Source organism: Pelobates fuscus, chromosome 5 (assembly GCF_036172605.1).
Source record: "Pelobates fuscus isolate aPelFus1 chromosome 5, aPelFus1.pri, whole genome shotgun sequence".
NCBI lineage: Eukaryota > Metazoa > Chordata > Amphibia > Anura > Pelobatidae > Pelobates > Pelobates fuscus.
Window position 1 is genome coordinate 88182987 of NC_086321.1, and position 119857 is coordinate 88302843.

At 42.1% G+C, this 119857-nt stretch overlaps 1 protein-coding gene and 1 long non-coding RNA gene across 2 annotated transcripts; both read left to right on the forward strand.

The window, feature by feature from the left end:
• Positions 1-25197: 25197 nt before the first annotated feature.
• MAP3K1 (mitogen-activated protein kinase kinase kinase 1) lies at positions 25198-87190 on the forward strand. The gene is made up of 20 exons (XM_063454042.1): positions 25198-25496; positions 65228-65378; positions 67233-67430; positions 67832-68032; positions 68835-68951; positions 70365-70513; positions 71835-71956; positions 74420-74501; positions 74706-74889; positions 75428-75712; positions 76036-76157; positions 76240-76331; positions 77183-77372; positions 78259-79522; positions 80848-81000; positions 82788-82950; positions 83026-83157; positions 84626-84768; positions 85212-85343; positions 86728-87190. The coding sequence occupies exons 1-20, from the start codon at positions 25198-25200 to the stop codon at positions 86875-86877; spliced, it is 4329 nt and encodes a 1442-aa protein (XP_063310112.1). The 3' UTR covers positions 86878-87190.
• LOC134610808 (uncharacterized) lies at positions 87191-88717 on the forward strand. The gene is made up of 2 exons (XR_010090876.1): positions 87191-87617; positions 87648-88717. It is a non-coding gene; the product is annotated as an uncharacterized LOC134610808 (long non-coding RNA).
• The last annotated feature ends 31140 nt before the right edge of the window (positions 88718-119857 follow it).

A 119857-nucleotide genomic window follows, 5' to 3' on the forward strand; every position in this document is an offset into this window, starting at 1 on the left:
GGCACACAGAGAGTTGAAGGACAAAGAGACATACAGAGGGGCTGGCTTGGGTACAAAGAGACAGAAAGAGGGTTGGGGGGACCATGATATTGGAAGCTGTTTAGAGATGTGCGTCCAATAAAAAAAATGCATAAATAAATGCATGCATGTTTTTATTGGTGTTATATCTACTAAATAGACATTGATTTATTTATTTTATTTGCGCAGTGGAGTGTCAGTTTAAGTTTACAAACAATATTTTCACATGCTACTGAATCATATTGATGTTTATTCACAAAAAAGTGAATCATGGTGAATTTCTAAATTTAGGCAAGAATAGCTGATGAACAAAAGAAAATCTCTAGTTCAGCTATTTTAACGTGTGATTAATTCAGCTTACATTTGCAATTTGGTTTTCAATTTTATAACATGACAGGAGGCTTCCTATTTTGCATTAACTCTCTTTACTAAACTCCACAGCAGTAAAGAAAAAACGTAAAGTAACAAGTAAATCACTGAGCAGCACAGTATATAAGGGTCATACAGTCTGCATAACTTCCTCTTTCTTTACTGCTCCATCGCAGACAGGTCAGAATATTTGCTCCTCTGGAGCTCTTATATTTATATTTATATTTATTATCATTTTCGTACCTATTTATCTGTTTATTTATATGTATTCTATTTACATAGCCTAAATTGCTGTTTACTTTAGCCTTTGTACTTATTTAGTGGGCTGTGGGACTAGGGGCTCTCTGTGGCCTTTCGGCCCTCTTCTCTGCCCCTTTACACCTCCTGGGACCTTTCCCTGGCTTTACCCCGGTCCCCCAGGCCTCCCCACCGCCCCCCCCTACCTGGAGTGCCCTCCTGGGCTCCCTCCTTGCAGCCGGTTCCGTTCGCGACCGGTTCCGCGCCGGCCCGCTTCCACTCGCGGCCGGCCTAATAAATTTAGTCCCCGGCTTTGCGGCCTACCTCGCGGCCGCCATCTTGGATCGCGAATCTCGCGAGAATTTCGCGGCCATCTTAACCTTGCCTTGTACACCTCATTAGGGACTCAGTGTGCCTGTATTCACCTGCTATTGCAGCCTGCACTGCGGTTTTTCACACCCTTTGTGTCTGTACAAAAGGATTACCTGCTCAATCACCTCTATATGCTGTTGTTTTGCTGTCTCATCATCTTCTATCAAGATATACTGTGGCTGGGTCAGTCAGGTCAGTGCTGCTGCCTGTTTATTATTACTGTGACCTGCACTTAAGGGTTCTACCCTGTGCAACCGGGGTGAGCCCCCATTATATTACGCTGCTTACTGGGAGACTAGCTGTCGCAGTTCTCTCTAACTGGGTGAGCCCCAGTTTATAAGGTCACTATCATACCCTGCTGGGGTTATTCTGGGCTTGTTCCCACCATTATACAAACCTGACCCTAAGCCTATCGTCAAGACCTGGGTGCCCGTTTTTTACTGTGCCTTCAGTGACGTACTTGCCTACCCTTGCCATGGAAGATTCCCAGAACCTCCCTGTGGACTTTCAGGCCATGATTAACGCAGCTGTCGCTGCCTCTGTGGAGAAGGCACTCTCTAAGACCCGAGCCACGGCTCCTGACGTGCCAAAACGCAGACGTTCCCGCCACGAATCGGAATCTGAATTATCCGACCACCAGTCAAGGGACGATCCCCGCCCTAAAAAGCGCCATGACAAAGGCGAAGGTTTCACGCCAAAATTGACTAAGGGTAAGGCACCTGCCAAACGCAAGCCCTCTAAATTACACACCCCGGCCCCGCGTCTGGAATACTCTTCGGACGAAGAGCAGGACCCTGCCCAGTCCATGGCAGTCCTGGATGAATGGCAGGCTGATGCTTCCGACTCGGACTACGACGCTTGGGGCTCGGATGAGAAGTCTGTCTCCGCTTTCATGCGAGAGACCCTCCTGGGTGCTGCCCAGTCTGGAGGTACCGAGGATACTGCGGACGCAGAACCTCGCGACTCAGACACTATTTTGGACCCCTCGGGTCAAGCGATGTTCGACCCCCGTAACATACGGCACCCCAGATCGGGTGATTGGTCGCCTCCAGAACACCTTGCCAGGTTTATGCACCTGTGGCTTCGCAAACCTCTTGAGAAGGAGGTCCGCAGCCGACTCAGGTCTGAATGCCCACGCCCTTCCCTGCCGGATAAAGTCGCTCAGACCCCGGAATTCGATAAGGTCATGTCGACCTTCATGATGCGTAGTGGTAGAGACCCCCGCCGTGGGGTGGAGAAAGGCCTATGGGGTGCTCAAGACAACCTGCTGGATTCTGTAGGCCCCCTGGCACGCATTATGTATCTGGCGGATGACGCCTACGCAAAAGCCGACTCCTTCTCCTCCGAGGACATCAGGGAATGGGCACATGATGTTCGTGAATGGGCACAACGGTGTTTTTGTTTCATCGGAAACACCAATGTTACGCTCTCTTCGGAGAGGCGAAAAGCAGCGTTGTACCGTATTAACGGCAAACTGGCAGACCTTGGCACTAAGGAGATTGGGCCCCAGGCACAAGGAAAACTTTTCGGTGAACCGTTCCTCAAGGAACTCAATAAACACGTGAACGTGTTCACCTCCCTCAATAAGGCGCAGTCATCCATGCGCAAAGTTTTCCGAAGCAACCCCACCAGAGGGGTTTTTGGAAGGGCTGGCCGGCAACGGGGCCGTGCCGCCAGCCGATTTTGGCCTTCAGGCCCCCGCACCCAGCCAACACCATTTTACCCGACAAGGGACTACCGACAACAACCCTTCTCGAGAGGCTCAGATAGAGGTCGCGGACCCCGCGGACGCGGACGTTCCCGCTTTGCCGCAGGTAAGAACCCATATTCCTCCACTGTTACCTTGTACCCGCACTGCGGGCCGTATTTCCCTTTCTTTCCAGAATTGGGCCGCCCTTTGCTCAGACACATGGATTCTACAGACTGTACAGGGTTATGTCATAGACCTAGCGGGGACTCCCTTTCAGGTTCAGCCCCCTCGCCCCATCCACATGTCAGCCTCCGACCACAACCTGGTCAACGCGGAGCTACGCGAGCTCCGAGACAAAGGGGCTATCCAACCGGCCCACGACAGGGGCGGCTTCTTCAGCAACATCTTCCTGGTTCGGAAGAAGTCAGGAGAATACCGCCCCGTCATCAATCTACGCGCCCTCAACGCATATGTGGTCTACCGCCACTTCAAGATGGAAGGCATCCACCTCCTACGAGACCTCCTTCGAAGTCACGACTGGTTCACCAGGCTCGATCTAAAAGACGCCTACCTGTCAGTCCCGGTACACCCGGACTGTCGAGCACTCCTACGTTTCCTCTGGCACGGACGTCCTTGGCAGTTCACTTGCCTCCCTTTCGGACTCAGCTCAGCCCCATGGTGCTTCACCAAACTCCTGAAGCCAGTGGTGGCCCACCTAAGATCCAGGGGCGTGAGGTGCATCATCTACTTAGACGACCTTCTCCTCTTTTGCTCCGACGAACACAGGCTCCGCCAACACACTCGCCTGTCAGTGTCCCTCCTGGAATCGTTGGGTTTCGTGGTAAACCAACAGAAGTCGGAGCTGACCCCTGCCCAAACTATACAATTCCTCGGCTTCGAGATCGACTCGACGACTTGCACTCTGAGACTACCAGCCTCAAAGATTGCAGCCATTCGCAAGGAGATTCGCAGGGTTCTCCGACTCGACTCCATTCCACTACGCAACCTGGCCAGGATTGTGGGTCTCCTCTCCGCCTCCATCCAGGCCATATTTCCGGGTCCCCTCCACTACAGGGCCATGCAACGTCTCAAGACCAAGTACCTACGCCACAGGCCTACTTACGACCAACCCGTCCCGGTGACGACGGAAGTTCGCGAGGAACTCTCATGGTGGCTGGACAGCATGCAGGCCTGGAACGGCAGGGCCATATTCGGAGACACCCCAGACTTCGTATTGGAATCAGACGCCAGTCTGTGGGGTTGGGGTGCCACCAACGGAACCGTCTCCACGGGAGGAACATGGACAGCGCACGAGCTCTCCATGCACATCAACTGCCTCGAGCTCTTGGCAGGCTCATTCGCGATCCGCAGCTTAGCCCGGGAAAGCACCAACTGCTGCATCCTCCTACGCATGGACAACGTGTCCGCAGTCCAGTACATCAACCGCCTGGGAGGCGCTCGCTCTCGCCTGCTGTCGGATATCACGAGGGACATCTTCGACTACTGCCTTCCTCGCAACATCACTCTACAAGCGGAATACTTACCGGGAGAGATCAATCTCACTGCCGACTGGTTCTCTCGCCACTGGAGAGACGTCAGCGACTGGAAGCTAAACACGAGAATTTTCAGGGCCCTGGCAGCCCGGAGGGGTCCATTTCACCTGGATCTGTTCGCTTCTCGCAACAATCACCAGACTCCGGAATTCTTCAGCTGGCTCCCGGACCCGGAGAGCAAGGCGACGGACGCCTTTCTCCAACAATGGCCGACGACAGGAGCCTACGCCTTTCCCCCATTCTCCATGATTGCGAGAACGCTACACCAGATGCGGACGCAACGGATCAAACTAGTTGTCATAACACCCTTGTGGCAGAGCCAACCATGGTTCCCGGACCTCCTGGCCTCCTCCTACAGGGACCCTCTTCTCCTACCATCCTTCCCGGACCTTCTCACGGATCCCAAAGGGTATCTCCACCCTCTCCTACTGGAAGACCGGCTACCCCTGGTGGCTTGGTCTCTTTCCGGGGTTCCTGGCGAGTCAGCGGACTATCGCAGGCAGCTAGGGACCTCTTATGGGACTCATGGGCCCCGGGAACTAGACGATGCTACCTTTCAGCTTGGGCCTCCTGGTCTACTTGGTGCATGGAACGGGACTCCGATCCATTTACAGCACCTATTCCCATGATTCTTAATTTTCTCTCCTCCTTGTTCTTAGCTGGCCGCTCCTACCGATCGGTCAACGTCGTTCGTTCCGCGATTTCGGCGGCTCACACCCCCGTCGGGGATCTCCCGGTCGGCAAAGACCCTCTGGTCTGCCGCCTGCTCCGCGGTATGCGGCTCCGCCGCCCCCCGGCCCCCAAATACCCCCACCTATGGGATGTGGGTCTAGTCCTTCGTTTTCTCAGGGATTGGCTTCCAAATGACCGCCTCTCCCTTCGCCAACTATCCGCTAAATTCGCTTTTCTCCTTTGCCTAGTGTCCTTTCGACGGGTTTCCGATGTTCGGGCCTTCGATGTTGACGCCTTTGAGGTGGCCCCTGAAGGGGTCACTTTCCGCGTTTCTCGTCGCACTAAGTCGGGATCGACTTCGGTTTTTTACCCCTTCTTCCCCGACGACCCGCAGCTCTGCGTCGAGTCCACCCTCCGCAGGTATGTTTCGGTCACCTCCTCACTCCGCCCCTCTACGTCGGGTCAACTCCTAGTCTCCTACGTACGCCCTCATGCACCGGTCTCGGTCACCACTCTGGCCCGATGGATCCGCTGGATCCTTTCCCTTGCAGGTTTGGCCCCCTTTTTCGGCGCCCACTCCGTCCGCGGTGCGGCGGCATCATCAGCCTTCATGGCAGGGGCGTCCCTTTCGGATATTCTCCGAACAGCGGACTGGTCTCGGGAATCCACCTTCCGTACATTTTATTTTCGCACTCCCCCTTCTGCTGGGATGTCTCTTCTTCAGCGTTAAAATTGCAAAATAGGAAGCCTCCTGTCATGTTATAAAATTTAAGATTATGCTAGCTTTAGTGTACTAATAATCTTAATTTTAATAAGGACAGGAGGCGAGTATTTTCCCTCCCTTCTGTTCCCTACCCTGACTCTTCGGGGGAGTGGATCTGAAGGCGACGGATATTGGGATTTATTTAGTGATTACTTACCTACGGGACACATTCGGTTTCCCTCCACATCCATGCCCGTACGGCCATCTAGACAGACACTCTAGTCATGCAACATGCTTACATCTCACACCATTTTTACTCTATAATCAATTCTCTATCAGTCTTTGTTAATTTGACTTACTCCATTCCGTTACAACACACAGGTGTGAACAGTTCCGGTTCAGTACCTAACCGATTTTATACTCTCCTTTCAGTGTAACCCTCTCCAGGACCTCCACTGATCGCTGGTTGATTAACCTCACGACTCCGTAAGATGGGTTGACGACTTCGTTTTGGTCTAATCTCCTACCTCGTTATCAGGAGTCTACTCAAGTTCCGCTCGCCAGAGACCACTGTTACAGTTTCGTTGAGTTTCTGGACGTTCGAGCATCTATCTGGACTTGGATGTCGCTTCAAGAAAGAGGAAGTTATGCAGACTGTATGACCCTTATATACTGTGCTGCTCAGTGATTTACTTGTTACTTTACGTTTTTTCTTTACTGCTGTGGAGTTTAGTAAAGAGAGTTAATGCAAAATACTCGCCTCCTGTCCTTATTAAAATTAAGATTATTAGTACACTAAAGCTAGCATAATCTTAAATTTACTACAATTCAAGCTTTCGTGAATAAACCACTTATAAATAAAAACTATAAAACTATAAACAATTCATTCCATTCTACAGTGCTGTGGAATTTGTTGGCACTTTATAAATAATAGTAATAATAGGATAGCGGAGCAACTTTTTAAACTGGAAGCGATCACCATGGAAACCAATGGAATGGTTTCAAGGGTTGCCATGGTGATTGTTTCAGTTAAAGATGTTTTCCTAAGGTTCTATAAGTGAAACTTTCTTAATTCTACCATAATATGCTGAGAGATACACACATACACTGATCAGCCAAAACGTTAAAACCACTGAGAGGTGAAGTGAACAATGTTGATAATATCGTTAAAATGGCACCTGTCAAGTTAGACAGCAAGTGAACAGTCAATTCTTCAACTTCATGTGTTAGAAGCAGTCTGTGTGTACTAAGCAGTCTTTGTGTATGTATTCAGCAGTCAGTCTGTGTGTTTGTGTGTATTCCGCAGTCTGTGTGTATGTGTATTCAGCAGTCTGTGTGTGTGTGTGTGTGTGTGTGTGTGTACAGCATTCTTTGTATGTATTCAGCAGTCTGTGTGGGTGCACACAGCAGTCTCTGAGTGTATGTAGCAGTCTCTGAGTGTATGTAGCAGTATCTGTGTGTACTCAGCAGTCTGTGTGTGTGTACTCAGCAGCCTGTGTGTGTGTGTGTGTGTGTGTGTGTGTGTGTGTGTGTGTGTGTGTGTGTGTGTGTGTGTGTGTGTGTGTGTGTGTGTGAACTCAGCAGCCTGTGTGTGTGTGTGTGTGTGTGTGTGTACTCAGCAGTCTGTGTGTGTATGTATATATATATATATATATATATATTCAGAAGATGTATGTATACAGCAATCTCTGTATGTTTATTCAGCAGTCTGTGTCCTGTATTTTTATTCAGCAGTCTGTATGTATTCATCAGTCTCTGTAGAATATCCATCTCTGTTATAAAAGGTATGTAGACACATTGTTATATACTATATACACACACAATAACATAACACAGACATTGTAGACACACACTCAAAGTATATAGACAATGATACACGCTCAGACAACAGTATGATCACACTGTTATACACATTTAGACAACGACACACTACCACACACACACTTATACAGACTGTACGTACACTAACTGCCTCACATTTACAATGCTATACACACAGTCAGACAGAATAAAAACATTGTAAGTAGTTTCTTAGTAAATTTGGGCATTTTCTACTTCTAAATGTTCTCATTCTTTTATGTATGTCATGCCCTGTGATGTCACACATTAATAATTAACTATGCAAATTAGAATGGCCGGTATTTTTTTCTAAAAAAAGGTGGCAACCCTATCCACAGGACACAGCAAAATGTACCACTGGATCACCATGGACACTAGTGTCCCCCCCCAGGTAAGAGGCAGGGAGGGGGGGAATACACTTAATCATACAGTAAAAAAAAAAAAAGAATCACCACTCACAAGACACTGCATACACTACATGCACTACACACAGACACTGCATTCACTACAAACACACTACATAGACTACACACAGACAATGCATCCACAACATGCACTACACACAGACACTGAATCCACTACGAACGCTACATCCACTACATGCACTACACAAACACAGATACTGCACCCACTACACAACATCTACTACAAAGAAACTGCATGCACTACACAACATCCACTACACACACACACTCTGTATCCACTATACACATGCATACAATGCATTCACTATACACACTGTATACAATACACACACTGCATCTCCTGGATATGCGTGAGGTTTGGGGGATGTGGGGGGGGGGGGGTAGGGGGGGGCAGCATTTCATCCTTTGACCCAGGCAGCACAATGTCTTGGGCCGGCCCTGCTTGGGAGGTATAATGTTGCTGTTCATACTGTTTCTAAAGTATAGTTTGGAAAGTTGGTCACATGTTCATTCCATCAACATTGTAAGCAAAATTGCATTACAAGAGGTGCTACACAACAAATGTGTTACGTAAGAACTGATTTGTTTTACTGCATAATATCATAATTCACCTGACCAAGATTGGATTACAAAATATCTATGGCACAATGAAAGAAATGCCCAGCAATTTATACATTTCATGTTGGCAGCCTAATCAGATAATTGCATTGCTGTGTCATATTCTTATAACATTCATTTTAAGTTTAACTTTATGCATTTCCTACCTGGCTACATATCTAGCAGATAGATTTATAAAATCGCTTTATGATGCATTTTAAATGTCATGCGCAACCATTTATTTCTTTATTTATTATTGGTGGTTCTTTATACACACACAGGTTTAATCGCTAAAGTGAGAATGTTTAGAAATTCAAGGTAAATTCCATATTTAAGCCAAAGTAGCCAAACTGGAATCATAGCTGACTTTGAGATTATTTCCAATTTTGCAATGTGGCTTTACATTTGAAATTATTTTTTTTTATTATTTTTGAATTTCTGACAATTCTCACTATAGTTAATGACAGTTTCTTGCTGTGCGGAAAATTTTACATTTTAACAATAGCTGTAAATGTAATGAAATACAGTATTTCCCAAAGCCATATGCTTTGTTTAGAATAATGTGTTTAATAACCGCAACACATTTTAATTTGCATGGTAACGTCAACATTACACTACTGCCAGGGCTAATCACTAAAGTGTGAATTTTAGGGAATTCAAAAACAATTCAAAAGTGAATTCTAAAAAAGTGAATTTTGAAAACATGAGGCTATTGTGGCTTAACATTTCAAACTTGTTTGCATTCCTAGAATTCACACTTTAATGCATCAGATAGCTTTTGGCATCAAGAGAGTACTGTATTTTTGTTGTGTTTAGTTACTTGAAAAAAATAACCTATGAAAATATAACAGAGGAGTCGCTAATGTGGGGTTGGGTGGGCTATAGCCCTAAATGTTGTTCCCTGTAGCCACTGATTTTTGGAAGGCGTCACTAAATAATTTTTAGCTCAAAGCCTGGATGTTTTTTTTTTTTAACCTAGCAACAACCCTGCTGCGCAATAAGCCTGTTACTTTTGCCACTCCTTTTCTATTACAATATTTTTACTTACTTTGCTTAAATGTACTAAATGTGCTACCATATGCATGTGCTGTGTTAAGTTATTTAAAGGGACACTAGAGGGACCACAACAACTTTAGATTAATGTGGCAGTTTAAGTGTATAGATCATGCCTCTGAAATCTCACTGCTCAATTCTTGCCATTTAGGAATTAAATCACATCTGTTTCTGTCCAAGCAGCTCTAGCCACACATCTACTAACTGTGACTCGCACAACCTACATGGGAAAATGATTTCGTTTCAGATGTTAACTTACTTTAGAAGTATTAATTACTGCTTTGTAAATTTAACTTTACTTACACACGGGAGACTCCTGCAAGGTCTAGCAAGCTATTAACAGTGCCAAAAATAAGAAATTCTAAATTAAACAGAGTGTGCAATAAAGGAACTATAAAAATTAGATCTCACTTTACAGGAAGTGTTTAGTAAGGCTGTTCACGCAACATGCAGGGAGGTGTAAAATTTAATTGATAGAGAATTGAGCAGTAAGACTGCAGGGAGGTAGACTTATGCAAGGAGGTATTTACAAATATAACCAGTTCAGTTTGTGATTGGTATTGATCACAAAGCAAATGGTGGCAATGTTTGCATATGTGTGAATTTTTGGGATTTCCCAACATTGGACAGAGAGGGGTCTAATGGGATGAATAGAGAATGATGGTCTTAAGGTGCTGGCCTGTCCAGAAATGGTGCACGAATCATCTGTGACTACTGTTGATGGCCTTTCACTATGCAGTTTGTCTTCAACACTGGTTTTATCTTCTTTAACTCCTTAAGGACACATGACATGTGTGACATGTCATGATTCCCTTTTATTCCAGAAGTGTGGTCCTTAAGGGGTTAAACTTGTTCACCCATCTTATTATTGGGAATGCACTCACAAAGCACTCTGCCGATTGACTCTCTCATTATGAGTATGTGTTCGCATTGTGCTTGCTGGTGAAAATTCCCTGATGTCACTAATCTAGGGGAGAGACTGAAAGGGCGACTGTCCATCTAGATCAGGGGTAGGCAACCTTTTAGCAGCACTGTACCTGAATAAGATTGTGGCGTCCCGTAAAGTGCCGGTTCTATTTTTTTTTAATTGAGGTGCGCATGTTGCCGTATTCTGCTTGTTTTATTTATACTGCAGTTGCTTTGTTTCGTTTTATTGAAAAAAGAAGATTTTAGAAGAAAGAAAACATTGAATGGTAAGTTGTTGTTTTTTTACAGGTACTTAGTTAAAGATCCCCCCTCATTATTTTTAGGGTGAGGGGGGTAGGTAGGGGTATAATTTTTATTGGGGGAGAGGTGACTAGGGGTTCCACACATTGTTTTTAGGGCCCCCACCCGCCGCTCAGGGGTGGGCGCCAGGGGGGAGGGCTTTAGGTCCCCCCCCTATTAGTATTTAGGGCCCCCACCCACCGCTGAGGGGTGGGGGCCAGGATGAGGACACTAGGTCCCCCCCATTAGTATTTAGGGCCCCACCCGCCGCTGAGGGGTGGGGGCCAGAGGGGAGGACACTAGGTCCGCCCCTTATTACAATTTAGGGACACGACCCACCGCTCAGGGGTGGGAGCCAGGGGGGAGGACATTAGGTCCCCCCCTTATTAGTATTTAGGGCCCCCACCTGCCGCTCAGGAGTGGGGGCCAGGGGGGAGGACATTAGGTCCCCCCTTATTCTTGTTTAGGGCCCCCACCCACCACTCAGGGGTGGGGGCCAGGGGGGAGGACAATAGGTCCCCCCATCATTTTACTTTAGGGCCCCCACCCGCCGCTGAGGGGCACTATTTATTTATTTATTTATTTTAAACAGTGAGCAGTCACAGACTGCTCACTGTTTACTAGACATGCCCCTACTCGCGGTATAGCGAGTAGGGGCAAAATGTACTAATACTAAGTCATTTTTACTTAGTATTAGTAAATTTGGCTGAAAGACCAATTTATGTCTTTCAGCCTTTTGGTAGATAACTTCCTAATACCGTGGGAATTAGGGAGTTATCTACCAAGCGGCTGCAAGAGAAGTCCCGAGGTGCCGAGGTGCCGAAGTCCCGAAATTCCGAAATGCCGAAGTTCCGAAATTCCGAAGTGTCGAAGTGCCAAAGTTGCCGAATTTCCGAAGTGCCGAAGTGCCGAAGTTCCGAAGTGCTGAATTGCCGAAGTTCCGAAGTTGCCGAATTTCCGAGGTGTTGAAGTGCCGAAGTGCCGAAGTTCCGAAGTGCTGAAGTGCCGAAGTTCCGAAGTTGCCGAAGTTCCGAAGTCTTAAAGTGCCGAATTGCCGAAGTCCCCAATTTCGAAAATCCCGAATTTCGGAATGCCGAACCATACCGAAAATTTTCCCCATGCACATGCCTACAGCCGAATACTTCCAGGAAAATACATTGGATGAGACTCCAATTAGCACAATATGGGTAGCACATAAGGTGGCAATGAGAGGGGTATTCATTCGAGAGGGGTCAAAAAAAAAAAACAACTGCAGTTGCCCAAAACAAGATAACGCACGACCTCATGACATTAGAAACCTAAAATAAATTAAAACCCTCCAAATCTTTATCCAAGAAGATAAATTAACTCCAGAATGAACTACAATCTTTGTCCTTGTTAACCACCGAACGCTGGATGAGACCCTGAAACTCACACAATACACCCAGGGCAATAAAGCAGGCAAACAAACTCAAGGCCAGGCGCATCCAGTCCAAAATCCCATACATTCATTCTCACTCCAAGGGCAACCTATATAACCCAGAAGACATAGTAAATGAACTAGCACAATACTACCATTATTTATATAGCTTTAAAGACGACACATCTACATCCCAACCAAGCAACATGGACATACAATCCTTTTTAGAAGGCGTTACCTCACTACCCCGGCTAACCCTAGCTCAAAGTACGACTCGAGACAGACCTTTCACAGAAGATGAGGTCACAAAAGCCATCCAATTCATTCCGAAGCATAAAGCTCCAGGACCAGACGGGCTGTCTAATTATTATTATCACCAGCTGAAATCCACCTTGGTACCATATCTCACCTTACTTTTTAACAACATAAAAAACTCCGGTACCATGCCCAAAGAGATGCTGGAAGCCCACGAAGTAACGCTCCCTAAGCCAGGCAAACAGCCCACTGTCTGTGGAAACCTTAGACCCATCTCCTTGTTAAATGCTGATGTTAAGTTGTACGCGAAATTATGGGCAACAAGACTCAAACCCTTACTCACGGATTTAGTGTCAGCAGAACAAGCTGGCTTTGTTCCTGGTAGACAGGCTGGTGACAATACTAGACACTTCATCAACCTAACGAAGTGGGCCAAGGAAAGCAATCAGAAGGGGGTTATCCTAGCGCTTGACGCTGAAAAGGCGTTTGATCGGTTACACTGGCAATATATGACAATGACGCTTGCCAAATTGGGTTTTTCTACTTCCACCCTAACTGGTATTTTGGCACTGTATCATGGTCCTACAGCTAGAGTGTTCAATTGCGGGTTCCTATCAGACCCTTTCAACATTAGTAATGGCACCCGCCAAGGCTGTCCACTCTCCCCCATCTTGTTTATATTATGTCTAGAATCACTCATCCATCGCATGAAGACACACCCTAACATTAGAGGGCTCACCACCCCAGCCGGGACACACAAAAAATCGCACTATTGGCAGATGACATATTACTATATGTTACAGACCCCCACACATCAATCCCTCATTTAATGAACTTACTACAACAATATGGCAAAGTGTCCTACTATAAAAAAAACTGACAAAAACCCAGGCATTGCCCATAGGTCTTCCGCCTCTGCAATACAAACACTAGCAATGACTCACCCATTTGATTGGAGATCCACTTACATAAAATACCTGGGCATCAACCTAACTAAATCCGACGCCCAACTTGTACAGGAAAATCACAAGCAAGTAATCCACAAACTGCAAGCCCAATTAGACTCATGGCAAGGTCTGGAGGTGTCATGGATGGGCAGGATCCACACCACCAAGATGATGGCATTGCCCCATGTGCTGTACCTATTCCGCACAACCAGACAAACTTATAAAGAGATTCCAAAACGTTCCAAAAAAAAAAAAAAGAATTGCAAGGCACCTAACTTGGCAAAGACCGATGAAAGGAGGCTTGGGGATCCATAATATAAAGGCTAATTATAAGGCAACCATTTTAGCGCAGGGCCTGGGAATACTGACTGGTGGTACTCCCCCAATATGGAAACCATTGGAGGATGCTTGCGTCCACCCAGCCTCGATAGATCAGATGATCTGGATGGGCACAGAGGGGGACCAAAAACAGAAGGGCTACCTGCCTAGCACAAAACTGGAACAGCAAACCGTCTCTTTTTTGCCCGTATTGAAGTTCTCAACTCCATATCAGAAAACATTCCAAGGGGATAGAACGGGTTCACCAATTATATGATGTACAAAACCTTAAACAATTCCCTGAATTGCAAGCAGAATTTAACTTACCCTCTAGAGACATATTCGCATACATCCAAGTGAAACATATCTTACTAACCTATAATATACAATGCTGTGAAGAATCCCAGTTAACCAAATTTGGACTTCACAGCATTGGCAAAGGCACAAAGGCCAAATCATTCTCCCTGTGCTACAACTCCACTATCACGCTACGGCTATATAGATTAATGGGAAAAAGAATTGAACACTTCCATACCTCTACCTACTTGGCCTCAAGCCATACAACTCACTAGAGCATCATCACAAAGCTTGTCACACTGGGAGGCATACTGCAAGATTTTGATGAGGTGGTACCTGGTCCCAGCTAGACTGGCTTACATGTACCAATCCGTCTCGCCTCTGTGTTGGAGATGTAGAACACATGTGGGATCATTTAAGCACATCTTTTGGGGATGCTTCATCTTGGGTACCGTACTGGCGGCAGGTAGAGAAACTTCTCCAGAGGCTCACACTTACTCCCATCCCGTTTACAGCAGAATGCTATCTTATACACCTCTCCCCGGCCATTTTCTCGTCCAACCAAAGAGTAGTGGCCATACACTTATTAATGGCAGCTAAAATTAGTATAGTGAGCCACTGGAAAGCAACAAATGCACCAACTATACTAGAAATTTGGAACAGGGTGGACTCCACGTACGAGTACGAGCGCATGGCAAGTAGAATTAGGGGGAGGGAGGAATTACATGCGAAAGAATGGGCCAGTTGGACGTTGCACCGACTGAACTTGAAAGCCATACACACATAATCCACACGCTCTTGACAAATCCAGGCCAACGGTTACTATAAACTCCTCAAAATGTATCATGCATAACTCTATCAATGTATCATGCATAACTCTGTCAATGTTATTACTGTAGCTCAATAACAGTTGTGAGATATGATGTACTAATCCAGTGCTCTGCGTAGCACTTAAGCTGGTATTTAATGCTCATCCCCCCCTTCCTTTTCTTTTTTCTTTACCCCTTTGCTCATATTTATTTAATACTTTGTTCGACAAGAATTTGACAAAAAAACTCAATAAAAATTAGACACTAAAAAAAAAAAATCAATGACAAGTGAAAATATGATTTTAAAGTCAATCTTTAAAGCTCTCTTAAAGTCTCCCATTTCTGGCTCCCTGCTATCTTCCATTGTCCTTACATACTTTGACACCTACACACACTTGGGTTCTGACAGCTGCACCCTGCCCCCACACACAATCTGACTTTGGATTTTCTTCCTGGATCTGTGTATTTTATAGGGTTTTTTTCTGCCTGGATGTTTTCAGCTCAGGGCTAGCTTATCTGTGTGTTTTGTGGATGTTCTATATTCTCTTGCCTAGATTTATGATGGAGTCAGTAGCACAAGTCAACCATAGATATGGCTGATTGCATGTATAAACTTTATAGAAACTTTCCATTTATAGAAGTTTTGCATTTTGATGTAAAAACTGCACTTCCCTTCTCACTTCTCCATAATTGCAAACTTACTGAAAAAAACTCAAGCTGTACGCAGAAATGGTTTCTCTACATAGGAACACTTACTTAGGGTGGGGGTAGTTTACATGCAAATTACCATTGTTAATGGTAAACATGCTGCAGAATAATGTAACCTCTCCCTTCTTCCACAACATAGACTTACTCAATGACAATGAATAAATAATGGCTGTGTGGATAAGCTGTGGAGAGCAACTGAGCATGTGTAGAACCAAGGTCGTTTATGAACAATACACAGGCGGAGTGTACCTCAGACATGCTCAGTTTGCTCCTAGACTTAATTTCTGAACAACACCATTTAAGTTTGAACTACTAACATTGAAGTATTGATTAACTGTTAATATAGCATTTTCAAGTTCTTTTCACGTCCTTCTGTATAGGCGCATTTTAACTGATCCTTTACTGGTAAAACTGATGTACAGGAATTTAATTTTGAAGACATTGCTAACAGGTCATTGGCAGCCTTTAACGTGTCTGTAGATACTGAATATACATATTTTCCATAAATATTGCTGCATACTTTTACAGAGATTGGTGATAAAATGGACAAAGGGAAAGTGTCAAAATATCCCTAGATAAATAGGTTAGGCAAGGGTGTCTTTTTATAATAATATACACCTTTTGGTGGCATTTTTTGTATTTCAGACTAATATTGAACCTAGTATCCAAACATACAGAATTTTGAAAATTTTACAACTATAAGGGATGTTGAACTTTTTATTACTTGTGAATATAAACACTTTTGTTTTTACCTCCATTTTTCATGAGCTGAACTCAAAGATCTAAGACTTTTTCTATGTACACAAAAGGCCTATTTCTCTCAAATATTGTTCACAAATCTGCACATTTTAGAGTGGCCTTTTATTGTGGCCAGCCTAAGGCACACCTGTGCAATTATCATGCTGTCTAATCAGCATCTTGATAAGCCATACCTGTGAGGTGGATGGATTATATTGGCAAAGGAGAAGTGCTCACTAACACAGATTTGTGAACAATATTTGAGAGAAATGGGCCTTTTGTGTACATAGAAAAAGTCTTAGATCTTTGAGTTCAGCTCACGAAAAATGGGGGCAAAACCAAAAGTGTTCCGTTTATAATTTTGTTCAGTGTATATTATATATGTATGCGAGGGTTGTTTGCTAATTGCTATATGTTCCGAAACTGTTAACTCAAATGTGATGTCTTTACACCACCACATAGAGTAACTCATCCTGCATGACTGACATAATTTATTTTATTCTGGGTTTCAACACAACTATAGATGTATTGTTAAGCAGAAAGAAGAGGTATCATCATTTCTTGACCAAAGAAGGATGTACTGCTGCTGACATCCACCAGACTCAGAAATATATATGATGAGACAACAAATGGTTCAGAAGAATGTATGAAGATAGGTGAAAAGGTTTAAAGAAGGCAAGTCACGGATGATTTGTGCAGACTGGCACATCACTCTGTGTGAGATTGTAGAGGAGCTGTAGTTACAATCCTGACTTTAAGAAGCCATTCATAATGAACATCTGAATGCAATCCAGTTAGACCATGATAATGCACGATCTCTCACTTCTTTGACAACATCCCAGGTTCTTTTAAAAAAAAATGGGATGGTCAGTGGCGCCACATCCACCTTACAAACCCGCCGGACTTCCACTTCTTTGGCCAAATTAAGGAAAGTCTTCTGGGACGACACTTTAATGATACAGGTGAATTGAAAAACACTATCAGTTTTTGGGTGAGGAATTGCCCCAAAAACGTTTTCCAGAGTGGCTTTGACAAGTTGGCTCAACAGATGTGCAAATGCATCACCTTTAGAGGAGACTATTTTGTAGTACCATGTTGTAGATAAAGAGTTACTCTACAACATGTTTCAGTGTTTCTTTCTCTGGCTCTGCCTCTTCTCCCCAACCCCTCTCTGTTGGCGTTCCCCAAAGTTCTGTCCTTGGTCCCGTACTGTTCTCTATCTATACTGCCTCCCATGGTAACTCATCAGCTCCTTTGGCTTCCATTATAATTTAAATGCAGATGACACACAAATCTACCTGTCCTCTCCTGATCTTTCTCTACCCATCTTGACTCTTGTCTCTGACTGCCTCTCTGCTATTTCCAACTGGATGGGTGCACACATCCTTAACCTAACTATGACATTTGCTGGCGCTTTATAAATAATAAAATAATAATAATAATAATGTGTGTAATTCCACATATTTTGTGTTGATAATAAAGGACTTAGGACCTGACAGAATTTCACTTTCAGTACAAACCTCGTATATATGGTACATTGATTTATAGCAGGACAAGATCTGTTACGAATCTGTTACTAATTAAATAAACAAAGAAAAAACAAGAATACATTTGTTATATTTACTTTTTAAAATAAAATATCTCAAACATATCACTTTAAATTAAAAATTCTAAAAACAATCTTCTAATCTTTACTTTTTTTTTTTATTCTTTTTTTTTGAAGTACAAGGTTATAACAAGGATATTGTCACAGCCATATAGTGGTAATCAATATTAAAAGACATAGCCATCAAATACCATGTATGCAGAGACAGCACATTTCTAAATGAAAATAATAGACAAAAGGAACACAATGCTAGATGAGTATAACGAGATAAACAAAAAAAGAACAGAGCATATTCAGTGATGATACATTCAGCAGGATTGACGATTAGATAAAGAAACCACTGGGTACTCAATAAAATGAAATTATAACAAACCATAACAAGGAGAGAGGTGTGATGTTGGCCCTGCATCTAACACTATAGGAGTTCAGCCGATGCCCAGCAGACAGTATTTACCACTGCAAAAAGGTGTGAGTCCCATAGTCCTCAACCAGTCTCCCCACCAGACCCAGACCCCACTTAGATTCATTCCACTAATCTGACTGTTCCAGGCAAGTCCAGCGACCAAAGTAGGGTCCCAGAAACCTCCCCCAGATTGCAGCCTCATGTGTAAATCGAGGGACTCCTCAGGATGTGAGCCTTATGAAGGGTAATGATGACCCTGTGTGGATCAAGGTCCAGGTAGGTGGTGGTGTAGCTGGGAATGGGTGGGCCAGTCACTTTCAGCCACTGCACTAGCGATGTGTATGTCTTGCGGCACCAAGTAGGTTTAGCTGGTTTAATCATCGTGTAGGAGAGGGCAAGGATGGTGGAAACGTCTTTGTTTGCCAGCGTAGTGTAGCCCAGAATTGTGCCCATATGTTGTCAAAGGCCAGTGTAAGCTTCTCTTCCCAGGAGATCTTTAGAGCACGGGCAATTAGTGGTGCAGAGCCATGGAGAGCCGCCATTTTGCAAGGTAGGCCTCAGGCTTTCATTGTCACGTGTTCTTCATGTAGCTTTACATCCCATCATTGGGGATCGGGATGACCCTCTGGGCTCAAAGGGGGGGGGGGGGAACGGGACTGGAAAGCGTGTCAGTAAGCCGGCGTGTGGTAGCTGTGAAAGGCTGTCAACCTTGCTTCATTCCCAAGTAGGCTACAGGCTTTGAAGCTTCGTACTAACTCCCGATCTTGCGATCACCGCTAGCACAGCCGTGTGATTATTTAGTTGCAGACTCTTGGCTCAATTCAAGTGTATGAGCCGCAAACGGTAGCTTAAAAGGTCGGATTCCTCTGGAGCCTCTCTTTGCATGCGACCGGTCAGCATGGCAGTTTGGCCTTGCCCCCTAATCTTCACTTTTAAACCACTGATAATACCACTGCCCTCCTTTGTCCCAAAGAAAAATTAATCAGCATCAAAAGTAAATTGGTGCACCAACTGGTTAAAGCAGTGCTTGACAAATCTGAGTGTTTGTCAGTCCATTCAGCTGAGCCAGCTGAGGGAGCATGGAGGTGACTGGACGGCCCAGGGTGCATGGATACAGATGGCTGTCACAGGGAGCACGGAGGCAGGTGGCCGGCTCAGGGAGAATGTAGATGGGCATGCGAGAAAGCAGTAATCTTCCTGCAGATCTTGCTCTGCTCAATTTCGCTCCCTGCAGTGATGCCAGGAGAGGGAATATAAAGTTCTTCCAGCCTTAGAATTACTAAACAGCGCGCGAAGGAGCAGAACAAGAAGAGCTTGAAGATTACAGGATCACAACAGCTGCACTGGACACCAGGGAAAGTATCCACTCCAGCTAGGGAGGCTGGTTGGACTTAAAACAATAATTTGTGAGAGAATGTGTGTGTGTGTGTGTGTCAGTGATTATTAGTGTGTCTGTCAGGGTGTGTCAAATCAGTGAGTGTGTTTCTGCCAGTATGTCAGTGAGTGTGTCTGTCAGTGTCTGTTTAGGTAACAACCCACCCCCCTCCGATCGCATGGGAAATGAGTTTACTGGCCTTTTTTACCATGCCGTGCCTGTCTCAAAATGACTGGCCCGGGTGGCCCCAACTCCATGGCCAAGATAATAAATCTTGATGATCTTAGCCAAGTAGATGCTTTCCCATAGGAAAAATTACACTCTTACACTACAGTCACCCAAACCACTTAATCTCAATGAAATGGTCTGAGTGCAGGGGTCCTTTACTTTTCATAGAAGATAGGTGAGTATAATATTTTTTTTATTAACCCCTTAACGCCGTTACGGCGTTCTATGCCGTCGCGGCTTTAAAGGGCTTTAAAGCCGTTGCGGCGGCATAGAACGCCGTAACGGCTGAAGCCCCCAGGAGGTAAGCTATACTTACCTCCGCCGCGATCCTCTTCTGGGGGTCTGCCTGAGAGCCCAGGCAGCCCCCCTCCGGCAAATGAGGCCCCCGGGGGCCATGTGATCGCTCTCAAAGAGCGATCACATGGCCCCCTATAGCTGGCTATGGATCTGCCAGCAGGGGGACTGTCTAAAATATTAGAGAGTCCCCCTGCTGGTAGGTAGTGTAAAAAAAAAAATTAAATACACATGTTAAAATAAAATACAAGTATTTATATATATATAATATATGTATATATATTATATATATAGTATATATACATATTATATATATGTAACGTCATACGTAATGTATTTTAATATTAATATTAGTATATATATTAGTATTAAAATACACTTAGAATGACGTTACATATATAATATGTATATATATATTATATATAATAGATCTACATATATATATTATATATATATACGTATAATTACAATAATAAATAAATAAAATAATAAAATAAATAAATAAAATATTGAAACAAAATTTAAAATAAATTATATATTCATATGTAATTTCATTCTAACTGTATTTTGTTATTAATATATATATATTGGAAACAGAATACACTTAGAATGACATTCTATATATATCTATCTATATATAAAATACAAATAACAGCAAATATATATAGATAGATAAATACATATAATTACATGAAAGATTACATTAGTATACACGTAGAATTTAAATACCTATAAATGCATATATATTAAAATTCTACGTGTATATTTAAGTAATTTTTTAACATAATTATGTCATTTAATTAATTAAAATTTGATTGACATGCCTGACAACACAGGGAGAAAGTGCAGAGAATTTAATTCGCAAGCACTATATTTGACCCTGTAACTCTCCAAGACACCATAAAACCTGTATATAGGGGGTACTGTTTTACTCGGGAGACTTCGCTGAACTCAAATATTAGTGTTTCAAACTGGTAAATTGTATTACAACGATGATATTTTAAGTAAAAGTGACGTGGCTACTAAAAAAGACTAAACATACCCCACGTTCAATACCTTGGGTTGTCTACTTTTTCAAATGGTATGCCATTATGGGGGTAATTCTCATTCCTGGGCTACCACACCGTCTCAAAGGTAACATTACTAATCTGGCAAATTTCAATTTGAAAATGGAACGTTCTATATTTGACCCTGTAACTTTCCAAAACACCATAAAACCTGTTAATGGGGGGTACTGTTGTACTCGTGAGACATCGCTGATTACAAATATGTGCATTTTGTTGCAGTAAAACCTAACAGTATTATGACATTTACAGCTAAAATGTGAGGCGGAACTACAAATTAAAAAAAAAAATTCTAATTTCTTACAGTTTTTTTTTATTTTATTCATAATAAATTGTTTCATATATAAATATTTTATATGAAATGAAAGCCCTGTTTCTCCTGAACAAAATGATATATAATAAGTGTGGGTGCATTTAATATGAAAGAGGTGAATTACGGTTGAACAGACATATAGCGCAAATTCCAGTTTTTGTTTACGTTTTGTTTTGATCAGAACGTGCACTATTGACTCCGTCCTGAAGGGGTTAATGTCAAAGGGGGTTGGACACAAGGGGGGTGGACAAAATGAAACCCATGATCCCAAAATATATTTTTTTTAGGACTGTAGGATTCCTTTGATAAACTATTGCTGTGGTTACAATAGATATAAGTTTGACATAAAAATAATGGTTGTGGTCTGAAGGTGCAGCAAAGAAAGAGGGATTAAGGAATATGGATGCTAATACATTTATAACCTGACTAGTTAACCCCTTAACGCCGTTACGGCGTGCTATGCCGTCACGGGTTAAGTGGGCTTTAACGCCGTTATGACGGCATAGCACGCCGTAACGGCTTGCAGCCCCAGGAGGTAAGTTATACTTACCTCCGCCGCGATCCGCTTCGGGAGGACTGCCTCACAGCCCAGGCAGCCCTCCCACGGCAAATGAGGCCCCCGGGGGCCATGTGAACGCTCTCAAAGAGCGATCACATGGCCCCCTATAGCTGGCTGTGGATATGCCAGCAGGGGGACTGTTTGAAATATCAGACAGTCCCCCTGCTGGTGGGAAGTATAAAAAAAAAATAAAAGACAAGTGTAAAAATAAATTAAATATATTTTTATATATATATAATGTGTATATAATTATATATATAATATATATACATATTATAAATATGTAACGTCATACAAAGTGTATTTTAATATTAATATAAGTATATATATTAATATTAAAATACACTTAGAATGACGTTACATATATATAATATGTATATATATTATATATAATAGATGTACATATATATATTATATATAAATACGTATAATTAAAATAATAAATAAATAAAATAATAAAATAAATAAATAAAATATTGAAACAAAATTTAATATAAATTATATATGCATATGTAATTTCATTCTAACTGTATTTTGTTATTAATATATATATATCGGTAACAAAATACACTTAGAATGACATTCTATATATATCTATATATATATAAAATACAAATAACCGCAAATATATATATATAGATAAATACATATAATTACATAAAAGATTACATTAGTATACACGTAGAATTTAAATACCTATAAATGCATATATATTAAAATTCTACATGTATATTTAAATAATCTTTTAACGTAATTATGTGATTTGATTAATTAAAATTTGATTGACATGCCTGACAACACAGGGAGAAAGTGCAGAGAATTTAATTTGCAAGCACTATATTTGACCCTGTAACTCTCCAAGACACCATAAAACCTGTACATAGGGGGTACTGTTTTACTCGGGAGACTTCGCTGAACTCAAATATTCGTGTTTCAAACTGGTAAATTGTATTACAACGATGATATTTTAAGTAAAAGTGACGTTTTTTGAATTTTTTACAAACGAACGGCACTTTTATGGACTATATTATTGTTGTAATATGTTTTACTGTTTTAAAACACTAATATTTGTGTTTAGTGAAGTCTCCCGAGAATAACAGTACCCCCCATATACAGGTTTTATGGTGTTTTGGAAAGTTAGAGAGTCACATATAAGGCTTGCATTTCATTTTTTTCACATTGAAATTTGCCAGATTGGTTATGTTGCCTTTGAGAGCGTATGGTAGCCCAGGAATGAGAATTACCCCCATGATGGCATACCATTTGCAAAAGTAGACAACCCGAGGTATTGCAAGTGGGGTATGTCCAGTCTTTCTTAGTAGCCACTTAGTCACAAACACTGGCCAAATATTAGTTTTTTGCTTTTTTCACACAAAAACAAATATGAACGCTAACTTTGGCCAGTGTTTGTGACTAAGTGGCTACTAAGAAAGACTGGACATACCCCACTTTCAATACCTTGGCTTGTCTACTTTTTCAAATGGTATGCCATTATGGGGGTAATTCTCATTCCTGGGCTACCACACCGTCTCAAAGGTAACATTACCAATCTGGCAAATTTCAATTTGAAAATGTAATGTTCTATATTTGACCCTGTAACTTTCCAAAACAACATAAAACCTGTTAATGGGGGGTACTGTTGTACTCGTGAGACATCGCTGATTACAAATATGTGCATTTTTTTGCAGTAAAACCTAACAGTATTATGACATTCACAGTTAAAATGTCAGACGGAAATGCAAATTTAAAAAAAAATCTTATTTTCTCACATTTTTTTTACTTTTATTCATAATAAATGATGTTCCATATATGAATAGTTAATGATAGATTAAAGCCCTGTTTCTCCTGAACAAAATGATATATAATAAGTGTGGGTGCATATAATTTGAAAGAGGGGAACTACGGGTGAACAGACATATAGCGCAAATTCCAGTTTTTGTTTACGTTTTGTTTTGATCAGAACGTGCACTATTGACTCCGTCCTGAAGGGGTTAAAAGGCGCTGTGATTTCAGCACTGTCACATATATTTTTTTTTTATCAGTTTAGGTTTTATGTTTATATGGTCCGTAATATGTTTTTGTTTTGATTTGTTTTTTTGCTACTGAGGGAAGTAAAGAAACAATGCATAACTAACTTTGGGTCTTGAAAAATAAATAAATATTTTAAAAAAAGCTCACTTTGAATTCACACTTAAGCAAAGAGTAACCCTGATATTCCCGAACAACTGGAGGGTTAAACATAGCCGTTCTTGGTTTTTCTTTTTTGTAAACAGGACATTTACTCCTCCTTTTAAAAAATAAATAAATTAAAATAATAATAATAATAATAATAATAATAATAAAAAAAATCTGGCATTTACCACTTGTACAACTCTGTAGAAAATAGTGTAGCTTTTTTTAACAAAACCAAGCTAATCAGAGAAAAATTACAATATTTTAAGTTTTCTGGTGTTTTTATTTTTGGTTTAGCCTTCTTCATGCCTTGCTTTATTATCCTTCTCTTTTTTTTTAAAATATTATTTTTTTGAATGCCTGTAATTGTTACACCCCTAGTTTGGGCAATATGAAGTAAAGTGACTTTGCTCTCTGTTTTTGCCAGCTTGGCATTATAATTAATATGACTAGCTATGAGGAAAGCTGATTCACTGATCTGAGGGATAGCCTGTTATCAGGTACACAGTTTAAAATCCGTGCACACCCCTCACATTCGCCTCCTGTGGGTGTCAGGGTAAACACAGTGCACGCCCACTCATAGCCTACGCTCTCTGCGTACGCAAAGCCCGTAAGCAATGTTATCTAAGCATGCACAGTACGTAGTTTACGTAGATATGTTTCACACACGCAGTGGGGTTACGTAAAATGCGTAGATTTTATAGTAAGCCAAGGCAGGTATAAGTTGCAGGCAAATCATCATCAGTTGACGATACACCTTTAACTTGGCGCTCCAATGTGGTTTATTTAGCACAGCACTGACTATGAAGAGTTATTGAAAGTACAGGAAGTGTACTGTAGCTACGTAGTTTGCGTACCTGTCCAACACGCCCCTCCCAGGTTAGGAATATTGCGTAGTGTTTGGCCCCGCCCATCGTTCGGTTGGCCCCGCCCCTGGCATGGGCTGTACGATACGAATGTAAACCTGGCTCTAGGAAGATGGCGGCTGCGGCGGGGAGTCGGAGCGCGTCGTCCGGATTAACGGCAGCCGCGGGCGGTGCTGCGGTTCCAGGCAGCCCGGAGTTGGGGTATCTGGCGGGGGAGGCTGGGGAGCACAAGGCTGACTGGAGGCGCAAGCAGCTGCGCAAAGTGCGGAGTGTGGAGCTGGATAAGCTGGCCGGGAGAGCCGAGTCCGAGCTGCTCAGCACACTGGGACCAGCCGGGGAACACGAGTCCGGCACCGCGTACACCGGCACGGCTGGGGAAACCGAGGACACCATGGGGAGCCACAGCACCGGGTAAGGGGGTAATGGGGAGAAGGAAAGACCCCCGATCACCTCCTGAGCCCGCACTATGGCAGCACGGATTGGGCTATAGAGGGGTCCAACTGCGGGGAGAGAGAGAGAGAGAGAGAGAACCTCATACTGGGGATAGAACCCCACTGACAGGGGAGACACGGGGAGACAGCAGGGGGTGAGAACCTCACTGACAGGGGAGACACGGGGAGACAGCAGGGGGTGAGAACCCCACTGACAGGGGAGACACGGGGAGACAGCAGGGGGTGAGAACCCCACTGACAGGGGAGACACGGGGAGACAGCAGGGGGTGAGAACCCCACTGACAGGGGAGACAGCAGGGGGTGAGAACCCCACTGACAGGGGAGACAGCAGGGGGTGAGAACCCCACTGACAGGGGAGACAGCAGGGGGTGAGAACCCCACTGACAGGGGAGACAGCAGGGGGTGAGAACCCCACTGACAGGGGAGACAGCAGGGGGTGAGAACCCCACTGACAGGGGAGACAGCAGGGGGTGAGAACCCCACTGACAGGGGAGACAGCAGGGGGTGAGAACCCCACTGACAGGGGAGACAGCAGGGGGTGAGAACCCCACTGACAGGGGAGACAGCAGGGGGTGAGAACCCCACTGGCAGGGGAGACAGCAGGGGGTGAGAACCCCACTGGCAGGGGAGACAGCAGGGGGTGAGAACCCCACTGGCAGGGGAGACAGCAGGGGGTGAGAACCCCACTGGCAGGGGAGACAGCAGGGGGTGAGAACCCCACTGGCAGGGGAGACAGCAGGGGGTGAGAACCCCACTGGCAGGGGAGACAGCAGGGGGTGAGAACCCCACTGGCAGGGGAGACAGCAGGGGGTGAGAACCCCACTGGCAGGGGAGACAGCAGGGGGTGAGAACCCCACTGGCAGGGGAGACAGCAGGGGGTGAGAACCCCACTGGCAGGGGAGACAGCAGGGGGTGAGAACCCCACTGGCAGGGGAGACAGCAGGGGGTGAGAACCCCACTGGCAGGGGAGACAGCAGGGGGTGAGAACCCCACTGGCAGGGGAGACAGCAGGGGGTGAGAACCCCACTGGCAGGGGAGACAGCAGGGGGTGAGAACCCCACTGGCAGGGGAGACAGCAGGGGGTGAGAACCCCACTGGCAGGGGAGACAGCAGGGGGTGAGAACCCCACTGGCAGGGGAGACAGCAGGGGGTGAGAACCCCACTGGCAGGGGAGACAGCAGGGGGTGAGAACCCCACTGGCAGGGGAGACAGCAGGGGGTGAGAACCCCACTGGCAGGGGAGACAGCAGGGGGTGAGAACCCCACTGGCAGGGGAGACAGCAGGGGGTGAGAACCCCACTGGCAGGGGAGACAGCAGGGGGTGAGAACCCCACTGGCAGGGGAGACAGCAGGGGGTGAGAACCCCACTGGCAGGGGAGACAGCAGGGGGTGAGAACCCCACTGGCAGGGGAGACAGCAGGGGGTGAGAACCCCACTGGCAGGGGAGACAGCAGGGGGTGAGAACCCCACTGGCAGGGGAGACAGCAGGGGGTGAGAACCCCACTGGCAGGGGAGACAGCAGGGGGTGAGAACCCCACTGGCAGGGGAGACAGCAGGGGGTGAGAACCCCACTGGCAGGGGAGACAGCAGGGGGTGAGAACCCCACTGGCAGGGGAGACAGCAGGGGGTGAGAACCCCACTGGCAGGGGAGACAGCAGGGGGTGAGAACCCCACTGGCAGGGGAGACAGCAGGGGGTGAGAACCCCACTGGCAGGGGAGACAGCAGGGGGTGAGAACCCCACTGGCAGGGGAGACAGCAGGGGGTGAGAACCCCACTGGCAGGGGAGACAGCAGGGGGTGAGAACCCCACTGGCAGGGGAGACAGCAGGGGGTGAGAACCCCACTGGCAGGGGAGACAGCAGGGGGTGAGAACCCCACTGGCAGGGGAGACAGCAGGGGGTGAGAACCCCACTGGCAGGGGAGACAGCAGGGGGTGAGAACCCCACTGGCAGGGGAGACAGCAGGGGGTGAGAACCCCACTGGCAGGGGAGACAGCAGGGGGTGAGAACCCCACTGGCAGGGGAGACAGCAGGGGGTGAGAACCCCACTGGCAGGGGAGACAGCAGGGGGTGAGAACCCCACTGGCAGGGGAGACAGCAGGGGGTGAGAACCCCACTGGCAGGGGAGACAGCAGGGGGTGAGAACCCCACTGGCAGGGGAGACAGCAGGGGGTGAGAACCCCACTGGCAGGGGAGACAGCAGGGGGTGAGAACCCCACTGGCAGGGGAGACAGCAGGGGGTGAGAACCCCACTGGCAGGGGAGACAGCAGGGGGTGAGAACCCCACTGGCAGGGGAGACAGCAGGGGGTGAGAACCCCACTGGCAGGGGAGACAGCAGGGGGTGAGAACCCCACTGGCAGGGGAGACAGCAGGGGGTGAGAACCCCACTGGCAGGGGAGACAGCAGGGGGTGAGAACCCCACTGGCAGGGGAGACAGCAGGGGGTGAGAACCCCACTGGCAGGGGAGACAGCAGGGGGTGAGAACCCCACTGGCAGGGGAGACAGCAGGGGGTGAGAACCCCACTGGCAGGGGAGACAGCAGGGGGTGAGAACCCCACTGGCAGGGGAGACAGCAGGGGGTGAGAACCCCACTGGCAGGGGAGACAGCAGGGGGTGAGAACCCCACTGGCAGGGGAGACAGCAGGGGGTGAGAACCCCACTGGCAGGGGAGACAGCAGGGGGTGAGAACCCCACTGGCAGGGGAGACAGCAGGGGGTGAGAACCCCACTGGCAGGGGAGACAGCAGGGGGTGAGAACCCCACTGGCAGGGGAGACAGCAGGGGGTGAGAACCCCACTGGCAGGGGAGACAGCAGGGGGTGAGAACCCCACTGGCAGGGGAGACAGCAGGGGGTGAGAACCCCACTGGCAGGGGAGACAGCAGGGGGTGAGAACCCCACTGGCAGGGGAGACAGCAGGGGGTGAGAACCCCACTGGCAGGGGAGACAGCAGGGGGTGAGAACCCCACTGGCAGGGTATCAGGGGAGACCGCAGGGGGAGAGAGTACTTAGACTGGGAATAGGGATGATGGCAGGAAGTGCACCCCTGTGGTTAACAGTGGTGACAGCAGTGAGAGTCTTCCTGTGACTGGGGAAGAGGGGTGAAAGCAGGGAGAGAACCCATGTGACTGGGGAAGAGGGGTGACAGCAGAGGAGATCTCAGACAGGGTTTAGACTAGAGGGTGTCAGTTGGGAGTAAGAGGACTCCTGACAATGAATGGGGGGAGGAAGGGGGGGGGGGCAAAACTGACAGTAAATGTGACATCAGTCAAGTTAGTCTAGGACTAGAACTGACAGCTGTGGATGACCCCTCAGAATGTGCATTGGGGTGCCAAATGGATCTAAACAAAATTCTCAGGTTCAGATAAGGTGGTTCTACCCAGTATGAGGTTGAAAAGACTCCTTGTCATAGTAATCGAATATTACACAAAAATATAAGGTATTCTGTGGGGTAAGGGCAGATTTTTCTTTCAATGATCAACCTTTGTGAGGCTAGACATGCATAGTCCTTCTGTCATGGAATTTGCAATTTACAAAGAGATGGTTCTGTTGTCCTTCCTGCCTTGTATCATTTTATATGGCTCCTTCTGTTGTCCTTCCTGCCTTGTATCATTTTATATGGCTCCTTCAATGTCAGCAAAGAGGTTACAATGTTGGTTAAAGTTCAGATAGTGCACAAAAGGAAGTTGAGTACTATTTAATTGCTAGGTTGGTATTACTTTAGAGAATACATACTTGGCAAGGGATTTTGTGGAATGAAATGAAAACTTGTGTGCTGTATAACCTATTGACTCAGCTGTCAAGTCAGAGTTTTTAATGCTAGAATAAATGTATTTTTTCCATCTAAGCCTGTAACAGCCACTCATGTTATACTGCCCTGGATTCTAATGGATCAGTGGTTCCTCTTCTTGGTGTAAAACAATAAAATGGCAAACCGCCCATTTTAGCTTGTCACCAATCCACAGCTTATTAATGCACTCTGCATATTAGTATTAGGATAGTTTTAGTATGTTGGAGTAAGATCTGGAGACTTGTGTAAATTTCTCCAGTCAGTGGTTGCTAAACTTTGGTGCTTAGCCTAATGCTTCAGTGCCTGGGATTTAATCTTTCTGATCTTCTTAATGTATTTTTAAATCATTGCATACTTGCTGTTAATTAATATTTTCTTTTCATCATTTTTTTTTTTTCTTATCTATTTAATTTTGTGACAGTTTGATCTCACTTGATGATAAACTAAATGTGATATTAATGGCCAAAACATTGTTTTTTTTTTCTTTATATTTTATCCTATGGCAACAACAGGTATGTTTTAGGTTGTAAGCTTTTTTTTAGCAGAACCTTGGCTTCAATTTGAAACATATGCCTTATACTCCTATCATACAGCATTTTAGAATATGTTGGTGTAAATAAACATATGGTGTAAATAAAATGCTTTGAAGAGCCTGGCGCAGATCTGACTAATTTTGATTTCATTAATATGCTAGTAGAAACATATCTGTTTAGCCCACATACTTGAAACCTATGTTAATGTTATATCAAGTAACCATTAGTTGCAGTTTTTTTCCCCCCTAAATGATAATTTTGCTTTGTTTATTGGTATTTTCATTGGGGATTAGTTAATGGCGTGTGTAATAATGCTTTGATATAAACTAGTAATGGTAAAAGCCGAGGTCATGTAAATCAGTCACCACTGCTTTTGATGAATGGTGCTGTGCAAATCTTTCTCTATTTCTGTCCGGTGTCATGCCCTGTCTCTGCATTTAAAATACACAATATGTGCACTGTCTCCTCTTGGCAAGCAGATTTACCTGTCTCTAAACTTGCAAAAGGACACCCTCTCTTGAAATTACTGTAGAGTAATTTTTTTTTTTCCTGTAGTTCTTTTGTCTTGTTTCAAATGTATGTTGTGGCAAAATGTAGTCCTTTGCAAACCTTAAGTATTCTAGTACATCCCTTTTACTATGTGCTGGACACGCATATAGCACTCAATGGGTTAAGACTCTGTTTACATTTCCAATTGCACAAGCAACCTCCAAATTATCAGGTGTGTAGGAAATCACTTCACATCATAACTTTACATTTTCAGTACTGATTTTTAGCAGTGTTATGAGTGACAAGACATTGAAAGGTTGGTTATGCTTTATAAGTATTGTGATTTATGAAAACATTGTGATTTACTTGAATCCACTGTTTACAGGACTGCTTCAAGTTGCTGTTTGTGAGTGACAATTTGTGTGAGTAGAAATTCACCCCTGAAGGTTATACTATGGCTTATAGTCACAAGACACCTTTTTTAAAGCCTGTAGCATTGCACTGTAAATTATTTTATTATATAGCGCCATCAGATTCCGTAGCGCTGTACAATTATAATCCCTGTGTACATTTCTGCCTCTGCAAATTTGTCATTGGGCTCAGAGAGCATATTGGCGGAGACTGTATCTCTGTTAGTAAGTAAATCCTCTAGTTTACTGATGATTCAGGACTCCGCTCCTGTGGTCATCAGGCACCATAACCACTTAAATGTGTTGGAGTTGTTATGGTGCCTGCAGTGTCCCTTTTTAACTTCACAAATGTTGAACATCATAAGAAATGCACCCATTGTCTGCATCTATATTTACCAATATAAGCCATTTCTTACAATAGGAATAGCAAGGTTGCTTTAGTTACTAAAGATTGTAAAATATTGAAACAATTCGTGCTATTTGGAGGAGTGTTTCATGCAATTAAAAGGCTTTAGCTCTTGTTGAAATTCTTGGTTGCACATGGAAGTTTACACTTGAATAGCATTGTGTAAAAATGATTGGAGTTCAAGGTGTTGGTGTAAGGCTCGGGCGTAGGGTCTTTCACGTAGTTAATATGCATTCGTGTTGACATACATTATCTCTCCCTATCGACAATCTTTTTTTAGTAGTGAGAATTTGTTGGCTCTATAACTAGATTGACTTCTTGATTTTCCTCCAAGCTCTTTCGAGCCCAGGTACATGCATGCAGTGACATGTTTGCTTTCCTACTTACAGAAATCATGTACCCTGTTTTTTATCAAAAGCCTGATTCTGTTGTAACAAGAGGTTCAAACTTTGTACATAACCATATTTGGTCATGTTGATTTCTGTAATTTTGTTTTTATATCAAGTAAACGTTTGTAAAAATGTTTCCATCATTTCCTTTAATGCTTTAAGGATGTTTTCTCTGACTTATGTTAACTGCAACATTATCACTGGTGGTCTATCATCACCAAGTGGTCCTTAAACGAACACTCCAGGGATTTTAACTACTGTAACATGCTGGCCAAGCCATTTTAGAATGACTTTGCTCCACCAGGTGTCCCTCCCTAAATCCACTACTGCTGAGAGCAAGAAGCTTTCTTCTTTGAGATAAGTCCTTTAATGCTAATGGCTCTAACTGAGCTGTAGAGGGGTGGTAAGTGGAACATGTCATACCCAGTTACGAAGTCAAACCATTCAAAAATGGTTTGACTCTTTATTATGGGGTCAGGGGTGCCAGGTCCTCCAAACAACTACAGCGATCTGCGTCTTAAATATTTTTAATGTTATGTTTGCTTTTTACTTGAATTTAAAAATGGTTAAAAGTCACGGCTGAGTAAACCTAAAGAATAGAGAAATTAAGCTGTCTTTATTGATATCTCCTTTTTATTTCCAATTAAGAAAATGGTGTATCACATGCAAAAAAAAATTTCTCTCTCAAAGTTTTATGCGTGGCTTAAATTTGTAAATTGTATAGTTTCTATTATTTTGTTTGTGGTTGTGTCTACAGTTGGTAACTTCCCACTCACACAAGATTGTTTAGGTCTTTTTAGACATATGTAGATGAAGGCACTGGTGGATTTAGAACTAGTTATTTAACCCCAGAATTGGGAACCAAATTTGGTTTATGTTAATTTACTTGGGTTCCTTCCTTTTGGTTTGAACAGGTACATCATTTTCATTAGGCCTCATATAATTTCCCACAATAAACTTTCAGTAGCAGTGGCACTGCTTTATGCAGTAAAATACTCTCTTAACAATGGGAGACATAATCAAGTTGTTTAACCCCTTAAGGACACATGACATGTGTGACATGTCATGATTCCCTTTTATTCCAGAAGTTTGGTCCTTAAGGGGTTAATAGAATTTATTTTTGTATATATTGTTTTTACCATTGAAGATCGGTTCACTTGCCTTACTGTAATTTTTAATACTGGATCATCAAGCTAATTTAAATAAATATCAAGTTTTACTATTCAATGATGTAAAAAACTTACATTTTATTATACAGAGGCCTCTTTATTTACTTTGCTGCATCAAAAAAACAAACTTATAAAATAGAAAATAAAAGAAAGTAAAATGGATATATCCCCTCCTTCAATCAGAGCACAGAATAGGGTATAAGTGGCTGAATCCCCAATCCAATGTCCTCTTTCTTTGCAAGTCAAAAGCTCAATAAATGTCTTCCGACTGTTAACCTCAAAACTGGCAAATGTACAGCTGGAACTATGGAAATTAAGTATTGACTTTGAAGTTGAACGATATTCTTGTCCATATAGATATATTGATATATTGTGTATCACAAAGATCACATGGTTAAAAAAAAAAATGTGAAGAATAAAATATAATGGTAAAATATAAGTATGTCTCGAAAGTATGCAATATTGGAATGAAGTTAAAAGCAAGAATAGTTGTAAAACAATAGTCAATAGCATCAGTTGGTTGTGGTGTGACGGAACTGACAATGCAGTAGGCCTGTAATAAAGAGGGCCCACCTGTTAAGAAATTCAATTCAAACGTTAGGTCTATTCTTTTTAAAATCGAATTTCTCAACATGATTCTATTTATATCTTATTTACTTGATTGCACTGATCTCATGAATTTACACCATATGAAATTGTTCTAACTATTTATGTTAACGTTGTCACTATAAGTGGATAAAATATTAAATTATAGGAAAAATATGTTGGTCTTAAAAACAATTTATAACAATCACAGTACCATTTGTAATCTATACTCTTATACATTTTGTATTATGCTTGTACCTATATGTTGATTTTACACTTTTCCCTGTAAGCATATAATTGCGGACATTGAATCAAAGAACGTTTAACATGTTAAAGTTGTTACAAGCGATATGCCTTTAAGAGCACTGATGACCTCATCCATGCAAAGGGTATACGGTATATCAGCAGTAGTACAACCTATCTTGAGAAAGCACGGTCTCACAAGCGAAATGCGTAGATCGTTGCTTTTGGCGGCAGTTTCAAACTTTGAGGCTGGGAAGCAAGTACTATGAGATCACAGGTCGACAAGGTGTTTGAGGTCTGGGTCAGCTCTAGTGCACGGGAGTAGCTTGAAGCATCAACCCAGCGTAGTGGTAACTCTGACGTTACTCTCAGACTGTACTGCACCATATGCCTATTTGTGGTCCTTGGCAATAAGCACCACCACTATTTTGTGTAAGAGTTCCACAAAGGGATTCCATAGATGTTTAATAGAATTTATTCAGTGTTGCGCTATATTTAGTTTCTTTCCGGTTTCATAGGTGGATATTTAGTTTCCCTTGAACTGGAGATGAGAACTACAAAGTAACCATACAGAACTGTATGGCATTCTACACCATACCCCCTGCAATTTTGTGATATATCCTTTTTCACCATTTCTACTAACTTTGGGACTCACACTATTCAGTAATTTTACTAGTTATGCTTTTTCCCCATAATCTCTCTAAGGGGAAGATTGCCTAAGCGCTTATACTATTTAATTATTTGTTGTCCTTTGGAACTTGGCATGGTTCTATTATAGTTAGCTGCTTTTTATATTGCTTGGAATATTTTTTTTTTTTTTATACTGTTTGTGTGCTCTTATAGTGTATACTTGCTAACATAGATACTGGACGATATGGTTATTAAAGGAAATGAATGTACAACAGAGTTTGCAGAGGAGCCATTTACAATGTCTTCTTGAGTATAGAAAACTGGACATAGGTTAGATTTCCCAGGAAACCGGAGTAAGAAACTGATTTGGTTAAAGTCTTGGTTCTTGGTAACATATCAAAAGCCACTCTTTTTATAAGTTATAAAGAATAACAGAAGTATTTATTAAAGTGAGAATTCTAAGTGAATATCAAATTCAATGTAAATATTGTCAAGCGGGTTACCTTCTCAAAGTAATCTATGCTTTCGGTTTGGCTACTTTTAGCCTCATTTTAGAATGTACTTCAAATTCAATCATCACTTTATACGAGTTGGCGTCTTAGGCTATAATATCACAAAACATTTGCATAAGATTTGACAATCAGCTTAGCTGACAGAGCCCTCAGCAAAAGTTTATATGTTGAGTTCAACCATATGTTATCAAACATAGGCTGAATAAGCTGAAAAATATACATTTCAGAAGAGGTGATCTAGAAAACATTACCACTTTTAAAGAGCTGCTATTTAACTGGATGCTTACTTCATGAGATCCTGCCAGATGTGGTTAGCTGATATATTGCTGAGCTGTCGAAGTTGGTGGTTGCCAGCTGAGCTGTCGAAGATTTCGGAGATCTATACATCTTAACCCCAAATCCCAAGGTGGTCTTGTAAGCGTGCAGGGTACCAGGTGCCCATGATCTTGCTAGTAGTTAATTGTGGAATGCGGTTGATCATGGCCCATGTGAAACCAGCATTGGTGGAAGACTTTGTTTATAATTTGCTATATGAAACTTTTTTTAGAAGACCTGGAAAGGATGAGAGAAGCTGTTTTTAGAGTATCTGTGGCTATCAAAGTTGTGAGCAAGAATGCCAGTTTAGCAAAGATCCAATAGCTCAGAAGAAGTATTTTGTTAGTCATAGTTACCTGTCTGTGGTAGTTTTTTTTTTTTTTTGGAGTGGAGGGGCGTCTTGTACCAAACTGTTCAAATTTATTCTCCAAATATAAATCATCTGATGTCTACTTATTTGTGCTATTAATGAATAATTTCTTTCAATGCAAATGGGAGAGTGATTTCATGACCGGTTCAGTTTAAATATTAAAATACGTTTTAGTATATACAACTTTTATGGGGAATATAAAGCATATTCTTTACACATTTCTTACAAGGCTGTTATGCAGAGTTTCAACAGTTCTATCAGGAACAAAAAGGCAAAATCCCTGAAAGAACACTGGTCTGCAACACTGCAATACAGATGTGTTCCTGACACTATATAGTATTTTCCTCATTATTTAGATGTTCGCCACACTTCTGTAAGGGTTTAAAAAAAAAAAGTGTATGTATTACCCAATATCTCAGCCAGTACAATGCTTCGCCATAGGGAAACCTTGGGAGGCTAGTGCAAATACACAGCAAACTGCTATACTGCACCAAAGCAGCAGCGTCTTGAATTTGTGCATCTCTATGGGGAGCGTTAAGCATCTCCATGCAGAGCGTGGAGTCGGTGAGCATAGATCTTGCAAAGATTCCATGTCCTAGTCCAGGATGTTCCTTTAGTGGTTGTCTGAGTGACGGTGCCTTTTCTCAGTGTTCACTGCTGACTCTTCACGGGAATACTATATGCTCCTGAACCACCATCTGTTGCTGGTATCTATATTTTATATTTTTTTTTTATGGGAAAGCAAATTAGGAGAGAAGCATAATATGAATCTCTTGTAGTAATATTTGGATTCCAGTCAAAAACCGTTAACCACTGGGCTAAACATGTGTTTAAGAGGCAGGGATTTAGTGACCAGAAGTTAAAACTTGATACAAATGCAGGAAGTGAAGGTGAGCAGTTTTTGTAGATGTACAAAGTGTTTTGTTGTCATTACTCATTTATGCATGTACATCTTGTAAGGGAAACATACGTAACAGAGCTCTTCCTAATCCTCTGAACTGAATTTAGAGAAAACTACCATGAGCCTTTAATAAGATCAGTAGATGGGAAAGCCAGAGACTGAAAATACTCCGTCTATATATTGAGGAAAAGTGTTATACTTGTGGGAGAAAAAAAGTGTCACTGTTTCACTTTTGGAATGTATGATTATTTTGTTATTATTATTATTATTATTATTATTATTATTATTGATACATTTTTACATTCTATCCATTGTAGTTTATATTCTCAAAATATTTTGTGGATAGTCCTATAGGGTTTGGTACATTACTAAATATAGACTCCTGGCTGGAATAAAAAAAAAAAAAATAATAATAATAATAAAAAAATAATATATATATATATATATATATATATATATATATGCATTTCCTCATTCTGTTATAGGTCAATTAAGTCATTCACTCAATATGTTAGAAAATTTCATGTTTTCACATTGCTAATTGTAACATCTAGCATTCTAATAGGGGTCTTATTTTTAAAGCTGCAAAAGCTGTTTTGCTCTTTTTCCGGAAAATAAATGTAATGCACACACTTTTATACAAAGTGAGCGAGCAAAGTTATCAGCTGTGGTCATTGTCACACTCACCAGGGGTGAATTTCTGCCGGCCAGCTTTCTGCAGGGCTAAATGATCAATCCCAAAAGCTGGTGTTGAGTGGAAATTTGAGACCAGCTATGTTATCTACAGTACTTTTAACAGACAGCAGTACAATTATCAACAGACTGTGTTGCTATTGTTACTTAATATTATTTATGGGCTGTAATTTTAATTGTTTTTTTTTTTTCACCATCAGTTTCGTAGAATTGTATTTCATAAGTGATTGTAAACTTGTTTGACAGGGGCCTTTTTCACTTCTGTCAACATTAGTTTTGTTTGTCGACTACTTGTTGGTATGTATCTCCATTATACAATTCTAAAACTTTGTAGAATAAGTTGGTACCATATAAAGGCAAATGGTGATAATTATGTGATGGGTGACTATTTCATGCAGGTATAATGAGTTAAGGAAGATGTTTTTAACTTGGCTTTCCCATGGCATAGAGTAGTGGGTGCATGCCTGGAATATTTGGTCTGCTTCCCAGTTTCAGTTTTGGGACCCGAAACTGACCCCAAGGTTATGTAAAGTTGATAAGTCCAGCAGCGTTATGCACATAATCAGGTTCTCTTTGACTGAAGTAATGTGTGTAGGCAGTTGAAAACTATTAAGCAGTGTGTTTATTTTAAATGTATTTCATGCTGAGATGTTACATTTGCGGTGTGCAGCAGTTCCTACTGTTTAAGAATTATTATTTTTTTAATGTTTTCTGCATTTTTATTTTAAAATAAAACACATGGCTTCCTTAAAAAGATGGAGTTAAATGTAAACAAAGACAACAGGACATGCAAATGGACACTATAGTCACCTCAACAACTACAGCGTAATGTAGTTATGTAGTTGTTCTGGTGTATATAACTGTCCCTGCATGGTTTTTTAATGTAAACACTGTCTTTTCAGTGAAAAATCAGTGTTTACATTGCTCCCTAATGACCCCTCCAGTGGCCACTTCTCAGAGATATACGCAGCGCTGAAATAAAGGTGAGCAAAATACATATATTAAGGAGAATAAAGGGGGGCAGCTACCTATATAAGTTACTCGTACACAGGGATGCACATTCATGTACCTGACAACTGTCACCTCAAGCAAATTAGATTTGTTTTTTATTTAATGATTTAATAATGTAAAAGCTGTTTTAAAATAAATGAGAAACTCGCCCCTACCATTAGTACCTACAGCGTCCTTTAGCTATATACATGCACCTGGGGTCAGAGGCAACCTTCAGCACTCCAGATGTTGTGGACTTTATCTCACATTATGCTCTTACAACCGTAATGCTGGCAAAGCATCAGGAGAGATTTAGACCACAACATCTAGAGTGCTGAATGTTGCCTACCCCTGCTCTATGGTCTTCTTTGCTTCTGTGCAGGCAGTGAACCAGTGGAGACCACAGGGAATTGTTCCTAACTTTTTTTGTTTTTATATATATTTTAAAATGTATTCAGTCAACATTTCAATGATATTCCAATGCAAAATAAGTTAAGTTCAGAAAAATATAACTGGTTTATTAAATCACACAGTCCGTTTTGCTTTTTTTTTTTTTTTCCCCTGTAATTATCTACTAAACTCCTGGCATCCATTTTTAACAGGAGTTGCCAGTGCAATAGTCTCACACACATACAAGGGTACAGAAAGGTGCTCAGTGAAATGTCCCAAGAGGAAAATGTCATATTTCTTCGCCATAGACAGCAGAAGTGCTGGTTTAGGCCTTGTATTCCAGGTTTAAAGTGACAATACAGACACTAGTCATCTTTAAAGGAAAAAAAAAGTTCATATTTTTTTTAATAAAACACATGGCTTTTTCAGAAGATGGAGTTAAATGTTTACAAAGACAACAGTACACTTAAAGGGACTCTCAAGTGTCAGAAAAAAACAAACCGTTTTCCTGGCACTGCAGGTCCCCTCTCCCTCCCATCCCAGGTTGCTGAAAGGGTTAAAACCCCTTCAGTGACTTGCCTGTATCCAGCGCCGATGTCCCTCGGCGCTGGTTCAGGGTCCGCCCACGCACCTCCCCCGCCGACGTCATTCTGCGGGGGAGACCTAATGCGCACGCACATTAGACCTCTCCAAAGGAAAGCATTGAAAATGATCTGTGCTATAAACCAGGAAGTGCCCTCTTGTGGCTGTCTAGTAGACAGCCACTAGAGCAGGAGTTAACCCTGCAATGTAAATATTTCAGTTTATGAAAACTGCAATATTTACAGTTGCAGGGTTAAGGGTAGTGGGAGTTGGCACCCAGACCACTCCAATGGGCAGAAGTGGTCTGGGTGCCTGGAGTGTCCCTTTAAAGGGACACTATAGTCACCTTAACAACTACAGCTTAATGTAGTTGTTCTGGTATCTAAAGCCTGTCCCTGCAAGCTTTTTAATGTAAACACTGCATTACATTGCTCGCTAGTTGCACCTTTAGTGGCAGTCAAAATAACACCCACCCCGCCCCCCAAAAAATACAATTCTCATCACTAGTTGGAAATTTTTAGCTCTGGTGAGTGTAGAAATTCTCCCCTGCTGGCTAATTGCTTAAGATTTGACATTTTAAGCCCTGTTTGTATGTGTGGCAGAGTAAAAATATTGAGCAGTGTGTGTCACCTTTTGATATGGTTTGAAAGCAAAAAAAAAACGAGAGAGAGAGTTTTTGTATATATCTCATGTCAGCCTGACAGCAATTGATCGCTGTTATGATAAGATACTTGTATAAGAGCTGTGTATTGAATTCAAGGAATGTTTTATGTTTCCATTGTTTTTAGATTGAGACAGTAGATGTGGCGAATACAATAGCACTGTTCTGCATATGTTTTGAAGAGAGTATTTGGGGCATACTTCACCAATGTGAATCCCAATATTGATTGCCTGCTTAATTGTGGGTTATGTTTTTTTGTCTTGTGCATAGGTACTTGATGTATTTTTGTATGTAACGTGTATAAGGAGTATTTTTCAATGAGAAAATGCACCTAGGAACCAGAGCACCTGCAGCTATTGACTTCAAATATTTCTCCTTTATCTTTTTGAACCTTGCTGCTTTTAGAATAAGCCAATTGAAGCCCTTGTGGTTTTATTTTTTTGGACTTGTACATGTGTCCAAAAGACAATTGTTCTTTCAAGCTGGAAGAACTGCTAGGTAGTATTCCTGATTTTATGTATTAAATTACTTTACGGGTTTATGCTCACTGTGCAACTGTTGATAGAAGTTAATACATAATCCAATAAATCTCAACCACTACCTAGTATTTACTGGTTTCACTGCAGCGAGAACAGATCCTGCTGGGCAAAGTGAGTTTCAGTAATCCTGTGATCTGAAACGTAACTAAAATTCAGTACATCAGTGAAAAATGTCTTTGGCCTTCTTGAATTATGTTGATAGTTCATATCGGACCACACTGTAGACTGGTTATCTTTCAAGGGAGAACAGCAATGTGTAAAAACTTTCTCTTGTGCAAAATGCTGACCGTGGCAATTCATGAGAAAATATTTCCTGACAAACCATGTGGAATTTCACCTGGTCTTGCAACAGTTTCTGCTGTAGCTATCTGCTGGAATAGAGCAACACTGTTACATATCGCATCTAGCAAAGAAATGTCTGAAACATCTTTTCAATAAAGATTTGGCTCCAAGGTAAAAGGCAAATTTAGCAGGCTTTTTGTTATTTCAAGTAGCTTTGTATATAAAGTCATCATATATACACTGTGCTTATAAAATCTGCACCCTCACAAACATTGTACTATGAGGATCTACCAGACTTACTGCCGGTCACTAGGATCCTACATTGCCATCCTTCATCAACATTGGAAGGGTTACTCAGGCAAACTGTTAAACATATATACTACATATTCATAAAGGGGCAGCTATATGTTTTGTTTCTAATTTTGATTTTCTTTTTACATTGTGTGCAAATGGATTTTTTTCATAGGAATGCAGCCACTTTGTGGTTCTACTACCAACTCAATGGGTCTTACTTCCTTTAGAGTTTTTTTTTTTCATGTTTAATGCAATACACTGTTTCTTTTGTCCTACTTATCAAATGCTGTCTGAATGTACAACATTTGTGTAACCAATTCTTACTATTCAGCTTCCAGTAAAGTATGAAACCGTTTTGAAATTTGCTTTGGAGATGCGCCATCAGATTATCAGATAATTTGTTACTTATAGATGTTGTGGACCCAATAAGCAATTTCTCTTTTATTCAATGATATGTTACTTGAAATACTTTTTTTTTTCATGCATAAGTTACTGTGCAAAGAGTTTCCCCTGACCACCCTCTTTAAAGGAAAACTTCCACTTGTCAGAAAATGTTCACTATTACGTTTACTTATCCCCTCTATTTAACAAGCCATATATTTGTGACGTGTGAAAATACAATTAAATGATCACATTGGGCACCAGCACACCTGCATTTGATTGTCTTGCTGTATAGTTTTTTTTTTTTTGTTAATCTTTAGTTAAAAAAAAAAAAATCTTTCTGGAGTATAACCCAGCGCCTTAGCCATGGCTCCTCTTTAAAAATAAAAAATAAATAACTTTTAAAAGGCACCTGTCATTCCCCAAAAAGTATGCTCATAAGATTGAGCATAAAATTCTATCTACATTTGCTAGCAAAATCATTAGAAGAATGTATATAGATTAAGCGAAAAACCTGATATAGATTCAATGTGATCTTTGGTAAATTCAAGGGAGCACAAATTAATTGTTTCAATTGCACTTGGAGAAGCGTGAATTCAGACACCTGTTGGTATTCAAATTAAGCCGCTGACCTTTATTTTGTCAGTTGTGTTTTTACACATTAAAAAGTGCTTACGTGCAAATACTCATAGGACAGTAGTAGGAAGGGAGTGAAAGGAGTACAGATAAGACATGGGGATGAACGTCATGTACATATAACAGATAAGTTCAGAGAAAGAACAGACTGATTTAGGAGAGACAGCTCAGGTGGGGACTATCTGCTCCAGGAACTAGACATATATGGTCTGAAGTGTCGTATTAAGCATTTCCTGAGTCCAAGTTAGCCAATTTTAATATAGGATATCTAATATGACCCCTATAAGCTTGAACCTTGGAATCAAAGTAAATTCTTTCACAAACCTAAACATAGATTTATTTATTTTTATCCCAACTGTCAGTTAATGCCGTGACATTGACTGACGAGAGAGCAGAAAAGACCTCCCACAGAAGTCCCTCATCTCTCCTCCCAAAAGCAACCACAGAGCACGCTTCTAGCACCAGCCAGGAGTATCGGAGTGGTGTGACATCACTCTGTTCCAGCACTCTGGCACCAATGCGTACCAAGTAGGGCAAATGAAAGAACAGAGGAGAAGCGGTGGGTGGTCTGGAGATGGATGTTGCACAAAGAGGAACACCCACAAATCTGCACTGGAATGGAGGAAAAGTGATTTAAATCTTTGTTTTACATTGAACACACAATATACTTTTATGATGAATGTGGTGCATTTAACATGTATGGGAGCAATTTTTTACAGGTTTTGTTTTTACACTTTAATTACACCTGAGTTTGCTCATTCTGATCTCTCATTTGTTGAGCGGGGAGTATGGTGTTGATGACCTCATTACACCCCATAACCAATGACTTCAGCTCAGCCTACACTAGTGTCTCATTGGTTGAACTGCACTGTGTACTTTCCTTTCAGAAAGACCTGTGAAAAGGGAGGTATGGCTAGGTGAACAGTTATGTTGCAGAAAATCAGCAAAACGTATACTTGTGTGGACAAAAAATTTAAACAAATTATGTATCAGTGCTTGGTGAATATACCCCTATTTTTAACATAGGGCTCAGCACAGAAAATATCTATTAATTAAAGAGTTTCAATTCCAGTCTTATTTGAGGGCACTTTCAAAAGTCCGCATGGATAAGTTGCTGCAACAGTAGTATATATGTCAAATCTGTGTCTTTGTACGTATCCAAACCTTAAAATAGAAAAGATACTGACATAGCGTAAAAATGTTACAACTTTATTTCCCATAAAAAACCCTATAGGAAAAACTCTTACAATAAAATATTGTGAAGCTTATCTCTAAGATTCACAGTAAAAGCAAGGTTCAAACAGAGTGTCAATGGAAGAGTTTGAGTGTTACCGCTCCGTGGATACTGGTTATTCAGAACCGGTCCTGTGCACCAAGATCGGTCCTCTCCAGGAGTGCCGGCTTCCAGATACTGCTGTGATCGTTACAAATTCAAAAGTCCTGCCAAAAACACGATCTACGCGTTTCGCTCGTTAGATTGAGCTTTTTCAAGATGACAAGGACCGATCTTAGTGCACAGGACCGGTTCTGAATAACCAGTATCCACGGAGCGGTAACACTCAAACTCTTCCATTGACACTCTGTTTGAACCTTGCTTTTACTGTGAATCTTAGAGATAAGCTTCACAATATTTTATTGTAAGAGTTTCTCCTATGGGTTTTTTTTTTATGGGAAATAAAGTTGCAAAATTTTTACGCTATGTCAGTATCTTTTCTATTTTAAGGTTTGGATACGTACAAAGACATATATACTACTGTTTCAGCAACTTATCCCTGTGGACTTGTTAAAGTGCCCTCAAATAAGACTGGAATTGAAACTCCTTTATTTAATAGATATTTTATGTGCTGAGCCCTATGTTAAAAATAGGAGTATATTCACTAAGCGCTGATACATAATTTTTTTAATTTTTTGTCCTATGGGATGTTTTAAAACTTGGGAAGGTTTTTATTGTATTTAGCAGCTTTTTCCATTTAATCTTGTGGACAACTGAGTTTGGGGCATTATCTTAGAAAGTTCACTATATTATCTTTATCTTGCTCTCTCTATACTGTGTTTTATTTTGTATAGTTGTGTGGGGTTTTGTCTTTTATTTTTTTATTTTTTGTTTACAAAATACACTAGTCCTACTTTAAAACTAGATTTGTAAAGGTTTACACACTAGTCTCACGCTACTCAAACTTTACATCACGACCTAAGCTAGTGATTACATACGTTGATATTCATACTTAAATATAAAATGTGCTGTCTATATATAACCATGTATCTGTCCTACGCTGATTGTTTCTAATATGCTTGATTCAGCTATCGTGGCGACTTAAGCTTGTTTGTCATTTTTTGCACGTGAAAAATAAAGAATTTAAAAAAAAAAAAAAAAACTAGATTTGTTTCTTTGTGGTGGTTGATTTTAGTAACCACTTTTGAAACCTCTAATTTGTTTACTTTTGTAATTTGTCTTGAGTCTCATGTGATTGCAAGAATCATGTGCCTTTTCATGTTAATCTATAGCATGAGTAGAAGGGATCTTCGGTCCATGTGTCAGTCACATGTGGACATTTCTGACCGTAAATATATATTTGTCTTTTTGAAAGAAGCAAACATTTTGAACCCTAATGCTGCATAAGTGGTTTCATTCTTATGTAAGACTCTATGGGGGACCTAGTTAAGGAACTAGCTTTTGTTTGCATATAACAATGAGTCTCACTAGCAGTCGTAATGATCATATTATTATTATTATTATTTTTTTTAAATGAAGTTCCTAATTATCTCTTGGTCTTTAAAGGACCACAATAGTGCCAGGAAAAAAAACTTGTTTTCCTGGCATTATAGTGCCCTGAGGGTGCCCCCACCCTCATGGCCCCCTTCCTGCCGGGCTTCACTTCACTTACCTTTCTCCAGCACCGGGCTCCCTCGGCGCTGGGGACTCTCCTACGGACGTGCATTCAGTCCGTCCCTAGGAAAGCATTCTCAATGCTTTCCTATGGACGATGGCGTCTTCTCACTGTGAAAATCACAGTGAGAAGCGTGGAAGCACCTCTAGCGGCTGTCAATGAGACAGCCACTAGAGGCTGGATTAACCCATATGTAAACATAGCAGTGGGACCTGGCACCCAGACCACTTCATTGAGCTGAAGTGGTCTGGGTGCCTATAGTGGTCCTTTAAGCTTTGGTGCCCTGGTTAGCCATGATATGTTGCTTAAGCACAGATCCAGAAAACAAAGCAGCTTGATTATGTTGGATATTGCAGATCTGATTTCTTTAAATAACGTGTAGTGGTTGGTTTTATATTGTAGGGAGGAAAAGCCCTTTTGTTTATTCCAGGAAATCCTAATTATTTTCTTCAATATAATAAACCACACTTGTACACAGTTGTACAAAGTCAAAGGACTTTTTTTGCTTTGGGATGCAAGAGTGTGGCCAAGCTAGCAGCTAGTGAACATTATATGCTTTCGGCATGGTAAAGAGACTGCTTGTTTGTTCTTTAAATGATTCAGGCAGTCGCCTGGTCATCACTTTCAAATTGCAATAACCATACTCTGTCTCTCTTTTTTTAGCTCAGTGTTGTTAAACATTTCTGTATCAGAACATTGTTCAAGTCGACTTGTCCTTGGGACACACTCTCCATCCCAGCAAACAGCATGGCCAAACTCTTGATGGAGTCCGGTGTGGAATGCTGGTGCTTTAGTATTGAGACTTGGTCTAGAACAGAGTGATCATACACTGCCCCCAACCATGCAGCCTCTTCAGACATCATAAAGAAAAAAATGTACTAGGCCACCTGAAACACAGTGGTGGTGTGCCTCCGACCTGGACCATGCATTTCTATTTCACATCTGCTCAAGTTAGGAAGAATTACTGAGGGCCACATAAATTTAATTTAGAGAGCCATATATTTTCAGCGGGCTGTATTTTAAGACACCAGCTCTAAAAGCTTCAGGCATAGAGAGCACGGAGAGTTGTAGGCCAACCACATCTGAAGGGTGCAGCTTGATGCCCCTTATTTAAAGAATTGTTACATTTCTTGGGCTCTGACGTATTTATTTCATATAATTCTGTATCCATCTTGGATTCATGTGACAAATGCACTAAAGTATCATTACCCATTTAGAATTAACTGTAATACACTTAGAAAGTATAAGGACTGTGATCAATTTCCAGCTTGTGTTTTGCTGGTACAGATTATAATTTCACAAAGATAAAGCACCGCGCTTACAGCAGCAGTGGCTTAGTATCCAACAGCTTAAAATACATAGTAAAAACAAAGAGAATGTTACCTGCGCTCTGGCCTAAATCCCCATGTGCATTTAAACAAAATCGAGGCTCTTTAGTTTTATTCCAATGGCCATTTGAATATATAAGCTCACCAGCTGCTTCAAGGCCTCCATTTTGTTTAAATGCACATGGGGATTTAGGCCAGAGCGCAGGTAATGTTCTCTTTGTTTTAACTACAGATTATAATTTGCTGTTCTGGTAATAGTACAGTATGTTATTACATTTTACTAAAAAAAAAAAAAAAAAAAAAAAAAAAAAATCTGGACTATAAAGGCTAAAAATGAATCCATATAGAAATATATATATATATATATATATATATATATATATATATATATATATATATATATATACTTTTAAAAAGCTTCTTTAATTGTGATGGAGAACTTAACCAGAGATCCTCTCCCCAGCCCCCTCCCTTCAGTGCCTCGTCAGCAAAAATGAGAACAAAAGCAGATCACGCTTGGGTACTGAAGCAAGTTTGACTTCTTAACCACATCCTGAAATTATATCCCTGAAAAAAATCTTTGTTGCGTATATGTGGCTAGTTTGCTTTGTGAATCTAAACATGTACATTGCATTTCCTGACTCCAGAGATTGAATGGTTTACTAGAACTCCTGTTTTTCCTAAGTTCTGTTGCAGCTGTATTGCAATTTGTCGCTTAATAATTTAACTAAAGATTTGATATGGCAGTCATGTTCTCAGATTGCTGTGAGAGCAGTGACTTGATACTGTTTATTAGCACCCCAAACCCATTCTGCTGTGGACTATTTTCCCAGAATTCTTGCCCATTAGCTGTCCTGGAATATAAAATGTGACATAGAATAGTGCTTCTTAATGTTTTTTCAGTAGAAGTACCTCCCGTAGGGCTGAAAAAAATCAAACTAGTACTTCATCTCAAAGTATTTACTGAAAAAGTAAAAAATTATATTTAACATTACTTCTATTTCTATTACTTCTGGTGCATGCATATAGACTACTCCCTTCCAGCTCCTAAATGCGGGATAGTCTGGAGAAAACTGTTTTGAAATTGAGAAATGGAATTTTAGCATACTGCTTTTATTTATTTTTTCTTCCTCTTCCCCTTTGGGGGTGCAGAGGTGAATAGTGGGTGAGTGAAGAGATGCTAGAGCCAGTGTGTATGTCATTGCAAGCTATTAAAGATAGTGTGAGTATAGAGATCTCTAGAGACCTTGTGGATACAGGAGTGATGGAGAGAATGGATAGTCGCGCTAAAAAGTACCAGGTCTAGAATGGTTATTGTATTGTACCTGCAATAGTCCTAGCAATAGGAATGTAGGCACGGTCAGTGAGCACACTCTTTTAGGGATCCCTTACACATTGTACTCCCATTCTTCAATTCAGACTGCCATGGTAGGGTGACATGTCAAATCCACCCTGCGCTGTCAGTTTGGATCCATAAAGAAGCCAGAGGACATGGACAGCCCATTACCTTGCAGCTAGGTGTTCATAGAAACCTAGAAAAGGGCACTTTTTTTTTTTGCTTGTGATTGACTGCAATGTGTACCCCTTATCTGTGTATATGCACCTCCAAGAGTATGCATATTATAGGAAGAAACGCAGGGATCTAAAACACAGTTCATCGTTGGCCATACACTCCTATAAATGTTGGTATAACTTTTTAGTATTCAGTTCTATTGTTACGAAATTGTTTTGTTTAAAGAAAGGTACACTATTTAATTTGTGCAAAAATGAATTTGTGCTGTTTCCTCCGAATCGGATTCCTTTTGAAACCACAATCAAATTGTTCCTTCCAGGATTTACCTGTGATGTCTTTCTCAATGAATAAGAAAACACAGGTAAAAACACATGTATTCTGTTGTACACTTTGTCCCAAATGGCATTGTGATGAAACTACCCTCTGTATTTGGGACTTTGACTTTTTGTTGGTTCGGTAGTTGAAACTACTGAACACTGACCACCCCCCTGGCTCATTAGGGGAACAAAGCTGCTATGAGCCAGGGGGTACTGTTCGAGCATTTAAAGACTTTCCAAAATAGACCGAGCACACAACCAAAACTCATGGAACTATTTCTGGGCAGGAGCCTCGTGTGCGGTCGGTCAAATTAAGACATCCATAAAATTCCAAAATCCCTGAACTGATCTGTGTGATTTTTGGATATGTTGGTCACCCAGATCAGGGCTATGAAGGGATATAACATTGATGGGGATTTGTTTTGGGGTACTTTTTAAGTTTTATGAAAAAGGTGTTTTTTTTTCTGCCTTGAGATAATTGAGTTATTACAGTATCTGATTCAATTAACTCCCAGGCAGAGAAGAGGGATTGTATGATGTGTAGGGTAGTGTCATACTTTGTAACAGTGTTATTATTGGTTGTTAACTTTTGTGTTGGAGTCCCCAAAAAGGTCCATGTGGGAGTGCCACTTGCATGAGGACTTGCATAAAAGCCAGTGTGTCACCATTAAACTTCATTCCTGTTGTACCCTTCATCTAGTCTAGGCTGATGTTTGGGTAACTGTTTACTTGCTGGGGAGAAACTACTTGGATGCCGCATTCGCCTGGAACCGTTTTAATCTACACCCGAAACTGAGAGCTATAATCACTCGGGCTTCAACAGTTCAGGAGAAAATACACGAACGGATATCTATAAATTCCAGGGTATCTATAAATACCAGCGTTTGTAACAGGCATATACTAGGCCCAAGACTTGTTCAATCTATATATATATATATATATATATATATATATATATGTGTATATGTGTGTGTATATGTATATATGCATGCATGCATTTGGAATTGTGCATTGTGTCTTACAAAAGCAGGATTTGTTTCCAGTATGTATTTGCAGCTATAAAACAAAGTGCCTGGTAAAATCCTTGTTGTTCCATCTCTTCCTCTTTTAGAAGAAAAGTATAGACATATTAAAAGAAGTGAAGAACTACAAAGACTCCCTCCTAAACTAGATTATTTACAATGTGGCAAACAATGCATTAGTTTTCCAAAATGTTCTTTTGTGAAAAGTCCTGCCATTTACCATTTTCTCTGTAACAAAAAAAACAACAAAACACTTTCTGTAAATCTCAGATTCCACATTAAAAAAAAAAAAAAAATTGAATCTAAATTAACAAACACATCCATGGCATGTTCGATTAAAAATGTAATGTAAGGCTGTTTTCGCCGTATAAAATAGCTTCTGTGCCTATTTTATAATGGATTCAATAAATCCCTTTATTTAGATGTTTTATGACCTGTTCCCCCCCCTTTTTTTATTTTCTCGTTCCCTCTTTTCTTCTCTGCTGTTTTTTAGTGTGTCCCTTCCCTGAACTCTGTTTGCTTATCCTTACCATCTTTTACCTGAAAGTTCAGTAATTTGGGCAAGATTACATTTTTAAGAGCTGCTTTTTCCCAGCTGTAATTTTACATTTTGTGTTTTTATTTATTTTTTATTTGAGGAGGGGGGGGGAGCGCGGGTATCCATGTTCACAAGGTAAAAGCTCTTTTGTAACAGTCTCCAGGTGCAAAGGTCACAAATTAAAATCTCTGAAAAGGCCTGCAGCAATTAAAAGGAAACTAAAGATTAGTGGTGTGTTTTAAACTTGAAGGATGAAAGACAGGTCAGGGGGTGGGAAAAGCACAAAACACAACAGTTACAGGACTTGTGGAATCTGGCTGGAATAAAAGTCCATGAGTTAAGGGCCAAATAAAGGATCAAAGTTAGTCCTCTGACTACCTGCAATTATGCTTGTGGTGTTCAGATTAGAAAACTTCAAACAGTTTTTTTTTTTTTTCTTTTTTGGTTATTTAAGCAGTTCACTTTGGTTAACTGCTATGTTGCCAGATCTGTGTCTGTGTGTGTTCTGTTTGCTATAAAATGGTTAATTCGGAATCTGACCAGCACTTTCAGTGGTTTTGTCTCACTTCCTATCCGAGTTAAAGGCAATATTCTCTTTGGGTACAGTCTGTCTCTCTGTATGTTTTATGAGCCATTGTTATTCTGAAGGTCAGCATTTGCTACAATGCTTCTTTTTGTAAATGTCTGTCTATATTTTATCAGGTTAATTATCAAAATTGTTAGTTGTACAGTTTTATAGATTTTCAAGGATCTCTGAAAATAGATCAATTAGGCTTCACAGGTAGGAATATATATATATTTTTAAGTCAAACTATTAGTTTGACAATCCCATTACATCCTGGTCTTGTGTTTAACAAACGGATTCACGCAAGGGTTAGACATTCTAAATCAGTCTGATAGGGTAAATTGAAGGACTGGAAAGAAATTTGGAGATACGGAATTCAGTTAAACTGCCGATCATCCTAAATTCAGATTTGCAAATTGCAATTCTGCCAAAACCAAATGTAAAAGTCAAATAGTGTGTGTGTTCTTATTTTCAGTGGGCAGCCAGTGACAGGTCGATTTAGTCTATCTTGTTTGAATGATCAGCTACAAGAATGTGTCCCTAAAGCATAAATGCAAGGGGTCAATGATGACCATTCACTGATGCACTACTCATTGTGTCTCATTGAGTGGTAGCTGTTATTTCAGCTCCTAGCCTACTTGTAGGTTCGTGACAGAGTTGATGTGATATAGGGTAAAATGATCTTCAGTGTTTTCAAGATGTATTATATTGTTGACTCTTTAATAGAGCCGCTACATTACTATAGTGAACGGGATCTTGAAGGCAGTTCAGAGCTGGTACAGCTGCATAATCTTCTGCACATGCCACAAGGCTGTGCTTTGTCTGCAGTACTATTTGGTATTTGCATCTTTATAATGGGCAAGCATCTCAAAATTCTTTAATAAATAAAAGATGAAAGAAAATGTTTTCACTTGAAAGCACTTGGTGAACTAGTATAGCATAAACGTGACAATATAATCTGCAAAATAATAGCAGCACTTTACCTATGCTGGTAACTTCATACTAAGGAACTCTCTTAAAGGGACCATTCATGGAACAATTTGGTTTTCAAATGCACAATGCAGTCAATACACATTTCCCCCCCCCAATATGCCAGTATAGTGTGTGAGTGCATGCATGTACACAAATACACTCCACTCCATTCGAGGGAAAAAAACAAATTAACATTGAGGTATGTGGATGTTTTAAAAAGAAGATAAAACCACATTGGTCTATTTAACCCCTTAAGGACACATGACATGTGACATGTCATGATTCCCTTTTAAGTTTGGTCCTTAAGGGGTTAATTATCTTTGTCCAGTGATTTAATAATAAATGCAATATACAATAGCCATTACAGAATTTAAACCCAAGTAGCAGTGTTAACAATTGTCCATTGTTCTTTTTATGATTCAACTTCAGATTATTTGTTAATTTTATCAGTATAGCTCTTAGAATAATTAAAAACAAACGTGCAAACTTTATTTTTTTAATTGCACTATTTATTTTCTGTAGTGTTTTATATAGTGAATGAACCAACTGTCTAATCTGTATATCATTGAAGGATTTCACTCTCAACCTGTACTGCTATGCATATGCTATTTGTCTTTAAAGTGGCAACAGGCTAGGATTTGCCATAAATCATTTTGTTAGCACGCATTAACATACACAAGCCTACCACTGCAGTTATGATGTTGAATTGCCTTTACATGACAATAAATATATTGCTTCTTTTTGAAGCACAGATCAAAAATGAACTTGATTTTTGGGAAATAACATATTTAAGATTCATCCTAGTTTCCCTTGCAACATGCGTTACGCTGATGTGTGAATGAAGGCTAATGCAGTCCCTAAACTGTCTATAGAGTTACTCCTGTAAGCAATAAAAGAGAAACTGCCATGTTTACATTGCAGGGTTTAGCCAGCCTCTAGTGGCTGTCTTCCGGACAGCCACTAGAGGCGCATCTGCGACGCTGGACGCATTTAATACCTCCATCATGCAGAGTGTCCATAGGAAAACATTGAAAAATGCTTTCCTATGAACACTTTGAATGCGCTCACGGTACTTGCCGCGCATTCGGCTCCGCTGATGTCAGCGGGGGAGGAGAGGAAAAAGGTAAGCTGCTGAAGGGGTTTTAACCCCTTCAGCGCCACGGGAGGGGGACCTTGAGGGTGGGGGCACCCAGTTTTCCTGACACTATAATGATCCTTTAAGGTTTCGTACTCAAGTAGCAATGTAAGAAACTGACATGCTGACTGAGAGAAGACTATCTGTCTGCACATAACCTGGAGTCATCGAGAGCCTGGTCAGCATAATTAACTGTAGAACTGCATATACCTGCAACTGTGAGCTAGTTTACTCTGTTGGCGCAGCAATGTGTTATAATGACTTGCCTCTCTTGCAGAGGCAGAAATGTATTCATACGTTGTTGGCAACATTTTAAAATACTGACATCTTCTGTTCAATTCTTCTATATTACGAAACTTCCTCCCTAACCAGGTATAAAGTTACACTAAGTCAGCCCCCTTTTAATACCAGGATTATCACTAAAAAGCTTTCTTGATGTACTGCAGCTTCATAGTTGTTGATCACATATACAATATTTGCTGCCGTGAAGGCGTTCAATTATGGAAATTGCTACTATGCCTCTCATGCTCCCCCTAGCTCCCCCCAGATCCCCCTAGTTTTAACCTTGCAGCTGAAAACATAGCAGTTTCAGAGAAACTGCTATGTCTACATTGCAGGGTTAATCCAGCCTCTAGTGGCTGTCTCCCTGACAGCCACTAGAGGCTGCTTCCACGATTTACACTGAGTAAATCGCACATATTTGACGCTGGACGTCCTCACGGAGTCTAGTGTCAAAGATCCCCATAAGAAAGCATTGAGTGAGTAATGCTTTCGTATGGGTGGGTTTGAATGCGCCCGTGCCTCTGGCCGCGTATGCGCATTCAACTCCACTCGGAAGCTGACGTCAATGGAGGAGGAGAGGTCACCAGTGCCGAGGGAGCCCGGTGCTGGATTAAGGCAAGTAAATTAATGGTTAACCGTTTAGGGGCCCTAGTCTCCTAAACAGTGACTAGGGCTCTATAGCGTTACGAATACATGTTTGTATTCCTAATGCTATAGTTGGGGCTGGGGGGAGGGGGGGAAAGGAGGGCTTACAAAGCCAGAAAACGAGAGATCTAAAGCTTGTGCAAGATGTTGTTGAGATATATCTCTAATAAAAAATGCATATTAAATGCATGCATGTTGTCATTGGGGTTTTATCTACTAACCAGTGATTTAATTTTTTTCCCCCAGTGTTTGTTTGGACAGTGGAATTTCTAAACAAGTCATGTTCGAGTTTCACATTCCCCGCCCCCCGCATTTACTAGGAAAAGGCTAGGCAGCTTAGCTGAATGTTTTCAGAGTACTGTTATCATCCAGTGCTGGCCAGATAATGCAAAAGTTTAACTTCCCAATTATTTGAGCAGAAGGTCAATGATTTAAGTGTTTTTTTTTTTTTTTTTTTGTGCTGTGTAAAATGAGCGGTTGTTGCACTCCCTATTTTGTCAAGTAGACGGTATCCTTTGCAAGTTAACATTTCATGTCCAGTGAGGGTGTCCTCCGGGTAATCAGAGGTGCAGGATCTCTGTGCAAGAAGCCACATTTTGAACACCTATGTAACCAGATACCTGCAGCTTAAAACATGAACATGGTTTTTCATTCTGTTTAAACCTATGTCAGAACCAGTAGCGTTTGCTGCTCTTAATATCTTTTAGTTCCAGAGTTTCTGGAAAACATAGAGCATTGTTAAATTAACAGAAACGATCTGTGTTCAGCCTTGGTTGATTATGATAAAATTCATCCACGTGACATATTTTCCCTTAAACACAACCTTTTCTTTTTACGAAAGCTGTTCAAGTTTCTTAGGTTATTGAAAAGCCTGCACCGTTCCCACCTGCATTAGGAAAACAAAAGGCCTTTGTGCAGTGTGAAAGTAAATTGGACTTGCTGTCACATGAGTGGAGAAGATAGTTCCTGCTTTCCTTCTCTTTGTGAAGCTTGATCTTTGTAGACTATTTTTGTAGGATTTTGAAGCAGTTTGCTAGATTTGGCAACAAGTGTGCTATAGCTTTTTATTTTAGTGTTTGTCATTTGTGCAATACAAATGTGAACTAATATACAAAGTTTGAAAGATTTTTTTTTCCCCAGATTAATTTGCCAATAATTTTATTGCAGGGCTCAAAATTTCCATTCACTATCAGTAATTAGAAATGTAGCCTTGGTCAGTGGAAATTCCATATGCCTCTCAATTTATGCTTTCCTGTGGTTGCCTTCAAAGGGGCACCCATAGTGGATGGGTGTGGTGCTCACCTGTGTACATCTGAAATCCAGGCCAGATTCTTAATGGACTGATCCCATCCGCTCTGTTTGCATTGCAGCATTGACCTGCCTTTAGTGTTTGTCAGTATGACCGCGACTAGAGGCCCTTTTGTGAAATGGCTGAGCAAACCTCTGTTTTAATCAGATGGTGTCAGAGAGACAATCTGATTTGCACAGTACAGCATTTTGCTGGGCATGCGTACTACTCCACCAATGCTTTACTATGGAAAGCACTCAATTGCCTGAGTTCGAGTGTGATGTTCTCAGTCAAAGAGGCAAAGCTTCATGGAGGAGACTGGAGTGGCTAGGGCTGAAAGATGTTTTTTTAACCCTTGCAGGGTTGGCCTGGTCACGTAAACATTAAAAACAGGCACTACAGCATGAGGAATAGAAAAGCTATAGAGTTCCTTCAAGTTCAAGGGTTGTTTATGTGTATGTGCTCACACACAATTTTAGCAAAAATGGCTGCTTTGGAAAATTTCTCTAGCCTGCTTGAGCATTTTAGCTAACTAATGTTTAATGTATAAGAATGGGAAGGCATGTGATGAAACATATGGCTATTGGTATGACAGATATTTTCAGTACTTACCTCCTTAAAGAGACCCCTTGTTTAAATCCCATGTGCATGCTAGCTTTTTTTTGTGTTTTATAAATGCATAGATCTGATAAATCTGCCATTTTTTACGGTCCTGCAAAACGCTAATTTGCTATTTAGCATTATTATGTATAACTACTATCAAACTTTGTTTATTGAGGCGAGTGAGAAGACATTTGCTACAGCTTATTCATATGTAAACTGACTTTTCCTCCTGTGCAGTTAGAAATTCAGACAGCTATATTGACATGGCTGCACAAATACCTTTTACAATATTTGCCTCGTCCAATTCACCATTTCTTGGCACTATTGCCAATCAAATATTAAGACTTCCAATGGTCATATTTTTTATTTATTTATTTTTTAAATATACTTGTAGAATCTTGTCTGTTACTGTCTCCATGATGATGTTGTAATGTGTTTTGGGTTCATAAATCTTTCTTGGCATAATTGCTGTGAACTGTGCCTGTTCTCATAAGGTACTTTTAATTTCCTAATCCTCCTACTTAGTCATTGTACCTAGCCACTTGTGATGCATACTTTTAAGATCATGATTTGACACTAAGAATGTATAACAAGTAATTGTTTAGGTTATGTGTTTATTCACTAAATTGCTCATTCAAAGTGAATTTCAAATTTAAAGGGATCCTATGGTGCCAGGAAAACAAACCAGTTTTCCTGGCTCTATAGGGTTAATAGGTCCCTGCCTCCCTCGATTGCCCCCCCCTCCCCCCCTCAAGCTGTGCTGAAGGTATTAAAACCCCTTCAGCCACTTACCTTAATCCAGCCCCGGGCTCCCTCGGCACTGTTGACCTCTCCTCCCCCTTCCGACGTCCTCCCCCGAGTGGAACCGAATGCACATGCACAGCCAGAGGCACGTGTGTGGCGAAACCAACCTCGCCACTGGGCCCTGGAGAAGCCTGTTTGCCTGCCTCCTACCTGCTGACTATGGCCCCTGGATTATTTGGGGCATATTGTATTCTATTGTGCGACTGCTGGCCCTTTAAGCACAGTGAATGGTATTTTATTGTACTGCTGCTGGCCCTTTAAGAACTGTCTGGGGACATATTGAGACTTTGGGTAACAATACCCTTTAAGACTATGGCCCCTGAAAACGTATGGACTTTTATTTGGTGTGTATGGCCCTTTAAGAACCGTCTGGGGACATCTTGTAACTTTGGTGAACAATGTCCCTTTAAGACTATGTCCCCAGACCTCTAAAATAACTTGCCCCTGGCTTTCCCCCACTTGGTTCAGTATATAGGGCTTACTGAACCAAGTACCACACAGGCAGACCACCCAGAAGCTAAAGTGTGCAGGCAATTTACCTCCCAGGCTGAGAGGTTACTGCAGGTTAATTGCACGTGGCGGCGGCCATCTTTGTTCAGTCGAACGCGGTCAGCGGTGTATGCTAAAGATTCTGTGGAACTGAAATCGGCTACACATTTTGCCGAACACCGCTGACCCTTACCTTCTTCCATACTGAACTTGCAGCTCCAGAGACTAAGTCCCGTTCGAAATGGGACTTAGTCGTTTTTCGGCATGAAATTGACCGACCGCACAGCCCAAATCTATGGAACTGTTTTGGGCAGGAAAATTTGCTTGCGGTTGGTCATAAAGGGACCTCCAGCTAACTTTATCCACTGGAGGGATTTGGCTAATTTTTGGAAGGGTTTATGTTTAAAGTGTGCTGATTCTAAATATGTAGGAAGATTGGATGTATGGATTTAAAGTTATAGCACATGTATAAAAACTGTAGTTTTCCTGGCTGTATAATTATGTTAACTGGTTATCTGAGGGGAGGGGATGTGTGGGTTGTACCATGTATGTGATTGGGTATTTTATGCCTCCCCCTGGGTGTGGACTGTATGTGTATTATTGTAATAAAAGCCGGGCTGGATGAGCCAGTCCAGAGTTCCTGTTTTACCCTCAAAGTGATGTGTCGTCTCATTATTGGGGGAAGGATTTATTGTATGCTGTTCCAGTTGACTGCTAGGAGTACAAGCCTATTCATATGGTTCCTATTCAATGGTCTACAGCATTCATATGCTTGGGAGAATTTAAAGGTTTCTCGGATTCGGTGATTGTGGTGTCGGCTAGAGTGCTTGGAGTCCTCAGGGGTGCCAGGCGATCCGTTACAGCGTGTTTGCACATTCAATCCCGCCCTTGGGAAAGCATTACTCAATGGGGATCGTATTTGACGCTGGACTCCGTGAGGACGTCCAGCGTCATTTCAGTGCGACTTACTCACTGAAAATCGCGGAAGCTGTCTCTAGTGGCTGTCAGGAGGCTGGATTAACCCTCTATGTAAACATACCAGTTTTTCTGAAACTATGTTTTCAGCAGCAATGGGGCCTGGCACCCAGACAACTTCATTGATCTGAAGTGATCTGGGTGCCTAGTGGTCCTTTAACCCCTTAAGGACACGTGACATGTCATGATTCCCTTTTATTCCAGAAGTTTGGTCCTTAAGGGGTTAAAGGAGCACTATAGGGTCAGGAACACAAACATGTATTCCTGACCCGATAGTGTTAAAACCACTATCTAGCCCCCTTTGCCTCCCTAAAGATAGTAAAATCTTACTTGTATTCAAGCCTGAAGCTGCTGCCTCTGCCTGTGAACTTCCTCTGACTTCATCAGAAGTGGTGTCCTGATCCAATCACAATGCTTCCCCATAGGATTGGCTGAGACTGACAAGGAGGCAGATCAGGGGCAGTTACAGCAGGATTCAAACACAGCCCTGACCAATGAGCATCTCCTCATAGAGATGAATTGAATCAATGAATCTCTATGAGGAAAGTTCAGTGTCTGCATGCAGAGGGAGGATACACTGAATGTTTGGATGCATTTTAGGCAGCCATGACCCAGGAAGGATCTCTAACAGCTATCTGAGGAGTGGCCAGTGAAGTTATCACCAGACTGTAATGTAAACACTGCATTTTCTCTGAAAAGACAGTGTTTATAGCAAAATGCCTGAAGGAAATTATTCTACTCACCAGAACAAATTCAATAAGCTGACTATAGTGTCCCTTTAAGGCCAGAGTATCTGAAATGAAAACATAGCTGACTTGGATAATTTTTTCAGTTAGGCTATGTGGAATTTAAATTTGAATTCTCACTTTAGTGAATAACAGCCTGAGTATCTTCATTTATTTTTATTTTTATTTTTTTATAGTATGTAGCGTGAAAGTATTTTTAAATAGTAATGTAATTTTGTAATTCATTGCCTTCTTTACATGGTAAATATGTAAGTTTGATCTTTGCAATCTTTCAGTTGTGGGTACATCAGAAATGTACTTTTATCTTGGGCATTACAGCTGTCTGTTAAGTTATGCACAAGTCTTCTCATAAGGTGAAGAGGGGGGACTGCATCTAAAAGTGCCTTCAGGTCAACTTGAATTTACTACTGGCAAATGGAATTGGTCAAATTGGAATCTTTAAAAACAGGGCCCAAGGCCATTACTAGCCAGAGGTGAATTTTTTTTTTATTTTTTTTTTTTTTAAAACACCACTCTTTTACAGCATTGAAAGATCCAGAAATGGTTCCACTGTACAGATCTTTATAAAGGGGAAAAATATTTATTTCTGTCTTTGAAGCCAGAACATGCTCCGTATACAAAACACATTTACATAGACACAGTGCCATATATAGGAAAAATTGTATTGTCTGCTAAACACTGATATTTTCATTTGACAACATTCCTATAAAAGAACACTCTCACTTTAAAGATCAATCTGTTATCTTTAAAATGTAGATGTTCCTTACTTTTAGATTGAGCAAACACCCAAACCAGTTTAAAAAAATAAAATAAATTACTTAAAGGACCACTCTAGTGCCAGGAAAGCATACTCGTTTTCCTGGCACTAGAGTGCCCTGAGGGTGCCCCCACCCTCAGGGACCCCCTTCCGCCCGGCTCTGGAAAGGGGAAAAGGGTTAAAACTCTCCTCCTCCTCTCCGCCTCCGTTCCTCCCCGTCGGCTGAATGCGCACGCGCGGCAATAGCTGCGCGCGCATTCAGCCGGTCACATAGGAAAGCATTCATAATGCTTTCCTATGGACGCTTGCGTGCTCTCACTGTGATTTTCACAGTGAGAATCACGCAAGCGCCTCTAGCGGCTGTCAGTGAGACAGCCATTAGAGGAAAAAGGGGAAGGCTTAACTAATTGATAAACATAGCAGTTTGTCTGAAACTGCTATGTTTATAAAAAAATTAGTTAACCCTAGCTGGACCTGGCACCCAGACCACTTCATTAAGCTGAAGTGGTCTGGGTGCCTAGAGTGGTCCTTTAATCTTTTATCCAGTGCCAGGACAAGTTCTGCTGCCTCTCCATCTACTACTGTGAGATCATTAGGTATGATAATCCCTGGTCCAGTAATATGATTCTTATAGCATCACAGATTTTCAGCCAATTCACTTCTTATTATAGAGAGGCATTGGCTCCACTCTATCATCATGGTGTGCATGATAATTCTAAAGCTGACAGCGTGTTCTCATCCAAATTGGAAACTTACCATACCTGTGAAATGGCAATGTTTTTTTAACCCCTTAAGGACACATGACATGTGTGACATGTCATGATTCCCTTTTATTCCAGAAGTTTGGTCCTTAAGGGGTTAAATCTACAGTAAAAAGGGACAGCCTATTTACACCAAAACCTTTACCTTAAGATGTAGTGGTTTGTTGTTACAGGAGACCCTTTAAAGCCATTCTTCCTGAGAAACGGAATTTCTTTTTATTTTTCTTGTGCATAGATTGGCATTAAGCGTGAAGAGTCACAATAGTATCAACAAGCTTGACCATAACATTACAGATTGTGACAGATTAGCTGGCACTTTGATATTTTCATGTAAAAAAAAAAAAAGAGTAGGCATCAAATAAACACATTGTTTAAGAGTAATAAACAAGCAGAGTCAAGTTATGTCAGATAGTGGGATGACAGTTAACACATTTTAGACATATTGAGTAGGCTGACAATAACGCTGTCAAGGAAGAGGTCTCGTAACATGCTAAACTATACTTATTAATACTGTAGCTTAATATGAGCACAATTTTATAAATTTTGCAATAGCTTGACTTTCCAGATTAGACTAATAGCAAAACTAAACTAGTGTGACATATATGCGTAAAACAGTTGTATGTTAAACTAAGGAGAGCATATGTTGGTGAACTCTCGTGTGACATGTTCACTATTGTAGTATGTAAAAACTTGGTATAGCATTGCTAGCAGGTGCTATCTCAACGAGGGTTGCATTAATTTAGCGTTTAACCAGGATAAGCAACATTAGTATAATCACGTTTATCTAGGCGTGCTAGATTTAGTCTGTTTCAGAGCGGTAAAGCTTGAATAGATTGCGGAACATAGCCTTCCAAGACTGCATGGACTTGGTGGTGTGGCAGCAGTCCAGGCTGCAGTGCTGCCGTGGGCTCCTTTGGCCGCCCATCCCCTGCCAGTCCTCCCTAGGTCAGGTCCAGCCTACCTGCGTGGCGTTCTGCGGCACTGTGGGCACTCAGAGTCCGGATCAGTCCATTAGACCCCCCCCCACACAAGAATCCATGCTCCAACCGTCTCCTGCACCTCCCCAGCAGCGCACACGCTTTCGTGAAGCTTTTGGACCCACTTGTCCCACTGAGCACCGGCCACATACTTGGGACGGGGGCACACTCCCCACGGCGACCGGTATACCGGAAGGGTTGGTGCATTCCGTCCCACAGGACTCACGGTGTCGGGGACTGGTTTCCTCTAGGCCACCCCCTAACCCAAAGGCAGGGCCCATGACTTCTCCAGGAGGCCGGATGCCCAGGAGTTCTCCCGCAGGACACCACCTTCCGGATCCCCAGGGCATTGTAAGGGTGGTTCCTCGCAGTACGGCATATCCCCCTCCATACAAGTGTCCATGTCTGCTAGCAGGCTGTTCCTCAGGCAGCCTTTGTCAGTTCAGGCGAGCCACCGTCATGCGGCCGGGATAACCCCCGCCAGCCAGGGGGGGCGCGGGGCCGTGCCCCGAGCCGGGTTTCTCTCCACACTCGGAGGGATCTCTTGTGATGTGTCTGTCCTCCAGCCGGTTTATCACGAAGCCGTGTCCTCTTGTCATCCTGTTGGTCTCTGCGGCTGCGTGATGCAAGCTTGTGGCGGTTAGTAGGCCGAGGGTATCTGCTTCAGCTCGTCTGGGATGCAATTGACTGCCTTCTGGTATCGAGGTGAAGCTGGGATTATTCTCCATTTGATGACATCGGGGAATTGGGCTTTGGAGCAGTCGGTACCTTAATTTTCTGTCATTCCCAAGAGCTCAGAGCTGGAGCCCCGGGCAGATGGCTTCCAGTCGGCTCGGCGGCCCGGCCCCGCCCCCGAATTTCTTTTTAGATGGTTATTAACTGTAAAATATCTATGTAACACTACATCTATTTTAAGTAGGAGGCTCTGGAGACATTTAAACAGAAACATTTACACTGTCAAAAAGACCAGTATCAGATTCATGTGATTGAAGACACTGGTCCTTTCGCTACATAACACAAATACTGAGTTGTTGTTTAGTTGGCCTTTCAAGAAACATGCTGTCTGGTGGCTGCGACTCTGAACCACTTCCTTCTGTTATGTTCTCTCCAAGCTGACAGGAACTGCGCAGCTGTTGTCACAGTGTGTGTGTTTTCTTGGAGCAGGAAGTCTGAACAAGAAAGAAAACAAAGTCCCCTTAAAAAAAGAAAAAGGAAGTCAGACACACACATTATTTCACTTTTTTTGTGATGTTTAACTACTTCATTTCAAAACAGTGCGAGTCTTGCAGCATGCCTGGAGACACATTGCACCATTTTGTTGAAAAGAGTTGCTGTGATTTTTCCGGCATTTCATATGGATAAATACTGTGAATAATAATTTTCTTGACTATGCATTATAGCTTTGATTTCATAATGGCAGCAATTTAAAATAATTAAGAATCCCAATTTCTTTAATCTATATATATATATATATATATATATATATATATATATATATATAATATATATATTAAAGAAATTGGGATTATATATATATATATATATATATATATATAAAAAAAAGAATTGTATACTTGGCAACGTATACAATTTTAAAATCACCCTTGTGACTTGTAGTTAAGTTTAAAAATCACAACTCTGTATTCTGGGTTTGCTTGTGTCTTCATCTTGACATGGTGGGGGGTGGAGGAGGGCGTCCTTAAAATAGGGATAGCCTGCCACAACTATTCTTGGACATGCATACTTTGAAGTTTAACTGTGGCAGTGCTGAATTGACGTTGCTTTACAATACTACCCTCCAGAAAAAAAATATATATATAATTTCCCCCACTTAAAAACTGATGGAACGCTGCCCCAAGTGCCCTTATGGTTGAGCCTCTATTGCATTCAACATTTGTTCTTAGTTTGTGATGTCTCCAGAATCCTTAGAAAGGATCACCCAGTGAGACTTGAAACTACAAAATGTCACCGTATTCATTCTACAGTGTGTGTGTGTGTGTCTCTCTCTGTCAGTGTCACTTTTCAAACATTTGCCTGCCTTTCTGACATGTCCATTTTAGACTACTTATGTCGGTTTTGTTTGTTTTTCTTTGTTTTTGTACCTCCTTTCAATGCCTGGATTTACATAAGTAAAGTTTTGCGTTTGTGATGAGAGGGCTCACCGTAATGGACTGGCATGGATAAAATGTGTTTTGAAGACCTGAAAATATTTATCGCATTTGAGAGGGCTACATGCATTGTACATTGCAATCAAATTAGGGTTGAAAATAATCTTTGTTCATGAAGCTGTAAAAATATAACTAGATAAAGAAAATGTTTGCTACCACTGTTATATTAATTTTGTTTTACCGTTTTATTTTCCTGATTAGCGTTGACTCTTTTCTGTGTCCACATCTCCAGCTCTTGATGTAGGCTGTACCTGCACAGAACAGATTGTCCCTGCTGTTCTTTAGCACCAGAACAATCTTCAATTGCAGGGCAATAGACATCATTGCCCTTTTAAAGCAGACTGGAAATGTTTGTCTAAAAAGACCAGCTTATTTCTCACAATTGGGAGAATACGAACTGGGTCCCAACTGAAGATTTAAAATAAAATACAATGGGTGAAGTCTGAGTTATTCCTATTCACTTTTCAATTTCTTTACAGTTGTGTATGTCTGTATTTAGGGCCTATGAAAATTGTTTGTATTTGGTGTTTTCAACAGAACAGATCTTATTAAAGGTGCATTCTTGACAAAAAAAAATCTACCAGTCACACTTTGCTAAATCTCACCCATTAAAAATACCTTTCTTAAACTCGCTTGTCCTGAAGTGTTCTGTTCTAAAAAGTGGTCTAAGGTACAAGAAAAATGGGGCAGTCGCCATGGAAACCAGTGGAACTAGCATGCACATTTTATCAGTTGCTAGCTCCCCTTTAACATTTTTGCACCACTTTTTGGAACATTTGTGATCTCCCTTCCCTTCCCCTCCCCCCCCTTTTTTTTCCTCCAGGGAATTGTTGGTTTAGATTTGAGTGTTGTGCATTCTATAAACTGATCACATCAATGTAATGTACAGTTGTGATGCAAGCAAGAAACTAATTGAGTGTGCCTTGTGCATCTGTTTTGTAACATGTTCTGTGTGGTAGTTTGTGAACATGCTTCCTGCTGCGTCAGCAGTGACTTTCTTTGTGAGAAAAAGAACTACTATAAACACTACGTCCAATGCAGAATACTTAAGGATCTAACTTCTAATATTTTATTAAACATCGTGCAATCCTCAGAGACAGACGTTTAAGCTGCTTTTTAAAATTTAATTTCTGGTGCTTTATTTTTAGGGTTATCAACATGTATCTACTTGGACTCACTACTCCCCATCCCCTACATTTATTTTCTTTTATAGTAAAAAGCTAGAATGTAGTTTTTGCAAACTTTTTCATTGTTCTTTCTTTTCCTACATGCAGTACGATTGTCTTCAGTTGTGTCAGTCAGCAGTGATCCACCATAAACAGAGTTCAGAAAGCTTTGCTCTTATCCAGTTTCCCGACCTAGTTAATTGAAAGGGATTTTCTAAGAGGGAGTTGTTTTTTTTTTTTTTGTTATCCCTCCCTCTCTCATGCTGGAGGGTTAGTCTTTGGGACTGCCTAGCATATGCTGGATGTTATCTGGTCTTTTGTTTTGGTGGTTCTTGCAAAACCTTTTTGTGTGTGTACAGAGGTTATTTTCTAGAGGCTGTCTGTAGTCCATTTGCTATCTTACCATGTTAATCTTGGCTAAAGAAAAGAATGTTATTTATCGATTTTCTTTCTCTCTCTATAATTTAACCCCTTTAGGACCAACGATTAGCAAACCTTAGTGTCGCTAATGTCCTGACATGGGTTTATTATGGGATAAAATATATTTTCATTTGGACATATTCCTTTTTCATTCCCCCATGCCTTGTAATAGTAACCTGAAACATACATTTCTATCTGGAGCACGAGGATCCAGTCTTTCTGCTGGTTTGAAAATTCATTAAATTTTTTTGTTTTTGTTTTTTTTGCATATCACATGGCTGCCTTGTCAAAAAATTGTTAGTTCTTCCTTATTATTATCGTTAATATTTATGGGAAAAATGCAACTGATATGTCATGTTGGTGCAAGAGCCATACCTCGAAATGATTTCACATTAATCTAACATCTGTTATTGGTTAGCAGTTGGGAGTCAGAATAAGTTGATGATTTTCATTTTATTGTGCCACTCACCTTACTGGTACTTGAATGGTTAATCTTTTTTTTTTTATTATTTTATTTTTTTTTAGAACCATTATTGTGCTTGTGTGAGAATATGTAGCCATGACAGTCCAATAATAGTCTTGTTAGAGATCCCATAATGCACAGAGGATGACCTATTCCATTCATTATTCTCCATGATATATGGTATGACAAATACCATGCAATGCTAGTGCTTCTATTTGAATGTTGGCTTTAGGGCATGCGCCCCATCCTGCTTCATACTCCCAGCCAGCAGTTATATGTTGATTGATATATCCGTTTTTAAATATGTGGATTTGTTTCTCTGGAGGCAAAGTGTCTTAGTGGTTGTCAACAGTTTTCTAGTTTTTATACTATGTTAGCAAGCATAAAGTTAATTTCTCTTACAGGAACATAACTATGTATGTTTCTTTATGTCCTTAAAAATGTGTGCTTTTTATATCATCATACGCTTGTCTGAGAATTTCTGCTCTAAAACACACACACAAATCCTTTCAGAGCTCTGTTTAAGTGCCATGCTCCAGTCAGTTGGAATGTTTCTCTCAGTAACTGTAATGTGAGAACAGATGAGGATTGTAGATGGGCTAAAAATTGTATGCCACTCAAAATCCCGTCCGGACAAATTTCTAATGCTGCTTTTTTTTTATGTTTTATGTCTTTCCTGTAGCCGTGACATGGAGAATAAAGAAACACTCAGGGGGTTACAGAAAATGGATGACCGCCCAGAGGAGCGCATGATCAGGGAGAAACTCAAGGCAACATGTATGCCAGCCTGGAAACATGAATGGCTGGAGAGGAGGAGCAAACGTGGCCCTGTGGTAAGTGTGGACCTGCTCTCATGCTATGGAGTTACATTGCCCTCTAATGACAATTCTGAATAATGCACAGGTTGCAGTGGTATATTCAGGCTAATACTGTTCAACTCGTCTGTATATCTTTTATGGCAAAGGATATCACCATGTGTTCCAAGAGTAGCCGCAAATGAACCCAGTCAGTCAGAAACATGTGCCTAGATGCTCACATATACCAAGTACTTGAGGGGAGGAAAATGCGGTTTTTTTTTTTTCCTTGTTTTTTTTTTTTTTTTTAAATCCCAGATGTAGAAAACGCATTCATGTAATCAATTTTGAAATTTAAAAAAAAAAAAAATGAAAATTTGGTTACATCATAGCTGAAATTAGCAAAATTAACAAAAGGGATTAAAAAAAGTGGTTTATTTTCAAAAATAATAAAACTTTTAATGGATACACATAAATTCATGCAAATACTTTTCACAAATTCGAATTCCTAACACACAAACGGCATTGTGTTTACCGTCACTTGAATACATTATACTGCAGAACTGTAAGCATGCATCAGAACAGTGTCCAGCAGCAAGTATGGAAAGGCATGTTCAGAAGTCTGAAAAGTGCTTGTGTGACAGAAGTGCACTCCTCACGAACTGGGTATATGAGCAGAAATGCGAGTCAAGTGCTGGATTTGTGCAGTAATTTTTCTCTCTTTATTGTCCTGTTTCTTTTGGAGTAATTCGACTGGCAAATAGGTAGGTGTCTTAAGTATTTACTGCACGAAACCTAGGTAGTTTTAGGAAACCATTCCAATTTCCATATAATAGTTTGCTGTCTTCAGTACACCTTACACCTCCTGGTGGTGGCTTATGATATTGTCACGTTCCATTATTTATCTGAAAAAGTAGGTTTATAGTTATCAGCCAATGACACACAGCTTTAGGAGGAGCAAGGATATTTTGTGATCTGTAAATAAAGTAATACTTTATTTTATTTAGCACAGTGCACTTTTGTCACACCACCAGCACACAATGCTTTCCTGTGGGGGATTTGAAGACACTAGTCGTACTCGTGCAAAGCGTGAGGACATGCAATGTCGCTTCAGAGTTGAACTCCATGAAGCACCTCTAGTGGCTGTCTGGAAGACACACTAGGGTAGTGCAGTTTCTCTGGTGTTTTACAGGGTTAAAGGGACAGGGACATTGCACCCAGGCCACTTCAATAAGATTAAGAAGTCTGGGTCTCTATAGTTTCCCTTTAAATGCGGCATCATGCAGCTGTGCATCACTCAAGCAAAAATTGCTGCTCCTGTAAATCCTCTTACATGATTACGTATGAGTACTCGTATCAACTGTATGAACACATGGTACATGCCCTCACTATCTTTTTACAGGCTCTCTCGTAGCTTCCATTGAAAGAAACTAAGATTTTCACACTAATGGCTTTAAATGTCAGGAGTAAGCTATGGAACTTTCCGTGTTAAATAAACACGAAATAGTTTGCGTGCTGACCTCCTTACTACTGCACTTTAACCCTGAAATACATTACACAATGTGACACGCATTGTGATCAAAATAGAAATATGCAGGATTTATTACAAATTCTGAAAATTATGTAATCCCCCCCCCCCCCCCCCCCCCCCCACCCCCTTCAATTTATGGATATCATGCTTACATATGTGGGATGCAAGTGTGTTTGGTGGAGGATGGCATGGTTTGAGTCTGGGATTTAATTACTTAAGTCATCATTTTGGCACAAAACCTGCTGTTGCCACCTTCTGTTATGTTTGTATGTAATTTTAGTTTTGGTGGACTGATGTTTAGAATCCCTTAAATGTTCCTTCGCCTTATGTAATTTGATGATTTGTGTTTCTGCTTCATTTAGGTAGTAAAACCAATTCCTGTGAAGCCAGATGGCTCAGAGTCTTCCAAACTGGATTCTAATGGTGGTGGTTCATTAACTGGATCGTCTCCCTCTCAGAAAGGGAGACGTAGTCCTTCTCCTAGTAGTTCTTCCAGCTCTTCCAAATCCTCAAAGCCAGAATCTCCAGGAGTGAGGAGGAGAGGAATATCTCCCATCCCTGTAAGTTCATATGCTGCTCAAATATAAAAAAGTACATTTAAAATTTAAGATAAGCCAGGCTGAAAGGATAGATGATTTGGAGAATATTTCCAGTTTGGCTATTTGACCTTGAAATTCACTTAAATTCTCACTTTAGTGAGTAACCGTGTATATCATGCAAAATATTTGGATAATGCTAAAAACATTCTAGGCAATATCTTTGTATAACAATCCGAGTTTCTGGTTGCATATATAATAACTGGTATACCGCGTGGATATTGACATTTTGTTTTATTCTTTCACTGTAAATAACAAATTATAATTGATCATTTTAAATTTATTTCCAGAATGCACAGTTATTTTTGTCCAGTGTTATTGTAAAAATATGTGAATCTAACATAATTTTCTGGCTTCCTTTTAAGTTTCAGAGCGGCCGTATAACACCACCTCGAAGAGCACCTTCTCCTGATGGTTTTTCTCCGTACAGCCCAGAGGAAACTAATCGCAGGGTCAACAAAGTAATGAGAGCAAGACTTTATTTGCTGCAGCAAATAGGCCCCAATTCTTTCCTAATTGGCGGTGACAGTCCTGATAACAAATACAGAGTTTTCATTGGACCTCAGGTATTGGTGCATGTAAAACATTGTGCTTAGTTTGTTTTTGTTTGTTTTTGTGTTTTTTAAATAAAAGATTAAATTTTAATTCATGTAGGTTCTGTACTAATCACAAACCTATACAATGCCAGCAAAAGTTGAAATGCTAGACACGTTCACTCTTGACTTAAGCTTTATTCCTATTGCAAGGAGTGCCTGGTTACTGTTGCACTCCCTCACTCTAGTGACATTCCTGCACTCTGTGGTTTAAAAAAAAAAAAAATGCCTGGAAAGCATGTTCTGTACATCGGGCAGTGTGAATTGCACACGCCAAACTAACTTCAAATGCTTTACATCGACAGTTAATATAGTAAGATGTAAGGGTTATCTCAATTTTGTACAAAGGGCAGTGTCAACCGTAGTACTTTAAAGGACTAGTCTAAGCGCTATAATCACTTTGCACTAGTTCCTGTGAGTGGCTTTATAGCAGTAAAAAAAAAATCACTGCTGCTATAAGACAGCCTGGAACACTTAATTCGGGGTTCCCTGTGTCAAATTTGCCCCTATTGCGCTCCTCTTGTTTGTAATAAAAATGCAAAATTGTACTTGGCTCATTTACAAGAGACTGCATAACATTATTGGACTAAGCCAAAAGGATTGTTGGATGCTCACATTTGCTAGTATTTCACTGAGCAAAATAGTAAGTGGATGTTAGGCGCATTTGTATTTTTAAGGGCTATGGGGACATGCTGAACAACCTATAGTGTTTGTATTATTGTTATATGTCCATAATATCTCACGTGATGTACAACTTCTCCTTATTTCTCTGCAGACTTGCAGCTGTGGCAGGGGCTCATTCTGTATCCATCTTCTGTTTGTCATGCTGCGAGTGTTTCAGCTGGAACAGTCTGACACCATGCTGTGGAGAAAAACACTGAAAAATTTTGAGGTACCGTATTGTGCATATTGTCAGAAAGTAGATTTAAAACACGTTGAATGCAAAGCAACAGTTTTGTTAAAATGACTATTAATCTGTAACCAACGTCTCTGGAATTGGTTGTTTATTCCCTCACCACAGTAAGAGGGAAGTAAGAGGGGGGGGAAAATGCACTTCCATGTTCTGGGTATCCTTACTCCATGATACTCTGAGATCTACAGAGATTTGCCCGTAAACATGTGGATTCCTTGTGCACATATTACTGCAGGGGTTGAAATAATGTACATGGTGTGATCCTGCTGTAAATTAACCCCTTAAAGGGAAACTCCAGTGCCAGGAAAACGATCCGTTCTCCTGGCACTGGAGGGTCCCACTCCCTCCCACCCCCCAATCCCCAGTTACTGAAGGGGTGAAAACCCCTTCAGTCACTTACCTGAGGCAGCGGCGATGTCTATCGCCGCTGTCTCCTCCTCCGCGCCGCTCCTCCTCTGTATTGCGTCGGCCGGTGGGCGAGACTGATCCCGCCCACCGGCCGAGGAGACCTAATGCGCATACAATTTCATTAATATCAAAATACAGTTAGAATAAAATTTCATATCGATATATATTTTTTTATACACACATACATAATATATTTTTTTATTAACTTAAACTTAATTTTTTTTTTTTTATGATTTTACACTAGCAGGGAGACTGCCTGTCAGCACAGACAGTCCCCCTGCTGGCAGACACATGGACACCTATTGTGGCCATGTGATCGCTCTATTGAGCGATCACATGGCCCCAGGGGTCCTAATCTGCTGCGGGGAGACTATCTGGGCTGCAGGCAGTCTCCCCACACCGGGAGCACCGCCGATCGCCGCCGGGGGAACAACGGCGATCGTGTAAGTACCTTGCACCGTTAGGTCGCTAAGGGGTTAAATGAAGCTGAATTAAAAAAAAAAAAAAAAAACACAACCCATAGTTAATGTTTATTTAACTATTTGGTTGTGCAACGAAAATCTCACAAGTGGATCACATTGGACCACTCTTGTTTTTTTATATTGGCTCTCTACGTATATTGTATCATATCTCTACAATTTGTTTGTTTTCTTTGTTTTGTTTTCTTGTGATACAATCAAAAGTTATTTGTAGTATCTCAAACCAAAATGACATGTTTTTAAAGTTACTATTTAGAAGTTGTAAATTATTTTTTTTTTTTTTTAAATGGTTGCCTCCTTGTGAATATAATCTATAGCCAGCCATGCTTTCTTCTGAGAATATCTGCCATCATTCTTAAGTCAATTTGCTCAGCTATACTTTTCATCTTATCATATGTTCTACTCCTGTCTCTAGTGCTGAAAGATGAATTGACCCTTCATGGCTGTATTGGGGTTCCTTCTTGTTAAAGTGTGAGATTTCATTGCTGCTGTTTTCTTCTGTTAGGTTGAGAGTTTGTTCCAGAAATATCACAGTAGACGTAGCTCAAGGATCAAAGCTCCATCACGTAACACCATCCAGAAGTTTGTGTCACGCATGTCAAATTCCCATACATTGTCATCATCTACCACCTCTACATCTAGTTCAGATACCAGGTTTGTACCTAGGAATCATTGCTGATATTGATGTGGACGTCTACTTTATTTTTGTTTCTTGCAAGCATTCTGAGTGTCATTTGACGTAAGAATTGTTTAGCTGAACAATTGGAGAGCTTAATCAGTAACGCCCTAAAGTTTATTGTGTCTACCGATCACTGACTACTGGGATTACAAGGACTAAAAGTCTTTAAACAGTTATGTGTTGACTAAACGTTGTCTGTCTCAGAATGCCTGACGAAAAAGGACATTTCTAGCATTGATCCAGTATTATTCTGGATTGAGCATGTGTATATTTGATAGCTGCTTCTTGCAAGCAGTGGATATAAATTAACCCATCTCTAATAATGACATAGCTCTTAAATGACCCTTTGATTGTAGATACACATCCTTCGAAGCTATATTATTTAAAACAGAGAAATGTCCACAATAAAATAATAGTCTAAATGTCAGGCTGCATTCCCGAGCATTGCTTAATTTACATTTGGTAGCATAGCAATTTTTTTGCCAGTTTTTTTCCTGGATTTCACCTGGGTCTCAATAGGATGTTTGTTCAGAATTTACAGCCTTTTTACTAGTTACACCTTTATAGTTTAACTGAATTTATATAAAATTAAAAATGAAATTTATGAAACTCCTCTATAATTTAATATAAACTACTAAGTATACTCAAAACCTAGCCATGGTGAATGTCATCAACCCTACATGCTTGCAGTGGCAATTAACTTTTAAGACCTGGCTAGTAGCGTAGAATTTAACATTTTAAGCATTGACTTGCCTATACAGGATTTCATTTTCACTCTGCAACAGTATATTTTGTCAATTACCTTTTAAACTTACAATTATTTGTTAAAAACTGTCCTCAGCAGGATCAGCATTAAATTACTTAGTTAGGTCTCACCAATATGTCCACTGACTTAATGAAAATATAATTTCCACTGTTTGTGTTTTTGTTTTGTTTTTTTTGTGCTATATTTACAGCTATTTGTGTTATGTCCTTTTGTTAATCCAGATTACAATTTCACATCCACTGTAAATGCATTTCACCATTTCAAAGGTGCAAAAATACAAACCACGAGCTGGGCAAAGTGACCACAAAGAATTGTGATAGCAGATAATAGGTTTGAATCCTTTACCTCATATCTGGTGTTAAACAAAGCTGAACTAAGGAACTGTTATGGCCCATCTAAAATCCCAACCAGTGATACGTCTGTTTCTATCGTTGTAGCAAGGCATTTACCAGAGCCGTTTAATTTTTACTACCACAGTAGTTTGTAAAAAAAAAAAAACAAATGTAATCTGCTTTCTCTTATTTTCATAGCATGAAAGACGAAGAGGAGCAGATGTGCCCTATCTGCTTACTGGGCATGCTGGATGAGGAGAGTCTGATAGTATGTGAAGAAGGCTGCAGAAACAAGCTACACCATCACTGCATGTCAATATGTACGTCACAGGCCTTACTGCATGACACTAGCTGTCACTAATTTGCTACTTAGGGTGGTTTCACTGCTGTTTTTACTGCATATCATTATTTTTATTTTATATTTTTATACACCGTTCATACTAGCTTTCCCCAAGTAAATTGGTTGTTTTAATGCATACATACAAGATAATTATCAAACATAGTTAATTCAAGTGCTGAATTACTGAACAGTTAAGTATAGTTTTATCTGTTGGCATCTATTCTATACCTGAGACTGGGCACCTGCATTTTATTTAAATTTGTTTATGTTAATGTTTGGGTTTCTCAATAATACATACATTCAAATATACATACAAACAAAAAGGCCCCATATGAAGTACAGAAATGAAAGTGAACCAGTTGAATAGGGAAAATGCATAAAGTTAAATCTATATTGCCTAAATGTCATATATACTGAATACATTTATGTCAAATACAGTAATATGCCCCCCTATGATGATATTTCATGTAGTAAAAGAAAAGTCCAGGTGGTATCCCCACCCTGGCAGAACGCCAGTGTCAAGTAGACCTGTGTGGTAAAGACCCAGCTGCACTAAGACTTCACTGATGCCAAGAATATTTATTTTAAAAAATCCAAAGAGTACAAGAACTAAATCAACCAAATCGAGTCTATCCGGGATATAAACGAAGACCGTTGGTCCCATACAGATAACTCTGATAATACCTCAAGCATGCAATTGTGCTGACTAAACACCTAGGGGTGTTTACGTTTCTATCACGAATAACCCACTGATATGTCAGGTGTCAGGAAGGGATGGGTGTCTTGGTTATAAATGTGATCCAGGAGTCTGAAATCTGAGGTTATTTTGTCAGAGAGGAAGTACCTAATTTCCTCCATAGATTTAATTTGTTTCATTCATGATATCCACTCTGTAAATGGGGTTGGATTGTCTTTCATCGATACTTGGGTATAAGTTCCTTAACTGCATTAAGTATATGAAATTTAAGGGAGTTGATATACTTACTACTCGGTTTCGGTTAGAGATGGAAATTGAATTCTTGGAAAGTTGGTGGCCTAGGGATACTGCTATGGTAGTAGTATGTGTTAGGGCAGATCAGCACATTCTCACCATTGGTGGATTATGTGCCTCTCTCCACCTGACACCTCCAACATTACTCTGGCACCTCCAGTACTACTGGAGTTTTATACCATCTGATGATTAATTTGTAGGAAATACCTGGGGATAGGTCCTGGATGCATGCCAGGGAAACACGGCCAATGGTAATGTAAACCATTCCTGCTCCATATACTTCCAGTGTTTATCCCCATTACACCTGTCCCCCTCACCCCCCCCCCCCCCCCCAACCAAACCAAATGTAATCTATGAATAGTCTCCCCAATGATGCGAATAAAGAGGGGGGTATGTTGATAGGCCAGGTCTGATGTAAATCAAGCAGATGAGGAAATTTGCTCTTCCCATCCAGGGGAACTGAGTTTTTTTTCCATTTTGTCAAATTTTGCATCCGTGAATGCAAGAGTGGGAAGTAGTTGTGGCAGAAAAGGTCTTAAGTTGGAGGTAATATTGACCCCAAGATATTTGATGTGGGTGGTGGTGGCAGAGTCTAGATGTGTATTGTCCACCAGTAGGTGGGTATACATACAGTTGGTGTATGTTGTGGTGAGAAAATTTTATAAGTATATTAGTTTTTTTTTTTTGTTTGTTTTTTATTTAAAGGAAAACTCCAGAGACTCTTTTATAATTAGGAGAAAAAAAAATATTTCCTCGACTGTTTAAAAAAAAAAAAAAAAAAAAAAAAAAAAAAAATCATTGTAGTATACATACTCCCAAAGAAAACAAACAACGCAATTTTGATTGTTCCTTTACACACAGTGAGGATATTTGCTTTTTCTCATTGAATGTGAGAGCTGAATCACTCTCTCATTCTTCATTGCTGGCTTCGGCTTCATCAGCACATAACATGTTTGATCTCAAAGTACTTAAAGAGCTAGAATCCACCAACCAAATGCATTATCTACCTCACTACCTTTCCTCTGTCATTTATTTAAAGACTGCATTTCTCATAGATTTCTTTGGGGTGCCTCTTTATAACTTTGGGTGATATTTCCATTGATCATTTATGCAGTTTGCAATTTCACATATTAAAGTATTTCACAAGTGTATTAATTCTTCCTCATCTAATAGTAACTATAATATTTTTAATTGGACCAACATTGTGTCCAGATTTTTTTTATTTTTTTATACAGATGTATTGCATTTCAGAATTAGCATTTTCTTGTTGTCACAAACACCCCCACTGAGTGGACACAAACTAATATTTGTATTTGTTTATTTATAGTTATTTGTTTTTAAACATGAAAATGACGGACTTTTTTTTTACCATAGGAGGGTAGCCTCATTTGTGAATGTCCATCTGATGTTCATGATTAGTTTATTTAACCATGTAAATTAATTCTCTATTAGGGGCAGAGGAGTGCAGAAGAAACAAGGAGCCTCTGATCTGTCCACTTTGTCGATCAAAGTGGAGGTCACAGGATTTCCACAGGTTGGTTCCATGATGTTTTATCATTATGATTTTCTTTAGTATGTGTTAGCCTTTTATTGTCTTTTTTGTTTTATCAGTCGCTCATCATTTTTATGTACCAAAGCTTTTGGCTTATTAGCTACTTTGCCAGGGCTAAATAAGGGATCATTTAATATATGTTGTATGCTTTTATTTTAAAGTGTTATGTGTTTCTGTATTACACAGCCATGATTTACCTGGGCCAGTGGATTCTCCTCCTGTTCTTCGTGCAGTTCAGCAGCCATCTGTGCAGCAACAGTCCTCTGCTGGATCCCAAATAAGGTCACAGGATTCCAACTTGAACCTTACCCATTATGGTGTTCAGCACATTCCAACTGCCTACAAGAGCATGGCTGAGCCATGGATTCAGGTGTGTAGCTCAAATTCTGTCCTTGGAAATATAGTCAAAACCTCCTAAATGCTCTGGGATTGCAATGTACATCTACTTCTGGGTTGGTGAAAGTTGTAGAACAACTAGAAGATCAGTTACTCAATATGAGCTACAATGCAGTAAACTCTGAAATATGCAGTGTGTACATGTGTACATGTGTGCAGGTCTACAAAAAAATAAAATGTGTTCTATGTGATCTGTATTTAACACTCCTGTAGCATAGTAAATGACTAGAATGGTCTGTTTTAGTGCAAGAAGAGGAAAACAAAGTAATGTGACAGAGAATGGGCCCAAAGAGGATATAAAGTAGCAAGAGAGGGGTTTTATTGCTGTTATTTGCGTCATATGTTGTATAATGTGTGTGAATCATGTGACAATACCCCTTCCCCGAGAGGTTTCTGCTCATTTGCACTTTTGTGAATATAAATACTAGATACAGTGTTTTTTTTTTTTGTTTTTTTTTAATTGGGATATTTCAAATTTTGATTTAAAATGTTTGTGTTTTTTTTTTTTCTAGGTCTTTGGAATGGAACTAGTAGGCTGTTTGTTTTCTCGGAACTGGAATATCAGAGAAATGGCCTTGCGACGTCTCTCACATGATGTCAGCGGAGCCCTTTTGTTAGCAAATGGTGAAAGCACTGGAAATTCTGGCAGTGGAAGTACCCCCAGTGGCAGTGCCCCTCAAGCTGCCAGTGGTTCATCTCAGACTTGTATCTCAGGGGAAGTTGTTGTGGAAGCCTGCTGCAGTGTACTGTCCATGGTGTGCGCTGATCCTGTCTACAAAGTGTATGTCGCTGCTTTAGTAAGTAGTTTTTGCAGATTACATTATTATTTCATTGGGCTTGACTTTTTGATAGCTTATTCTGTCATTTTAACTAAAATTACATGTAACTCTGGAGATAGTTGAGCTTTTTATTTTGGAGTGTTAGAGGCGAGTAATGTCTTTTCATGGCATTACTCAACCTTTCTGTATATTTAAAAGGCTGTGTGTAAGGTCCCCTTTTTAACTTTATACCCTAAAATAAGTCATTCTAAATGTCAGATGTAGAATCATCAGATCAGTAGGAGGTGATATGTAATGCATAAATCTAACAAACAATATAGTGACATTGTCTGTTCTTCTAGAAAACGTTACGAGCCATGCTAGTTTATACTCCTTGCCACACACCAGCTGAACGGAAAAGGCTGCAACAACTTCTTCATCCAGTTGTGGAAACCATCCTGGTCAAGTGTGCAGATGCCAACAGGTATATTGGTTTAATTGGTTAATAATGTCATATCTATTGTACATAGCCTTGCAAAGTCGATTAAAAATATCTTCTTTTGTAGCCGGACAAGCCAGCTTTCAGTATCAACATTGTTGGAACTATGCAAAGGACAAGCTGGAGAGTTAGCAGTTGGAAGAGAAATTCTCAAATCTGGTAACTTCAGTAACTTTTACAAAACAATTTTTTCTTTCTTTTTTTTTCTTTCTTCATCTTCTACTTTGAACAGCAGATGCTTGTACTTTGTGTGAGATGAGCATGTTCAAATCAGAGGCGAGGTACAATACTTTAGTATATTTTGAGGCAACTTTAGAAGAGAACTGCGGTGTTTAATTAGGCAATGTAAGTAGCAGAGATACAAAGGTCACAGTGGTGGCAGTGATGACGTGCTAGTCTGCACCACCAGCCTCCTTGGAAAGTGTGTCTATAGGGAAAGGAGATTGTCTGGTGTAAAGATCTCGGGACACAACTTAAACATCACTTAATAGTGGACATAGTTAAAACTCCTTGGAGATGCAAATGAAGGGTTTTTCTTCATAGTTCTTACATTTTTTTTAGCTGAGGATAGATGGAGTTAACCCTGTGAGTACCTGGTACTTAGAGTTAATTTCCTAAACAAAAGAGATCGCTTGTCAATAAAACATGATGTCCAAGGCTGCTACCCAGCATATTGCAATTTTTTACATTCGGCACAGGGAGTTGCTGCAGGGTGAAACAACAGAATTGGGATCATTAAAGAGACTGAACACAGTTTTCCAACACACGTTTGTTTTTACGTTAAAATTAACATCCTATGAAAAAGTATCGGTAGCTCTTATCACTATATAATTATTTTATTAATATTGGATTTATTTTACTGTAATTCTTTATTTTTATTTTAAATTCTACATTTGTCAGATGTGTTAGTGTTATAAATTATAAATATATATTGTATTTTTTTTTTCCCCTCTCTTACAGAAATAGTTAAAATAGTTTTTCAGTGGATTAAACATTGCATTATCTTTCAGGGTCCATTGGAATTGGGGGTGTGGAATATGTCCTAAGTTGTATTCTAGCAACCCAAGCAGAGGCAAACAACTGGCAGTCGCTCCTTGGCCGTCTTTGTCTGATCGATAGACTTCTCCTGGAGTTTCCTGATGAGTTTTATCCTCACATTATCAGTGGTGAGGTCTTACAGGCTGAGGCAGCTATGGAAAGGTAAAGTTTTACAAACTTTTGGTGGATACTCTGCATTTTGTGTCATTTGTAAGCAATATATAGTATACGGTAACACAATTATAACTATCTAATATTTTTAGACATTCTTGGCATATTTATTAGATTATCTGAGCCTAATTCCATATCTCCAATAGGATGTGGACTTTAACGTATTATCTGCCAGCGTAAGGCATAGTTAAGCTGGTGATTTAAGGCAATCTCCTGAGCAGTATATGTGTGAGTGTTGTTCAGGTTTTGGTTGCTGTGTGTATTGGTACTTGTGACTGACTGTAATGTGAATATATTACTGGAGGTCTGGGATGTTCTAACTTTTGCCATTGTCTCTAGTTTTTTCTGTTATAGTTCTTTGAATTTCTACGATATGCTGATTTAGTAAATTGTATGTAGTCAATATAACTGTACTAGTAACATGAGATTTGACATTAAATTCTGTGCTATCAGAAGTCACTGTATTTGTCATTGCTGAGATCTGGCTACTACTGTGGGATGACAAAATATTTAACCAGGAAGCATTTGAATTCTATTTTAAGCTATGCTTTCCTTAATGCTTGATTTTTCAAAAACAAAATAATTTTCAGATTCAGACAGGTTCCTTATTTTTTTTTATACCAATTGTTTAGTAATGTAATCTCTCAGCTGTTGCTTTTATTAATCTGCTGTAGTTACCATTCGTTGTTAAATATGCCATGAGGATATCTGTTAAAAGTCGTGGCTGCCATGAAACCACACATTAGAGCCATTTGGTTACCATACAGGGCAGCTGATGAAAATATTTGGAGATCTCTGGTTATGCTTATTTAGAATTTCTCTAGTTACACAACTCAGTGCTTTCTGCATATTTACATTTCTTTTTCTCTCCCCACAGATATAAGAACCTGCTATCACTGTTAAACTTTGCCTTGCAATCTATTGACAATTCCCATTCTATGGTGGGTAAACTGTCACGCAGGGTCTTCTTAAGTGCTGCAAGAATGGTTGCAAGAGTTCCTCATGTGTATGTCAAACTTCTGGAAATGTTGAGCACAACCAGTTCGACCCATTACATTCGAATGCGGCGACGTTTAATGGCCATTGCTGAAGAAATGGACATTGTAGAAGTTATTCAACACAGCCTGGAGGATTCTCAAGCTTTTGAAAACCGCAGAGAAGCATTTGTGCCACCTTCTGCTCCTGCAAACTCCCCAGTTATTTCACAAAGTAATTCCCCAGAAAACACTGTGCAGCTATCAGGGAAAATGGGCAAAGACAATTGTGACTCAAAATTTGCCTCCAGCCCAGAGGACTTGCACGCTGCTTTGGAAGTTGTGTATTTAGGGCTTCCTTTAACTTATGTATCAAGTGAGCAACCAAAGCCTGCCATTCAGACAAAACGCAGACCTCCAAGTCAGTGCTTGAACTCCCCGTCTTCTACTCACCCCAATTCCCTTTTCCCAATAATGCCATCTCCAACTTCTACTCCTTCTGTGCCAGCTGGTCCTGGCCCAGATGTCACCAAGCCCAAACCTCAGACATTCACTCCCTGTAAACTGTCTTCTGCTTCTCCTCAAACGCAGAGGAAGCTTTCTCTTCAAATACAAAAGCACTATTCAGGTAGCAAGGAACCTGAGAAACTTTCTCCTGTTTTCCCTCATGCAAGACCATTGCCATCTCATATGATACACCGGCCAAAGCCATCTCGACTAACACCAGGAGATGCAGGCCTAGCTGGAGAGACTTCTAAAAGTTATATGACTCTTGACTTAAATGGACAGACATGTGGTAGTAATACAAGTGCTATTATACCAAGTGATGACACTGTGTTTACACCAGTAGATGAGAAATGCCGACTGGATGCCAACACAGAGCTTAATTCCAGTATGGAGGACCTTTTGGAAGCCTCAATACCAGCATGTGATAGCACAGTCACCTTCAAGTCTGAAGTTGCTGTTCTTTCTCCTGAGCGGGCCGAGACTGATGACACATATAAAGATGATGTTAGCCACAATCAGAAATGCAAAGAGAAAATGGAAGCAGAGGAGGAAGAAGCACTGGCTGTAGTTTTGGCAATGTCTGCCTCTCAGGATGCCCTGCCAGTGATACCCCAACTGCAGGTTGAAAATGGGGAAGACATTATAATTATCCAGCAGGATGTAAGTCTGTTTCTCATATACAGGTTTATACATGAATCTGTCTTAAGTAACATCACTTTCCCCATTGACCTTATTTAATGATGTGTCTGTTTTTTTTTTATATACATTTTTTTTTTTAAACTGAATTAAGCGCTACATTTAAAGGGTTACTGAAAGCACCTTGGCCACTTTGGTGATTTGATATGATCATGTCTGTGAGTATCTCAGTATAAAATACTGCACATTCTGGGATATTTAATGAGGTTACCAGAGGTCGAACTCCACCCTTGGCAGCGTCATTAGTACATTGGCCTAATGGCTAATATCAATTCTGTGCATATTTATGCAGAGTATTGGTCATTGGCTGAGAGCTCTCAGCTGACGTTCTCAGCCAATGAATGATTAACTAAATCCGCATCTGCCCTCTGCAGCTCTGCAGAAGCAAGATGTCATTCAACTAGCACCAAAGGGAGACCAGGTGCATGGTGGGACCAGGTCCATGACCAAAGAATGGTGACATGTACTCCTGGCATCATAACCACTACAGTGGCTCTATTGGTTGTGATGCTAACCTATGAAATAGAACAGTTTTGTTTATTTTGCATGTACTATTCAATTAAGTTAGTAATCTGTATATTATGAGACCATATTGGTAATATGCTGCTATTTTGACCTCAGGCTCAGGAAATTTAGCTATCAGAATTATAAATCTAGTTCTAGGGAGGTTTTTGATTTGTCCTATCTGCTATAATATACAATCAAAATACTTATATGCGCACAGGAAAACCACAAAATGTAAGATTTTGGCTGCCGTGAAATTTCTCTTGAAAGGTCTCTAGACCTTTAGCTAAAGTTTTGATGCTTATAGTATCCCCTTTAAGTAGAGAAAGGCGATTTCCGTTTTATTCAGTCTTTTTCGTGACCCAATACGTTCTCTATTCTTTTGATGTCCCAAGGAAAAAAATCTCCGTCACATTTAGTGTTTAATCTGTGTATTTGTATTGACATACGAAAATGAAACCATTTTTCCAGGGTAGGCGTAGCTAGGAATAGAGATGTATAAATCCTTATGTGCTGCTTCAATATTGATTATAACTTGAATAAATTATCTTTATACTGAGGTTGCAAATTAATTCAGTCTGCCATGGATTGACCTCCAAGTTGAAGGTGATCTATATATTTACATGCATTGCTTCACCGTGAACTTGCAAAGTGGGCAGTCGCTTCAGTTCATTAAATTAGAATCTACAAAAACACACATGGATTGATTTCAATTTAATATGATAATGAATTGGGTTTGCCAACGCAATGTACTTCAGCTTACATGCTTTTAATTTACTTAACAGACACCTGAGACCCTGCCTGGTCACACCAAAGCAAAAAATCCCTATAGAGAAGAAGCTGAATGGCTCAAAGGTCAACAGATTGGCTTAGGGGCATTTTCTTCCTGCTATCAAGCTCAGGATGTTGGAACTGGAACATTAATGGCAGTCAAACAGGTGACTTTTTTTAATATATATATATATGTATGTATGTGTCACGAGCGTGGGCTATAGGCCCAGCCGAGACAGTGGGGAGAGTGTGGAAGTGACAGGGTTAATGACACCAGACCCCTGGTTACCTGTTGCTAGTCCCAGCAACCACTCAATTAACCCCTGCAATCCCTTCTACACTAACCCCCTAGTACACACTTTACTGCCACCACCAAGACTTTTAAACCCGGGCGTCTTAGGTTACCCCACACACATGAGAATTATAGAATCACAGTTCTACTTTTACTGATCAAACACACATAATTAACCCTTTTTGGTAACGTGTTTACCTGAGCTTCCCTCTGGAGAGTGAAGCTCATAGAGAACAGAGACATAAGCTGATTAAGTAAACATTTAATCTGACAAAGATTCACAGTGCGGAGTACAAAATACAGAAATAAATGACATACTGATAACAAATTGCAAAACAATACATAAAATAAAATAGGAGAAAACACAAGAAATTCCTTACATATATTTACCCCATATAGAATTCTTGTGGGAGTCTTAGATGGTATAGGTCTCCTAGAAGTTGCTGGCCAAAGAACAAATAAAGAACTCCCTGGATAGTCCAGCACTTTCATTATATATCTAAACTAGTTGTTTCTCAGTGGGCAGACCCCTGGGGGGGAGGGGATCAGAGGGGGTTGGTCTGGCAGTTTATTGCACACTCTATGCAATTCCTTGTGTCCAGCTCTTATGATGGCTATCTAGATGTTTTATGGTGTAGGCCTGGTGCAAGATACAAGGCCCAAAATAAATGTCATCCCAAGGTTTACAAAAAAAAAAACTTAACATATCAACACACATCAAACACCAACTCATGCTTTTGGCATGACAGTATGTATTCTGCATAGAATATACACACACATACAAAGAAACCTTTAATATTCCATGCGAAGGATCACCTTAGCATTCTGTCATAAAGGAAAACTATAGTGTTCGAAATACAAACCTATATATTCCTACCACTATTTTACTTAACTTTTCCTCATCGCTGTGGCTGGCCCCGTCTCCATGGCTGAGGTACTCAATCTAAACTCTCAGCCAATCAAAGGCTTTCCCATAGGAAAGCACTGGGAGACCATTGCGCATGTGCAGCAAAACACTGTGCTGCACCAATTGGCATGTCCTTATTTCCTCATAGAGATGCATTGAATAAATGCAGGGCATGGAGACGTTGAACGTAAAGTGTAGCACTGACATAGGAAGCATCTCTAATGGCTACCATTACAGGTGTTACTTGGCGGGCCATATAAATACTGTCTTTTCTTTAAAATGTCTGCAGAGACATACTATAGAAAGCAGAACCACTGCATTAAGTTGTAGTGGTTCTGGTGACTATAGTGTCCCTTTAAATATAGTTTACCTGTCACACGCAAATTAAGTTTAATGCAGTAGATATTTAAACTGTCCCTGAAAATGGTAGTGTCCATTACATGAAGCTTGCATTAGTATTTTGTTAGTGTGTTCCCAAATAATGCTATATATGCTTATATTTTTCCTCTGAAATGGTACTTCAAGGCTTTGATCTTTGTTGTAAACCAAATCAAAATGTAAAGGTCCCAGAAAAACACAGCCACATCTGATCTAAAAAAAGAAAGGCAGGCTTGCTTTTAAGTTGACTTGTTTGCATACCCTCCATATTTTTTTACATTAGATACTAATAATCATCTTTACTCTTTCATGTGTCGAAGTCACTTAATTGAGAAATGTCCTAAAGGTTGTTCAACTAGAATGTTACTTATTCACAGGTTACATATGTGCGCAATACATCATCGGAACAAGGAGAGGTGGTTGAAGCTCTGAGAGAAGAAATAAGAATGATGAATCACCTCTCTCACCCAAATATAATCAGAATGCTGGGATCAACATGTGAAAAGAACAACTACAATCTGTTCATTGAGTGGATGGCAGGTAAGGATCAGTGGTTGCTGGGAGAACACACTGGCCTGTTTGTGGAATAATTCTAATCATGAAACTTCCTTCCAGGGGGTTCTGTTGCTCATCTGCTTAGTAAATATGGAGCATTCAAGGAATCTGTCATCATTAACTACACTGAGCAACTGCTGCGTGGCCTATCATACCTTCACGAGAACCAGATCATCCATAGAGACATTAAAGGTATATATCACATGGTTACATTTCCCACTGTTTATCTGTGTTGGAGAATTTTGGTAGTTGCAGCTGAACATCTGTGATGTGTGTCTGCAATCCCCACATGACCTTTAGTCATTTGCTGTCCTTGAAATGTGAGATGCCATCTTTTTGTCCGTATGTAACATTTATTTTGTATGTTGTGCATATGATTTCCCCAGTAAATGTGTAGCTGTAAAACTAAATACTTGATTTGCTTCTGCTTCAAGTTCAGTGTGTCTCCTGTAATGTATAGTGCGAAATCCCACAAAGCTTGACGTAAATGCTATGTATTCTGGTATGACATGCAAGGATTGTGTGAGAAAATGTAATTAATTCATTCACTAAAAATATTTATTTTTTTAAGCAAATCTATCTCTACACCTGCTAAGTAATTTGGCAATTTGAAGCAAAATGTTGTTCTCTATTAAGTCCTACTGAAGTAATCATATATCAGTAATTTAGGTTGAAGGATTACACCATGACAACTTTAGTGATATAGATATGTATATAGTGTAAATATGTGTATGTGTGTGTGTGTGTGTCATCGCTCATGCGTCAATCACGTGCCCGGCCGCTCGTCAGGGGTAACCAGACACCAGTGCGGCTCGTTTGGCAAGAACCGAGGCTGCTCAAACTGCATGCCTCTAATCACAAAACATAATTAAACAGAAATTAAAAAAATAATAACAATAAAAAGAATAATAATAAAAACACTATAGCCAGCTGGAGGTCAGGATGTGGAGCAAGATCCTTAATCTTTATATTATGAAGGATACTATTCTCAGGGAGAACCCCACTGTATCCTAGGAGACCAAAGCAGAATTACTGAGAGGAGTGAGAGTTACAACTGCTGTCTAAACCCTGGCACTAACATCATGTTTGCCACTGGGAATTAACTGGAGAATTCTGGTCTAAGAAACAGTATGCTCACTGTACTTAAAGTTATGTTTCTAACAAGCAATATATCACTATTATATAGAACTGTAATTGAGATATATACATAGTTGCATATCAAGAAACAGACTGCTCCTCTATATCATAGGTACAATCATTTAAACTGTGTCCCACAGAAGTCACCACTTTTCTATCACTAAGCCCAATCTCTATTAACAGAGAACATAGGTTCATAAAGTCAGAGTACCATATCCTTAAATTCTCCCAGCAGTATCCCACAATAACCAACCAATTAGAATACGCTGAGACCCTCACCACTACAAAAACTTAAATATATAGTGAGTCTGTATATGTAGTGTTTCACTAAAGAAACACTAGCTAGCAAGGGTTACTACAACCAAAACCAGCGTTTATGTGTTTTCCCAACACTGTAATCAAGACCGTGCTGAGCGTTGCACTTGGCAGCAAGCAAATTATTTCTTCTCCTTTCTTGGTACGGAGTAGTTAAAGAATGTAACATGTATTTTTTATTTTTGTATTTTTTTTACCCAAAATCCAGGTGCAAATTTGTTGATTGATAGCACTGGACATAGGCTACGAATTGCTGATTTTGGAGCTGCCGCTCGCTTGGCATCGAAAGGCACGGGTGCTGGAGAATTTCAGGGACAGTTATTGGGAACCATTGCATTCATGGCACCAGAGGTATTCTTAATGATTATTAAATATGTTCCTTATTCTGTTACTACTTTGCAAAGATTTTTTTTGAAGTTTGTTTAATATATTAACATTATGTTGATAGGCGAGGGCAGTTAATTTGTAATAATATAGAAGAAAAAAAATGAGTTCTCTTTTGTCAGTCCTTGAAAGCTGTTGGAAAAAGTGTTATGTTGAATGCATGTGGCACAGATGACCTCTAAAAATATAAAATTTTTAAAAGCTGTCCTTTGTATTCTTGTAGCAGTAACAGAAGTTCATATTTTCCCTCTTAGAATATTTTTTTTGTGTATGGTCCTGTTCTTAGGATACTGCCTTTGTGGTGCCACGTTTGCCTCGCTCAGCCGTCCCCAATATTCAAATGATACAAATGGTCTTATCACAGGAATAATTATTATTAATTTTTTTTTTTTTCCTTTTTCAATTTTAAGGTGTTAAGGGGGCAGCAATATGGAAGAAGCTGTGATGTGTGGAGTGTTGGTTGCAGCATAATTGAGATGTCTTGTGCTAAACCACCCTGGAATGCAGAAAAACACTCAAACCACCTTGCACTCATATTTAAGGTAACCACCATGTAATTACTTGCCGTCTAACAGAGTAAACATTTTAACCCCTTAAGGACACATGACATGTGTGACATGTCATGATTCCCTTTTATTCCAGAAGTTTGGTCCTTAAGGGGTTAAAGTGTTACTCCAACCCCTTTTCACTATGTCTTTATTTTAATTTTATAATGCCTCCATGGGCACTAGTAACTTTTTCCACCCTCCCTTGTTAAATAAGAATGCACGTGCAGTTGCATACTGACATATTGAATTTTTGCATTGAATGAAGAGATCTGGGCTACCCAAGTCACCTGTACAGGAGGTAAATCTAGCCCCAACAGAAAAGTGCAGGCATCTCCATATGGTGCTTTTCATGCAGAAATGCTGCACAAATGAATTGCTTACTCCATGGCCACTTTTAAAAGCAGAAGTTGTTATGGAGGCTGGAGTGGAGTATCATTTCAAACCCCTGTATGTTGCATTTTATATAGAGTGCCTGCTTTAAGGTATTTGAGGGAGGAGTGTTGGATAACACAGGGGTTAATGAGAAATTCCTAAAAGTTGGTCAGGCTATAATTCCCAGCATGTTTTTTTAAAAAGCTCACTATTTGGATTGTTCCTTATTATTTGAAATATAGGCATGATTTACAGCAATACATGTTCTTTATACAAATATGTTATACCATGGGAAAGAAATCTTTTAATATTAATAGCGTTGTGCCAAAATTAAACACTCGAGTCCCTTTAGGGTGCTGGCTCTATTTTTTTCAAGGCAACATTAATGTTTGAGAATTTTGTATGGTTGTATGGCCCCCTTTGTTAGTTTTTATGATTGTATATGTTGGCTGCGTGTGTATGTGTTGTCTTTGGTGTTTATGTGTTGGATGTATATTGTGTGTGTGATGTCTCTGGTGTTATGAGAGTGTCTGGTGGCATTGAGTGTCTGGAGGGCTTTACGGCATTGCTTGCAGGTTTGTGATATTGTGTCTGCTTAAGAGATGCCTTTTATGCATGTGCGGTCTATTGTATTGTGTGTGTGTGTGTGTGTGTGTATCCGTGCTGACTGTGGTAAAATGTGCATGCATGTGTGCTGTCTTTGATGTCAAGTGTGCGTATTGTCTGCATGGCACAAATGCTATTCATGGATATTTGTTTTGACTTGTATTTAAATATGTAGTATCCCTGTAAAAGAACATATTTAAATCTTGGCATAGATAAAAATGTACTTCTAAGGGATGTGGGAGCACATGAGTGTGCAATTTCAGAGTTGTGGGGAAGAAAATGTTGCTTCAAGAGTAAACCTGCAATTAATGTACAAAGTTACTATAATCAATATAAACGTTGTAATTTTGACTAGTATTTTGATAATTTTTACATCTTTAAAAACACTTTGTTTGTGTAGATTGCAAGTGCGACCACAGCTCCTACAATACCAGCACACCTGTCTCCAGGTCTGCGGGACGTGACTCTTCGGTGTTTGGAACTCCAGCCTCAAGACAGACCACCTTCTAGGGAACTGTTGAAGCACCCAGTCTTTCGAACAAAGTGGTAGAGAATTTACAAATGGAAAAAGATCCAGCTTATTTTACACAAAAATTAAATTGCTACTGACTACGGAACCTGCGGGTCCGGCTAAAATACAGAAGCGTGACCTGTTCTTTTAGCCAAAAATATGCATACGTGGTTATAGGATCCCGTCCCTGTGCATGACAATTCAAAACCTCTAAAAGCTTCAGAGGTAGAGGTTTATGTTTCTAAAATGAAATATGTTAAATATATTCTTAAAATTGTGCCTTTTGGGAGACCCTTTTTCCTTAAATTAGAAAATGGATTTTCCCTTTCTGCCATTATTGTATTTCAAATGAGATGACATATATATATATATTTTCAGAATATTAAAGCATGCATAAATATTTTCACACCTGCATGTAAGTGGCGCACCTGTAAGAAAGCAGTGGTCGAATGCCTTGTATGTGACATGTATCCTAATAGGGCAGGGAACAGTATTCAATTTTATTATTTTATTTTTTTAGGGAGAATTGTTAACAAGGCCATAAAGGTTCTGCAATGTAGAAATACTGTCCACACTGTAGTTTGGCTGCCATTTTATAACACGGCCTGACCTCTTCACAGCTTTTTCATGTTTTATTCATTTCTTAGTTACATCATTTCATTTGCAAATTTGTGTTTGTTTTAATTGCATCAAAGCAAACAGAATTTCGTATAAATGTTTATTTCAGCTCTTTAGATTTGTTTTTATTTGACTAGGGCTTTAATTGCTCTCCCTGTCTGGTCTGCCTCCAATAAAATAGGCAGACAAAGTTAAGTAAATCTTGAAATTCTGGAATAATCATTTTTTTATCTCTACTTTTATAGCGTTTTTAAGCTGTAAATAAATCCCAGATCAACTTTGTGACTTATCCAAGTTTTTCTTTTTTTGTATTGTTTTAATTATCAAATTATTTACCTGCGGTTTTCCTTCCAGTATACATCATAAATAGGAACTGGCTGGTCTGCAATTTAACCCTTTGAATGCCCGTAGGATTAGCATTACTTTTTTTCATGCCTAATGTTGCAGACACTCAAAAGGGTTAAATAGAACAAAAAAAATTACTTGAAAATGTCTTTTTTCTTTTTGCGACTGGAGGGCAATTTTATGAGCTCAAAGGCTTGCACCTCATATGCGCTGAGAACTGAACATCTCTTGCATCTGCTATGCTGGGGATACTTTGTTGAATTTTAAATGTTCTATTTAACAGGGGTTTTATGGGTTATTTTGTGCATGTAAAACTGAAGGAAAATGGCAGCTGTTGCATTGCTTTGTTATCCTTGGTATAGGTTTTTAATCAAATCTATTTTTTTTTTTTTTAACTCATTGGAAGACAGTTGGTATGTTGCACATTGAAAGAATTACTCAGGATAATTAAAATAAGCTACTGTACATTTCATCAGATGTACTCTTTACGATTTAGAAAAAAAGATTTGTCAGAAAATATCTGAATAGCCATGAAAATGCACGCAACGCCAAGACGTTAATGTGAACGCTTTGAATCAGACATTCCTTTTTGTGTGACAACCAAGAAAGTTCCAAAGAGTTAAACTATTCCTAAATGTGAAATTTGGTAGCTCTAACTGTAATTTACTTGACTCTTATGCTGCGGCCTCAAAGTCTTAAAACTCTGTCTCCCAAATCTTTAATTGCTCAGACGCACTCTCACGATTCTGCTCTATACTGGAAGATTGGCGCTTTACCTGGCAGAGCAACACCTCAGCTGATCAGTGTTACTTTGTAGATTACTATGTCTTCCACATTTCAAGCTCTCTTCCATTTTGGGTTTGTGCTACTTTTCCTACTGCTTTATTGTAATTGTGGTGTTCCTTTTTTTTTTTTTTTTTTTTTTAAATGCAAATTGTGATGTAATCTTATTTCTTTGGATCAAAGCTGGACTGAAACTTGTGTTGTATAATTATTTTTGTGATGTTTTTAATGTTATTTGGTACTTTTTTCCTAAGTTGTAAATAACGCCTACTGTTTGTTCCAGTCTTGACTACCTCAGGTGTCCTATAGATTTTTTTTATTTTATTTTTTTCTTCTACCAAAGTTCACAATGAGACTATATATTTGCTGTATGATTCCTAAGACTTCCAGGGCTCAAGGGCTAATTTCTCTTAGCACCTTAATGTGCAAGCAAATGTTGCAGAAATCTGTGGGTTAAGAAAATTTGGCTTAAATGTATCCTTTTATTATTTTAAATATATCAAGATATTTTAATTATTAAAGGTTTTTAACCCATGAATGGATTTTATAGTAGACTTTGTACGTATTTCTGGTGGTTTTGTCTTTATAGTAAATAAAAGTTTTTGAACAAATTTTAAGACTGTGTTTTTAATTTACATGGAAATAGTTGTATATATTTAAATGATTACTAAATGGAGTGACAACATTGAACCTCTTCAATAATTGCATAATTTAACTCTTAATCCCTGATTCAGTTGATAGATGGGTCACTTGAAACTGTCAGTGGATCCCTAATTAATTTTTTTATTTATTTTTTTTAAATCTACATCATATTTTCTAACACAAAACAGCCCACAATAGAAAAAATACTGTACTGACTTCCAATACAATGGAAATCTTTCATTTAGAGAAACAAACTTATTTATAATTAATTGATAACCAGGTTATTTTTACATTTAAAGAATGAATGGCCACCATAATGCCCTGTTTGGTTTCTGTACACAGGTCAGTAGAGGCACCCAAACCACTTGGTTTAAATTAACACTATAGTGACCTGAATAACTACAGCTTAATGTTTTTTTTCTGGTGAGTATGTTCAGTCCCTGGAGGCTTTTTGCAGTAAACACCTTTGCTTTTTCTCAAAAAAAAAAAAATAAAAAAAAAATGATTACATTACAGCCTATGGACACCTCCAGTGGCCACTCCTCAGATGGCTAATAGAGGTGATTCTTGGGGCAGTGCTGCATACTGTGCAGCACTGACATTCAGTGTCTACACCCTCTGCATGGAGACACATAACCTTCCTCATAGAGATGCATTGATTCAATGAGGAGATGCTTATTGGTCAGGGCTGTGTTTGGCTTGTGCTGGCTCTGCCTCTGATCTGCCTCATTGACTAGCTCAGCCAATCCAATGGTTTCCTACGGATAAGTGTTGTGATTGGCTGAATATTCTCCAGCATCCCCTGGGCTGGGGTGCTCTATGTTTAAGGTAAGTGTCAGAGGGGTCGACACAGTGTCATTCTATATAACAAGGGCTTCCCATTTCTGTCGACCCTGTCAAGGGCACATTGGGGCTTATAGCCCCATGGTCTACCAGTGTTCCATCCGGCTGCCTTCCAGGAGCTACAGTGATGCCCCCAGCGGCCTCCTGTTACACAGATATATGGGTCTTTCTTGTTGGGTATGTCTTTGTATATGGCAGAATGTTGTTTGTGGGAAAGTACAAAAACAATAATCAACCGTAAAGGTAGCCACGTGTGTGTTTGAAGAATTATACCAAAACATGTAAACATTATTGTCTTTAGTGATAGCAACTTGTTGGGCCTTTGTCAGGCCTAGCAGCAAAAATAGGCACAGGAAGCTCATGGTTCAGCGGAGGTAGCTTCCTCTGGATCGGGTACTTTTTTGCAATGTGAAGCGTGTATCCAGGAACTCTTCCCGGCTAGCTTTACTGAGGTAGCCGTTGTTAGCAGTACTTGGTACGGGCCATCGAATCTTGGCTCAAGAGTGTGTTTCCTTAGGAATTTCTTGACCATAACCCAGTCACCAGGGAGTAATTTGTGAGTGCCTGTATTTGAGTCTGGATCTGGAATAGAAGAAAACACTTGGGCATGGATTTTGGTCAAGGCATTTGAGAGTGCAGTAACAATCTACCATAGCATCTGACTGGATTTGAAGTTGTTGTGGGAAATAACAACCTAGCCTGGGTGCTGTACCAAACAAAATCTCGTAGGGAGACAGACTGTACTTCCCCTTTGGGGTATACCGTACACTGAACAATGCTAACGGAAGACTCTCGGGCCAGGGCATGTTAGTTTCTTGGGACATTTTGAGCATTCTGGCCTTCAGGGTGCCATTCATGCGTTCTACCTTACCGCTACTCTGTGGGTGATATGGTGTATGAAAGGCAAGGGTCACCCCCAGTGCTGTCCAGACTTCCCTGGTTAACAATGCAGTGAAGGACGTTCCTTGGTCACTTTCAATTACTTCCGGTACTCCATACCGGCAAACTATTTCTGTAAGAAGATGCTTTGCTGTAGTTTTTGCTGTAAGGTTGGCAACTGGAAAGGCTTCTGGCCAACCCGAGAACATATCCACTATGACCAGTGCATACTCATACCCAATAGAGAAAACTACCTCAATAAAGAGAAAGTGTTTCTTTACAGTGCCCAAAATGTAAAAGCTGCTCAACACTAAAAGTGGAATACCCCTTACCCACAATAAACAAATATACAGAAATAAGGTATACAAATTATACCAAACAAGTGGAGCGCTCTAAACAGTAGAGGGGTTTACTCACCCCTTTGGTACAGTGACAGTCTTGAAAAACTTGAATGTACATATAAAAGGAAACAAAAACAAGAAAAACAAAAATATAGTGCAGATGTTCCAAAAATGGATAATTGGTAGTAAGTGATGACTGAAACCACTCACATGGACAGGAGCTCTTCGGCATTTGGATATGGTCGATTTGAATCCTTTGGAAGGGGTACAGTGGTCTAGCCAGGTGGTTAGGAGCAGCCTTGATAACCTTCCCGGGATTACATTTTGCGCAAATTGTGCAGGATCTGCAACAGTTCTGTGTCAGGGTAGTGATACCGGGTGCTTCGAAGTATTTGTCAATTAAGAATTCATCATCATCCGTGGGAGGGGAATCCTCACATATCTCAGTATGATACCGAGGATAACTGACTGTATTGCAATTAATTATCCTTTTATTAACTCCCGTCAATGTGAGTTGTTCTTGGGTTGCGGTGCTCCAGGATTTGGCCAGTGGGCCCAAGTCTTCCCATGAGAGTTCTGGAGATTTGGTGAATGAAACGTGAGGAACAGCCACATCCCAGTAGTGATAGAGGTGCGATGTCTCCATTGGCAGGTGAACCAGCGAGACCATGTTGCCTCTGGAGTCCCACAGTAAATCTGTCGGTGTAATTCGTATTTCCACTAAGTGGAATAACTCTTCCTCATAGTATGGATCAGGTCCTGGGGTATCTTTGAACCATAATGTACAGTGCAATAGGTTCTCAGGTTGTTCATCATGTGGAATTGCGGGTGTAGGTACCTGGAATTCCATCCGGACATCAGGGTTGATGTCTAAGCTGTACCAGTAGTGTGGCACTCCCCCTTGGGAAGTGGCAGAAGAGTGGCTGGATTCAGGGTGTAGCATCTTTGGAGAGTAACGTTATCAGGCAGCAGGAGAGAAGTCTGTAGACGGAGGTGGCGTTGTGAGGAAATATGTTTTGGCTGTACCTGTTGCAGGATAGCGGAAATGTCATGTGGAGCAAGGACGGTCAGAGGATGTCCAAGGACAAAATCATTGGTCTTGTCCAATAATGCGCTGGCAGCAAATACGGCACGTAGACATGAGGGGCTCCCCCTGACAACGGGGTCTAGCATGCACGAGAAATAACCAATCGGTCTCTGACGTGTACTGTGGGACTGAGTAAGGACTCCTGAGGCATGGCCCATCTTCTCGGAAACAAACAACTTAAAGGGCAACTGGTAGTTGGGGAGCCCCAGAGCTGGTGAGGAGGAAATTGCTTTCTGGAGAGTTGAAAAATAAGCAACCGCATGTGGCGGTAGAGAGAACGGTTCATTCTTCAGAGCATCATATAATGGCTGCATGAGTTGTGAAGCCTCCGGAATCCAAGACCGTCAATACGTGATTAGGCCCAGAAAGGCATGTAGAGACTGATGAGTAGATGGTAGCGGCAAATTCAAAACAGCAAGGATTCTGTTTCTGGTAAGATGACGGTTGCCATGAGAAAGACAATGTCCCAAGAAGACCACTGAGGGCCGGCACCACTGTAATTTTCCCTTCGTATAGTGGCAGTACTTACAAGTGGGATGTTCCTTAGGATTCTGGACAAGAAGCTCCCCCTTCTTTAGAATTTAAATGCTGTGCTCCGCCTGCTGCCTCCATATAAGCTGTAACTCAGAGACACTCCCCAGTTCTTCTTGTCCCGGCAACGGGACGGACAGGTTCCCCCACAGTGCAGGTGGAGATTTGGTGCGTTCAGCACAGGTTGCTGACCGGGAGGTGAGTGCCCGATAGTTTCCCGGGCGGGAACTGAGCGGCAACAGTACTTCCGGGTTCGCGTTACGGAACGTGACCGGGTACTGTCTTTTGTGTTTTTTTCTGACGGAGTTCCCAGGCGGTTCTCCTTCATTGCTCATTACGCATGCGCACAGCGGTGGAACGCACGCCCGGGAGGCTTTGCGTTCCACCAAACACAGAATCACGCTACTGAGCATGCGCGAAACGGTGTTTGGCGCCAAATTTAAAATTTGGATACATGGCTGTGCAGGACCTTCCTGACCCCAAGGGTGGGTGTACAGTTCTGGTTCTCCGTGTCACCTGCCCTCCTACACGGATCTTAGGTGATTTAAGGTGAGGTTTAACTATTGAACTCTCCTTTTTTTCACCTTTTGTTTTTATGCATGCTTCTAGAATAAGTCCTATGTCTCCAGATAAGACAGATATAGACAAGATGTCAACTTCTGTTCCAAACACCACAAGTAAATCTAAGCACTTATGTTGTCTGGAATGTGCATTACCTCTACCTGACGGATGTCGCAAAAATACATGCAATCAGTGCGCAACGGATCGGCTAGTAAAAGCCGAGCAGACTGATATGGCATCCTTCCTGGGCTGGTTTCAGGAATATTTGTCCCAGACATTTGAAGCTATTCGGGAGAAACTGCCCACACAGCGTAGGAGGAATAGATCTCCTTCTGTGTCTGACGTCTCTTCGCCTTCGGATATTTCCAGCCTGACTTCAAGTGTGGAGGAGGGGTTTCCACCAGAAGAGCTGAAGAAATTTATTAAGGAAGTGACGACGGCGGTACAAGAAACTGAACCTACCAAGGGTAAGGTTAAAGGTTTCCCAATGTCTCCTTAAATCTTGGATCTCCATCATAGAGAATGAAAGAATCTTGAAAGACGTACGTTCAAGTCAAGCTACAGTCTGGAGAAAAATGGGAAGATCTTCCTAAGTGGATGTTCAGATTGACCAGCTATCAAAGAAAACCACTATACCCATTGGCGAAGTCTCAGGGCTTAAAGACCCAATGGACGAACGGGCCGAAACTTCGTGTAGTAGAATATTCCAGGCCGCAGGATATCAGTGCAGAGCTGAATTTGCAGGTTCAGCGGTTCTCAGAGCTCAGAGCGTTTGGCTACAAGCCCTGGAAGATTACATTATGGGAAATCTGATACAGATCCTTCCCATCTCTTGTTCCTACTGAAAGATGAGTTTTCTTTGTTTATCAGCGAGGATTATGGGTTTGTCGTCAGTAGCCAGAAGAGCTCTTTGGCTACGAACATGGACAGCTGCCTCTGCGTCTAAAGCACCCTTATGTGCATTACCCTTTGAAAGGAACAAAAAATTTTTTTGGCACTCCTTTGGAAGACATTGTTAGACAGATGTCTGATACGAAGAAAGCCCTGCCTCTGGATTAAAGAACCCAGGGATATTAAAGTTTTCAGTACAAGGGTCAGAGGTCCTTTCGTTACCAGGGCGGTTTTGCAGGTTTCAAAAGCATGATGGCCTATGGCCATACCAGCCTGAAAATCCCTGATCTCGTCAGATCTCAGAAGCCATCCAGACTCGGGCCTGGTTAGTACTTGTATGGGAGTCCAACTATGTACCTTAATTAAACAGCCAGTGGTCTTGACAGGAATCAACAGGCATGACAAAAGGGGAAGTTTTGACGCCATAAGATGGGAGGACGCCTTCGGTTCTTCACCCAAGACTAGGAAAGAGTGCTTCATAGGTGAATTACAAGAACCATTTCAGAAGGTTACAGAATTAAGTTTCATCGAAACCACGTCCATCCTTCCTACGGTCAAGCTATCCATCAAGAGTAAACAAATTCTCTTCTTCTTTAAGAAATGTGGTAGAGAGGTACCCAAACGTTGAGTATTTCAGGGAGTTTACTCACGCCTTTTTTTCTGGTTCAAATACCAGATGGAATCTAGTAAACACCTGCTTACATGACAGAAGTTCCGTATGGAACGTATTTTGTCTTTTGACACACATTTTTACAAAGGGAGATTACATGGCGGAGTTGGTTTAAATATGCTTATCTCCATGTACCAGTTTCAGAATCTAACCGGAAGTTCTCAGGTTTGCGGTTCTAGCAACACTGGCTTGTTGGTCTAGTGGTATGATTCTCGCTTCAGGTGCGAGAGGTCCCGGGTTCAAATCCGGAAGTGCCCAAGCATTCTTGTTTCAAGAAAGCGAAGGATTCTCCATTTACATTTAAACTCTTCCCTTTGGCCTGTCTTCAGCTCTTCGAGCTTTTACGGAAATCCTGGCATCCATAGCAGTGGTTTTACGTCTGAAAGGTATCTCGATTGTTCCATACCTGGACGTTTGGTTCCTGAAGGCCCAATAAAGACAACTGCTAAATCTTCATCTCACGATTACAATGAAGATTTTAAGAGATCACGGTTGGATCCTGAACCTGGAAAAATCCAAGCTGACTGCGTCACGAAGTCTAGAGTTCTTGGGTCTTAGAGGAAATTCACAGTCCCTCTCTCTTTTTCTACCATTAGTGAAACAAATGAGGATTTTTAAAGCCGTATCAAAGCTGCATAAAACCTAAGTTCAATCAGAGATGCTATGAGGTTCTAGGCCTCCTCGCTTCTGCAATCCCAGCAGTGGCCTGGGCAAAGGCAGAAGCAAAACCATTGCAATGGGACATCCTTTCCCAATGGACACGAAAACAGGAAGATCTAGACTCTCCTTCCACCTATCCAAAAGGGTGAAAGGACTCCTGAACTGGTGGAAACACAGAAGCAAAATCTCAAAGGGCCTATCGTTTGCTCAGAAACAATGGTTTATGATATCCACATATGCCTCCCAGATGGGTTGGGGCGCCCATCTAGCTTCTCAGTTCCGTCAGGGTCTTGGAACGGAGTGGAGTCAGGCGCTTCCTGAAGTTTCAGGGTTTAATGCTGTTTGGAAGGCACTGGTTTCCTTCCGTTCAGCCATCACAAATCAGGCTATGAGGATTCAGTCGGACGACGCCACTACAGTGGTTTTTTTCGCCAGGGTGGCACGAAGGTAAAAGCTCTTCAAGAGCTCTGCTATCTCATATGTCTTGGGCTCAAGCGAATCTTCTCGCTATATCAGCTATCCATGTCAGAGGGTCTCTAAAGTTAGTTCAGACGGCCTCAGCCGTAGACTTTGGTCTCAGGCAGACTGGGCACTGTCAAGCTAAATTTTTTGGGCGCTGGGTTCACGCTTCGGCAGGCCGGAGATAGACCTGTTTGCCACAAGGAGATACAGGAAAGTTCAATGTTTTGCTTCTCTCCATTCAGGAGAGTACCCAGTTGTCCTAGACGGTCTATCGATACCTTGGACCTTCGACATGGCTTATGTTTTCCCTCCTGTCGCTCTTATACCACAGATTGTTCATAAGTAAGATGAAGAAGGCAAGTAATTGGCAGTCCTGCCCTTCTGGCCGAACAGGAGTTGGTTTTCGGAAGTGGAAAACTTGACAATCTCACGTTAGCATCTCCAGTCTCTTCTCAAATATTGGAGAATGTGACTCTCCCCGTGGAAACTCTGGATATTTTTCACCTGACTGCATGGTTGCTGCAAGGGTGATCCTTCAAGGCCATGGTCTCTCTGACCTTTATGTGATGTGTTGCTGTCTTCTGTCCGCTGGTCCACTTCGTAAATCTATTTCAGAGTTTGGATGAAGTTCAGAACCTGGTGTTCACTTCGAGGTTGGATCCGGCCAAAGCCTCTATCCCGGAAAGTCTTTCTTTTTTGCAAGATGGGTTTGAAGCCGGCCTGGGAGTTTTCGCTCAAAGGCCAGATTTCAGCTCTAAATCACTTCCTGGTTCGTGGCTTTGCCTCAAACCTGCTTTTTCTAAGATTTCTTAAGTCCATAAGGCTTAAGAGGCCTCCTAAGTAGTACCTTTCCCTACTTGGGATCTGTCTGGTGCTTCGAGCCCTTTGTGAACCACCATTTGAACATTTACTGGAGGTTCATATCAAGTTTCTTACCTTCAAGACGGTTTTCCGGGTGCCTATCGCCTCTGCTAGTTGAGTAGGTGTGATCCGAGCTCTCTCTTTCTCTCCGGAATTCACCTTTTTCATCGCGACTAGGTGGTCCTGCACACCAAGCCTTCTTTTTTGCCTAAGGTTTCTTCTGGTGCTGCAATTACCAACCTATTGTCCTACCGGGGTTTTATCATTTTCCTACGTCGGATCTGGAAAGAATGTGACATCTCCTAGATGTTGGAAGATCCCTGAAAATCTGTCTTCAGATGACTCAGGGATTAGATCCTTAGATCTATGTGTATTCTTTCATGGCGCTAACAGGGGTTGTGCTGTCTCAGGACCCTCTTTGGCCTGATGGCTAACGTATACAATCAGGTTGGCTTATCAATCCAAAGGGATTCCCCTTAGTTTCCCTTTCAAGGCTCGTGCCTCTAGAGCTATGACGACCTCCTGGGCTGAAAGAGCAGCCGCCTCACCTGAAGACATCTGCAAAACTGCTGCTTGGTCTTCCTTACATACTTTTATCAAGCATTGTAGGCTGGACGTATTCTCATCATCTGAAGCTGCTTTGGGCGTAAGGTGCTGCATGCTGTGGCCTGCTGAGTTCCCACCCTTTGTTGTTTGCAGGGGTCTTGCTATATCCCACTTGTAAGTACTGCCACTATACGAAGGGAAAAACAGTAATTTTACTTACCGTAAATTCCTTTTTTCTTAGTATAGTGGCAGTACTGGCTTTCCCTCCGCTTTCAAATAGATAAAATTCTATGCATCATTCGGTCTCCGTTTTGGTTCTTTTGTATTACTGGTGAGTGTCTCTGAGTTACAGCTTATATGGAGGCAGCAGGCGGAGCACAGCATTTAAATTCTAAAGAAGGGGGAGCTTCTTGTCCAGAATCCTAAGGAACATCCCACTTGTAAGTACTGCCACTATACTAAGAAAAAAGGAATTTACGGTAAGTAAAATTACTGTTTTTGACTTAGAAGCCTTGCAACCTTCGTCAGCCAAGAAACAGAGTAGATCTTCAGACTCTCGTTCGGCGGTAGAGAGGTCATCTGCACAAAGTAGCAGGTCGTCAACATATTGGAGCAAAACCACGTCAGGATGTGTTTTCTGCCAAGGTTCCAAGACAGTGGACATGGCTTTTGCAAACTGGGTGGGGGAGTTCTGTGCCCCTTGTGGCATAACAGTCCATGTATACTGTTGACGGTCATGAGTAAAGGCAAATAGATGTTGACAGGATGGATCCAGTGGGACACTGAAAAAGGCATTGGCAAGATCAACCACTGTGAAGAATCTGGCAGTAGGTGGAACTTGTGACAGTAAGGTATGCGGATTAGGGACGACAGCTGTGTCTCGGACAGTGACATCGTTGACTGCTCGGAGGTCTTGGACCATGCGGTATTGGTCAGGTTGGCCTTTCTCTGTCTTCTTCTTAACAGGGAAGAGGGGAGTATTGCATTGTGACACACATTTTACGAGGGCGCCTTTTGCTAGGAGGCTGTCAACTTGCTTGGAGATGGCAAGTGCTTGCCCATGTTTCAGTGGATATTGAGGTCTTCGGGGGGGGGCGGCTCCTGGCAAGAGAGTAACAATCACCGGCGGGACTCGCAGGCGGCCTATATCATCAGGCCCTGAGGACCAAAGTTTAGTGGGAATTCTATCCAGAGCACTGGGGGTATCCGTGACCCTTGGTTTATCTTTGGGGGACGTGAGGTGTACTAGTAGGGGTAAGGAACAGAGGACAGAAGTGTCTTTGCGTGACAAGGGTGTGAGTAATTGAACCTGACCATCTGCAGTAAAGGTGATAGAAGCTTGTAAGCAAGACAACATGTCAGCACCTAAAAGGTTAATGGGGCAAGTGGAGGAAACAACAAACCGTGAAAGGATATCAGAGCCTACACATAGGAGCTTGGTTAAAGGATTGCTGCGGGGAGTACCATCTACGCCTACACAGGAAACATCAAGATCTGATAAACAGGATGGATCTAGCAGGTCTTGTTCTCTAAGAACACTGCGGGCTGCACCTGTGTCAACTAAAAAGGTGGTAGGATGCCCCTCAATGGGGAGGACTACTGTGGCAAGTGCCCCCCCCCCCTTCCTCTGTAGACACTGACATGGCAGGGGTACTAGACACAGGCTTGCCTGCTACCTATTGTAATAAGTCCAAATGGGCCTGGTCAGGACCAGTGTAATGTCGTGTAGAATTTGAAGGTAGACTAATCTGGGGAGCAGGGCGGGCTGCACGGATCTGCCTAGGTGCAGAATGAGAATCCTGAGAGTCATTATTACCATACCCATCAGCAGGGGCAGGTGGGGCTTAGGAATACTCAGGAGGAGGAGGAACATATGGGACGGGTGGAGGTGGTGGTGGCGGCAAATATCCAGGGGGAAAGTATCCAAAGGCAGCGGCAGTAGGTTTAGAGAACCGTGGGGGCTGTGGCCTAAAGTATCTGGGATTGGGGCATTCCCTTCTGAAATGGCCAACCTGGTAGCAGTTAAAACAAGTCCTGGGCACAGTTGGGGTTCTACCCTGCTTGGAATTCATAGTCTGTGGTTGTGTTGGTTGTACAGGGTACACCTGGGGAGCAGAGGTGGGCACAGGAGTTGGAGCAGGGGCAGCGAGCAACAGGGGGCTATTCCTCCTCTGCGTAGGTTGTAATACGGACTCCAGACCTTTAGCAACCAACAACAGAGTATCTAGGGGAGTTATTCTATACTCAGGTCGTGCGAGTATCAAGCCCTTACGAATATTTTATTTTAGACCGGCCACAAAGGCAGCAGACAACATCTGAGTGTGTGCTTTATTATAAACACTAAAGCCTAGGTCAGAAAATGTTTGGGTTAGGCGTGAATGATACTTTTCTACAGATTCGAGTTTGTCCTTGACAATATCATTTATACAAGTGGCCTGGTCAGCCAGTTTGTCTTGGGCCCAAGCACGGAGCTGTTCACAAAAGGTGATTCCGGACTGGAATTCCATGTCAGTAGTGAGAGGGGCATCATTGAAACTCCTTGCCATGATTGGCCAATATGCATCTCTAGCTTTAATTTCACACAAACTGTATAAATCCCGCCAGGCAGCGGAATATGTCTTACGTATCTGAGCCATTCTTCGAAAGAATGGCATGGGCTGTTTTTCAGGGTCTGGGAGGGAAGTAACCAAAGTGGCAGCCTGTGATGGGTTACAGGTAACATACATTGGTGGGGCACCTTCGGTGGCAGGGGGCACCTGTAAGTGCAAGCCAGAGGGGGCTTGTCTCTGTGAGGGTCTATTCTCATCCACAAGGGGGACTGGGTTTGGGAGACCATGATAGGATGCTACATCAAGGGAGGCAGGAGCTTGCATAGCTGAGGGCCCAGGGGCAGGGGGCACTGTGACAATAATATGGGGGGTGACCATCTGTGATGTAGTGGGATGGAAGCCAGAGGCTGCTGGGGAATTGCCAACGGCATAGGCGTGATCTGAAGTGGCAGGCTTGTCTGAGCCGACCACCATGAGCGGGAGACTTGGATCCGTGGCCGGGGAGTATGGGACAAGGGCCATGGAGGAGGCAGAGGTCGTTGCCGGTGGGGTTGAGCGTGTAAGACAAGCAGACAGGGCGTAAGTCAGTACGGACAGAGGGTCGGAGGGAACAGGGAGAGACACAGGAGGAATGGGGGAAGAAGGGGGAGTAGGAGCCATGGGACGGGCTAGGATAGAGAAGGCAGAGAGGAGTGAGGTTAAGTCCGCGGGAGGAGATATGGGAGGAATGCCGGGTGGTGGAGTAGGAGGAGTTGGGGTAGTAGGATGGAACGAGGCAGAGAGGAAGGATGAGAGAAGAGATGATAGGTCAGTGGGAAGAGGAATAGCGGAAGGAGTGTCTGGAGGTGGAGGAGGAGGATCAGGGGTAGTGGGATGGGACGAGGCAGAGAGGAAGGATGAGAGAAGAGATGATAGGTCAGTGGGAGGAGGAAGAGCGGAAGGAGTGTCAGGAGGTGGAGGAGGAGGAGCAGGGGTAGTAGGATGGGACGAGGCAGAGAGGAAGGATGAGAGAAGAGATGATAGGTCGGTGGGAGGAGGAATAGCGGAAGGAGTGTCAGGAGGAGGAGGAGCAGGGGTAGTGGGATGGGACGAGGCAGAGAGGAAGGATGAAAGAAGAGATGATAGATCAGTGGGAGGAGTAAGAATGGAAGGAGTGTCAGGAGGTGGAGGAGGAGGAGCAGGGTAAGTAGGATGGGACGAGGCAGAGAGGAAGGATGAGAGAAGAGATGATAGGTCAGTGGGAGGAGGAAGAGCGGAAGGAGTGTCAGGAGGTGGAGGAGGAGGAGCAGGGGTAGTGGGATGGGACGAGGCAGAGAGGAAGGATGAGAGAAGAGATGATAGGTCAGTGGGAGGAGGAAGAGTGGAAGGAGTGTCAGGAGTTGGAGGAGTTGGAGCAGGGGTAGTGGGATGGGACGAGGCAGAGAGGAAGGATGAGAGAAGAGATGATAGGTCAGTGGGAGGAGGAAGAGCGGAAGGAGTGTCAGGAGGTGGAGGAGGAGGAGCAGGGGTAGTAGGATGGGACGAGGCAGAGAGGAAGGATGAGAGAAGAGATGATAGGTCAGTGGGAGGAGGAATAGCGGAAGGAGTGTCAGGAGGAGGAGGAGCAGGGGTAGTGGGATGGGACGAGGCAGAGAGGAAGGATGAGAGAAGAGATGATAGGTCAGTGGGAGGAGGAAGAGCGGAAGGAGTGTCAAGAGGTGGAGGAGGAGGAGGAGGAGGAGGAGTAGGGGTAGTGGGATGGGACGAGGCAGAGAGGAAGGATGAAAGAAGAGATGATAGATCAGTGGGAGGAGTAAGAACGGAAGGAGTGTCAGGAGGTGGAGGAGGATGGGTTAAGGTAGAGGGGAGAGACGTAAGGTCAGTAATAGGGAGGCCAGGAGTAGGAGGAACGTCAGGGAGTGTAGGAAGTACAGCAGGAGTATGAACAGGTCCGAGAGCAGCAGTAATGGCAGAAAGGAGTGACGACAGTGTAGCAGAGGGTGGAGAGGCGGGAGGAGCAAGAGGACGGGGTGATGAGACAGGAGGGAGTAAGGGTAGAGGAGGGGCATCAGCGGGTTTGACAGGATTCGAGAGGACGGAACCGGGGACAGTGGGCGATGGGATTGACGGGAGAACAATAGGGACAGGTGGAGTCTGTAGGGGAGGGAGAGGGCAGGGAGATGGCGGCGGGAATATCGGAGAGGAACAGAGAATGGGGCATTGGTGAAATCAGGTCGGGTACTGGAGGGGACTGGAGAGGCGACTGGACTGGGGAGGTGTGAGAATGTAATGGGACGGGGTAATAGTAGGCTCCATCAGCTCCGAGTACAGGACACAGGGGAGTCGGGACGGGCCCCATGCTTGGAGGGGGCGGTGGCTGGGCGTTGACGGGGGAGGCGGGGCGTGAGTCATTCGGTACGTTCTGGGCGCCATCATAGGGCGGTGGCCGCGGGGCAACCGGGGCACATCATTATTACATTCATTTCGATGATATACATAAATTGTTTGTCCCCCGAACTCTAAATCTTCCTCTGTCCAACCCTCCCGTTTGAGTCCTCTAGCGACTCGATACCAAGCTTCTACAACTTTAGTCAGCCCATTGTCTAATAGTAAACCCTCTTTATCAATAAGTAGCTTCCTCCAAAACTCTGGCTGTAGTCTACCGCTTGGTGACATTTGGAAGTTGCAAACCTTAGCTATCTTCTTCATCTTCAATACTGCCTCCTCTCCCGCCCTCTCCTTTACAATATCACAAGCCAAAAATCCCTTTGCAGGTCTAGTATGAAGTCCTGTGCGTCTTCCCTAAACGTAGATTAGTCACAGGGAGTCCGCTCACCCGAGATGGTAATCACGGACTGGCGTGGGCGAGCGTGGGTGACTAACACAGCGCTGGGCAGCAAACACAGGAAAGAAATAGTACAAAGGAAAAGATGAACGTGGCAAGGCTGAGCAAGAGACACTTACAGAAATCGCATACATAGAGGTGTGTGTAAACCCCAGAATCTAGAGCAAACCATACAACACATACACACACACCTAGGGTACCCACACTGTAACAGCAGTTGAACAAGATCCACAGAATAGCAGAAAGTAATATAGCCATGTACATATTAGAACGATGCGCATAAAACAGTGAAACACAGCAAATAACCCCTGGTCAGGTCAGTACATGAATAATCACAGCCTTTCTCTAGGCTGTCACCCAACCCTTCTCTGGGTCGTCAACAATAACATAGTAATAATCACAGTATATAAAAAAACAAAACAACCCTCTACTAGGGTGGTCCCCAGCCTCTACCGGCGGTCACAATATAAAAACCCCAACCCTCTACTAGGGTGATTCCCAGCATCTAATGGCTGTTACAATATAAAAACCCCAACCCTCTACTAGGGTGGTCCCCAGCCTCTAATGGCTGTTGCGCTCCCTGCCCGCTAGGCAGTCATGCTAAGTTTCTTAAAAAATGCGTCCCCTGCCCGCTAGGCAGTTAAGCTAAATTTCTTAAAAATGCGTCCCCTGCCCGCTAGGCAGTCAAGCTAAATTTCTTAAAAATGCGTCCCCTGCTCGCTAGGCAGTCAAGCTAAATTTCTTAAAAATGCGTCCCCTGCCCGCTAGGCAGTCAAGCTAAATTTCGTAAAAATACAAACTCATACATCGGCCGTCACACACATACATACAAACACTCAGGAGGCAGATAGACAATCGACAGGTTCATTTAAAAGGGGCACCGGATAAGAATTTACCTGTCTTGTAGCCTTCTGGAAGCCGGAAGTGGACACGGAGACAGACCGGCACAAAACAGGAGAATACAGGCAACGGCTGTATTTGGAGGTGATCAGGCTCCGATTGTGCCACTTTCTGGAGGTCCGCTCCGGTCCGTTGTTTTCCGGCCCTCCGAACCGGCAAATACGGAAAGTGGAAACGCCAAATGAAGTGGAAATCAATCAATAAATTGATTATTTTGTATATCTGCCCCTGGCCAAATTAAAGAAACAGTGCGTGCACGCTCCCTGAAGTAATTCACACCAGACACAAGTTTCAGGTTAATAAAGAACTTGAGGAATGTTTATTCAGAGGGGCAGGCGACCCCTTATAAAGCACAATTACATCATAAGCATTGTCAGAGATAACATTGATTTATACATCAATAATTGGTTAGGGGTTAAGTGGTTGATTTATTGCTCGTCCTACCGGGTGTGATGTCACTGGCATCTTGCGGGTCTCCCCCAGATTCCAGCGCCATCTTGTGAGTGAGGGTGTTATTCGATGACTAAGGGAACCTCCCTGGCCCTAGCGGCCATTTTAAGTAAATCATATAAAACGATAAATGCTGATGGAGAACTATATAAAGTAAATAGACATTTTACTAGTTTAAAGAAATCAGGATAATATTTAATTTCCACAACAATATATAGAGAGTGAGAAACTCTCACTCTCTCTTTCTATATATGCTTATGGATAAGTGCCCTAGATGAATGAAACATGTCAAACTAGGTTTGAGGGGATTGCCTCCCAGCATACTATAATTATTGTGATTTATAACGCAACAACAAATTCTGCAGCGCTGTACAATAGGTGGTCTAACAGACAAGTATTTGCAACAGAACAAGTTGGATGCACAGGAACGGAGGGTGTTGAGGGCCTTGATTAAATGAGCTTACATGCTATAGAAATTGTAATAACACATTAAGAAAAGCATAAGTATTTTTGACATTTCTACATTACTTTGTGTAAATATATCTGCTTAATCGCTCTCACTGCCTAAGTTGTAATCCTGCCACTAAACTAATTTAAGTGGAATAAAAGGGGGAGGGAAGCAGCACCTTAAGGGTGTCCACCAATCCAAATTCAGATTGGTGGATATGTAAAAGAAAGGAGGATGAAGTGCAGAATATAGAGTATGTTCTGGGGAACGAAGTAAAAAGTAATGCATTTACAGTTTTCTGGAGCTGATAACTAGCTCCAAATGTATGCACCTGGGTGTTACAATCCCCACCTGTGGATATACTTGGTGTCTTGATCCAATGGGGAAACTCCGGATGGTATAGAACAAAAACAAACAATATAGTGTAGTATGTTCAAAACACCAGAATAAAAAAAGTATTGATGTGGATGTACACTCACAATTTACTGAGCCCACTATTGGCTCTGTGATGCGCATGTAATGAGATAGTCCACAAATTTGGGTGTACAGAAGTTTCCACTATATTGGTTTACATAGCAGCAGATTCTTACCAGAGATATGTACATAAAACAAAGAAAAATAGTGTTCACTGTTAAAACAGGTAAAAGTAATAAAATGAGATGTACTCACAAGTGGAGAGCAAAAGAGGTTTTGGTATAGGTTATATAATCCCCACCAAGGGATTTGCTGGTACAATCTTCTGGTTGAAATCAGGAAGGTCCAAAATTAGGTGTATTAAAAACACCTTTATTGAAAGTAAAATGTAAAAGCATAAGAGTAACCCACAGATTGGCAGGAAATATGGGAGGCAACAGCCTCCATATCCTTTTGCGTCAATCACAAAGAATAAGCTTACAAGACATTTCTATTCTTGCAACTATCTAATGAACCAACCCCAACCCTAGCCAACAGCTGCACCATAGAAACCCAACACCAAACTCCCACCATGGAATGTCTTTACTTGTACATAGGTTACCGTCTTTCCCCAGTTGACCTTTACCCCCACCGGAATGCACAGTCCTGCCACTCCTCCACCGCACCTGAGCAGGGGCAAGGACAACCAGTGACCGCCAAACAAACGGCAGCTGTAGAGTCTAGCGTTCCACACGTCACGCCCCACACCCCAAGCACTAAAACAGAGACAGAGCCGCAGGGAACCACGACAGAAGCAAAAACCGCAGACCCAACCCTCATTACGATGCACACCAAGCACCACAACAAAAACGGGGTCCAATAACCCAACAAATAACAATGGCTTTGTGGTGGAATCTCGGTAAAAATAAATTTAGTAGGCCGAGATTACCACGTGGCATGTGTACGTGCATATGCTGACGTATCGATCAGTTGGTTGCACGAGGCAAGATACGATCAGTAGTGTACGGAGCATGTGCAAGAATACAGGATGTAGTATTCCCCTCCTCCATTGTGCTGGACAAGCCATGCGGTCAAGCAGGAAGTTAATTCTTATTTGTATTGATTGGTCAAGAGAATGTGCGGGTGGAGCTTAATATGGGAGGAGTTATGTGCCTATATAAGGAGCCTGCACTATTGTCCGGGGCTCAGAACTTGCTGTATTTTGGTGACATTAGTCCCTCTGAGTCCCGATCGGTGATCCAATAAAGAATCTCTTCCTTCCTGAAGAAACCTGTGTCCATCTCTCTGTGCTTGGCTTCCGTCAGTTTCTCCGGTATCATTTGGTGCATTGGCCGGGAAGCTCATCGTTCAACGGTAGCTGAGAGGCAGAGGCGTGAGACGGTCTATCTTTGCCCACGTTCTCTACGGCTGCTCCCCTGAACTTCTGCGTGGACCTCCCTTCGTCTCGGCGCCACTGGTCTGTTGTCCAGGAGATCATCGGCCTCTACGTAAGAAGTGCTGGGGTGTCCCCGTCGATAAGTGTGAACTCAGGTTCAGGAACGAGGAGGTAAGACAACTGCTGTTTTAGACGGCAGACCCACTAGGGGTATACCGATTGTGCGGTAGGCCCATAAGGGGTTTGAATTGTGTATGGAATCTGCCCCCTCTGTCGGAGGGAAGGAGCGAAGGCGCACCGCTCAATCGAACGCTCTTTAGTAAGACCGTTTGATTTGGTTAGTCAGGCGGGGTTCTGGTGTAAATAGCCCTAGCCGGACACCGGTGTCTTGTCTAGACTAGCGTTCTAGGGTGTATATTTTGTTCGCTAGGTCGGAGGGACCGGGAGACTAAGCGGCGTCTGTGTAAATTCGGTTCGCTAGCTCTCAACCTATCTTGGCTAAGTGGGAAGGCGTGTAAATTTGGAACCCACTAGATTTTTGATAGTAATCGACTAAGAGGCGTCTGTGTAAATTCGGTCCTCTAGCTCGCTATATGTAGTGCTTATGGTTGTGGTTTCTCAGTGTACGAGGAGTTGTGGGTCTTCCAATTCAAGAGATCGGTAGTCGTGAACGGGACATATACGAAGACTGGGTCAGCATGTGCCATTTGACCTGCGGCTGATTGCCAGCAGTTATTAATGACTTTGTTTAATAATGAGGAAAGGACAAGGATTAATCAAGCGGCCATTAAAGCGCTAGAGGATAGAGCCCGTGCTTTGACTCAAGCCAATCCAGCAGCATGGGCCGCAACACATTACCCTAATACCGATCCCGATTGGAATGTAAATGGCGCAGATATGGTTCAACTCAGAGCCTATAGAGACGCTATAATTGCTGGCATGAAAGCCGGAGGAAAGAAAGCCATTAATATGTCGAAGACAGTTGAGGTGATTCAGAAAAGTGATGAAGCGCCCAGTGTCTTTTATGACCGATTATTGGAGGCATACCGCTTGTATACCCCCTTTAATCCGGAAGACGCAGATAATTCCCGAATGGTGAACTCCGCCTTTGTCAGCCAAGCTTACGGAGATATTAAGCGCAAGCTACAAAAGTTAGAAGGGTTTGCAGGTATGTCTATTACCCAACTAATGGAGGTAGCGAATAAAGTATATATGAACAGGGAAACAGAAACTAAGAAAGAGGAAGAGCGCAAGATGCGTAAAAAGGCTGATATGCTAGCGGTAGCGATCGCAGACGTAGATAGACGGGGCCCAGATAGAGGCGATAGTAAGTGGAATGAGGAACCTCTGAGTAGAAATCAGTGCGCATACTGTAGGGAAGAAGGGCATTGGAGAAATGAGTGTCCGCGAAGAGAACAGTATGAGAGAGAGAGACCTAGGACAGGTTATGGAAACTTTAGAGGCAGAGCGAGAGGTAGAGGAGGCCCCGGAGGGAGCAATGGTAATAGAGGGAGTAATGGGAACAGAGGAAGTGTAAGGGAAGATAGGTACTATCCAGCAGCGCAAAGGTCCCGCGATAGAGAAGGTAGGGACTTTGTAGGATTGGCTGACACGGTCATGGAGGACTATTGATACCGACCGGGCTCCATCCCCCTTGGTCGAGCGGAGCCTATGGTCGATGTATCAATAGGGGGAAAAAGGAGTGCGTTCATGATCGACACTGGTGCTGAACATTCGGTGGTGACTGACCTAGTTGCTCCTCCATCTGGAAGAACTATTACTGTAATAGGAGCAACTGGAAGAAGTGCTGCAAAACCGGTTCTTAAAAGTCGACTCTGTACATTGGGAGGCCACGTAGTAAAACATCAATTCCTTTATATGCCTGAATGTCCAGTCCAATTGCTGGGACGTGATATGCTATCTAAGTTACAAGCGCAGATTACGTTCCTACCAAATGGAACAACATCCTTAAAGTTTAATGGACCTTCAGGTATTATGACATTATCCGTACCAAAGGAAGAAGAGTGGCGACTTTATACAGAGTTGACTAGCCAAAACCCTAGGAGTGATGAGTCCTTATTCAACATACCAGGAGTTTGGGCAGAGAACAACCCACCAGGATTGGCCCGCAATATTCCACCTATTAAAATCGAACTAAAACTTGGGGTTTATCCAGTGAGCCTAAGACAATATCACATCCCGCAGAAGGCTAAGAAGAACATCCAATCTTATCTGGATAAGTTCATACGGTATGGTATCCTAAAATTCTGTACTTCCCCCTGGAACACCCCATTGCTGCCTGTTCAAACGCCCAGTACAGATGAGTATCGACCTGTGCAGGACTTGAGAGCAGTCAATGATGCGGTTGTTAGTATACATCCAGTTGTGCCCAATCCATATAACCTGCTTGCTTTAATTCCGGGCGGGGCTACCTATTTTACAGTCTTAGACCTCAAAGATGCCTTCTTTTGCCTCCGAATTGCCGCAGAAAGTCAATGTATCTTCGCTTTCCAATGGGAAAACGCTGTAACGGGCTCAAAACGCCAAATGACCTGGACAAGACTGCCCCAAGGGTTTAAAAATTCACCTACCCTATTTGGTTCAGCTCTAAGTCAAGATCTACTGGATTTCGAGTCCATCCCAGGAGAGTGTGTATTGTTACAATATGTAGATGACTTGTTGATAGCAGCAGTTACAAAGGAAATATGTCAGCAAGCAACGCACGATCTACTACACATTCTCTGGAAGGCAGGATACAAAGTGTCTAGAAAGAAGGCTCAGTTGTGTTTGCCAACTGTCAAATATCTGGGATTCCATATCTCTGAAGGTCAAAGAATTATGGGGCCAGAGAGAAAAGAAGCTGTGTGCCAAATACCGATACCCAAGAATAGAAGACAAGTGCGAGAATTCTTGGGGGCAGCAGGCTTCTGTAGGATATGGATTCCCAGCTACGCGATACTGGCAAAACCTCTGTATGCAGCTATCAAAGGTACAGAGCACGACCCCTTCTTATGGACTCAAGAACAGCAAACGGCATTTGAAGATGTGAAGAAGGCTTTGATGAGTGCCCCAGCATTAGGTCTACCTGATCACACACGACCATTCTACCTGTATGTACATGAGCAAAGAAGAATGGCTGTGGGAGTATTGACACAGTACTTGGGATCATGGCAAAGACCTGTTGCCTACATGTCTAAGCAACTGGATGCAGTGGCCAGCGGACTTCCACCTTGTCTAAGAGCCGTAGCTGCAGCCGCCCTGCTAGTAGCTGAAGCCGATAAACTCACTCTGGGTCAAGAACTTTATGTACAAGTCCCACATGCAGTACAGACGTTGTTGGATTACAAAGGAAATCATTGGTTTAGTAACAGCCGTATGACCAAGTATCAAGCAATGTTGTGTGAAAACCCAAGAGTGCATTTAGAGACTGTAAACACCTTAAATCCAGCTACCCTTTTGCCACAACCTACTGAAAGTCAACATGATTGTTTGGAAGTAATGGATGAAGTATTTTCAAGTAGACCCGATCTTCGTGATTTTCCCATCCAGAACCCCGATGTTCAATATTACACCGACGGCAGTAGTTATGTGAAAGAAGGGATCCGCTATGCAGGATATGCAGTAACAACAATAGACAAGGTGATAGAAGCTCGGCCACTGGCAAAAGGAACATCAGCACAAAAGGCAGAATTGATAGCACTGACACGAGCGTTACAATTGGCTGAAGGTTTAAGAGTGAATATCTACACGGACTCCAAGTATGCGTTTTTAACCACTCATGCCCACGGAGCTTTGTATAAAGAAAGAGGACTATTGAATTCAGAAGGCAAAGAAATCAAGTATGCAGCTGAAATCCTACAACTATTGGAAGCAGTGTGGGAGCCGAGAGAAGTCGGTATTATACATTGTCGAGCGCATCTGAGAGGAGATGGTGATGTAACCAAAGGAAATCGGATGGCAGATAGTGCAGCAAAGCGTGCCGCTGAATCGGGAAGACAGGAGTATGTGGGGCATATAGCTGCTCTTATACCAACTCCACTGTCTCAATGGACTCCAGTTTATACAGCTCAAGAAGAGGAGTGGTTAAAGACTGAACCTGGAAAGTATTTGGAGAACAAATGGTATCAGTTAGAAGATGGAAGAATAGTCATTCCAGCGTCACTAGCGGTAGAAATTGTCCAAAACTATCACAACGGGACACATTCTGGGAGAGACAGCACAGAAGAATCTCTCAGAAAACATTTCTACATACCAAGATTGTCCAACTTGACTCAGGCCATTGTACGAAGATGTGTAACGTGTGCTAAAAATAATGCAAGGCAAGGACCAGTAAAGCCACCAGGAGTCCAGTTTATGGGGGGGACTCCCCATGTCCGATTTACAAATTGACTATACAGTGATGCCTAAATCGGGTGGACATCGCTACCTGCTGGTAATTGTGTGCACCTATTCAGGCTGGGTAGAAGCATGTCCTACTCGTACAGAGAAAGCAGGAGAAGTTGTGAGATTCCTGCTACGAGAAATAATACCCCGATATGGACTACCCTGCTCTATAGGATCGGACAATGGTCCAGCTTTTGTTCATCAGTGCCTACAACAACTGACTCATATGCTTGGTATAAAGTGGAGGCTTCATACGGCATATAGACCCCAGAGTTCTGGTAAGGTAGAGAGAATGAATAGAACTATTAAGAATCAGTTGGCTAAAATGTGTCAGGAAACCCAACTTAAGTGGAACGTTCTCTTACCCATAGCTCTATTACGAATCCGCAGTACACCTACCAGAAGGATGGGCCTCTCTCCTTTTGAAATCATGTATGGGCGACCACCTCCCGTACTTGGTAACTTAAGGGGGGATTTGAGTCAGTTGGGAGAAGGAATTACCCGGCAGCAGGTTGTAGAGTTGGGTAAGACTATGGAGGAGGTACAGAAATGGGTACAAGATAGATTACCTGTGAATATTTATCCCCCAGTTCATAGTTACCACCCAGGAGACCAAGTGTGGATTAAAGAGTGGAATAATGTACCGTTAGGGCCCAAGTGGAGAGGTCCTTATGTTGTTCTTTTTTCTACCCCTACAGCGATAAAAGTAGCCGAAGTGACTCCGTGGATACATCACTCCAGGGTTAAACCAGCAGCAGTCGATTCTTGGCAAGTTACAGCAGATCCAGAGAATCCCTGCAAGATCCGGTTAAAACGCACGACTCAGTCGGAGTGACGAGGAACTTTGTGGATTACAAATTTTATTGTTTCAGAGATTTGGTAAGTGAGTGAGAAGGCCATAATAAAGCCTGTCCGCTCACCGACGTATAGTATATAAGCCAGGAAAAGTCTCGAAGGGACCCCTGTGAAGACGAGCAGAACTCCATTCCCTGCAGCCCTTACATCCTGGAAGCTGAGGTGCCTTCGCACGGACGAAGACTGAGGATGACGACGAAAGATGTGTTCTTGATAATGTTTTTATATGTGTATTTTTATATTCAGGAAGGTAGAGGTACCGACACTCCTAGCTGTGAGGTATGCATTAAGACTACAAGAACAGGTAACCATATTTCCCAAACCCTAATTTGGCATTCACAATACGAGTGTAAAGGAGATGTATCAAGATGTAGATACCTAAATATAGAATATAGTGTGTGCCATTTAGGAGTAGGAGAACCTAAGTGCTTCAGTCCGGAGTATCAACCTCGTACAATTTGGTTGACTCTCAGGAATGGAGATCCTCAGGGGACCCTAATTAATAAGACGGTAGTAGAATCTGTACATTCTTCGGGTGTTCTGCTATTTGATGCGTGTAAGGCGATATCAAGTGGTAGAAAGCCGTGGAATGTATGTGGGGATCTTAGATGGGAGAGGACGTATGGGTCTAACGATAAATATATTTTTCCCAGTAGTAAAAATAAATATGTGAGTCCTAGATGCCCAAATAGAGATTATAACTTTTGCCCATATTGGTCTTGTGTGGGGTGGGCAACTTGGGGACAGACAGTAGACAAGGACATGATTGTGACTAAGTTGCCTACCAGCCCATACTGTAAGTCTATGGAATGCAATCCAGTCCATATACTTATAAATAACCCCGACAAGTTCCTAGATAAATATGGTAATTTATTTGGGTTTCAAATATATGGGACGGGTTTAGATCCTGGGACAGTATTGTTTATAGGGATAGAGACTGATACGGTATCCTCCCAGACTCATCAAGTATACCATTCCTTTTATGAAGAGATGAGCATAGATAATAAGATCCCCCATAATGCTAAAAACCTGTTTATTGATTTAGCCGAAAGTATTGCCGGTAGTCTTAATGTTACCAACTGCTATGTGTGTGGAGGTACTAACATGGGAGACCAATGGCCTTGGGAAGCAAAGGAGGTAATGTCCGGTTCTGAGGCAGTTGACCAATTAATATCTACACAAGCCGATTATCATATGAGTGTTAGAGGTAAATCTGAGTTATGTTTGCATAGCAAGGAAAGGAATGATGTATAATACTTCTGTAGGAGAATTAACTTGTCTAGGGCAAAAAGCTTATGATGATGATACAAAGAATACAACTTGGTGGTCGGCTTCAAATGTCTCAGAACCATCTAACCCGTTTGCTAGATACGCCAATTTAAAGGATGTGTGGTTTGATCTATCCATCACATCTACCTGGAGAGCCCCAGCAAATTTGTACTGGATCTGTGGTAAGAAAGCCTATTCGGAGTTGCCACAGGACTGGGAAGGGGCATGTGTGTTGGGTATGCTCAAACCATCCTTCTTCTTGTTACCTATTGAAACAGGTGAGACTTTAGGTGTTAAAGTGTATGATGTGAATCATAGGAAGAAAAGGGGACCCATAGAGATAGGCGCCTGGGAAGATAATGAATGGCCTCCCCAGCGTATTATAGATTATTATGGGCCAGCCACGTGGGCAGAGGATGGTACCTTTGGTTATAGAACCCCAATTTATATGCTCAACCGTATTATAAGATTACAGGCGGTGGTTGAGATCATTACTAACGAGACATCACAAGCGCTCAATCTTCTAGCGAAGCATAATACCAGGATGAGGACAGCAGTATACCAAAATAGATTAGCCTTGGATTACCTTTTGGCAGTAGAAGGAGGTGTATGTGGGAAGTTTAACCTGAGCAATTGCTGTCTTCAAATAGATGACGAAGGGCAAGCAATAGCTGAGCTTACTAGCCATATGGTTAAACTAGCGCATGTGCCTACTCAGGTATGGAAAGGGTATAATCCAAGTAGTTGGTTTGGTAGCTGCTATGAGTGGTTTGGAGGGCTTAAGGCAGTGGTAGGTGGAGTCCTACTGATTTTAATGTTGTGTCTACTCCTGCCGTGTCTTATACCCTTAGTAGTTAGGTCTGTGCAAAGCCTGATAGAAAATATAGCAGAGAGAAAGGCTGCTGCACAGATAATGGCAATTTATAAATATAAGGCTCTAGATCAGGGAGAACCAATGCAGGAAGATGAATGTTGAAGATTCACATCATAAGATAAGTCTGGTCTGTTTCAAGGTAACTTGCGGTGTATGCAAACTAAGGTTAAGTGATGCCTCAAGTAATTGTGAAATATCAAGAGGCATCAAAGGGGGGAATGTGGTGGAATCTCGGTAAAAATAAATTTAGTAGGCCGAGATTACCACGTGGCATGTGTACGTGCATATGCTGACGTATCGATCAGTTGGTTGCACGAGGCAAGATACGATCAGTAGTGTACGGAGCATGTGCAAGAATACAGGATGTAGTATTCCCCTCCTCCATTGTGCTGGACAAGCCATGCGGTCAAGCAGGAAGTTAATTCTTATTTGTATTGATTGGTCAAGAGAATGTGCGGGTGGAGCTTAATATGGGAGGAGTTATGTGCCTATATAAGGAGCCTGCACTATTGTCCGGGGCTCAGAACTTGCTGTATTTTGGTGACATTAGTCCCTCTGAGTCCCGATCGGTGATCCAATAAAGAATCTCTTCCTTCCTGAAGAAACCTGTGTCCATCTCTCTGTGCTTGGCTTCCGTCAGTTTCTCCGGTATCAGCTTCTGCATTAACCCCATACAGGCAACAACTTGACGAACTACTGTCTAAACCATAACAGCTGTATATCTGCAACAGAACCAATGAGCTGTACCCCACCCTCTTTCTTCCTGTACCCCATTCACATTGATGACTACCAAAAAAAAAGCATAAAAGAGTACCATACTAACATGTTTTACCTTATTGACAGGCTTTCTCAAACCACTAACCCACTTTGCCCACCCCCACTCTGTCCTATGTTCACTAACAAGCATTACGTAAGAAGAGATTACTGCTCTGCTTTGGTTCTGTCCTGGGTCCACTTCTCTTTTAAAAAAAAAAAAAGTAGGCATTGAGAATCGTGTGTTGGTATTTGCAAATGGCCCAAATCTAGATAAGATAATACAGTTCGAAAATGATAAAACGTGTCTATAAAGGGATTTGGATAAACTGGAGAACTCAGCATGCAAGTGGCAGATGAGATCCAATACAAAGACATGCATTTTGGAATAGTGAACCCACAGGCCCATTATATGGAAGGGACATGATGGCACTATGCACAAATTGTGGGTTACCACAGCAATGCGCCGAGCCGCATTCCCTCAGTCTGCACAAAGTCACTGGACCACTAGGGAGTGTAATGTCCCTCTCCAAGTCTTCAGGTAAAAGGGTGCATGCATGCATGTATATGAATGTGAAATATCTTTGGATTCATTTAAATAAATATCATAAAAAGGGATGGAGCATATGTGATGTCATGATGTGTGGATCATATGGGTAGGACATTGTGATGTCACAGTATGTGGGTGCAACAAATTATTTTATTACCTTGGTAGGAAAAAAATCCTTGTACCGCCCCTGAGAGATGGTCTGCAGTTTGGGGGAATCCTGCATAGGATGTTGTATTTTAACTTGTTTCTTGCTTACATAGCTTTCTAAATAGTAAGGCTATTACTTACTACTGTAGCACAAATTGCTAAAAACAAAAACAAAAAAAACACCGTAATGCTGACCACCTTATAAAAGGTGTCAGAACTGGACAATAGAAGAAGGCTGCTTAGTCTGATGAATCACGTTTTCTTTTAGATCAGTTGGATAGCTGGGTGCGTGTACGCCATTTTTCTTGGGAAGAGATTGCAGCAGGATGCACTATGGGAAGAAGGTAGGCTGGTGGAGGCAGTGTTATGCTCTGGGCACTGTTCTGCTGGAAAATCTTGGGTTCTGGCATACATGTGGATGTCAATTTCCACACACACCACCTACCTAGAGATTGTTGCATGTCACATACACCCCTGATAGCAGTGGCCTCTTTCAGCAGGATAATAGCACCCTGTCATACTAGAAAAAATGGTTCAGGAATAGTTTCAGGAACATGACAGAGAGTTAAAGATGTCGCTTAGGTCTCCAAATCAACCAGATCTTAATTGAGTATCTGTGGGATGTGCTGGAACAAATCTTACCCACGGAGTCCTCACCTCGCAACTTGCAGGACTTCAAGGAGGATAGGATGTGGGGTAAAGTGACACAAGAGTTAAAGGGACACTATAGTCACCCAGACCACTTCAGCTCAATGAAGTGGTCTGGGTGCCAGGTCCCTCAGGTTTTAACCCTTCAGATGCAAACATAGCAGTTTCAGAGAAACTGCTATGTTTACATTGCAGGGTTAAGCCAGCCTCTAGTGGCTGTCTTCCGGACAGCCACTAGAGGCGCATCTGCGACGCTGGAGGCATATTAGGCCTCCATCGCGCAGAGCGTCCGTAGGAAAGCATTGAGAAATGCCTTCCTATGGACACTTTGAATGCGCGCGCTGCACTTGCCGCGCATGCGCATTCGGCTCCTGTGACGTTGGCGGGGGAGGAGAGGTCCCCAGCGCCGAGGGAGTCCGGCGCTGGAATAAGGTAAGCTGCTGAAGGGGTTTTAACCCCTTCAGCGCCATGGGAGAGGGGCCCTGAGGGTGGGGGCACCCTCAGGGCACTATAGTGTCAAGAAAACTGCTTTGTTTTCCTGACACTATAGTGATCCTTTAAGAGTAAGATGAATTTTATGTATGGGAAAAGTTGCTTGCTAGAATAGTTTTCTGTGAAGGCTTGGTTTGTTTGTTTTTTGATGACACAGTTGCAGAAAATGAAGTAAGGTGGGGAAAGTTATTAACTGTTTAATTATTGTATTTTTAGCAGTGAGTTTTCAATGATTTCTTGAAAAAGTGGACGCTAGAGTCTAATGTAAAAGTGAGCTCCATAGGAACGGTGCAGCCCTAGAGAAGTGTTGCAGGAGTGCGTCAGAGGTGGGAGCAGGGCCAGTGCAAGCATTTTTGGCACCCTAGGCGAAAACAAATTTGCTGTCCCATTTGCTTCATCCAATCATGCAGACTAACACACACGTTGACTCAAGTAGACACACACTGATCATGCAAACTGACACACACGCACTAACCTATGTAGACCGATGCACACAGACTAATATACACACACTGACCCAGACAGACACGCTGACCCATACAGACTGACACACTGACCCATACAGACTGACACACTGACCCATACAGACTGATACTGACCCATACAGACAGACACGCTGACCCATGCAGACTGACATGCTGACCCATGCAGACAGACAGACACTGACCCATACAGACACACTGACATACATAAACATACTGACTGAAGCAGACTAACACATTCTCTGACATACCTCACCTTCATTGCTGTTCATTTGTTCATTCCCTGCGCCTGGCTGCCTTTCTCTGCACATTTCCTCCTTTCTCTGCACATTATGCTCCTGCCCACTTCTTCCCACGTACATGGGAAGGGGCGGGAGCGAAGAATTGAAGAGCCCGCGCGATGCCGCAATGCATGCTGTGGGGGGGGGGGGGGGGGGACCTGGCTGATCTGTATGCCACCGGACCTGTGTTCTACAGGGGCTAGTGAGCAACAATGTGCTTCTGATCGCCCGGTTGCATACTCACAATAATCTAACTTTTCAGGGACGGCGCCCCCCCATTAAGCAGTGTCCTAGTGGCCGCCTAATTTGCCTATAGGGAGCCGGCCCCTGGGAGTATGAACAGAGTGGTCAGGACGAGACATGGTTGTCTTTCATTGAGAAACGGTAGGTAGGAGCAGCGTTATGTAGAGATTTGTAAGCAAGTACCAGAATTTTCTATATCTTACTGGAAGTCAGATTCCAATCCATAATATGTAATCAATGATCAATACACTGTGATGGATATAAAAAAATGTAGGTAAAATGTCTATTTGTTATATGCACCTGTGCTAATTCCTTACTCAAAATGGCCACTAGAGCACCCCCTCCCATCAACCAAAACACTTGTGTAACAAAATGGCGTCTCCATCCAGAGCTACACCCAAGATGATGATGACATCAACACCCTGGAGGAAGTACATCAAGATTAAACACTTGACACTTAACCAATTAAAAGTTTACTTTTTATATTTGCACACGATGCATTCTTTTGCCCTTTTTAAGGGGCTACACCCGCCCCCTGAAAAAACTTTTGGAATTTTTCATTTATCTGAACTTTGGTGTTAGTGTGATTTCTTCAGCGTGCACGCATCTCATTTTCAAAATATGGACAGGGGCAGATACTCAGGCAGACACTTGGTCTGGTCCAAAACAACACTATGGCTCTTTCCTCTTTACTTCTTCGTGGCTTGACTCCCCTCACTCCTTTCCAGGAGAATGCCCATCATCATCATCATCCCCTCTACCAGCAGTGTACCCCACCTCCCCTAGTGTATCCCCCCAGCAGTGTACCCCCGCCTCCCCTAGTGTATCCCCCCCAGCAGTGTACCCCCGCCACCCCTAGTGTATCCCCCCCAGCAGAGTACCCCACCTCCCCTAGTGTGCCCCACCTCCCCTAGTGTATCCCCCCCAGCAGTGTACCCCACCTCCCCTAGTGTATCCCCCCAGCAGTGTACCCCACCTCCCCTAGTGTATCCCCCCCAGCAGTGTACACCACCTGCCCTAGTGTATCCCCCCAGCAGTGTACCCCACCTCCCCTAGTGTATCCCCCCAGCAGTGTACCCCACCTCCCCTAGTGTATCCCCCCAGCAGTGTACCCCACCTCCCCTAGTGTATCCCCCCAGCAGTGTACACCACCTCCCCTAGTGTATCCCCCCCAGCAGTGTGCCCCACCTCCCCTAGTGTATCCCCCCAGCAGTTTGTCCCACCTCCCCTAGTGTATCCCCTCCCCAGCAGTGTGCCCCACCTCCCCTAGTGTATCCCCCCAGCAGTTTGTCCCACCTCCCCTAGTGTATCCCCTCCCCAGCAGTGTACCCCACATCCCCTAGTGTATCCCTCCCAGCAGTGTACCCCACCTCCCCTAGTGTATCCCCCCTCAGCAGTGTACACCACCTGCCCTAGTGTATCCCCCCAGCAGTGTACCCCACCTCCCCTAGTGTATCCCCCATCCCCTAGTGTATCCCCCCCAGCAGTGTGCCCCACCTCCCCTAGTGTATCCCCCCCCAGCAGTGTACCCCACCTCCCCTAGTGTATCCCCCCAGCAGTGTACACCACCTCCCCTAGTGTATCCCCCCAGTAGTGTACACCACCTCCCCTAGTGTTTCCCTCCCAGCAGTTTGTCCCACCTCCCCTAGTGTATCCCCCAGCAGTGTGCCCCACCTCCCCTAGTGTATCCCCCCCAGCAGTGTACCCCACCTCCCCTAGTGTATCCCCCCCAGCAGTGTACACCACCTGCCCTAGTGTATCCCCCCAGCAGTGTACCCCACCTCCCCTAGTGTATCCCCCCAGCAGTGTACCCCACCTCCCCTAGTGTATCCCCCCCAGCAGTGTGCCCCACCTCCCCTAGTGTAACCCCCCAGCAGTGTACCCCACCTCCCCTAGTGTATCCCCCCAGCAGTGTGCCCCACCTCCCCTAGTGTATCCCCCCAGCAGTGTGCCCCACCTCCCCTAGTGTATCCCCCCAGCAGTGTGCCCCACCTCCCCTAGTGTATCCCCCCCAGCAGTGTACCCCACCTCCCCTAGTGTATCTCCCCCAGCAGTGTACCCCACCTCCCCTAGTGTATCCCCCCAGCAGTGTGCCCCACCTCCCCTAGTGTATCCCCCCAGCAGTTTGTCCCACCTCCCCTAGTGTATCCCCTCCCCAGCAGTGTACCCCACCTCCCCTAGTGTATCCCCCCCCAGCACCGTGCCCTACCTCCCCTAGTGTATCCCCTCCCCAGCAGTGTACCCCACCTCCCCTAGTGTATCCCCCCCAGCAGTGTGCCCCACCTCCCCTAGTGTATCCCTCCCAGCAGTGTACACCACCTGCCCTAGTGTATCCCCCCAGCAGTGTACCCCACCTCCCCTA

Excerpts from the sequence above, each read along its gene's own strand:
- MAP3K1 (XM_063454042.1), top strand. The coding sequence starts at position 25,198 with ATGGCGGCTGCGGCGGGGAGTCGGAGCGCGTCGTCCGGATTAACGGCA. Across the intron at positions 75,713-76,035 it reads AAGTGTATGTCGCTGCTTTA|AAAACGTTACGAGCCATGCT; the intron begins GTAAGTAGTTTT and ends CTGTTCTTCTAG. Across the intron at positions 82,951-83,025 it reads GTTCATTGAGTGGATGGCAG|GGGGTTCTGTTGCTCATCTG; the intron begins GTAAGGATCAGT and ends ACTTCCTTCCAG.